The following is a 139,734-nucleotide window of genomic DNA, read 5'->3' on the forward strand; positions in this document are numbered from 1 at the left end:
CTCACTGGTTGGTGTTTAGAAACATTCTACGTACTGGTTGAGTTTCTTGGCAACACCTTATCAGAGGTATAACCAAAGAGGCCCACAGGCACTGTCTCCACAGGTCTAGGAGGCAGCTGGTCTGGGCCCTCACCTGGCCTGCTTGAAGTTCTCTGAAGTCCCCTCCAAGGTGAGAGGGAGGCAGCCCCACACTGAGATGCACCTGGCAAGATAGACGGGGCAAGTGCAGGACTGCTGGTGCAAGAACATGGAGATGGAGCCTTTGGGAAAGGGACTGATGAAGACGGGGGAGGGGGCGGGTGCTGGAGGGCAGCAGGAGACAAGGTGGGGTCTTCACCCACCACCATTTCTTGAGAAGGAAGGGCAGGCTGACATACCACTGGCCCAAATTTTTTTTTTCTTTTTGACGGAGTCTTGCTCTGTCGCCAGGCTGGAGTGCAGTCAGTGGTGCATTCTCGGCTCAAGGCAACCTCCGCCTCCCGGGTGCAAGTGATTCTCCTGCTTCAGCCACTGAGCAGCTGGGACTATAGGCATGTGCCACCATGCCCAGCTAATTTTTTTTTTTTTTTTTTTGAGACAGAGTCTCACTCTGTCACCCAGGCTGGAGTGCAGTGGCGTGATCTCAGCTCACTGCAACCTCCACCTCCTAGGTTCAAGTAATTCTCCTGCCTCAGCCTCCCAAGTAGCTGGGACTACAGGCACATGCCACAACACCCAGCTAATTTTTGTATTTTTAGTAGAAACGGGGTTTCACCATATCGGCCAGGCTGGTCTTGAACCCCTAACCTTGTGATCCGCCCACCTCGGCCTCCCAAAGTGCTGGGATTACAAGGGTGAGCCACAGCACCCAGCACAAAATCTTAACTGAAGAGGCTCCCACTCTTTGGATCTGTCTCCCTTGTGGGTTTTTTTTTTTGTTTTTTTTTTTCTGATGTGTTCTTGAACTCTGGTTCTGGGTACTAGTGACATTCAGCTCTTGACTCCTATGGTGGCTGCCACTGGGCAGGTGGGAAGTGACCTACTTCCCAGCAAAGGAATGCAGACAGGGCCAGGAAGTCTCCCTTGGAACATCCAGGGGAAGACAAAAGGTGGTAGACCTACTTAGCTCCATACAGGGCAGGACAGACCCCCCAGATGAAAGGTCCAGCTCTCCTCCCACACTCACCCCCGCTGGCTTCAGTCCATGGCCAGATTTTTAGAGCCCACGTTTCATTCTGTCTCCCTCTCTAAGATATAACCATATAATTAATAATTTCCTTGGCCGGAAGAAATAAGAGGGTTATGGATTCTCTCTGTTATGGAGGAATGGTAGCCATGGGCAAATGGCCAGGCACGTCTGCTGCCTGCCTAGCAGGGGCTCCTGGAAGCACTGCTCACAGGCCACAGACCCAGTGCTAGTCCCAGGGAGCTCCCTGGATCCAGACAAAGTTGGTCTGGCTTTTTTAATTCAGCCATCCCAGCGCCCCAGCTAGTGTTGGTTTGGAAACCACAGATTCAGAAGTCCAGAGAAGATACAACACTGCAGTACCACGCTGACCCCAGCCCAGGTGCTGAGGTGTGCCCCATGGCTGCCAGACAGGTCTGTGTCTCCAACCAAACACCTTTGAATTTATCCTTGTGAATCCAATCATTCCTTCTGCTTTACTTATTTTTACTTGGGGAAATCCTTTGATGCTTAAAATCATCATTAAGGAAAAATAAATCTAAGTTGGCTTTTTATACAGGTTCCTAGAGTTGAATGCAGGTAACTTATAAACTTGAATCCACAAATGGGAAATTATCTATTAAAGGGATTTAGATCACGGGCACCAATGTATTCTGTGGGTTCCATTAGAGTGGGTCATCTCTACCACACTCTCCACGACTCACCAGCATCTGGCATGATGCACAGGATGGAGGGTGTGCTAGGAAGGAAGGAAGGGAGGGAGGGAGGGAGGGAGGAAGGGAGGGAAAAAGAAGCAGGGAAGGAGGGAGTGGGGAGGGAAAGAGGAAGAAAAGGAGGGTGAGAGGGAGAAGAGAGAGTAGGAGGGGAAGGAAGAAAGGGAGGGAGGGAAGGGGAAGGAAGGGAGGGAGGAGGAGGGGAGGAAGGAAGGGAGGGAAGAAGAGAGGGAAGGATGAAAAGAAGAAAATAAAAACTATCTTATCTTCCTGGTTTCAGGAGCTCCGTGAGCTTTTAAGCTTAAAAAAAAAAAAAAATGTAAGAACAGCATGACCTCGAAGCCCATAAATTGCCCAAATCCTTGTCCAACGCAACTGTTTGCTGAGCAGAGATGGAACCCAGACCTGGTGCCTGTATCATTCAAACCCTCTGCCCACTCCACCTTAAGAACCGGTTTTGGTAGGAAGACCCTGGGTAAAGGTGGGTGCTGTCTTTTCTAGAGAGGGATAAGGAGACAAGCCTGAGGGCTCAAACATGCCAGAGGAGAAGGCTGTAGCTATTATTAACAGCAGTTGTACTATGAATTACATAATCGCTATTCTTCAAGACTGCAGCCAAGTGCCAAGATTCCTCATACAGACCATGTGAAATGGGCAACAACATCCCCACCCTATGGCTGGAAGAAAAAAACAGCTCAGAAAGTGACTTGCCTTTAAAAAAAGAAAGTGATTTTCTCAAGGTCACAGAGTGCATTCTGGACTAGGATGAGATGGGTGAGGCACTCACGTCAGGGGCAAAGTCCAAGAGATGCCAAAAAAACTCAGGAACCAAAACAAATGATATTTTAATACAACATTTTTTAAAGCAAAATTTAAAAATTCATGACAGGTAAAATATCATTTTATTTTATTTATTTATTTATTTATTTTTTTGAGACGGAGTTTCACTCATGTTACCCAGGCTGGAGTGCAATGGCACGATCTCGGCTCACTGCAACCTCCGCCTCCTGGGTTCAGGCAATTCTCCTGCCTCAGCCTCCTGAGTAGCTGGGATTACAGGCACGTGCCACCATGCCCACCTAATTTTTTGTATTTTTAGTAGAGACGGGGTTTCACCATGTTGACCAGGATGGTCTCGATCTCTTGACCTCGTGATCCACCCGCCTCGGCCTCCCAAAGTGCTGGGATTACAGGCTTGAGCCACCGCGCCCGGCCCAAAATATCATTTTAAATAACGTCTTACATGACCTGCCTCATCTCCTTCATCTCAGTCCCAGCCCTGGATTCTAGAGTCTAGAGAATTTGAACTCAAGTCTGACCAATTCCGAGTCTGTTCTCAACACCCCCAGCCCATATGCTACCCCTAGACCCAGCTATGCAGAAGCTTGAACAGCCCTAGTATGAGCCCTGCATTTAAGCCACCATTCATAAGGGAGGAGAGAGCACTTTGGGATCATTCTCAAAAAGCTTTGGGCAGATCACTCTGTGTGGCTCTGCCTGGGGAGCTAGGTGAGCAAAACTGGCAGAAACAACCCATTTGCTAGCTCCAGGGCTGAGAGCTCTTACCTGGAGAGGAAGGTGAGGCTGGGAGAAAGTTTCTAAGAGCCAGGACCTAGCAAGGGGCTCAGGCTCTCCCAAGTCCATCACTGACCCAAAGCCAAACCCAAGCCAAGAGCCCCAGGTGGAGAAGAAGGATGTGGATTCTACAGCCAGGTGGCTTCTAAACAACCAGGGAGACTCTCTCAACCTTGCCCCTCACTGCCACATTCCGATATTAATGCCTTTGTACCCAAGGGAAAGCCGAGGTCTAGGCAAGAGAGATGAGCTGTCCAAAGCGGGGGCAGCACCAGAGCCTTCTGGGGGCTTCTCCATGCACCTGCCTCCCCTGCCCCTGGAGAAGAGCAATAGCTGCCTCTCTGTGGTCAGTTCTCTGGGTGTGGGTGGGAGGCCTTGGACCTCCTAGGGGTCTAAGTCCATCAAGAGGCTAAAGGTCTAAAAGAAAGCAACACCAAAGGACTGGGCAGGCAAGGACTGGAATTGGAAGCGAGACATTTCAAGAGGAAGTGGGAAGCTGGGGGTGGGAGGAGTTGGGGGCCTGAAAAGAGAGCCCAGAGAAAATGGAACTTGGACACTGGGGTGGCAGTTCTGGCTCTTGGTTAAGACTGAATGATCCTGGGGACCCTGGGCCTGGATGCACCCTTATCACACTAATTTCCTTTTTTTTTGAAGCTCCCAATGCACCCCTGCCAGGCCCTTGGGGAGGGGACGAAGAATTGCTGAGGTCAGGGAGTGGGTGCTGGGGAGAGGGGCCTGACTTCTGCTGTGTGACCAGGGGCTCAGAGAAGTTGAGCCTATTGCTGAGGCTCACCCCCAGCTCCTTTAGACCTGGAAGCCCTGATGTCCCACCCGACTAGCCAGGCTTCTTTCCCAAAGGCGGGAAGGTAGGGTGGACTCAGGGCTCCCTGGATATGAGTAAAATACCAGTTCCTGGGATTCTACCCAGCTAAAAAGGAGCTCAGGTGAGCGCCCAAAAACCTCTTCAGCTGTGGACAGGGTGAGTTGCAAGACCCTCCCCGAAAATGGGAAAATCAGAGACGAGGCATCTGCATGGGGCTGCAAATCCCCAAATCGGAATAAAACGATGAAGAGAGGGCTAAATCCTAGAGTAAATTTCAAACGAAAAAAATCGCACCGCACATTCTAGATGATAATAGATGCGGGTAACGTAACACTAATGATAGTGTACTGACAACCTGCTGATATTCTTGGGCTCCAAGAAGTCGGGCAAAACCGGCTGGGGCGGCAGGAGGTCGGGCTTGGCTGTTCTTTCCCACCGGGAGCGGGAGCGGTTGGAGCCACCCTCACTGCCGGCCGCTCTCAATCGATCGCGGCTCCCCTCGCTCTGAGGCTTCACTGTCTTCGCTGGGTCTGGGATCCAAACCCCAACCCAAGAGCCAAAGGCCAGAAAAGGCCCTGGCGTTGCCAGCTGCTTGTCGCCTTGGGGATGGGCGGCTAGGGACCACCCGGGGCAGAGGAGGATGCCGACGCTCTGGGAACCAGGCGTCCTGTGGATGCTCCGCCAGGGACATCGCCCTGGCTGACAGGCGGGTCGTGGGGCAGAGAGGGCTCGCCGTCGTTTTCAGTGAGGACCTCGGTGCTCCAGGAAAGATGAGATTCCTCCGGGGATGCCGGTGCAGGCCTGGAAACAGGAGGTGGAGTGGCCGATGGGGAGGGAAGTGGGGTCTCCAGAGATGCCCAGAGCAGGAGCGAGGCCAAGCTGGGGGCTGGCCTGGATGAGGCAGGGCAGCCCGCTGTCCTCTTGATTTATGGCCCCCTCCCCATCCACCAAACTGAAATAAGCGGCCGGCCCGGCCCGGCCCGCCGCGGGAGGCGCCCACTGCAGCGGCCGCCGCCGATCCCGGGCCTGGGCCTCCCGCCCTCCCGCCTCCCCAACAGCTTGCAGCCGAGCCGGGCCACAGTCTCCCGGGAGCCGCCCGTCCTTACCCCCAGCCCGGCCGGCGGCGGGGCCGCTTCCAATCTGCTGGCGGGCACAGGGGGAGAGCGCGGGGAGCTGGGCGCGAGGCCACAGCCGACCTAGCCAGAGGGAAGAAAAAGTTTTTGCCCCACCCGACCGCGCGGGGCTGCCCGCCGGAGAATTTTGGGTTTGGGGGGGCATGCGGGTGCCTCATGATTTGCTGCGGTCTCGGACGCTGAGCCCGAAGTAGGGGCCGGGGTGGTTTCCTGGGGGCTGGGGGTGGTGGCAGGGGCACACGGGCAGGCCTGGAAAGGCCTGGCTTCCCGGGGATGCGGCGGGAAAAGGGCGCTTCTGACCCGCCCCGCCTCAGCAGGCGTTCGGACTCCGCTGTGTAGGCCCTTTAGCCGCAGACCCTGGCTGCGATCCCTGAGGCTGTGCAGAGCAGGATCCAGGCCCGGGACACACTTCGGATCTGTTGGCGGTCCTGGGCCCCAACACCCGGGGCCGACCCTAGAAAGGCGCTGAACTGGAGCCCTTGATGGTGCGGGAAGGGCGAGGGGGCACCTGATTCACAATGAAAAGGCCACGTTTCCAGAGCTGCCTTGAAAATGCATCCCCGGACGAGCTCTGGCTCTGCGTGGAATCAGAAGCCGTTAGCAGGCATCTACACTGGCACTCGGAAGCTCTAGCGCGGATCCTGTTCAGAGGTACAACAGCACCAGCCCCCCAGGAGGTGCCCATGGGAGAGGCCATCAGCGGTGGGGAGAGGGGTTTTCTATTTCCTTTGTCCCTTGCGCTGCCTCCCTTGGGCCACACAGAATTCTCGAGGTCTCCCTAACGTCCCAGACACCATCTTCCCGAGTCCTCCAACCTCGCCCTGAAGTGAAGCCATCGTCTGGTCACTTCCCGGGCAGACACCTGGCTTTCCCCACCCCCTCCAGGCCCACAGGGTCCCAAGAGGGCAGAGAGACAGGACTGCAAATTGTCCCACAGGGGAAACACCGAGAGCCCAACAGAAACGCCCCAAACAACATAACTTGAATTTTCTTCCCCACACTAGAAAAGGGGTTCTTGGCGCGTGCGAATACACACACACACACACACACACACACACACACACACTTCTTTCTCCGCTGGGTTTAGTCCCTTTCTGCTGCTGGAGGAAGAAAAACGGAGGAAGAAAAAGGATCCAGACAGATCTTCGGACGAATAATTTGGATAATTGTGGGAAAGGGTCGGGGAGCACTAAAAAAGCCCAGCGCACATCCCAGCCCACCGCAGCGGCAGCCGGCTTGGCCCCCTCCCCGCCAGCCGTACCCCCCTCGGCTAATCACCCTCATTAGGAGCTTCGTCACCGGCCTAATGAAAGCAAACCGTGTGGAAATCGCCGGTAAACAGTTGGGTCTGTGCTGTAATTAATTCAGTGTCTCTTTTAATCAAACTGAAAGGGAATCGGGCAGCGGCTTGCGGAGCCGTGACATCACCCCCAAAATCGGCCAGAGCCAATCAGCGTCATCACTCCGGGGACACGTGGGCGAGTCTCCTTTAAAAAAAACACAACACAACGAAAAAAAAAAGAAAGAAACAAAAAAAAAAACCAGACCCAAAGTAAAAGTGACACAAGTTCATTTTTTAAAGGAAGGGGGGGAGGAGAAGGCGCGCGCGGACCTGCGGAGAGCTGCCGCCAAGGAGCAGGGAGGCGCTGTCCACGGTGCTGACGGGCCCCCGGAGCGGCGAGGGCGCGGAGAGAGAACCTCCCCGGCCAGGTGGAGCGTCATGAGCCGCGGGCCGCCGCCGCCGCTGCCGCTATCCGCGGTGCTGATGCCGCCAGGTGCGCTTCGTTCCGCCGGTTGCTAGCGCGGCCGGGGCCCGCTGCTATCCGCGGTGCTGACCTCGCTGCGCTCGGCCACCGCTTGTCTGGAAGAAGCGTGCGGTTTGGATTTTTAAAAAGCCATTCTTTATTTAGATTCCAACATCCTCGCGTTTCTTCTGTGCCAAGGGGGCCCTCGGGCCGTCCGTCTCCCCCTTTGCTCTCCCCAACTTGGCGCGCCCTCCCTCCCATTCCTCCCTGACACTCCCACCACCCCCCCTCGGCTCGGCGGCTCGGCGCGATGCTGCAGAAGACGCACTGAGCCCTTTTGGATCTAATGCGCAGAGGAGGTTGGCCCAGAGCTCCCCGGCTCCCCCAAGGCTGAACTCCGTCCAAGGTGCCCGCAGGCTCCCTGCCCGCCTTCCCCATGCCAGCCCGCAGCTAGGGGCAGGGGCAGCGGCGGCTGGGGTTGGGGGTGGGTGGGGAGCTTTTGAGGAGGACAGGTCGCAGCTTGGCTATGGAAGGCTCCAATGGCTTTGGGATCGACTCCATTCTCTCCCACCGCGCCGGCAGCCCCGCCCTTCCCAAGGGGGACCCCTTGCTCGGGGATTGCCGTTCGCCCCTGGAGCTGAGTCCACGCTCAGAGAGCAGCAGCGACTGCTCTTCGCCAGCCTCTCCAGGAAGGGACTGTCTGGAGACGGGCACCCCACGGCCTGGCGGGGCATCCGGCCCAGGTTTGGACTCCCACCTGCAGCCCGGGCAGCTCTCAGCCCCGGCCCAGTCGCGCACCGTCACCTCCTCCTTTCTGATCAGGGACATCCTTGCCGACTGCAAACCACTAGCGGCCTGTGCACCCTACTCTAGCAGCGGGCAGCCGGCAGCCCCTGAGCCTGGGGGCCGCCTTGCGGCCAAGACTGGGGAGGACTTTAGAGACAAGCTGGACAAAAGTGGCAGCAACGCCTCGTCGGACTCAGAGTATAAAGGTAAGAAAGCAGGAGGTGAAAACTTGGGGGAATGTTACGTATTTACAAACTGGCATTTAAAATGAGTGCACATGGTGAGACATACACTCACTCACCTGGGGTCTCCCCCAGGGCTCAGATTGAGCAGTGGGTCTTCTCCGAACCTTTCAGCCAGTCCTGTGGTTATGCCTTTGAACAACAAAGTCTGGTGGAGAGAGTGGGGGCAGGGGAGGGATACTGTGTGCCCAAGGGGAGATCCCCAAAAATGCACAAAGCAAACTTTCTGAACTTTGTCTGGGACCCCTGCCCTTCGAGCAGTGCTGGTGGACAGGAGCAGTTTCCAATCAGGCCAGTGCCTCTCTAGGAAGAAACCTTGCAGAAGAAATGGAAGACCCAAAGTCTTCTGCTTTATAAGAGTGAAAATACAGCAGAAAAATTTCAGCTGGAGCCTTAAGAACAGTCAGAATTTTCTTCCCTTTAATCTACATTTCCAAATAGGAAGAGAAACTGGGCTTTTCCTCCCAATGGGCCCAGTGTGATACGGGTCCTGTGAGTCATGAAAAGAGGCACTCACTTCAAAGCAGAAACCTCAGCCAGGCAGCTTTCTGGGAGCAGGTCAGGGGGGCTGGTGGAGAGCAGAGTACCCGGCACCCCCACCCTCAATGGCTCTCATTGAATTTGATTTTAAGTGCCTTGAGCAACCAACACCAGATTTTGTGCAAGCTCCAGGGATTCCTGAGTAACCAGCCCTGTCTCCCGATACACTGGGGTTGTTGCCCCTCCACTTTTCTTTCACCTCTGTGAATCTTTGTTGTGTTAATTCCATTTTCATACCATCTTAACCAAGGAGATGAGATCTGGGTTAAAAGGAAGAAAGGTAAGAAAGAAGGAAAGAAGGAAGGAAGGAAAGAAGGAAGCAAGGAAAGAAGGAAAGAAGGAAGGAAGGAAAGAAGGAAGGGTGGGTCCCAAAGGAAGGAAGGAAGAAGAGAAAGGGAAGAAGGAAAAAAAGAATGCTTTAATTTTGTTTCTGACCCCCAGCCACTACCTCCACTTCAGCTGTTTCTCAAAGCCAGAGGCACAAAGTTCTTTCTAAGGAAGATGTCAAGGGGCAGAAGGTGAGGAGGAGTATGAGGGCTTCGTAGGAGACAGCCCTGCATCCCCATCTAGCAGAACACTGGGAGTGGGCAGAGGCTGTTCAGAGCTTTTTCAAGCATGTAATTGATTCCCAGAAATCTTTTCAAGGGACAAAATTTCCCTGTAAGGGCAACTTCTTTATTGTCTTGCCCTGCCTCCCCAATCCCTCATAACTCCTGGTCCCTATTTTGACCAAGTCATCACAAAAATGTAGGAAGGCTCATTTAACACTCTCCTTCCAACCAAGAATTCATTTGTGGATATGTCCTGACTCCAAACCGAAACCAGTCGGTCCTGTTGCACATCCAATTTTCTTGATTTCCTCCACACAAATGGCCTAGCCTCCTTCAGCCAGGCTGCGCTGACCATGCCTGGAAAATAGGCAGGTTTAGCGGAGCGGCCAGGAGGAGATCCAGAGGCCGGCACCTGGGCCCAGTGGCCCCTGCTCCTCCCTGGGGGCCTGCTTAGAAAGGCAAAGAAAACTTACCCTGGAGAGACACAGGCAAGGGGAAGGGGGAGGAGGGAGGAGGACATCAATGTAAATATATATTCATAATATCATGGCTCTTATTTACCATTGCAACAAGAACGGCCCCTCTTTAGTTAGAGCAAAGGAGACAAATCTTCCACCGTCCGTGCTAACGGCTGGAACTGGCGGTGGTAAAACAGTTTGGCCCTTGCCTCCTTTTATTTCTTTGCCCCCAGGAAGGATTTTGAGGAGAGATTTCGTTTAAGATAATTACAATATCAATTTTCTTCTCCTGTCTCTGAGGATATCTGATCGGGAGGTGATGAGGGCCAGCCGTCTACATATTGCTTAAATAGGTTTGGAGCGAAAGGGGTAGAAGGTCTTGCCCAACCCCCACGGCAGGTGCTGCTGCCTTTGCACCTAGTAAAGAAAGGAGCAGGGCAAGACCAAGAGGCCTTGTCTGGAGCATTTCTCAAATGTGGAGGGGACTTTTTCAGAGCTGAGAAACAGACAACTGGAGCCAGTCCGTGGGCATTTAAGCTGGCCCACTCTCCTGCCACCTTCCAAGCTGAGTCATTTCCTTTAAGGAGGACACAGAGGAAGTTCAGCCTCATCCCAAGTTTCTGCTATAAAGGCTCCTCAAACAATATTCCTTCGATAATATTTAAAGAAGCCGAAACTCAGCTTTGAAGTAAGGCGGTCGGCGACACTAACAGCTGGATCCAAGGTCCATGGAGAACCCACACCAGAGTTTTGTTCCCAGCAGGCAGGGTCGGTGGATGGGCCCGGAACTTGAGGATACTGAGATGTACCCTCTAGACCAGAGTCTGGGAAGCCAGGGCCCCCTGGGCTGAGCCTATTCCGGAGGAGGCCAAGGCAGAGCGGGCACAGAATGTGCACCCAAAGGCTCCAGCCCACGCTGGAGGAGGAACAGAAGAAAAGCCCCATCAGCTGACCCATTCTTCCTGACATCACAAACGCAACACCTCCCGACCCCCAACACAGACCTCGTCCTTGAGAAGTGGGGGACTTTCGTTAAGTAGCGCAGGAAATTAGGTCAAAAAGTAACAGTTCTACGGTATCAGGTTTGAGATGTGGATGTCTTCCTCAAACTTATTTCAGCTGTCTGCACAGACAGGACTCATGTCCCCCCATCCCAATATATCCCCTTCTCCTGATGGTGGCCATGCCCAAAGATGGGGAGCCCACAGGGCAGGGAGAGCCTGGTTCCAGCCTGGAGGAGGTAGGTGGAAAGCCTTAGCCTGCCGTTTCTTCTGTGCGCTCTCCTGGCTCACCAGGCTGGATGCCGGGCCCTCCTTGCTGCGAAGCGCTGCCTTTCCAGTGAAAAGTCTCCATCCCTAGTGGCTCAATTAACCAGATTATTGTTTCCTACAGAGAGAAATCACCTTGCATTCAGCTGAACCCTGTCACTGCAAACGCCACGCACAATGAAACTCACCATAAAAAAAAAAAAAAAAAAGAGAGAGAGAGAGAAGGGAGTAGGTTGGGAAAATAGATAAAAAAGGGAGCAGGTTGGGGGAAAGCCCCAGTCTGAGCCGCCAATTTTGGGGAAGTGGTCTAGTTGATTATATAATCGTTTTAGGAAGACAAGAGTGAGCATTGAGTTTGTTCGATTAAGTGTTTTCTGTCCAGTCAAAGCCGATCAAAAGTGTTTGGGATAAAGAAGCTACCCGTGTGAGGTCTATCTTTCAACCTCAGGAACTGGGACTCCGGTGCAGTTCTGTCCCCACTGTGGGGTGTAAACACACGATGCCACGCAGGTGTAGCAGGAGCAATGTAGTGGGCAATGTAATGACAACGAAACGCAGACCTGGGCAATGCGCGCTGCGCCCAAGGGGCAAGCGAGCGGCACAGTCGCTTATTCCTCCGAGTGCTCTCAGACCCGGCGCCTTCTGCCCAGCGCCCTGTGTAATTTGCAAGTGCCAGGAGAAATCATCACTACGAATTCGTATCCATATGGGGGCAACGCCAGGCGGGGCACAAGGATCTGTCCTTCAGGACAAAGAGTGGCTTCGGGAAGAGCAAGTTTTTGTCCCTCCACGCAGGTTTCTCTCCCCAGACCCCAGCCTTCAGCTTCCTCCCTTCCTGTCACTGCTGCAGCCGGGGAAATTGGGACTCAGACGCGGAGCCCACTCCGCCAGAAACCTCGGGTCTCCTCCCCTACTCTGGCAGGCTGAGTCCGGTTCCATCGTCGCGGCTCCGTTTATCCCTCCCGGGAGCGCGGGCGCAGCGCCGAGTGCGGCGCAGGGACTGGAGTTCTCGCCAGTTTCGGGTTCTTTCTCCCCGGAGTTGCCCGGGGATCTCGGCCTCGGGCGCTCCCGCCTTAGTCCTCTGTAGTCAGGGTTCATGTCCTGTTCCTGGGGCCTCAGAGGTCCCGGCTCCGAGAGGCCCCGGTGAGCTTGAGTGTCGTGAAACCACCGTAGTCGGAAGCCGCGGTTACGCAAACGCCACGGGCAGGAGCGGGAGGGTGTTGGCGGCCGCGAGGCCCGGCCCTGACATGTCGCTGTGTCCGCAGTGAAGGAGGAGGGCGACCGCGAGATCTCCAGCTCCAGGGACAGTCCCCCGGTGCGCCTGAAAAAGCCACGCAAGGCGCGCACGGCCTTCACCGACCATCAGCTGGCGCAGCTGGAGCGCAGCTTCGAGCGGCAGAAGTACCTGAGCGTGCAGGACCGCATGGAGCTCGCGGCCTCGCTCAACCTCACTGACACGCAGGTCAAGACCTGGTACCAGAACCGCAGGTGAGGCCCGGCTGCGGGAGTAGGGGCAGAAAGGGAATTTCCCCTTTTCTTACAGCTCCAAGAGCGGGCCAGGAGTCTACGGGTTGGTACTAAGGGAGGGCCCCTGAGCCTCCCCCATTCTGTAAAAGTGGGGAAACTGAGGCCCTAAGGGGAGAAGGCCTCGCCTGAAGTCCCATAGTGAGGGCCAGAGATGAGACTGCATTTGGTCTCCAGTGTCCAGTCAGTCCTCCCCAGGGTGGGTGGACAGACACATAGGCCACTGGAGATCCAAGTCCTGCCTTTGCTCAGTTGGAGGGTGGGGGTCTGCCTGGAGCCTCCACCTGAACCGGCCTGGGTCTCAGAAGCCCCAGGACCCGGGAGGGGTGACAGTCTCACTCCCAGGAAGCCTGTGAAGAGGACAGCCAGGCAGTGACCCTTGGGGTGTTAAAGCCTGTCCCAGACTGGGCAGCTGCCACAGGGGCCTCTGAGCTTCCGCGAGTCTCTTCAGGCCTCCGTGGCCTTTCTGGTCCCAAGACCTGAGCGGGAAACTGGCCTTGCTCCTTGGGGACAGGGTGACTGGGAAGTTGGTGTTGGGGCCCTGGACTTGAACCTGTTTCCTAATTTCCCTTCTGAACACACTCATCAGACTTAGATGCACATGTACAAAACATGCATCCACACAACCAGTGACACACTGAGGCACACATCGATACAACTTACAATCACACATGCACTCACACTTAGCCCCAGTCACTCGCATGCTCTTAGCAGAGGCAGGAATGGTGCTTTTCATAAACAAGCCTCAGAACACATCACCCCATTAATAATAAATACTGATTACTGCTCCAGGCATCAATAATTAAGGCCTGTTACAGTAATTACACAATTATGATGATGATGAATAATTCAGGGAGGGAAACAGGGCTGCTGTGGCTGAGCCCACCTTAGTGGGACCCCGGCTGGTCCACCTAGGCTCCACCCTGGCAGGTGGGCCTGGGGTCCAGGTCTGCCTTCTCCAAACCCGTTGGCTGGCCAAGGCCTCTGGACTTTGGGGCCAGACAGTGGGCAGGGCTTGCCCCAGGACTTGGACCTGGGTTCGGAGGGCGGCAGAGTGTAGGAGCCGGGAGCGCATCCTCTCCAGTTGCCATTTCAGGCCTTCTGCTAGCTTGCAGCCTGGCCAGCCTGCAGAGGAATCAACAGCATCCCCTTCCCTGACCAGGGCCCCTGGATCCCCACAGCCCTCTCCAGGGTGATCCCACCTGCATAAAGAGGCACGTGCAGGGAGGAGCCCCCCTACGAAGCTCCAAGTGCTCCTTCTGCGATCTCCTGGGGAGGGTAAGAAGCAGTTAGAGCCGGGGTTTGGGGTCAGACAGCAGGGCTTAAAACCCGGGCTCCTCTGCTTTTGAGGCCTTCTTGAAAAGCGGCCCAGACCTCAGTTTTCCTCTCTGTAAAATGGGGTAATAGCCATGGAAGGCCGGTGGAAGACAAAAGGAGAGGATGCGTGTAAGGCGTGTGATGGTGCCTAGCACTCCGTTATTTCCTTACAAATGAGTATGATACCTCTTGGCCTCCCTGCAGGCTCTCTGGGCCAAGCAGTGGGGAGGGGCTGGGGTCGCCAGATGCCCTAGTCCTGATCCCGTTATACGCGTTTATTTTGGCCCCCAGGACTAAATGGAAGCGACAGACGGCCGTCGGGTTGGAGCTGCTGGCGGAGGCAGGCAATTACTCAGCTCTCCAGCGGATGTTCCCGTCGCCTTATTTCTACCCGCAGAGTCTGGTTTCCAACCTGGACCCCGGCGCGGCGCTCTACCTGTACCGCGGCCCCAGCGCGCCTCCGCCCGCTCTCCAGAGACCTCTGGTGCCCCGCATCCTCATCCACGGACTCCAGGGCGCCAGCGAGCCGCCCCCGCCGCTGCCCCCGCTCGCCGGCGTCCTCCCGCGCGCCGCGCAGCCTCGATGAGGCGCCCGCCCGCTCCGGGGCCTCCTCCCGGGGTCTTGGCGCGACCCCTTCTGCCCACCTTTCGGAGGGCGCGGGTTCGACGCCCCTTCCTGGGAGGGGACCCTGCCCGGCCCTCCCTGGCGCCCCAGCCCAGTGTCCCCTGAAGGGCCAAATGCCAAGTCCACTGAGGCCCGGACCCCGGACAGCGTTTCCCCAGCCCCCTCGGCGTCCTCTTTCGCGGCCGCTCCGTCCGGGAGCCACCCCCACTCGCCGGGTGTACCTACATGTCTCTGCCCCTCTCCGCCCCCAGTCTCTGCCGGCTCCCCTAGGCGCCCCTTTCTGCCCAGGAGCGGGTGCGACTGATTCCCAGGCTTCGCTCTCTCCCACGCCCCTTCCAAGCTCCAGGAGAACAGCCCCTCTCCCCGCGCCCCTGCCAGGGAGAGAAGGAGAGTGCGGAGCCCCGTCCCGTCTCCCCGCCCCTCGAGCGCCTGGGCCGGCGGCTGAGCTGTACATATCGTGTGCAAAGTGTATATGAAGTTATTTATTCGTGACCCATGAGCCCGTGACCGTGTCCGTGGATTAGTGAGTCTGTGGCCTGTGCCCTCCCCCCTCCCAGGCGGGGCAGGAAGGGGCCGACGGTGCTTGCCCACCCACCCACCCCGACCCCAGCCCCCAGCCTCAGCCCGGGTCCCGGGGCTGCCAGGCCTCTCGGGTTCTCTCTTTTTTAAATGTGGAAATAAACTTCTTACAAATGACCAGGCGCCTGTCCGCGCTCCCGTCGCTCGGTCCGCACTCAACCCCTCTCCCATCCCTCTCCTGGGCACTCGGTTTCCTTCCATTCTCAATAACAAAACCTTCTTGTCCCCCTTCCCTTCCCCGGTGCAGTGGACCTGCGCGGGTGCCCCGACGAAACTCGCTGGGGCCGGGCTCTCCCCTCCCTGGCCTCAGTCTTCCCATCTCTACGGCGAGGCGAGCCCGTTCCTCCCCTCCTCCCCCTCGGCTCCATCTGGTTCCTCGCGGCTCCCAGACGGTCCCCGGGGCCGGGGCGGGGGTCCGCTAAGGGCCTCGGTCGGCTGCGGGCCGGGCTCCGGGGCCCTCGCCGAGCCGACTCATCTGGCCGCGTCAAGGGCCCCGGCAGCTGGTGACCGGCCTGCCGGGCGCGGGCCGACAGATGGGCTCCGAGGCAGCTCCCCCCATCACTCCCACCCTCCGCCGCGCGCCCGGCCACGCTCGGGCTCCCGACGCTCGCGGGCGCCAAGGCGGCTCCGGCCTCCCGGCCTCCCGCACCAGGCAGGACTCCGCGCGCCTTCGCTGCGAACCAGACGCCACATCGGGTAACCCCTCAACTACCACATCTTCTCACCTCCCCTGTACCCCGGGAGTAGGTTGGAAATGAGACCCAGAAGGGAGCCAGATAGCAGCGTCTGCCGCATCTCTTCTGGCTGCCCCAGGCTGCCGCTCTAGCATCTCAGGGGAGAGGGGTTTAAATCCCGAGTCAGACTCCAGACTTCAGTTCACGTTCAAAGGGCCACAGTCACCTGAGACTGTTCCCTCTCTGGGGAGGTGGGCGCAGGTGCTCCCCTCCCACACACCACCTGCAGCTCACCAACCCTCAGCGCTGGGAAGTTTTGGGGGCCGGCAAGCCGTGGCCCCTCTAGTTTGGGGGGCAGGGTTTCTCTGAAGATGGGAGCCGTGTTCAGACTATAACCCCTCTCCAACATCAGACCCACAGCCAGGTCCGCTACTGTTTCCTCCCTGCCCCCAAACACCCTCGCGCAGCAGCTTTCTTTCCCGGAATGGCGAGGGTATTATTCTAATTTTGCAAAATGCACAGCAGCTAATTAAGTCAAGGAGCCCCTCGGCTTTCGAGTTCTTTTGCATGTGAATGGGGGTTGGTAAATCCCCAGCTCTGGCTCTGGTGGGGGGCGAGGGGAGACTGTCCCCAACTCAGGGTTAATGAAGTGGGAAAGGAGTCTCTCATAGCCTCCTGCAAACAAAACCCCCCATGCAACAAACCCTGCCCAAATCCTACATGGATTGACTTAAACCCAGGGGATAAGTGCTTTAAATTAATCTCATTGAATAAGAATGAGACCAAACAAAACTCTTTAAAATCATATTAAAAATCTATCAAAGGACAACTTGCACTGGTGTGCTTTTCATTCTGTGAAAGTGAAGGAGAGAGACTGCAGCAACCACCCTCACATTTACACAGTGGCAGTGTAAATCACAGGCACATTCTCAACTATGTAATTGTCCTTGTACCTCAGAGGCGATTTCATATCTTACATTAATGAAGAACAAGGCTTCCCTACAAGTTTATAATTAGAATATTTTACATTGTCCTGCACATCCCATCTGTAATAATAACTTCACAACCTTTGCAGCAGTGGGCTCCTGCCTTCCATCCACTTAGAAGGCTAAATTGGTTTCTGTTCCCAACCCTGAGGCTGGGCGAGCTCTCACGTAAGAAAAAAGAGAATGAATGTGGGACCCCAACAGGCCTGACAATAGGAGAGGGCTGAGAAGGCATCTTCCCCCGCTCCGCCACTGATCCATTCCCCCTTACAAACGCCCACTCTACGGGGTGGGGGCAACAAAGTGGAAAAGAAGTTTAGAGCTCCCTGCTGGCCCTGAGTCGCAAGGGAAATTGAGGACGGGGCAAATTGAGAATTTGAGCTGATTTTAAGGGTACCCCACTGACCCCACACCGACAGGCCTTGCTCTGAATTCTTCCTACTACGGAGCGGATTAAGAGAGAATGTATAATAGTCAGGGGGAGGTTTAACAAGACCCTTTTCAAGCAGGGCAACTTCTCCAGCGGAAAAGCCTTACACTCCGGTCTCTACGAAGCAATGGTCGGATTTTAATGGCTTCCACTGACTGTGTACTGAAGAGCTGAAGGGCTAAGCCAGGGAGGCCTCTGGCAGTTTGGAATACACCTGCTCCGAAAGGTCTTATTTCCTTATTCCCCCTCTTCCCTTAAGTTCACCTCCCTTCACTCCAGGGGAAAAGAAAAAAAATCAAAGTAACCCACTGGGCTTTGTTTTTTAAACAAAAGTCCTTTGCTGAGATTTGGTTGGCTTGTTGCTTGTCTAAGACTGGACGGGGCTGTCTGCCCCACATTAGCACTGACTAAATCTCTCACTAAGGACCCTCTGCCCTTCAGTGCCTGAGAATGGGGCCCTTCTACCGCTAAGTCTGGGGCAAACGTGAGGATGTTTTAGATTCCAAAAAAAACATTCCACAAGCCCACTTGGGGGAAATGCTTTTAGTCCACAACATTCTATTAAGTGTCCAAATTCTGTGTGGCTTCAAATATGGGAACCAGGCTTACAACATACAGACATGGTGAGTTTGGGAAAATTTAAGAACAGGCACGATTAAACATACACACAAAAATTAGAATATGTACAGTGGAATTAGGCTAAAGCTTTGCCTAATTGATGCCTGAAATGTATAATCTGTCAAGAGCCATAAAGAGATTTATTTTAAGGTTATTTAAATTTAAACAATATTAACCTTAAATCTGTTAAATCCATGTTTCTTTATTAACTGGGGTAATATATTGATTCTGCTTAGAAACAGGCCCACATAGCATCTATGGCAAGAAACCCTCACCTTAGGAGTTAGCAGATTAAGTGCGTAAGTTTTGATCTTAGAACTATCATCACTCACACGCTGCACAATTCTAGCACTTCTCTTTCCCCCCAGGGATGCAGAACTCTGCCAATTCGCCCTTTAGTGGAATGACTACTATGGGGAAAAAAAGTAAGGTTTCTCTTTGATCATCCCCAATCACTGGCATTAATCCTGTTTTTCACACAGCTGGGTTTTGTCTATAAAGTTTGATCCCTCCTTGTCCCATCCAAATCACGTGAACCATTACACATCAAAATAAAAGAAAGGTGGCAGATTTGCCCAAAGTCAGTCTGACATGTGCTGCAGGGTTGTTGTTTTTATTATTATTGTTAGAAATGTCACCAACATTCCCTGTTAATTTGTATGTGACAGCCAACTCTGAGAAGGTCCCATTTTTCCACCTGCAGAGGATCCAGTCTCACTAGGCTCCTCCTCACCCTCACACAGGAGTCCTTGCCGGTGTGGGTACCTACTGACATTCACCTGTGTCTAGAACAGAGGCAAGGATGCTAACCCTCGCCCAGGTCCTGGCAGAAGGGCCACCTTGCCAACTCTCACCACCTCTCGTGGCCACCTAGGCCTGTCGTGGATCTGGGGGGATCTACTGAAGTGGTGCCTCAACAATCATCCTGGGGAGACCACAGAGAGCTGCACAGTCACTGCAGAGAAGCAAAGTGAGAAGGCGAGCGGCGGCGGGGAGGACAGGAGCTGTGCCCAGAGGTGCAGAGGCCTCCAATCCTTTCTTTTCTGGACCCCTCTGTGAGTGCCCAAATCTTACATTTATTGGGAAATCAATACGCTCTGGGGGGCCTCTTTCAAACCTCCCAGAAAACACAATGCCCCGGGGCGGGGGGGGGAGTGGGCAGCTGTGGCCTGGGTCACAACACAAAGACCCCCAGACCTTTCTTGAAGACAAGACGGGATTTGATGGGGAAAAAAGCTCGGGATGCTGGTGCCTTTTGACTTCAAAGGCAAATAATAAAAAGGCAACAGTAAATCAATTAGGACTGAGAGAGTGAGTTTTCTGTGGACATGAAAGAGGGAGCAATGCATGTAAATACAACATCGTGTTTCCAGAAGAAAGTAAGATGGCCCGAGAGCCTGAAAACACATTCGTATTTTTTGACCCAAACCAAAAACTTTTGGTCCTTTTTAACAGTACATTCCAACATCAAGAAAATAATTACTGATAAATATGTTTTCTTCTCTTTTCGTACAAATTCAATTCCAGTTTTTAACACCCTAATTCACAAAATTCATGCCACTGTATGCACTGATAGACGGGCTGAAGTCACGCTGTGAAACTTCAGAACGCAGTTAAGGGCAGCAATCAACCCCTTCCAGGCTGACACAAGGGATGTTCTTACATCAAGTCCTGGGTGCCACCTCATCCCCTGCACGTCAGCACCTGGGTGAAGGGAGTGCCTGGCACTGATGGGTTCAATACGAAACACAGACCCCTTCTGTCAGGAGCCGGCCAGCCTCTGTGGTGCCGACCTGCCCCCCTGCCCCCCTGCCCCCCTGCCCCCCTACTGATTTCTATCAGGCTCCAGGGCCTCCCACGGAGGAGAAGGGCTGTGGCCCCTCTGATTCTTGGGGACGCGGTATTCAGGGAAAGGCAGCAGTTATTTGTCACAAGCCTCCTCTGACAAGAACAGGACATCAATCCACTGCCACCCAGGGCTTCCAGGATCCACTCGAAGGCACGGAGAGATTTTAAACTTTCTGGGAAGTCTTGCTGTCCCACTGTAAATGTTTTTGGGTTTTTCTCCATTTTAATGTTTTCCCACGGCCAAAGCAGGGTGTTGACTGCAGACTGGGCGGCAGGGGCCGGCCGCCCGGCTCCCCGGGTGCGTTTTGCTGTCTGACCTTGGTGACGCCAGGCTCCATGCCGCTGGAGTATTCCGAACGCAGGATTTCAGCAAGGCTGTGTTTACTCTGGGTCTTCTTATGAAGGCCAGGCCTGAAAGAACAGTAACAGCAGAGAGGAAAAAGAAACTTTATTATTATTTTTCTTTCCCATTTGGAAAGAGGCTGATAGCAGCTGGTTCTGAGACTGTGAAGCTGACATTTTTGTATGAACAGAAGTACAATCCCTTCAATAGTACTTGTTTTGATATTCTATGCACCAGAAGATTAGATACGGCGCTGACAGATTTTCATAATGGTGGCAAAATATCATGGCATTTTTAAAAGTGAGGCTTTGTTCTGTGTTGTTTTCATGGGGAAAAAAAAAAAACTATACACCCTCATGCTCTGATGGCAAATGAGGTGTATGATACAGCAGTTTGCCGACGGACAGGGAAAAACCCACCGTCACACGCAACGACACGAAGCAGGGAAAGCTCGAGGTGGCTTCCCAGTAACCCCTAAGCAGCTTAGAGCAACTGGCCTCCTCATGGGCTCCTGAGGGCTTCAGGACTCAGCCCTTGGGAGCAGAGCCCAGCAAAGTCTATGCAGCCCTCCTGGTCCCACAGTGAAGCCTGGGATGACAGCCAGATAACTCTTTATGAACCTAAAAAACTCGTAAACAAATTTCTGACCCTACAAAACCCAAACCCAGGGCACAGCCTGGTCAGCGTCTGCATCTAGGCTTAGACCAGCAGCCTTCTGCAGCCCACACAGACCTGGGTATCAGAGGGAGGTCTCTCCCTACACTAAGCCACTTGGAAAATGCCAAAGGTTGAAAATCAATTTCAGATGTTGAATCCTGATAACTGTTTGAAGACAGCAATTTTACCAATGGATCAGAAGATCAGAGGGGAAAATCTGTGATGTTCAATCATACATAAGAAGAACATTTATGAAAACTGAAGAGTGAAATAATGTTTCTTAAGACAGGATTTTAACCAAAGCAACAACAACAAAACAATTCCTAATAAACCCACAATTCCCTGTTGCAATTCCTTCAGCACCACAATGGCAAGGTCTCTGGATAATACAGTGTCACGGAGTTCTTACAAAGACATGCGTCACGTTCTGCTACTACATTTACGGCATTTTCTTCGCTGTAATCCGAGAATAAACTGAACTGAAATTGTGGTCAAAATAAATGGAACGGAATGCCTTTAAAACCCAAGAATTAGAAATACGACTAATACTGAAAAATTAACCTGACTCTGAAAGCTTGTAGAAACCCATTATAACCAAGTTTCAGCAGTAATACCTGTTTACAATCACACCAGAGGACAGGGTGACAGTCATACAGTGTACAGTGGTGTTTTCTATTGCAACATACAGGAAGACACATTCAAGCCAGCCTCTGTGGGGAAAAAAAGAGCTGAAACAAGGGGACGATGAGGAGGTAACATTTAAGGGCCAGGAGTGTATGGGGTGAGCACATCGGGGCAGGATCAGTGAGAAGATGAGAAGTACACAGGGAAGAGCTCCTGGGGCCTGTGGGAGATGATTCACGTACACGACCTCCTATAATCCTCACTCAACAAGGTGGGTCTGGTTACTACCCTCATTTACAGACAAGGACAGAAAGACTCGGGGAGGGTCACCTGCCCCAGGACCACATGGCTGGTAAGTGCAGAGGCAGAGAGGCAGACTCTGGGTAGAGAACAGTTTGCAGCGTCAGGTGGGGCAGGAGGACTCAGCTGGACCAAGAGTAGAACACAGCGGGGGGCCTCTGTGGTCTCCTAAGGACCGCTTCAGCAGGACAATGGGGCAGGAGCCAGGTGACTGAGTAGGGAGTGGTAAGGGGAGACAGCAGAGCCTCGGGGTGAAGGGGGGAGAAGTCGGGGTTGGAACCTGTCACTCATCAGCCGAGGACAGGGAATGAGTGACTCAGGCTCGGTGCCTCAGTTTCCTCACCGAGAATGGCGCTCCTAGGTGTAAGGATTAGATAAAATCAAGACATAGAAGGTGGTAGCTGGCAGCTGGCATGTGGGTCGCATAATATCAGGAAACTGAGGTCCGGAGAGGCCACACAGGAGCCAGGACTGTGCTACGGCCCCTGACAGCTGGGCCAGGGCTCTTCCGATAGCATCCACCACCTCCCAAAGAGCAGCGAGCCTCGTCATGGGACATCCGCCCCGTGGGGACTGTGTGCACCCGTGTCCCTGAAGGAGGGCCGAGCCACGATGGCTGACCTGTGGTCGGGAAGTGGCAGGAGACAGGGCCTGCGGTTGGGCGCACTCAACTTGTTCCAAACCGAAGGCTGCCAGTTCCTGCGCTTGTAAGTTTATTTTTAGTCAGGTTATGTGACAGAGTGAGAAGGGTCTGACAGGAAGGAATACTTTCTTTTCCCTCTTGTATGAAGCCAGGTTCACAATGTGGATAATTTCAAATGTAACAATCTAAGTTTCAAAATATGCAAAATTTCAGTCAAAATGTTCTCCCCAGCACAAGCTCCAGCACTTCGATGGTTCCTGCTACTGCTACGGCAAAATAAAGAACCAGCGTCTTTCTGGGGTGACTGATACACTAGCTGCCTACAGAGGTGGTGTGGGCTCCCAGGCTGCTGTCCACCTGACAGAGCCGAAGCCCCACCCACGAATGCAGCCTGCACAACAGGCGGATACCCAAGGGCCACTTCCACAGCTCCTCAAGACCTGTCCCTTCACAAACAGCATGGCTCTGGGGTGGAGGAAGGCAACCACTCGTGTGTACGTTGCGCCACTGAGAGGGAACAGGAGATCCCACGTGGTGGAAGAGGGTGCCGTCAGAAAGGCCGTCTCGGAGATGGGTCCGACTTGCCTTCAGTTATCATCGCCGCCTTTCCAGGCTAGTTCATCACGTTCGTCGATGTCCTTCTGACTTCGGATGCAAAGCCAGCAGTCCACTCGCTCAGAGGTTCCGGAGTTCAGCAGGCAAGCAGAGAGGTGGCATTTTCCAGCCCAGACCTCTTCCTTAGGTGGGAGAACCTCAGGCCAACCCTGCAGGGGTTTCACCTGCTGTCATGAGAGCCACCTCAACAAAACCCATTCGTCCCTCGGCCAGCTCCCCGTCTCCTTTTCCTTTGTTCCAAGGCCCAACGCCGAAAAGGCAAAGTACAGATGGGAAGATGAACTGCTCTAAACCCAAGCATGCGATGGATACTCAATTTCTCCTTCTGCCAAGCTGCAAGTGCTCCCGGGAACCTGCCAACTTTCTCGCCCTCCTTGCCCTCCAAATACCCGTACCCCTCTCCAATGGGCTTCGTGAGCATCCACCATAGTAATCCTGTAGTTACCAAGCAACAGATCAGTTTATCTAACCACAGGGAACTCCCTTGTAGTGAAGGCTGAATAAACCCCACCTCAGTTACCAGGCTGGATTACTCAGCAGGACAGGCAGATGCCACTTGCACTGCCAATAAGGTGAAAGCACAGCCTAATTAGTAAATCAATATACCCTGTTACAGTGACCACTGGAGAGGAGAGATCGCAGGGCCTTCTCCCAACTTTATCATTAAATTCTCAGAATGATCTTTCTAGGTAAAAAGCCAGTGTACTTCTTCTGTTAATGGTACTCTTTTATAGGACAGAGTTTAAATTTTACTTATGTACTGTTAAGTCCATCAGTAGTTTCATGTTTTATGGCTTTAGGGTCATGTTTGGAAAAGTCTTCATCCTAGGATTTCAAAAATATTAAAGGATATTTTTATCTAGCTTGCTACTGCTTTAATTCTATCTAAGTTTTATTTTGATTAATAAAGAAATTAGCCATTTCTTCCTAGGAGTTATCTAGTCGTCCACGACAGTCACTGAACAATACATCTTTTCCCCAAGGTTTTGAAATGCTCCTCTAGAACACTTCCTGCAGGCTATGTCTGAAGAGCAGCGGATGACCACAATGGTGCCCTTAATGGGCTCTACAAATAGATAAAAACATTTAGGCAAATGCCAATTACATGGGTTGTTAATGGATTTAAATATAAAACAGGTCAAATCAAAGACATCCAAACTGGTTACGCGACATAGGCATTTAAGTCATTCACTTTTCCATAAACCACCTGAAACAGGTACCACAGTATCCCCACTTCCTCATAAGGAAACTGAGGCACGGAGAGAGAATTTGTCCAGGGCCACAAACCAGTAATGCAAGAGCTGGAATCTGAACTCAGGAAATGTGACTTCACAGAGTTGAACCATAGCACTCTGCCACCATGCTACAGTTTTCAAAACAAGGGGCAAGTTCCCTGCACAAAATGTTTTTAAAATACATAAATCCATATGCCTGTATGTACATGCACAAAGTCTGAAAGATATATGAAGCATATCAGGGTTAACTTGAATGTGGGCTCATGGGTAATTTTTGCTTTCCTCTATGTCCTGGAGTTAGTTTTACAATAAGCATGCATTATTTTTAGAATTAGAAAATAACAGTATATTCGCTCTAAGGGGAAACAAAAGCAAATGGCAGAATTTTGTCTGATAATGAAATGCCACAGGATTTTAATTTCTACTCATCAAAAACCTCTCTGCCTTTTGGCTTTCAGCTGGTTTGATTTTTGCGAGGGTGAAGTAGAATTAAAACACAGACAGACCGAGGACTGGTCAAATGTACTCCTCTAATCCGAATGAGGCTGCTTATACGCCAATGTCCCAGGGCCACGGCTGGACCCTGAAGGTCTCTGCTGAGGACGCAAGTCCCCCAGGTGGGAAGAAAAGCCTGGGCTCTCAGCGAACGCAGGAGACAGTGATGATGTCGGGAGGCTCGGGGCTGAGTCTCTACACCTGTGCCTGACTCCATGGATGACGGAAAGGCGGCAATGTCTGCCTAGGGTTTTGGTGGCTCTCAGGTGGCAGTGAGGGTAACAGGCAACTCCTGGGGGATGTGACAAGCGGGCCCTCTGTGTGCTTGTACACAGAAGAGCTGAGGTAAAGAATAAGCTGGTGCAAGACGCCATGACTACTTTGCCTTGGTGTGGGACGACCCACGGAGGACTCTACCCTACCTTTTACAGTCAGTGAGGAAAAGGAACTGTATTCACTCTTCTAACCTCTGGGTTTTTCTCTAGCAGAGAAGGACGCTGGCAGGCCGGCTGATTTAGGGATGCCTTCTTCGTGATTTCTTAGGATCCAACCAAGTCTAGCTTCTGTGAAACTACCAGAGCCCCAGAAGACACTCTGCTCCAGGTGAGCCCTGCTGTGGCAGTGAGAACCTTGGGAATCACAGCAGCATTCCTGGAAGGAGTTCCGTGGACACAGACAGAGGCTGCTGAAAAGTGGACCTCAGCTTTGCGCCAAAGATCAAGATCTAGTGAAGCGCAGAACTCTGAGCCCCGGGCCAAGGACAGGCACAACGGCAGGCAGTGCAGATCACAGGCAACTGAGAAACCACGGATGCCCCGGCGCCTTTGCTGCCTGGAAGGCCATGTACACGATGGGAAAGAGGAGACAGAATATTTAGATATGGCAGATGTCTGAAAACGAAGGGCTTAGCCAGAGTCCCAGGAATGAATGGGAACTTTGAGATTATTCAGCCCAGGTGACCACAACTCTTAGGAAGTTCTGTCAGAACATAAGCAGGAACTTCAGATGGCTGGTGGCAGTGCTGGGGACGGGCAGAGGACCAGAATTCTGACGACCTTGGTTGGAATCCCAGTTCTGCCACTAGCCTGATGACCTTGTAGAGGCACAGCAGCTTTCTCCAAGCTTCGTTTCCCCGTGTATCAGAAAGGACCTATGCACAGCCACATGGCCAGTATGAACTTAAAACGGACTATAGTGTGTTAGAGAGCTCAGTACATCGCAATTCTCTGTGAAAGTCTTATGAATTACCGTTAAAATGGAGAATACAGGGTGAACATGGCAACAGTGAGTTGTGCTTGGAACCGGTATGATTATACACTGAAAATACTGAGAGGGACCAGCTTGGGGCAGAATCCCAGCCCCGCACCCTAGAGCGCAGCCCCCTGGGCCTGTCCTGTTTGACATTATTGTGGGTGAACCAGATGATATCACGAGGCATATCTACCACATCTGCAGGAACAGCTAATACACTGGCTGACAAAGTAACAACAGTCAAAGAGACAAAGGGATGGGCCGACGCTGGCAAGGTGAGCTCGAACTAGGACAGGTGTCAGGTCTTGCCGTTAGAAGGTAGGGTGGCATACACTGTCACATATGCAAACAGGCAGGGATTTAGTTGGCAAGTTTCCACCTGGAATCAGAGGTCTGGGTTTGAATCCCACCTCTGCCTTGTGGACAGTGGTGCCACCATTGGCAGCTTCCTCCTCTGTAAAGCAGGGGTCACACCATGGTTGCCTTAAGGACCACAGTGGCCACCCCTCATGGGGGCCGCTGCCTGGCTGCTGCTGAGGACCCCATCAGTGGAGCTGCCATCCCGGCCATCATCATCCACTGCACTCAAGAGACGTGATTGCCCGGTACTTCTTGCTGGGCAGGCTCCATTGTAAGTGTGATGATTTCATGAACCAGACTTTGAAAAGAACCTGGACAGATAGGATGCGCAGAGCCTAGCCATCTGGGTGACAAGCTGCAACCATGAGGACCAAGGAGCAGCTGGGCCTTGGTACAGCCTGAGGCAGGCACATCAGAAGGAATGCCCTCTGAGCCGGGATCCTGGCGCTGCCTCATACAGGCTGTAGAACTGATTCTGGAAGTTTGGCCAAGGTACTTATTTCTCTAAGTCCCAGGTTATTCACTTACAAAAGGATTAATGAGCTAACATTCTAAAGTATTCATCACATGGCCTATTATGAACATGCTCAGTAAATACTATTGTTACTATTAACAGCACAAAAAAGAGAAGAGGGGAGGAGATAGGGGTCCTCATCAGATATGTGGCACTTTGTCATGTGAACCAAAGCCTGGTCTGATCAATACCACTGCCTTCTATGTTTGCAAATCATGGACACACAGAGGCCAAACAGTGGAAACAAGACCAAAGGGTGGAAAATGAAAGTGGCGAATACTGGCTTACCCTCAGAAGCTCTAATGGCAAGCTGGGTCCATGAATGGGCAGCCCTGGGGGTGAGGGCCACTGGGACGCCAGGGATGCTTTAGCAGAGGCCACATCAACCACTAGAGGTGCAATGGGACCCACAGGACCAGCCTGGGCAGACTCAGGGAGGACTCTATGAAGTTTCCATCTTTTACTTAAAGATCAAAGAGAGGAAGTGAGACAGGGCAGAGGAACTACTGTCTACCAAGCACCCACTCTGAGATCAGCACTGGGTTAAGGCTGCGAATTCCTTACCTCTCCCCACACCCTACACGACAACCCTATAGCACCTCCATTTTATAGCTAAGCTGTTGCTGAGTGCTATGGCTGGGATCAAACTCAAGAGCATTGGCTTCAAGAGCCATGCTCTTTCCGCTATATCGTTCTGCCTCCAGACCTAGAGGAAATGGGAAAGAAGTCAGATCCAAATCTTGCTTATGATCATCTCTTCCCAAAGGTGTTCCAATGATTTCCCCAAAGAACAGAAAACATCTACGACCCACTCTTGGAAGCTTGGCCAAGGTACTCAGCTCTCTCAGTCCTCGTTTATTCACTTACAAAAGGATTAATGAGCTAGTGTACTAAAGCATTCATCACACTGCCCATTATGAAGGTACTTTGACAGTGTCAAACGAAATTCTTCCACAGACATGACCAAAACATCTCCTACTTTAAGGCCATTTCTTTGGTTACACGAGTAGTTATCTCCTTGTGTTCATATACTTGTTATTTCACTCAACAGAGTCTAGAAACCAGCAGCTTCCAGACAGGGCAGGTGGAAAAGCGGACACGGCCCTTGCCTGAGTCTGGGCTTCAGGGTCTCTGACTCAGACCCACAAGACCAGGCTCCAAGCTCTACAATGGCCCGTGTGGATCCTGCCTTGGTCACAGGGACTGGGTGAGGTCTCAGTGAGATAACGTGGATGGAGGACTCAGCTCGGCAGAGAACACACATAGGCCCTCAAGAGAGATGCTGCCGCCATGGCCATGAGCACTTAAAACTGACATGCACGAAGTGTCACATGCTGTCGCGCTGGGATGCTGGTTCAACTGTATCCCTCTTCTTGACTATTAAGCAGTTAACACGTTACTCTACATTTTGGACTGTGGCTGTAACACTGGGACCAAAATGGAGATATCTGAAGAAGACCTGAAGTCATTTGTATAGGTTGTAACAAGATGGAAAGGCTCTGATACCATTAAGAAGAGAGTGGAGGGGCCCAGGACACACACCTTCCTAGTGCAGAAAGCAGCTCAACGGAAGTAGAGTTAGATTAGGAGAGGAGAGAGTACGTAGTCGGCTCTAACACAGGAGGGGCTTGGGATGACTAAAACTACCCAGTATGCAGCAAGGGAGACCTGGGGGACCATCGTGCTCTTCTTGATCTCTCAAATGATATGAATTAGAAGAGCTCTGAGCAAGGACAAGCTAATGAAGAGCTGGTACTCTCCTGTTGCACGCAGCCGCATCTGGCACCTGCCGGTTCGTGCGAGGCCAGCCACATCTTCTAATTCCAGTGCTTGGACAGCTCCAGCAGCGAATGTGCCCGTCTCCAGCATCCTCCCAGGAGAGGCTGGCTGGGTTCCTGTTCTTTGTTGTTAGCCCTGACTGCATGACTGAAAGCACACCCTGTGGTTCCTGCTGTCTGCAGGTGACCCAGGTGTGGAGGAAGCTCAGGGTCACTGTGAAATCCCTCTAATCGCCTCATTAGCAGGGTGGGGAGGAGGGTGTGTTTGTTCCACAAGGAAGCAGAAAGCTGGTAATTGCATGGTGTCAGGTAGAAAAAAAATCGCAGTGGAAGCAAAAGGCCAAATATAAAAAGCTGCCTGTGCACAGCTGTAATTAAAGCAAGGCCCACAGCACCCGACCGTAGAAAGAAGGCAAGGCAGTGAAAACTGGATTTGCACAGGGTGTGCCGAAAGGCAAAGGGGCAGACCCCCCACTGCAGCGTGTACCCACACCATGCAACCCATTTGGAGTTGGCTGTGAACACGACGTGCGTGAACTCTATAACCAACAGATGGATTCATTTGACAAACGGTCCCTGAGTGACTACATGCTGGATGTTCCCCACTCAGAAGAAATGCAGTCACCTTCCACAGCAGTGCTCCGGTCCCTTGCTCCACGCTAGACGAGTTTCTTCTTCTGAATACACAAATGCCCTAAAGAGATAGAACCAGCATAGACCTCAGAGGCACCTGCCTGCCTCCCTTGACAGAGGCCATGAGAGCATGTTTTTGGCTATCATCCATGCAGCTTGCTCAGGTTCTACATAAAAAACTACTGATTAATCCTAACTCAACTTTAAACCTGGATATATTCAGCCAGCACCTCGCTGCCCTGCCATGTGAAGGAGGACATCTCATCCGCTCTGAGGACCATATTCTTTCAAGTTCCCAGGGACTGTCCTTGGGTCAAGTTCACGGTCATGTCTATCATCTTACTCTTCATAAGTTTAGATTTTTTTTTTTTTTTTTTTTTTTGAGACGGAGTTTCACTCTTGTTACCCAGGCTAGAGTGCAATGGCGCGACCTCGGCTCACCGCAACCTCCGCCTCCTGGGTTCAGGCAATTCTCCTGCCTCAACCTCCTCAGTAGCTGGGATTACAGGCACGCGCCACCATGCCCAGCTAATGTTTTTGTATTTTTAGTAGAGACGGGGTTTCACCATGTTGACCAGGATGGTCTCGATCTCTTGACCTCGTGATCCACCCGCCTCGGCCTCCCAAAGTGCTGGAGTTACAGGCTTGAGCCACCGCGCCCGGCCCATAAGTTTAGATTTTACTGAACCATGGTCTCCTGGGTTGGAGCCTGGGCCTCTGCATTTTCATACGACTCCCCAGATTTCTAGAGCAGATTCTGTTTCCCCAGATACTGCTACATCTGTCCTCATGGCTACCACTGGTGGTCCAGTTTTGCTCTGGTCTTCTTGCAAGGCCTTGTGACCTCTCTCTGCCTGGATACCTGCTCTGGCCTTGTCTAGGTGGCGTGGAGGCCCCACTCATGAGCCCGTTCATCTCTATGTTCTGTGGGCTGATCCCAGGCCCCCTTCACTGGGGAGCAGAACCAGCAGCTGGGCCACGAGGGGCCATCAGCAGGGGAATGCTGTCCTTCCTGAGGGCACCTTTATGTAGAGGAAGGAGATCCCAACCCCAGACCTGTTCTCTCAGGTCAGAACGACTGACAAGCAAGAAGGGGCAGATGCTGACCACATGTATAAATGACACTACAAACAGACAAAGCCGCCACCACAACAGCCCAAGGCCAGGGCAGAGGCGTGAGGCGTGAGGGTGTCTATGCCTGGCTGGGGAGGGCACACGGAGGAGGGGAGAGGTCCAGGCCCAGGGCATGTTCAGGTAAAGGCCCTGGGGATACGATAAGAAATGGAGTGTCAGATGAGGCTGAACGGTCAGCAAAGGCGGGGGCCTTTGTGAGGAGGGTCTGTTGTGGTTTGCTCTAATCACAGCCTAACACAATGCTACTGAAAGGTGCTAAGCCAGGGCAAGGTGGGATGAGGGGTGCAGAGGTGCTGGCTGGCTGTGGAGCCGTGGCCACAGGAAGACTCGGTGGGAGACAGTTTCAGAGGTTCAGATGAAGTGCAGGGGCTAAGGGCTGCTATTCATAAAGTGTTTAGGAAGCGAAGGGAAGAAACCGATTTAAGGAGGCCGGCGGGATCGACCGTGTTGGCCGCGGCTGAGATGGAGTGGATGAGCACTGACTCAGGTGCAGTGGATTTACACGGAGAAATCCTCATGTCTCCGAGTGTGGTTTTGTCCAGCCTCTCATCTCATGTTTGGCCAATCTGTCTTTTTACAGAATGCTCACTGGCTCAATGAAATTCAGGAAGTTTTCACAGTGGGCAAGATTCCAGGTTTGCCTTCAGCTAATTAAGTGATATTAGGGAGGTTGTAAATGCCACATAAAAATTGGCAGGCAAGCTGCTCTAATGATGAGAATACTGCTTTACAGGGAGATGCAGCTGCGGCTTCTTAATGCTAGGCTTTGAGGGACTCGCTTCCACGTTTTCAAGGTTGTTCCTGATAAGAAAAGTTCAAGGGTGCTAAAAGGTTGCAGTTAACTTCACTTTTCGCACTCTCAGTTCCGGGGTACTTGTGAGAATGACGGAGGCTGGAGAAAGAAGCAAGGCGATACGGTCGCTGATATCACCAGGTGCTCCCACTTGTCGCCGTGCCGGACACCACAATGTTTCCACTCATCCTCCGGCTTAACCCCCACGGTAAGAGGGCAACTTGAGTACCTCCCTTTGAGGCCAGGGAACCCAGGCACAGAGACGCGGAGTGACTTGTCCAGAGGCACACAGTCTTTGCGATAAAGTATTTGTGACAATTTGTGATAAGTGGCCCAGCCAGGACTCAATCCTGGCGTCTGTGTGAATCAAACCCGGATGTAATCACTGTGTGATTCTCCCAGGGTCAGCATTTGGGAAACAAGAGAGGGGGAAGAGAGAGGGCTGGCAGAGTACAGACTCCTCAAGCTACAGCTCGATTCCACAGCTAGCTCTTCCCAGGTACCCAGCAACTGCGGAATGAGCAAGGGTGATAATCACAGGACACGGCACAGGACTTCAAAGATGAAAACCGCCGCAAACCAGAGCTTTGCAAAAGTTCTCATTTGAAGCCTTTGCGACGAAGCATTTGTGATAATTCTGACAGGAAAAATCTGTGAACCTGCCCTATCTATGAAGAAGGGGTGACTGGTGTGTATGATTTCCATGAAGATGTTTATTTTAGAAAATAAATGACTTCTAGAATTTCAGAAGTATGGGAGGTTACAGAAGTCCTCCACAGGGCTTGGCACGTGACGCACGGGGTGTGGTGGTTCTGGTCCCACTTCCCCTCTTCCTCCTGCTGAGCACTGACCTAGCATCCCCAGACCTCCTAGGTACTAAGGGGTAAGACGGCCCCAGCTTAGACTCCATACCTTATCTGATAAAATCAGGAGCTGCCAGGTAACATTTGGGCTAGGCTGACTTGAGAAAATTTATACAACTAAAACGACTTTCTTTCCAACAATTCAGATTGCTGTTTCTCTCGTAATTTTAAAGGGGAAGCTGGGAACGGGGACAAAATCATTTCACTACTGACAATGAAGATGTCCCAGATGTTCCTAGGCTCTACGAACAACCAGTCTCAGGTGCTACAAACTGCATCGTCTGGGCAAAGATTAGTATGTCAGCATATAGTTCACATAAAATAGGGTGGTTTAAAAACAGCAGACTCAGGCTTTCATACTATCACAGTGTCACCAAGATCTTTAAACATTTTTAAAGTTTAATGTTTTACAGACGGCATCTCACTGTCACCCGGCTTGGCCTCCCAGAGCACTGGGATTACAGGCATGAGCCACTGGGCCCGGCCTAAGACTAGTAACTGAAGGCCTGTCACTTCTCTATTATTGAGCCATTTTCCACAGACTGGCAGCAACATGAGAGAGAATCGTGGCCCTACTGAGCGTGCTTGCTCACTGTTCCTGACACGTTCTACTCGTGTGACGACCTAGACAGACAGACAGACAGACAGACATCCTGGCAAACACCACAAGTCTGCCTCTCCCAGCAGACAGTGCTGGGTCTCAGCATCTCCTGGAAAGATGGAGACTTTGGAAGGATATGTTATCTTTGCTTCTCAGGAACTGCTGAATCTACATAGCTTCAAAATAAGAACTGCATTTCACGGAAGGAAAAACGCTTTTTTCGTGACGGATGTTGCTAAGGGGCCATTCAATATTTTACCGATAGCACCAACTATCTGTGTACATGTATATGTCGGTGTCTGGGGTGGGGGCTGTTTTGACAGGTTTACGTGTAGGTGTCAGAAGAGTTTTTGTGACTATGACTGTATTTCTGTGTGTAGGGGAAGATACTTAGTGTTCCCTTTCAGAACTGAGCACTGGAAAAGTCGACAGAAACCGGGTTACTAAGATCGCATTTGGGCCATGAACTACTTATCTTCTTTTTCTGAAAATTTGTTGAATGAAGGACTAAAGGCAACGTAAGAGGCGAAGGGGTCCCTCTGCCATCGCATGGACCAGCCGAACAGCCTCCTAGCTAACCTGTTCCCGATCCCCATTCTAATATCCACTTGAACTCCCGCTTGGCATATGACAGGTGAGACAGGCTTCTGTTAGTCTGATGGATTTGGTTTGCAGATATCACAGGTTTGCACATAATATATAATTATTCTAGGCAGTAAACACCGTAAAATGGAATGCAGAATAGTTTAGAGAATTTAGTGCCATTATTTTATTCACCCACACAAAACATAAGAAACCCATTCTCTTTCTTGACAGATGGATTTCAGAGGAGACGTTTCAGCTCAGAACAATAATTGTGGCCACAGCATAACTCTCACACTTTGTGGGGTTTAATGGACTTTTCTTTCCAGTCCTCAAAAAGCAGCAACTGGCATTTGCTCAAGCCCTGACTGAGGAGTGGAGAATCTGTCAACTCTTCTCTGCCGCTTACCCTGACCACAATGATACGGTCCATGTGCAGATTAGCTGCAAAGTCATTCCTCCTCCAGGAGTGACAAGATTTCCCCAAATAAAAAAAGGTACCTACTGTATTCTTGCGTGCCCGTCTGCCTTAGAAAGGCAGGGGTGGGGGGAGGATCTAAGGAGTGTGAAGAGAAATGCCTTCAAAAGAAGGGCATAACAACGGAAAAAGTAGCTGTAACAGAGTGGGGACAAGGCAAGAACAGAGAGCAGCATTGTCACGGGCAGAGTAATCCTGTGACACACTGCTGTCACTCACTGCCCGGCTCCCTGCTGCGCCAGCCAGACATCAAAGGCTGCCCCATACCATCTTACATGCTCTTTATCAGCTAATCAGCCCATTCTTCCCTAAATAAAGCCCTGTTAAATCCCCTGCTCACAGGGGTATCGTGGTCTTGGTGCCCATCTGCTAGCGAGGGTCAGCTGGGGCAGGAGGCGGCGGGCTGCTCTCTCCCTAGCGGCTTCTCAAGGTAAGGACAATGCTGCCTCCAACTCCCCCGCCCACAGGCCTCCCTTTCTGCTTTCCAGGATCTGGGTAGGAGCTGAGCATGCCGGTCTGAGGAGCTGCTATCTGGATTAACACTTGCTAATGAAATCTAAAGTCATAAAGGCAGATCATCTGCTAACTATGAAATCTTGGGATTGCATTTATTTTCAGGGAGAAGAATAAACAAAGACTTGTGTTTCTTCTTTTTTTTTTTTTCCCGAGATGGAGTCTCACTCTGGAATACAGTGGTGCGATCTTGGCTCATTGCAACCTCTGCCGCCCAGGTTCAGGCAATTCTCCTGCCTCAGTCTCCTGAATAGTTGGGATTATAGGGGCCTGCCACCGTGCCCGGGTAATTTTTGTAGCTTTAGTACAGACAGGGTTTCACCATCTCGGCCAGGCTGGTCTTGAACTCCTGACCACGTGATCCACCCACCTCGGCCTCCCAAAGTGTTGGGATTACAGGCGTGAGCCACCATGCCCAGCCAGATGTGTTTCTTAACAGTAATCATTTGGCAGGTCTCTTCCTCCACTCTCAAAGTGTCACCATTTCCGAGATGGTGACAAGATGGTCAGGCTTCTGATGATGAGGCTACTCTCAGTCACTAGCCGGGAAGCCTCATGGTTTCATCCCACACTCAAATCAAAGTTAACATACGTGGATGCCAGGGACAGCAGAACCTAAGACAGGAACCCAGTTCCTGGGCCCTGTGGCCTGGAATCCTGGCACAGCCACGAGCGCCTGGGAGTAGAGCTGGGGCATCTTCGCCTTCTGGGGGGACAGCCTGGCTATGGCAGAGGGCAAGCAGAGACATCTCTGGGCTGCAGCCCTGATCTGCACCCCTGAACCTCAAAATGGCCTAGAAGGAACCAGGGAAGGACACGTCTACTGTCCTTCAGTAGACACTGAAGTACACCAGCACACGGAAACAGCTTCCGTTTGTTTTTCTTCAAAGAATTACTGGAGCATTGTCCTATGTGAGAATTATTAGTATCAGAAAAGCATCTTAAAAATTCCAAAATTGGGAACAGAATTAGGCAATACTTTGTCCATTGCAATGAGTCCTGCAGGTGCCAAGGCTCCCAGAGAGGTCAAGTTGGGTATCTCCGAATCTGCTTTTTAGCTTGTAAGGAGCTTCATCTGTAGGGCCCTGTATGGTTCGAAAGGCATATTCCCATGCCACCTAATTTTTTTTTTTTTTTTCATAGAGACGGTGTCTTGCTATGTTGCCCAGGTTAGTCTTGAACTCCTGGCCTCAAGCAATCTGCCTGCCTGGGTCTCCCACAGTGCTGGGATCATAAGAATCACCTGATTTTGATTCTCAAAACAATCCTGTGAAGTAACTAAAAATAGGGATTTCCTTCTCCATAGTGTAGTTGAGATGGCGGCTCTGAGACATTAAGGAAAGGTATGGCCCAAAACTCGCATCGGAATGGAGCTGAACTTCGATCCAGGTTTCCTGACTCCAAGACCAGTGGTCACTTCCCTCCACCGGCTCTGAGACATTAAGGAAAGGTATGGCCCAAAACTCGCATCAGAATGGAGCTGAACTTCGATCCAGGTTTCCTGACTCCAAGACCAGTGGTCACTTCCCTCCACGGGGTTGTCCCTCTGTCTTTGCCGTGACAGGTTAGAGAAACAGGGCTCTGACAAGGCTGATGGAGTAACTGACACTTCCTGGTGAACGGGGAAGTTGGAGACTGTGTGGAACAGGCAGCGCACAGTAATCCTGCCTGCAGATTCCCAGAGTCGCAGCGGCGGGGGGGAGCCTGCGGCGTTTGTAAATTAACGTGGAAAAGGGAGGATAAACAATGCAAACTAACCATCCAGAATGTTCCGGGATTGAACCTGGAAACCAGGGCAGGTGAGAGAAAAGTCTCTGTGCTCCAAACGTTTGTTTGACAGACCGTTCCCGTATAAACAATGAGATCATCCGCCCCAAAGTTCTGACACGAATAGCTCACAGGGCCTCAAGCGCACGGCTCCTGTGAGGGGTTGAGGCTGGTACTAAAAGCACACAGGCCTTGGAGAAGAGGAACAAGGCCTTTTACAAATGCAGTGTGCTGAGGGAAACTATCTCAGTACTGTGAAGACAGACTCCAAGCCCAGCCGTGAACAGGACAACGCCCCTCCCTCCCCTTCCTTTCTCTAGAACCTCTGGACAGTCCTGAACACGCTCGTTTTGGGAGGAAAGGGGAAGGGCTCAGCACTGGAGGTGCAACTCAGCAGCAAGGAGCCCGGTGCTGACCCCAGAGCCAGCCTGTTGGAGAGCTGGGCTTTGGCAGTTCCTGGAGTCTGAGGCTCGGTCACTCAGCACCCAGTCCTTCCATCTCACGGGGACACGGTATGCCACCAGGGCCCATCACACAGAACACACCAGAGTGTGTCATATACATCTCAGATGCTTTCCAGGGTGGACCACAGCACAACTGAAGCTCCGACTACAGCGAGTCCTATGAACCCCACCACATCTGGGCCCAAAAGGAGGCACCCCTGAATTTCTGCAAGATGAAGTGACCTTCTTCTTGTTCCAAGTGCTCGTTGCACTGGGAGAAGGGCAGATGTTAATGACAGGAGTTGTGGCGAGCAGGGCACCTAGCACATCATCTCACCAGTGCTTGTGTGAATGGAGTTCTCTAGCCCTGGCTGCTATGCAGCCATTCGGCACGGGACAAATTCAGCCCATCTTACCTTTTCAGGTTTGCTTTCCTTTTCTTTCTAGTCAAGGCACTAAGATTCCTGGGGGCATCTCTTAGCCCGAAGCTCTTCGCCACATGCCCAAGGTGGAGGGATCGGACATGGAAGATGTGCTTCAGCTCCCTGGGGTAGGTGGCGTAGGCTCTGATGAAGGACTGCAGAGCTGAAAGAAAAGAAAAAGGAGTGGGGAGGTAGCCTGTCAGGACCGGGGTCTCCAAGCTCCAAAGCACCCGGCCTAATGGTTATCTTCTGGCAAAGAAACATGACCAGGACAATGACAACATATATAAACGACTAAAATGTAGACTACTGTGTATTTCTTCAATTCCTCAACAACAACAAAAAGGAAAAATCTACAGGGGGTCACCATTATTACTTGAATATGCCCCATAAAATTTCCGATTTTGCCACAGAGCTTCTAACAATCCAACAGGGTGGGCCCCAGCACAGCCCCTGGTGGCTGGCAGGCACTTGGTAGGCATTTGTTGTGTAAACAAGTGAAAAGAGAGAAGGGTGAAGAAATGATGAACACAGGACATCGCGTTCTCATGAAAACGAGGAAATCATTAGACATGTATAGTAACACATTTTTCCTAAATTGTACTTATTTTTGAATAGTTAATGTATGCGTGTTACAAAATTCACAAAGTTCAAAAGGCTTTATTATGACTGTCATGTTTACTATGAATGAATGACATTACCACCAATGCCCCCTTCACCACAAGCCCCACCTCCAGTTCCCCTATCCATAGGCAATCCCTAATAATAGTTTCTTGTGTACTCACAGACTTTTTAAATTTAAAAGTTTTTAAAGAAACGGGGTCTCACTATGTTGTCCAGACTGGAATGCTATAGCCTCAAACTCCTGGGTTCAAGTAATCCCCATGCCTCAGCCTTCTGAGTAGCTGGGACTATAGGCTAATTTTTAAATTTTTATTTTTGTAGAGACAGGGTTTCACTATGTTACTCAGGCTGGTCTTGAACTCCCGGCCTCAAGTGGTCCTCCTGCCTCGGCCTCTCAAAGTGCCTGGGATTACAAGTGTGAGCCACCTCACCCAGCCTTCCTCACAGGATTTTAAAGCCAAATTCATTCTAAAAGTATCCAGGATTAACCAATACAGTGCTTCTTACTCATTCAATACAATGCTTACTTACTGTAAAAAAGCAAATGAAAAAAATTTTTAAAAGGAGAAAGAAAATTACTAAGTCTCTAAAATGGTCCCTTGAGGACTGACAAAATTTAGGTTAATTCATCAAACATTCCATCAGGACAGTTTCAGTCCTGTTATAAAATTAAGAAAAGCGGCCAGGCACAGTGGCTCACATCTGTAATCCCAGCACTTTGGGAGGCCAAGGCGAGCAGGTCATTCATCTGAGGTCAGGAGTTTGGCGCCAGTCTGGCCAATGTGGTGAAACCCCATCTCTACTTAAAAATACAAAAATTAGCTGGGCGTGTTGACAGGCACTTGTAATTCCAGCTACTCGGGAGGCTGAGGCAGGAGAATCACTTGAACCTGGGAGGTTGAGGTTGCAGTGAGTGGAGATTATGCCACTGCACTCCAGCCTGGGCGACAAGAGTGAAACTCTGTCTCAAAAAAAATTAAATTAAGAAAAGAGGGTCCTTGTTCTAGGTCCCACCTCCACCAGAGAAGGGCCAGACTCACTCCCAGGAGGGTGGAGCTATGGTCTCCTTAACTAGGCACTCCCTTGAGGAAACATTTTCACGGACTGGGTTCCCCTTTGAATACGCAGAAATAACAATGAAAACTGGAGTGTCCACTTGCTTCTCACTCCAGCAAGGAAGGAGGGGGATGCCCGGCAAAGCACTCCCCGCCATCCCTGTCACTGCTCTCTTCACTTCCAACGCTGCTCTTCCGCCAGCCAAGCCAGAGCCCAGCCCACGGTGTCTGATGGAGGCAAGCCTTTGCTTCCTCACCCTCCTTGTTGAGCCACTGGACTGGCAAGTTTGCCCACAGCTTAAACATAATATCCCAGCAGCACCTGGAGATTGGCGTTTATGAACAGTAATAAAAAGTGTCATTTTAGCAGATCAGCTCCTGGAAGGATCCTGGGGAATCCATCAAAGCTCTATTTACTGAGCAAAGTGAACTCCTTTTCCCAATCGATGAGCAATAATAACCAAGGCAACTCCTCTGTACCCCACTCTTAAACCTGTGCTTACTCCCCTTTTTAACAACCAGCGACTTTTTCAAGGAAAATCTTTAACATTTCAAATAGTCTGTACTATTTGGAGGGTTCTGATACCACCAGACACAGAGACCCACAGCCAAGCCCTCAGAAGGAAGGCTCTACTGCTGCGTGACCCAGGAGATTCAAGCCTCTTCTCCTCAACCCCCAATGCTTACTCTGATCTAAAACAACTAGACCGAAACCAAGTCACGCCGAAACCAAACCAAGAGACTGCACTTTCAAAACCTCAGTTACCCAAACCCCAGTCTAGGTCTCTTCATTCCCGACCTCTCTTCTGTGTAAGCAGATGAGCCCCTGGGCTTCCCCCCTGGTCACCACTCTTCCTCTCCACCAATCCTAGGAGCTGAGTGCTGAGAGCATCTACCCCAGGAGACGTAGGTGCCCAGCTAACAGCTTTACAGGGATAATGAGTTTGCCAAGATGTGGCAGGAAGTGTTTTCTCCCCAGACAACTGGCCAGGCAGCATTTCACACTGCATATTTTTACTAAACCTCCTTGTCCTCAAGGCTCCCGTCTCACCAGGGACAGCGACAGTTGGTTGTCCTCACATACTTGCATGGACTCCCATGTTTGGATAATTTGGAGAAGCAGGAATTTCTGATGCTGCAGCAGCTGTCTGCAGGACCTTTCAAGGAGCAGGAAGTGGCTCCTGTTGGCAGTGTCTAGAATGTGCAGAAGGAACAGGGGCTATGGGACCCACACAAGCGGCAAGTGGAGAAGTAATGAAAGCAGACATTTATTTGGGGTGACGGATGAAGCCACAGGCCACTAGAGTTCAGCACTTTGCAGTCACTGATTCCTCTTTCTTGCCAACCGCTTAAGGTGACAGAGTCAGGGAAATCTGTTTTAAAGTATCTCACATGGACACATGGTCCTTTCTCATTCCTGGACATCTGGATCAGAAACTAGTGGTATCTTATGATGACTCGTAAGATGAAGGAGGCAGAAAGAAACAAACTTCCAGACTGGAAGGTGAAGATCATCTCTGTTCCTCCCAACCACGGCCCCCACTCCCACAAGAGCACCCTTCAGTACAGAATAAAGGCACATGCATCTTCCCACCCAACACCAACAGCCACAGCTACAGAAAGGATGGAGGAAAGGAGGTTCCCTGTTATTCTTTTAAAGACAAAGCATTTGGTAAAGTGCCCAGCCCAGCTCTGACTCCACTGAGGGGAGAAGAATGACTTGTGATCACTGGTATGGGTTTTCTAGACTTCAAGAAGCATCCCTTCCAAGCAGGCATAAATCCTGCACGCAGAGTTCCTGCTCTGCAGGAGACCTGAAGATGAAGAGGATGAAGCCCCAGGAGCAGTGGTCACTTGTAGGTGGAAGACTCTAGCTTCCAAATTTTTGGTTCAGGAGTCTGGAATTCAAACTTACTTTACCACTCTTTTTACAACTTGAATCCCTAGCTAAAAGATGCACGAAAACAGGAAAAAGGGGGTAACTGCATCTGGAAACTGACAATTTAATGCCGGTTACTAACGACTGGATCAGAAAATGCAAAAGGAAAACAAATACATACTTGGCTCAGTTTCTAACTAGTTTTCTGCCGTCAAGGCAAAAGCCAGCTGCTTTGTTAATTATTCATGAGGTGGGCTCTGAAACGGTATAAAAGGGAAGCAAGTCAATCGAGGGGAATTTGCATATGCAGATCGACATGCAAAAGATAGTCTCCACCTATGGGGTGCAGTGGCTGTTCCTATGTTGTGAATTCAATATCTTTAGGGTGGCATTTACGCGTATACTCTCTCAAGTCTCCAAAACTCAGGAGAGAAGGAATGGTGGCCAGACATGTCTGAAATGGGTTGCCTGAGCTCTGTAAGAGGCGGTATTGTCCCAGCTCATTATCAATCTGGTGTGGAAATCGATTAGCAAGTAAGAGACATGATACATTTATTTCCTTCATGGTACATAAACATTGGGAAGAGACCCTGTTCCAATATTCCTTAGACAACAGACAAGTGACTCTGCTTGATTCTTGGTATTAACAAGTTCAACAGTAATGATGGTGACAGAAAACCCAAAACCACATTCTCTAAGAATTACTTACTGTAACTTCTACTCCAATGACCCGGATACCTTGAAATAGTTGTAGTCTTACCAAAATATCTGAGGCATCACTGACACCAAAAATGAAGGTGACAGTGTGGGTTTGATTTCTTTCTTTCCATTGCAACTTTGATACCAGCCCTGAAATTCAGCAGCACAACACCTTGTTATGTACTGCACAGCCAGCTGAACTTGCCTAACTTTCATCAAAGGTCTAAACTCTGTAAAGTTACACTTTGACAAAGACCCTGTTCCTCTTGAGAGACATAGAACAATATTCCTCTAGAGGTAGCAAGGAAGGAAAACCCCTGGGAATTGCTGAATTCACTTAGGGGAAATGCTAAGACAGGGCATTATTAGAGAAAAGTCTAGAAGGTTATACAGTATATACAGTGGCAATTACTGGGACTTCATCTTTTACCTTGTGTGGTTCTGATTTTTTATGATGACAACCAGCAACTGCAATTATAATGTGCTAAAGGCATGTAACAGGTCCTTGAAAGTATTTGCTGACTAACTCATTTTTAACATCTCTATTTCCTGGTGACCACAATCGCTCCTCAACCAGTCCCCCAGCTTTTACCCAGCTACGTCTACTCCTGCACAGCAGCCAGGTGATCCCTTTCAAACCTAGGTCAGATCACACCACATTTCTGCTCCCGCTGCATTCCGACAAAGACGCAAGGTCCTACGTGATTCTGCCTTGGCCAGCGCCCCCTTTCCATCCACACTGCCTTCCTTGAGCTCTTCTGCACCAGCTGTTCCCAGTGCCCAGGACACTCTTCCTTTAGACAGCCACGGGGCCCATCCTACTCTAGGCTTTTGCTCAGGTATCACCTACACAATGAGGCTCACTCTGACCCCATTAAAAATGCACTCTGCTGTGTCACCCCTTCCCCTTCCCCATCTCCTTCTACCTATTCCATAGCTCTTGTCACCTTTAAACAGACTAATTTATTATGTTCATTATGCTCACTGTCTGCTGCCCCTCCACCCCACTAACATGTTGGCTTCACAAAGGCAAGGATGTTTGTTTTGCTCTCGCATATATTCTAAGCACTCAGAATAGTGTCCAATTTGATAAATATCTGTCAAATGATTTTTAAAATATTTCTATCTACATATAAACAAAACGATGCTACATTGTTCCAATACTGGTAAGCCAGCCTGACATTCTTCTCAAAATAGCAGGTAACGAACAACGACAAAAAAAAACCTGTGCGTCCTCCAGCATGAAGTAAGTCTCATTAGACATGGGTAAGTCTCTGGCCAAGACATTCCATGATAAAAAGTAGCAGTGATGATAACCCCCCTTTGGCCATGCACTGCTAATTACTCGAAGTGAACTGCTAAGTCCACATCTAATGTACGGTGATCCCTGGAGCCAATTTATCCCACAAAGGGTCTATGTGAAATCAATACCAAACTCTTTAACACATTTCCTAGGAATTGGGTTCATGGTCTATGGCTCTTCCTTAGCACTGCTGTTTCTCATTTTATTTTGTGCCTTCAAATAGGAACTGCTTAGGTCTCATATTTCCAGCGCTGGTCTTCATCTCCAATTTCCATCTCTACAACTACTTCTACGAACGTGTCACATCTCTTCTATCTGGTTTCCAAAGAAAGAGAAAGATCAGATCCCTAAGATCAAAGTTGTTGGGCCAAAACTCTAGTCCTGATATAAGCCAAGATAAAGCCTCATTTGCGCAAAACACAGGGAAGGATGAAATTAACATTTAATATCACTTTAAAGCCTTCCGTGCCTGCTTCCAAACCCTGCAGAATTATGGAGATTGAAGGCTTTGGCTGGTGAGCAGAGATCCCAGGTTGGTCTCTCAACTGGTTTGGGGGTATGTGGGTGAAGGTAGAGGACAGCTGGGCTATCCACTCCACAAGCACCTAGGAAATTGACTGACCTTTCTTTGCCCAGGAGACCCTCCTCTCGCTGGAGTGCACGTAATCTTCAAATACTGTCTGCAAGACTGTGGCTCGCTCTCGGATTTCCTGGGGGCCAACAGCATGGGATTTCTGAAAGGGTGACGGAAGGATTAAAGGAGAGACAGAGTCAAAGTCAGGAATAATGAAGCAGTTTATAATAGATTTAATAACAGTAAAATCACACAGTAACCAGCTAGGGGCCAACAAGGGTAATCCTTTCAATATTACTAGGGAAAAAAAGGAGCTGTAGAGATGTTAAAGTCAAGTAAAGATGAGGATGGCTTTATGAGAGAGATCAGGTCTATTTACTTATTTACTTCCTTTTCTTCCTGACCTATTACCATGCATGTTCAAAATCAAAGGCCTCTGGAGACACTTTGGAATTTTCCAAGTCCAATTCAGACATGTAAAACATCATCGAACATGAGCTGTTTTCAAATGGATCTTGGATCTCCTACGAATCTTCACCTTTCCCTTGTATGCATCAGTGGAACACTGACCATTTCTCTTCATGAGCACTCCACGGTGACCTGCCTAAAATTCTGCCTTAAAAAGTTACCCCCTATCCATGAATTTCAGAGCATGCTTCCTCAGTGCCTAGAGCAGTTCAGACTTCTAGTGTTTCGGATTCATTCCTCCAGCCCATGGCCACTGTGCTGAGTTCCCAGGAACCTATTAAAGAGTGAGTGGGCTGTTCCAGGAAACCATGTTCAAAGGCTGCCTGGATCTCTGCAGCAAATCGTTCCTGTGTAAGAAGTAATATCTGTGTGCATGCGAAGACCCTACAGATGGAAAATGTTAATAAAATTCACAATTATTTTCTTTTCATCTTCAACAGTACCAGAGGAAAAAAAAATTCCTTTTAAAACATCCCTGCTTAAAAACTAGTGGCTTTTGTCTCCAATATCTTAAAACAAACATGAGTGTTTTTTCTACTGAATGTGAAATCGGGAGAACACAGATTCTCTAACCCAAGGAGGCCCACCTGCCAAGTGACACCGATCACTTGTGTGGTACTGGTGCCCTCACCTCTGCCCGCCACCCCAATGTGGACCCCTGGGGAAAATCCAGAGTGAGACCCAGGTCCTGCTGCTTAACCTTGTAGAGGACGGGATATGTATGAGCACTCTGCATCTGGCCTAATCAAGACTCCCGAGCCTCTCTTTTGCCTTTAAGGCTGACAGAGGAAGAACAAAGAGGAGGAAAGAAAAAGCCTCATTCTCTGGATCGACGTTCATCTCTATATTAAGAGGCTTAACAACCTGAAAATGTTTTTAGTTTAGTCAAATCATTCCTGCTACCTGTTTGGTTGATGACAGTCTCGCTGATTTCACAGTACAATACAAGGTCCCCCTAAGGCTTCTATCCGCTGAAATGTCAGGAGAAGAGTCACTCAGGAGCTGTGTTACCAAAGTGGACATTTGCTATTGTCATTAACAAGGATTTTTTTTTTCTACCCTCTTAACTGATGTGAAATGCAAACTTTTTTTTTTTTTGCTGCCCTCCTTTCGTTAAGCCACCTCAGCAGCGCAACTGTCACCTTCCCTGTGTGTGTGTTTTTTTTAATATGAATGTGAAATTAGCGAGGATGCCCTTTCCCCTGGCGGACAGAATCCTCTGTTATTAAAAAGTAAAGCACTTTAATAATGAAAACTTTTCCCTCTTTTTCTTGTGTTTTAACTGTTTAAAATTAATGAGAAGGGCAGAATGGTTGTCAAAGAGATATTGAAAGCCGGGCAGCCAGGACCGAATAAGCACAAAAATCCCTCTAGAGTGTTAAATAAACAGAGCTCCAGCCCTCTCCGAATCCCTCTGTTGGTTATTGTATACATTCTGTAACAGCTCTCAGAATAGATCTGAGAGCCAGGGAGGCAGAGAGGTTTCAGAATTCCAATAAAGGCCTCAAATTAAAGACAGCCTGGTGCGAATTCCAGGAGAAAATTAAAGAGACCTCAAGCTTAAGTGACAGGTGACTTGCTTCTGTGTCACAACTGTCAGGGGATTTAGTGATAATATGGCAATATATTACAAAGGGCTTTTCTTATTCCCCCCTTTAGGTTTCAAAATGAGGCATCTTTTCTTCCCAACAAAAAAAAAAAAAAAAAAAATTACATATATATAATGTGAGTGTGTATATAAGTGAAATATGTAGGGAAAAAAACACGATAGAACTAGGTTCACAGGTTTGAAATGATGAGGTCAGTTTTAGTAAAATATAAGAAAAAGTTAATGACAGAAAACACAATATACAATACTTAGGAAAAAATATCTTACTCCTCCCTAGCCCCCGCTTCCAGAAATACCTTATTTTAAAATTGCCCCTCTTGAGAACGAATGAGGTATTTTTCAGTTGTCTTCTGGGGAGGACAGTCTAAATTTAAACTGAAGACAGAGGGGGCAGAGTTATGCAGCAGCATCTCAGCCCCAGACAGGTAAAATGCGCCTGTAATGAGAGTGGGTCAAACCCCTGAGGGCACACGAATACCCCGCAGGACCGGCTCTCCCACCCTCAAAGAGGAAGGCTCAGTATTGGTTAATGAAGCTAACTGGCAACTAGCGGACCGTGGGTAGTTTAGAAAAACACATTTCCAACCACCATCTGCACGCAATGCACCTTTGTCTCTAATATCCTACTGATCCTGGAAAAAAACAGACCATCAGAAAGGATGAGAAGGGGGCTGTGAACTTATTTTAAGATCTCACAGTGCCAGCAACAGCTCCTTTGTTAGGATAAATTTACGGGTATATTTCATAGGACAAAAACCCTTGTAGGAAAAACATGGTTGGGTGTGTGTATATTATGATGCTGAAGACTTCACACCTACCAAGAAGCAGCAGATGAGTCTAAGATAATTAGGCTGAAAGTTTTGGTAGTAGCAAAGGTGGGTTTTTGTGAAAGCCTGTGCCTTAATATTGCCAACTTCCAAGGTATTTTTAAGCTAAATGGAAGGGTTTTGTTTTAATCACTTTATTGCCAAGCTGAGTTTTACCGCCATGGTCCCTAGAACCTTCTGAGTGCTTCCCAGTAAAGTTGAAAGATCAAATTTATTCTCTTTGTAGGCAGGTGAACATTCACACACCCAGACATAGCTATATATATTTTATATACCTAAATATGAAATATACATTTTACAGATGCTTCACTCGCTTTCTTTCTGTTCACAGAAGCCCAAAAATGTATGTGCCAAAGGGACATTTACCATGGGTTTCAATCGCGCTGGGTGAAAGAGAGGGGCGCTGTAATGAGGTGTCTGGCTGTGTGTATAAAAGGCCTCGCTACTGAACCCACATTTACATGCCTGGCATTAGTTCACAGGCTAAAGAACTGCTCAAATTGAGGACAACAATGAAGACACACGGTATTTCTTATGCACAATAGAATTAAAAAATTTTTTTTTTTTTTTTTTTTTTGAGACGGAGTTTCACTCTTGTTACCCAGGCTGGAGTGCAATGGCGCGATCTCGGCTCACCGCAACCTCCGCCTCCTGGGTTCAGGCAATTCTCCTGCCTCAGCCTCCTGAGTAGCTGGGATTACAGGCACGTGCCACCATGCCCAGCTAATTTTTTGTATTTTTAGTAGAGACGGGGTTTCACCATGTTGACCAGGATGGTCTCGATCTCTTGACCTCGTGATCCACCCGCCTCGGCCTCCCAAAGTGCTGGGATTACAGGCTTGAGCCACCGCGCCCGGCCAGAATTAAAAGTTGTATCCAGCATCTACTTTATTCATTTCACTACTGACATGTACCACACACATCAAACACCCTCTCGGGTTGTGTATCTATGTGGTAATTAGTAACACAGTCAATTTACTTTAGTTTTTTTTTTTTTCCCTCTGAATTCAAGTGAAACTTGGCTCAGCAAGTCAAGTCCTTACCAGCATGACACCTAGAGCGAAGGACGGTTAATTTAGCGTTCTAAGTTAGGAAAGCCCAACCTTGCTTAGCACTTTTTTTCTTTAAAAAAAAAACACCAAACCTTAAAAATATCCAAGCATTCATTACTATCTATCAGGGCAGGAGCTGGGGCAAGATTATAACATACAGTTTCCAGAGCTAAGAATCTGTGAAGTCTGGAAGTAGAGCACTTTCTGCCTCATTTTGTTTAAACCTCACAACAATCGTGTGTTTTACAGATGGAAAAACTGAGACTGCGGAGAAGATACTCCGTCTGATGTAGCAGAGCTACCAGCTGTGAAGCAAGGATGCAAACTCGGATTCGTGTCTGTAAGGCTTTGGGGCCTGGCTCTTACTCGTGAACTTATGACCGCTCCTCAAGTCTCAGGAAGTCTTTGAGGCTGGCCTCAAGCCAGGGAAAGGCTTAAGGAGAAGAATTTATGCTGCAAGGCCACAGAAGGGCAGAAGTTACCAAAAAAAAAAAAAAAAAAAAAAAAAAAAAAAAAAAAACTAGAGCTTTTTGCTAAAAGAGGAGGGGGAGATGCAGCTGCTCCGCTCCTTCTCTGGGGACACGTCCTTCAGGAGAGGCTTCCTGCCCTTCCACATCTTCCCTGCGCTGTGTAGACATACAACCATCAACTCCCTGGAGAGAAATGATCTGTGCTCAGGGATAAAGGCTGACATCAAAGCCAGGCCCAGAGAGAGTATACGTGAGACTAGGTTTGATCAAACTCACCATCTCATTTTGTAATTGTACTACTTGCTCTTATTTCTGGAGCTGGCAGATGCTAATGTTCCAGTTATTATGATACAGCAAAAAAAAGGGCACTGGGATTCGTGTCCCTGAGTCTGGGCTTTAATTCCACATCTACTACTAACTGGAATGACTACAAATAATCATGAAAGTTACAGTAATAATAAAAAATGCCCTTTGGGCTGGGTGTGGTGTCTCACGCCTGTAATCCCAGCACTTTGGGAGGCCAAGGTCAGGAGTTTGACACCAGCCTGGCCAACACGGTGAAACCCCATCTCTACTAAAAATACTAAAGTTAGCCAGGCACGGTGGTGCATGCCTGTAATCCCAGCTACTTGGGAGGCTGAGGCAGAGTTGTGTAAACTCAAGAGGTGCAGGCTGCAGTGAGCCAAGATCATGCCACTACACTCCAGCCTGGGCGACAGAGCGAGACTCCATTAAAAAAAAAATGCCCTTTGGTCCTACGCTTTTTACTTGGGGCTCCTGGACTATTTCTCACATAATCCTCTGATGTCCTTAGAAGAACACTATTTTTATCTCAACTTTACACACGAAGAAACTGAGGCTTAGAAAGGTCCAGTCCTTGCCCAATGTCACATGCTGGTGACAGATAACGCACATGACCCTGAGGCCATCCTCTTAGCCACTCTGCTACGCTGCCTCCCCGAAAAGAAACTGAGGCTTAGAAAGGTCCAGTCCTTGCCCAATGTCACATGCTGGTGACAGAAGAGAAACGTGACCCTAAGTCCACGCTCTTAGCCACTCTGCTACGCTGCCTCTTCGAACAGCTCCCCATCTGCTCCCTGCCGATCCCACGGAGTGGTCCTGGTGCCATAATGAAGTATCCGGGGAAACGTTAAAAAAGAAACCAAAGAGCCCCGTAACTAGAATTTACAATAGTTCCAAAAGAGCGGAAGTGCACCAAGACCAATGAAGATCTGTCTCATCACTGGTCAACTCCCCTAACAACAAAGTATTAATAAAGGGTGGTCCAGAGGCTTGCGTGTCTCATCTGACTTGCTTAAGGTGACCTGACGACCAATGGAGTCTTTAATAGCTCTTATTGTTCACAGGGATCTTTGCCGTGGTACAATTTGTTGATCAAATTTTACCTCTAAAAATGACTAACATTGCTTTATTTAAACAACAATTCAGTTCAATTGTCTTGGTTTTGTTGTACTAACAAAGGCACACTGGTAAACAGTTAAATATGTGTGCTTTGCAGTTAGAGTTCAAATCCCAGAATGACCAAGGATTATTAGTGTGCCCTATGAAAGTTCCTTAACCCTTCTAAGTCTCAGTTTCATCATCTATCAATTGGGGCCATAGCTACCTTCCTAGATGGCCAGGAAGATTAAATGTGCCCATGCACGGAAAGAGTCTAGCCAAGTCTTGGGTTCAGAACACACACTTTGCTGATAGAGGCTCTGGCTATTTCCTCTCCTTGTGTCACATACATTTCCTTAGATGCTCTCTAAAACAAGAGAACTTAAGTCAGGGCCAGTGAAACGGGTCCCTCCCTGCTCAGGGAGAATACTGATCCAAATATAGGCACATGCTAAAGCGTGAGAGACACTCTCAAGCGCGACCTATCTGGCCCTGATTTTCCAGTCCGTCCTTAGACATAAAAAAACAAATGTAAAATATTCAAGTAATTAATATCCCATAGACAAAATTACATATAGCAACTGTGCACTCACACACATGGAATGCTGAGTGAGGGGGTGGGGTGGGGTGAGGGAATAATGGTATAGTCAGGGTGCAGCCATAGAGAAGGGGTAGGAAAGGATGTTCAGGGCTGTCTGCACCTGCTCGGAATCTCCATATGGAACTGCACGGATAATAAAAATTTTTCTTCTTAATGATCTCAACTTTACTCTTCCTCTGTGGATAGCACACACACATTAAAAAATGGATGAACTAAGTGTGTCTGAAAGGAGACACAGAGATCCTTACTTCTTTCATGCTGTCTGGGATAGGCAGGTCTAGGCAGCCGTCCTTGCTGATAATCTGGACAGGGACCACCGGGGCTGAGCATGTGACGCTGCCTCCAGACTCATTCTGGCCTGGACCTCCTTTCTGGGGAGCCTGCTGCTGTCTGGCAGGCTTCCAGAATGGACCGTAGCCCACTCACTGGATAAGAGCAGCAAACACATCCAGAAGCAAAGATGAGAAAAAAAAAAAAAAAAAAGGATCGAGATCTGGCCTCATCTAATGTTCATGGTTTTTAAATGTTTTGCTTGACAGAGGAAATAACTCACACACACAGTCTCTACTACCCCAAATCAAGAAGTGAGTCACGCCTGTTAGCAGCAAGCACGATAAATAATAAAACTCACCTGGGTTCCCCATCGTTTCCCTTTAAAACAGTCATCTCTGGTCAGAACACACAAAATATCTTCCATCTTAATCTCAGAAACGCTGTAAAAGGAAGGGCATAGCAAGGTAAACTTTCTGCTCTTTCGATAACACCCAAAGACCTTGATGCATAAAACTGACCTATTCTTGAGCTAATTAGACATGAAGTAGAAGTGACACCTTCTAGGAAAGGAAATATTTTCCTAAACTCTTAGGAATTGAGAAGGGGACCTCTATGATATTAAAGGGACAGGATGATATTCCTGACAATTTCTTTCCTCCCTGATGAATTTGAAATAGGCTACATTTAGAATTTCCTTAATAGAGATTATGTCATTATTTCTTGATAAATCTTGAATACCAAACAAGCGTGCTCGCTCACTGATCAACCCCTTGGCTTGAGCAGATGAAACAGAAAGCATTTTAGTCTTTTTATAATGAAGAGGAAAAAAAGGAAATAAAAGGGTGGCCAACCATCCTCCACTGTGGGGTAAACACCCCATGAGGGTAACGAGAGCACAAAGCCCATCCACAGCAGCACTGCTCCGTCTTCTTCTACCCTGGAGGAGCTTCACTATCCTTGTCTCTTAATTACTGAGGGGTGAAGACCAAGGGATCTCTGATGAACCCAGAGCTGTGTGCCAAGCAATAGTACAAGAACTTGGGCTTTACTCAGGAACAGAAGCCACAAGGAGCCAGAACACAACAGTCAGAGCTGCCTAGTGGTGGAGTCTGGAAAACCTCCGCTTCATCCAATCGACTGCAAGTCCACAGCATCTGAATGTAGGAAGCAGAGAGAGACTCGCATGTCAAGACATGAAGGAGGAAATGTGCACTGCTGAAAACAGTTTCCCAGGGAGAAAGGGAAAGAGAAGGAGGAGTTCGGGGGGGAGAGGAACAGATCATAAAAAGACAAATGATTTTGTTGTAAGTTCTTTTTATAAATGTAACAGCAAATTAAAACATGAATGGCAACCTCTTAGGTGGGAGAAGACAATTCTCCCCCTCTCCCCCAAAGGTTACTCTGACAAGGCTATGAATGAAAATGTCACGTCTCTGACAGCGATTTACCTGAAATGTGTCATCTCCTCCCTGCACACCCCCAGCCCTCACCCCTCAGCATCCTCTCTCTGCTGCCAACTCACAGCCCTATGGATGAGTGAAGTCTTTTTACAGCAGCAAGAGTCAACCAGAGGAGGCAGTGCATGCTCTCAAAGGGCAGCAGTTGGAAGGAGAGTGCCCAGGACTTCACAGAAATCTATTTTTCACAGGAGAGAGGAATGCGTGGATATTGAACTTGCCTCTTATTTATGCCTGAAACCGTGAAAGAAGGTGAAAACATAGCCCAGTCCCATCTTTTTCTCTATCTGATTTGCTTCTATTCATCACTTTCTTTCTTAAAAAAGAGGAAAAACACAAAAGTAAAAGAAATACCAGACCTTGGAATCAAATCTTGAAGCAGAGAGAAAGAAAAAAAGAATAATGCCATTTGCAGTCCGGAATATAAAAAGCTAAATATGCCACAGAAAGGCAGTGTTCTCAAGTGCATGTGCTGATACTCCAGCCAGAGCAAGGCTCATGGGCTATGTGTCCACATGGTGATGTGAGGGACCACACACCCCAAGCAAACAGGAGCTGAGAGGGAACTCGAATGATTTACAGTTTAAAAGGGCCTTCTTCCTCTTCCTAAGAAATCGCTACTTCTGAGGAACAAAGCAAACCTACTATGATTATTTATGGGTCCATCAACAGATCTGAATCACCCCATCTTAGTATGAAACGAGATGGGTAAATAAATAAATTCAGGGAACTGTCTTATGCCTGATCTAAGAAATACATGTTTTGATGAAGCATTTACATTTTAATAAACCAATGATGATTTTCATTAGAAACACATTTAAAGGGGAGGCAGAAAAAAGTTAAGAAGTTGACAAATACAAAGAAGTCTAAAGAACGCAGAAGCAAAGTTCTGAGCATCTAGACAGAGGGGGCAATGGCCCAGGAACCTGTCTCTTGCCCTGTCTGCTCCATTCAACTGCCAGGGTGAGCACTGCAGCACTGGTCTAGGAGGGTAGGCAGCCATTTGTGGTGCTGGCCCTGGCTGCTGAGAGCCTCCGCCGCCTTCTCAACCTGCCCCGTGGCGCCTCAGCCCACCCAGCGCCCCGCTGCCCGGCTCTCATGTTCTCAGGCACAAAACTTGCACACACTTCCTCCTCCTCAAAAAGTATTTCAGGGTGTACCTTTTGGATTCTAAAAATGTTTGAGTCTGCTTCCCAATGCACACTCTGCAACTAGTTAATACTTTTTCCTTTTTGTTTTTGCATTAAGTCAAATAAATAGTTCACGTATAGCTATCCAATGTAGAGCATTTCCTCAAACAGAAATTGGGAAGAACAATGCATGATGCAACATAATAACCCAGATTCTGATGTCTGTTTAAGACAATTACAGCAAGCCCATGAGGCAGGCAGCGGTCCTGGCCCAAGCCCCCCACAAGTGAGCGTTCAGGGCAGACGCCAGGGTAATGGGACTCATGCAAGGACCCTTCCCTCCTCATGTAAATGTGCTTACACCACCCTGCAGAGTCTCCACCAAAAGACCGACACTTCCTCCTTTCTGAAGAGACTGTGTTGCCACTGAGTTCTCCCCTTTTTAATGTGGGACTAAAAAGAAGGGAGTCATGCAAATGCAGGCACGCTATTTTTTTCCAGACAAGATCATCACAGCAGATGACAGGATCTGTTATGTCTTTAAAATACACTGACTCTCTACTACTTTGTGCCTCTGCTAATCACCGTTTTCCCTTCTCAATTTTAGCTTTACATTTGAGCCCTTCATAGCAATCTCCTTGAACGTGTTCTTAGAGAAAAATGAAGAAAGCAAAGAGGGCCACCTCTGCTGTTAACTCTGGCCTTAGACAATTATCACTGGACTCTGTAACTGCTGTCACTCATTTTTCTTAGGAAGAGGTCATGTCACAGTGAATGAGCAAGGGGGAACATCCAGACAGCTGCGGTCAGGAAGGAACGGGAGAATGGGAATTGGCAGCTCTAGAATGGAAGGAGGACGAAAAGAAGCGTGGAGTGACTGATAACGCTGTTAAGGTGTGGTGACTACATTTTCTATCATGGGGCCACAACACCAAATTCTGAAAGTGCTTTCTCATGTACACAAATTCCTATGACAGAGGAAAGCAGCCCCCAGCAGCACTGTGACGGACTCCCAGCCTCTGAGAACAGGGTCAGGGAAGAAAAGGAAGCCGGCTGTGCCAGAGGCTTGTATTTCAACTTCCCCAGGGTTTCTGCTGCACCTGCCTGGTGGGTGTCGGCTTCGATGCTGAAAGGGCCACAAAGGGAGGCCAGCCAGCCTCCAGCTGAGGGAGCTCAGAACTCAGCAGCACTGGGTGAAAAGTGACCGACTGATCCATATGAGATTTCTCTCACTAATAAGATACGATATACACATCTTCCTTAGCAAATAAAAACCACTCTTTTCAACTGACAGATTGTGTTACAATAAGGAACACAGGAAGAAAGGAAAACTCCAACTATATTTTGGCCCCCGGCATGACTACCAGGGCCAGGAGTAGTTTCCAGCCACCCTCAACACTGCAGGGCACACGGCACATTTTCTGAACAAGCCCCAGTGCATAGGTGTTCACACTACCAGCCTTGAAAGCGTCTGGGGAAGTCTTACTAGCATGAGAGGCTGAGTTCTGCAGGTGGGAGGTTGGGCAGGGCCTGGTGGGGACAGCCACACATGGCTCCTGCAAGCGAGTGGGCAGCAGAGCCGCCAGGTCTGGAACCCAGGGCTTTACTCAGGGGTACGAGGTGCTGGACTGTGACACACAGGTAGCGGCTGAACGTGCTGGCGGTGAGTGTAGTGTGGATTTCAACTGCCTCAAAGTCATTTCCCCCGGATTTATCTTCCTGGGGGAGGGAAACTGTGTAAGGAGTAAAAAGCATTATTTTTTTAAAAGACACATCAACTTTGAAGATACAAATCATTAATTGCAAGAAATAAAAGTTGTGAATAAAAAGCCTTTCAGAAGCTGTGAAGATGATGCACACTTACCTCGCAGCAGGAGAAACGGAACACGGTCTCTGAAAGAAAACCAAGTACAGCAGACCCTATGACTTAGTCTGGCAACGCAATGAAAACTGTCATGTGCTGAGGATATTAAGGGTTTTAGTTTTTGCCACTGGCTATTCTGGGACTCATTTAGGGATCACAAGGGTTAATGGCTCTTCGTCAGCTTACAAGGCCCATCCACTGTAAAAAGCGACAGAAAGTTAATTAGGTGAGATCAGCTGAAACCCCATTCAGGTTTCTGACTCACTTGATTTTGTGAGAAGCCAACGAGTTGACATATTCTGCCTCCGAAGGAGCCAAAATGAGCAGGCTGCTCCCATGGCAGCCAATCCGGGCAGTTCTTCCAATCCGGTGGATGTATTCTGCAGGTGAAGACGGAGCGTTGTACTAAAAAGGGTAACAAAAATGAAGGCATTCACAGATCAAGGGGCTGCCATTAATTGGAAGTGCAATACCCCTCACCTGCCTGCAGGTATCCCAAGAATTAAATCCTGGTGCTATGGTTACCCTAACACAATCACAAGGAGAAGTCACTCAACCCTGAAACTCCTGGCTTCATTGGAAATAACAAGGCTCTGACACGCAAATGTGAACAGTGGCCAAGTTTCCGATAAACGAGATGTCTTCTCATCCCAGTATCTCCTTTTTAATTTTACTTCTCCACAGGTCTCTTCATTTTCTTATTTACATCTTTTCACTGTGGTGACTGTATGAGGTGAAAATGTAGGCAGGTGGGGGTAAATTTCTCCAGGATGACCACATGACCTTGACCTACTTCCTTGGTAGACAAGGCCACAGGGTGAGGTGTCCAGAGGACACAGGAGGGTGTGGATGAAGGGGCTCCCTGCTCTGCGGGCAGAGTCTACCTCTGCTGCCAGGCCACCAGGAGCAGGCCCCAGCAGCTGGTTCCCACCAGCCTGCCACAGCCCCACGCAGTCCTTCAGAATGAAGGCCATTCTACAGAATGCGGGCAGGTGAGGGGCAGGTTCTCTGCAGGTAGGGACGTGATTCTGCTTGCATGGAGAGCACTGCCGACTCAGAGAAAAGAGCAGACTCTATCACTCATTACGATGGATTACACACAGCATTTTATGTTTTCTATGGCAATAACTTCGTCATCATTAAAGCTAACTGACCATCCACTCATTCTTCCTTCCCCCCCTCCTTTGATGCTACACAAATCAAAGAGCTGAGGGCCAAGGTGAATATAATGTATGGGAAACTAGGCATATTAAATGAATCAATATTCACAATATAAGCTCTACATGATCAATTCTGTACGTCTGGCCTCCCGTCTATTAAAAATCATCATTGTCTTATCTTCAATTCACTCTGTGGCCAGCAGGAAAGACACAATGCCTCCAGTTCTAAAGTGATCATCCGCAGTGAGCATATCAGATTTCCTGGCCAGTGACAGGCATGCAATCCCACTAAAATGTGAATAAACCATGACTCACATCAACAGGGTACGTGTCCCCCAGCCCCCACACAGAAGGGCTTAAAAATACCATTCTGCAGACTAACGAAAAGAAAAAACAAAACTAAAACCACTAGACTCTAGTGCTAACACCTGTACCCTCTGGCAAAGCATCTAAGACTAGAGGTATGTGTAAGATGCTGTCAGGAACTTAATTGCTCCCTGCAGGTCAATGTACATGGACACGGCTCTCAGGACAGCTGAGCCGTCTCCTTCTGGACACAATGAGGCCTCCCAGGGGCAGAGGTAATTCCCGTTATTTTCTGATTGTTGAAATTTTGGTTTGTGACATGAATTAGTCTGGAAGCAGGAGAGCCCGTCACCTCCCGCTCATGAATGCACATTCTGGCTGTTTTGCTGCAGTGGTGAGATGGGCTGGGTTAAGGAAAGATGTCAGAGGAATTGTACAGATAAGGTTGGTTTGCTGCCTGGTTACCAGGGCAACACCCAAGAGAATAATAATAATTATTCTACTTAAAGCCAATGCATCTACTCATGATCATATCTTCCTGCCTAAAGCTTACACCTTAACAACTGAAAAATTACCTGAACAATCCACGTGACTTGAGGGAGATCTAAGCCCCGAGCTGCAACATCCTTTAAAAGAGAAAAGAATATGGTTTAACACTGAGTTTCTGAAACCTATCTGGGGTCCTGGATATGTTTGATAATCTAACACAAACTCTGAGAGTTCACCCCCCAACAGTGCATGCACATTCACGAATACATGTGTATGCCTGGTATGTACGTACACACACGTGTACACACACACACGCTCCTGCATACAACTTTATGGGGCTCAGGGACCCACTGCAGTCCTCTTGTGGTTAAAAATTCTGATTTAGGGGCAAATTCTACAGAACCCATTGGTTGAGAGAGTCACAACACCCTTTGCTAAAAGAATTGACAGGTTAGCCTAGAAGCTTAAGCAGTAATTATTAGCTGTTTTAGGTAAAGAATTCTGAACACTTCTAGCACGTTTTATTGATTTACATTTTACCTGAAAGACCACTTGATGATGAACACATTCATGGATTATCATCCCTAGCCCACAACTATGAGCAACTCCTAACAACAAGCTGGCCTTGAGGAGTGTTCTGGAACATCTCCCCTCAAGGCACTCACTGCAGGGGTGAAGTGCAAACTATTTACTGAGGATTTTGCTTTCTGGCCTCAGAAAGCAGCAAGGATCTAGTAATCCCATCTCTTCTGATAGCTGGATTCGAACACAGGCCAGACCCATTAATCACTTCAAAGACCTAGCTAGACAGCTGAAAAACTAAAAGCAATGGAGATTGATTTTTAATTTTATTTATCTTTTCGACTGGTCACCACCTAAACAGCAAAAATTCTCTGTTCTCTCACCATTCTAGCAGACTAGAAAGCAGGAATTTCCCCGTCTTTAGCATACTTTAGCACTCAGCATTCATTCTTCAAGAATAACAGTCACAACAAGCGTCCCAGTCAACATTTACTAAACACCTACTACCCAACACGCACACTACACTGAGAATTTCACCTGCATTATCTGACTAATCCTCACAACAACTATGACCCCCATTTAGCAGAAGAAAACCATAGTTGAGAGAGATTAAGTATTTTGTTCTCAGACACACAGCTGGGAAGTAAAAATAATCCTCAAATCCAGGTCTGCTTTGCTTTTTCAAGGTCCTATTATATTATACCACATTCCACCACCAAAAATCAACCTATGTCCCTCATATGCTGCTGGTGGGAATCTCTATATCCAGCAAAATTACATGTGCATTTGCTCTTGACCCAGAACAGTATCACTTCTAGAAATCCACCAAACATATTTGCTCATATTTCAGTAAGAAATAATAGTGGGAAGAACCCCAAAGCTCAAGAAAATAGTTACCTCCAGGGGAGGAAGAGAAGGGGAAGGACAGGATAAAGATGGAAGCCAGACTTTCTTTAATGAACATTGATACTTTTGACTCAGACAGTGGAAGTGTCTTGGCATAATTCTAAAACATAAACAGCTATCACAATAGGGAATACAGAGTATCATTTATGACATATTCTTGCCAAACAAAACAAAACCTGAAACCTAGAACCTAAATCTAAGCAAGTATCTAGATCCAACTACTAGTGCACAGGAAGTACGGGAGAAAGAGGAACATGTTGACCACCATGAGGACACAATTAGCCAAATCCTGAGTGTAGGGTATTCTAAAAGATCTGGTTTTAACCAAAAAATTTAAAGAAAAAGAGAGAAGGAGTAACAACACCAAAAAAACATTAAGTAGGCAGATGGAGAACCAACACCTTGACAGAGGCTCACAAAACCACCAACTGTGGTTATGTCTGGACAGAGGATCTGGGGGGATTTTTACTTTTCTCTTTGTGTTTTCCTGTGTTACTTACTTTGGTTTTAACAATCAGTTCTTATCATTTACCCTACCATTTTTATTTATAAAAATTTAAACCTATAGAAAAGTTAAGAGACTAGAACAAGTTAGATGAAGGAGATACAGATGGTAACTTCTTCATCTAGATTCCACCACCGCCAGTCTCTGGCCCATCTGCGTCTATGCATGTGCGTGCACGCACGCATACACATATGCAAGCACATTTTTCTGAACCATCTGAAAGTAGGTTGCACACATCATGACACTGTAACCCTAAATACTTTAGCACATACCTCCTAAGTAAAAGGACATTGATCTGCATAACCACACCACCATTATTACACCTAAGAAATTTAACACTGAATAACATTTTCTAATAAACAGTCCATATTCAAATTTCTCCAACGACACCTAAGATGTCTTTTTTTTCAAAGATGGGGTCTCATTCTGTTGCCCAGGCTGGAGGACAGTGGCACAATCACTGCTCACTGCAGCCTCGATCTCCTGGGTTCAAGCGATCCTCTGGTCTCACCCTCCTGAGTAGCTAGGACCATAGGCAAGCTCCACCAAACCCACGTAATCTAGATTCTTTTTGCCCAGGCTGGTCTTATACTCCTTGGCTGAAGTGACTCTCGCACCCCAGCCTCCCAAAGCATTGGGATTACAGGCATGAGCCACCACGCCTTCCGAGGCCTTTTACAGTTGTTTTTCTTTCCTAAGCTAGGATCAGATGGCAGGTTGCACACTCCATTATGTCTCTGTAGATTTCCTTAATTTGGAACCATACGCCTGCCTTTGACTGACTTATTGAGTTTTCGATGTCGGTCATTTTTTAGGAACATCAAAATGTTCCTGAGGACATCGGACAACAGGATTTGTCTAACTGCTTCCTCATGGTAAGGTTCTGGCTGGGAATTCTGGCATCAACAAACTCAGGGTGGTGTTCCCTGTTGGGAAACACTTTGGGTGAGTCTGTCCTGTATGGGTCCCTCTGTTGTGAAGGTGACTTTCTCCTTTGTAATGAGTAAGTAACTGGGGAGTGACACCTTGAGACCAAGCGAATAACATGGTCCTGTTTCCTAAAACCTTTCACCCAAGGCTTTTAGCATTATTGCTGGTCCTTGTCTGTATTGTTACCTTGATGACTCTTTAAGTCTACCATTCCTTCCTTCCACTCCGCAGCTCTGGGATACTTCTGTAAAAACAGCCCACTACCCACCCACTTTTCTTTTAAGTATCACAAAGGATTCATATGTATATAGCTTTTTTGAAAAACAGTAATACTATGTGAAGTTTCTATAAGAAACACACTCCCACCCAGGCAGGCAGAGTAGCTCACACTTGTAATCCCAGCACTTCGGGAGGCTGAGGCGGGTGGATCACCTGAGGTCAGGAGTTCAAGACCAGCCTGATCAACATGGTGAAACCCCATCTCTACTAAAAATACAAAATTGGCTAGAAGTGGTGGTACATTCCTGTAGTCCCAGGTACTTGGGAGGCTGAGGCAGGAGAAATCACTTGAACCCGGGAGACCGAGGGTGCAAGGAGCTGAGATTGCGCCATTGCACTCTAGGCTGGGCAACAAGAGCAAAACTCTGTCTCAAAAAAAGAAAAAGAAAAAGAAACACATTCCTGCATCCTGCAGGATTTGTCTGCCTTCACTTGTACCTGAGATTTGTGGGTTTCCTGTAAATGCTGGCTAGGCTGCATTTATAAGTGTGTAAGCAGAAGTTAAATGTACTAAAAGTGTGTCAACCACCCACAAAGTGTTTTCAGACAGCTCCCACAGGCTCTGGAAGCTGAGGGCTGATGCTGCAGAGCTGATGCCTTTGAGAACACAATTTAGGATGTTCTCTATCTAAAGGGGAGAGGGAGCCGCTTTCTTCACCAACTACAGTTTATGTTTTTAGAAACACTGATGAGTTCTTACATCTGCAAAGCTCTTGTTAAGAAATGATTTATTTTAAGTGCACTGCAGTGGGAGATACATGTAGACAGCAGGCTGCTTGAGCTTCACAGACATGCCTTGTAAAAAATGTAATGCTCAATGGCTTAGTAAATTCAACCAGGAAACACGAAGACTCTGAAGACTAAAATAACATGTGACGTTCATGAAACTCACTGTGAGTCCACACACTGCAGCAGTGAGCGAGGATGGGCGCCGGCAGCCTGTCACTGTGTCTTCAAGGTTCTGTTTCCTACTTGGCTGACCTAGCTCTGGACAACAGGCTAAGACACAATCTTCTGGTCTCCCACTAATGCATGTGTTGGGGGAACCTCACTGAAGAGCCAACCACTGCCCAATATTCCTTATTTCTCTCCCCCAGATTTAACTCAGCCATTTCTTTAGGCTACCACAGTGAATAAGGAGAAAGAAAGGCAAGTCCTTCTCTAGGAGGAGAGAACTGGACTGCTTGCTCCAGTCCCACTTCGGGGCTGTCCAATCTGCCTGCGTCCGTTCAGCAAGCTGAACCTCGGCTGCCCCGCCTATAAAATGGCTGGCAGAACCATGCTATGTACGTCAGGAGGTTGTTGTGAAGATCAAATGAGATCATGTATGTGAGAAATATCTGGAGAACTATAAATCTCAGTATTCTGAGGTTTTATAAATTTCACGGATCCTGGTGAAGTAAGAACTGGCATGATGGCAATCAGGCGGAGAAGTGATTTCACTGTCTCTGTACTCTCCTCCCCATCACATCTCATTCTCTGCCCCCGCCCCACCCTGGGAGAGGACCCTGGGAAGCAGCAGAGGCTCCATCTCCCTGGAGCACCGTCAGCCAGCTGCATAGGATCAACAGGAGATCATGACCCGCCCAAGACTCGGCAGAGGGTTCTGTTCTGTCTTAGAACTTAGATGTAGTCCCATTTTATTCCTTTAACCTAATTAGGGCAAAAGAATTGCTAAAGTCAGTTCTGAAAGACACTCAACGGTGAGGCCTTGAAGGCCCTGGGCTTGACAATTGGCTGCCTCCATGAGACCTAGGAGTACAGATGGAAGGCAGCTTGCTCAGGTGCCAGCCTGTCAGTTGGATTAAAATGACTCATTTATTTACCCAAGAACCTCACAAAGTGCTTTTACTAACAGGGAGAGGGGGCCTGCCGTCTCTCTGAGAAGGGACGCAGCACACTCGCCTCTGACGCCTTCCCGGCCTGCCAAAAGTCATTATTGCCGTGTGTGGAAAGCCATCAGCAGGGTCCAGGCCCCCGTTGTCCGGGTGACAGATTGGGCTGCGTAATCAGAGGAGGAAGGAGAGAGTGCAGAAGCTGTCAGAGGCGAGAGATCTTGGCTGGAGCCGCCAAAAAACTGGCAACATGAGTTAGCGTAACTGAGTAAACAGCAAACAATCTCCAAATGATCCTTCCATTAACACAAACAAAATAAAATGAAAGAGATAAACTTTACCTAAAAAGCATACCCCAGAGAAAAGCATGAAAGTCCACATTTATTTGGGGCACAGAGCTGACATTCTGTGACTCTCACAGCCTTATCTCCTTTGTCTCCTAGCCTCCTGGCACGGTGGAAATTTCCCAGGAGGAGAGGAAATTAAGAACTGCACAGACAGAACAGTATGCTTCAAGCGGAAAAAAAAAAAAACTGCAAAGGTGGAGGGAAGCAGCACAGGTGATTTAGGTGCATCTTTTGAAAAAGAAAAGCATGTGCCGGAAAGCCGAGGAGGATGCTGAGGGACAGTCGGCGCCCAGGGGGTCTGGAAGTGTCTTTCATTTCTGGGGAAAAGGTGATTGCGCTCTAACCAGGGACAACCAAGGAGAGCCACCCAGACCAACAGAAAACCTAGTGACAGCCTTAAAATCAGGTGGCTTGGAAACTCCATTTTCCGGTCATTCAGTGGTACTTGATCAGCTCATCAACATCACAATGGTATTAAAAACCAGGTTCCTTTCCTCTGGCTTAGGGTGAGTTGTTCTCTATAAAGGCAGGAGGGAATAACATTTTGCAAATAATCCAGTGTCTGGTATCTCATCCCTTTGGTTGCTTAATTCCACTTGGGAAAGTGGGCTTTGAACTTCCAATGACTCCTTCCTGCTCATCCCGACTCCCTACTTAACTTGGCTTTTTCTTAGATCTAGTTTTCCAGAAGACACGGAAGTACACTGTGAATGTTGTGGGGACTCCTTGTCTTTCACAAACTCAGCTCTTTTGCCCCAATCACCCTTTGCCTAGACTCCATCTTACCACAGTCACACCTGTACTGAATAGCCACAGTACACAAAGCCATGTTATCAGGGCTTGAGAGCTGCATAAAATTAAAAAGCTCCCTACTTCTAAGATGTCTATAATTAAAATGAAATAAATCACACACTTGCACCTTAACTGTTTCTAACAGGAAGGAAAGTGGGGTGGGGGCTTTTTCACAGTAAAGGAAATAGCGTAACTGTGAACTTCTGTGTGAGCACACTGCTATTTCCAAATTTTCCTAAGGACGTTCATTGTGGCCTTGTTAAAAGGATCTTGGGATGATAAATGAAAATGGCAAAAGGCATAGTACAAAGCGGGGAAAATCCCCACGTAACGATTAACAACACGATTCCTCTTTATCAAAAGAAGCCAGTTCTCCATCTGTCTCATCCTGAAGTGGCCCTCGTTCCTCATTAACACCAAGGAAGCTCCTGGAGAGTGTTCATATAGCCTGGCAAGCAACAGGCTGCTTAAAAGAACGCAGAGTGGCAGCATCTCCCCCAACCCAGGCATGATCTATCACAGCGTGTGTGTCCCACACGCCCCGCGGCTCTCAGATGCCAGAAGCGTCAGCTAGAGCAAACAGGCATGGCAGAAGGGGCAGGAGCACCGAGAGGAAGCGAAGAACTTCCCATGACTGGGAACCTGCACTCCTGTTCTGGCCCGACCATTGAGAGAAACGAGCCCCACCCAGCTCTTCTCCAGTCATCTTCACTACAGAGCAAAGATAGGCCACAGAAGATCAGCATGCTGGCGTGGCCTGGACTAGAAAATGAACAAAGTCCAAGGCCTTTAGAGAAATCAGGCTGTGGGCAAGGGAGAGTTTTCATTACATGTGGCACCTGGCACTGGCAGGGTACAGAGGGCTGGGGGGGTACTGTGCTTTGCCAAGACAATGACGTTCTTTGTCTAGCTGATATCACGTGCCTGTAGGTATCATCAGCCAGACAGAACAGGGAAAGTGATCGTACGTTTTGATCTCACTGAGAATTGTCTGAAATATCTGAGAAAGAATAATCTTCTTCCATGAAGAGCTACTAAAAATACAAGCAACTGAACTTCAGATACCTGGAGTTTTCTTTGGGGCTTACAGCTCGCCCGTGTCCGTAAAGTGTTCACCTACTAGGAGACTCAACAATTTCCGACGGATAAATCCAGCATCTTATGGGTCAAAGACAAAATATTCTGTTCCGATCATAACCCAAACTCCACCACAAAGCTTCTTACTGCTTTCTATTTCAATATTGACAGTCTAGAACATTCACTTCTCAGATGATACCAGACAAATGAAAAACTTATTCCCAATGAGTAAGTCTATTAATCTCTACCTCTGTCTTAAAAAAGACACACACCGGTAGCTCTCAACATCGAGTTTCTTGGGCCCCATCTATCGCCTCCAATTTGACCAGCAAAAATGCCAAGTGCCTACTGCGTTTGCCTGCCTGTTCTATGCTAGACACCGGGATAGAAATGCAAACAAATCTGTCCTTGTCTTCATGGCGCCGACGATCAGCTGGGAAGGCACCTAGGCCAGGTGGGATGAGCACTACGGTAAGAAATGCAGGGTGCACTCATGGGGAAGAACGAGGGCTCCTGGGTTTCATTTCTCTTAAGACATAAAATGTAAGCAGAGACCTAAGGGTGGTTTAGTCAAAACCATGATAGCGTTCCAGGCAGAGAGACTAGCCCGAACGAAGGCCCTGAAGCCAAAAGATACATTCAAGGTCTAAAAGGGAGGGCTGTTTTGCTGCAGGGTAAGGAGCAAGGCGGAGGAGGATGAAAAGAGATAAGAAGGGATCAGTTTCCACAAAGTATTGTTAGTTATAATAAGGATTTTTGAAAACTTTCTTTCTCCTGCTTTCTTCTTTTGAGACAAGGTCTCACTCTGTTGCTCAGGCTGGGAAGCAGTGGTGCAATCACAGCTCACTGTAGCTCGACCTTCTGGGCTCTAGTGATCCTCCCGTCTCAGCATCCTGAGTAGCTGGAACTACAGGCACATGCCACCATGCCTGGCTAATTTTTATTCTTTAATTTTTTTGTAGAGACAGGGTCTTGCTATATTGTTGCTCAGGCTGGTCGTGAACTCCTGGGCTCAAGTGATCCTCCCACCTTGGCCTCCCAAAGCGGTGGGACTGTAGGTGTGAGCCACTGCACCTGGCCCATCAAATTTCTTTATTAAGTAGATTATTTGGAATTAATCTTCACTACAGACCACACATAAAGATGGCTTTAGAACAGCTCAAGCATCTGACTCACGGATGGGCCTCATAAAGGGAAAGGCTTGGTCAGACACAGATCTCCTTAGGAGGCAAGTATTCCATGGTTACAGCTCTCACATCTGAATGAGTGTCGGCAGAGCCACTGTTTGCCTCGCACACATGAGAACTGACACTGTGATAAGCAGGTTACCAACAAGCCCTCTTGCAGATGAGCACATGTATATATACACACAAGAAACCACGCTGCACTCATACAGAAACTCTACACTTAGACAGAAAAGTCTCCACGGCCTTTAATACTGAATATGGAATACAAGTTCCTTAAAAAGTAATTGCATCAAATGTGGCCTAGATGGGCATTAGCTTCGTATCTTTCTTTCTATCCAGCACTTGTTCACTGGATTTACTGTATTTATAGTACAATTTCATTACTGTATATGTAGGGACTTCTCCAATAACCAGTTGGAGATTAAGTTACATCATCCAAGATGGCACAGAGAAGGCATTTTAATCTTTGGAGGTAGCAACAGCTATGGTAAAGTGAATCCCCAGAGCAGGGGAACAGTGAAGGTGTGAGTTTTTAATCTCAAAAGAGCACAAGAGGTGTGAGTTAAAAAGGTCAGTGCTGTGCTGGAGAAGGCAGCTACCCAAGACAGCAAACCCTGAGGCTGAGGAAGCTGGCCCTGAAATCACAGGGCAAACGACAGTCTGACACAACAGCAAATAAGATCGGCCCAAATGCACCGGTTTTCCTTTAAGAAAAGGTGAGCAGAGGCAAGCAGAATCATTTTGTTGTGGAAAGACTTTCTCAGCTCTAATTACTCCCGATAGCTGTAATTTACAAGTTTTTGGTAGCTAGAAATCTCCAAGATTCACACATATTCAGACCAACAGCTGCCACTATTAGTGAGCAAATTGCCAAGTCTTCTGCGCAGTGGTGGCTGGTTATCTGTGGCTCCGTCAGGTGACAAGAAAGAAGTGCAAAGAGGCCAGCCCCACCATGGGGCCCTTCGTGTTCCTGGGCCCTGTAGGGCTGACCACAGGACAGACAGGAGACAAAAAATTACAGCCAATACAGAAATGTATCCGCCTTCGCATGGAAGACAGGATGATACGTACCGTGCAAAGAAGGACGCCTCTTCTGGAATGTGAAAATTCCTGAAACACTGCTGTTCTTTCCTACAAAAACGAGGAAAAATTGGGCCTTACAACTCAGAGACAAACCCCAGCAAGGTAGGCTTAGATCTCCCTAGCTCTCCCCATCTCCTACTGCTAGAGCTGTTTTCAGGCACAGAGAGGTTTGCCAGGCAAGAGGAAGAAGTGGATTCTTTCTATCTTCTAAGATGACCCTGTACTTACAGGACCAGACTTGAGGCTACAAGGAGGAACTTTGAGGGTGCACATTTCTGTGAGACAGTACCAGGATAGGCACACTCTCCAGGAATGGCCAAATATAAGAACAGGAAGGCACAAGTTACTACATGGAAGGTTCCAAACCTGTGTGCAATTTATTCTAAACTTTCTTCTACAAGTGCTCTGAAGAAATCAAGAATAACCAGTCTTCTCTACAGGCAATTTTTTAAAAGATTAGATATTCATAAAACTATGTATTTTAATTGTACAAAAACTATATTTATGTTAAAGGAAGAAAATAAAATATCACTCAAGGCAAACCACCACTACGACTAGGGACACCTTGATGTTTCCCAAGTCCCCCTTTTGTGCTAACATAACTAAATATTCAGCTTTCCAAAAAAATGGTACCCACTGCTTATACTGTTAACATACTCTTATACACCAACAGAATATGAACATCTCTTCATGCCAGCAAGTATCCAAAGACCACATCATCTCTCATGATGAAATAGTTTTCAGCTAAATGGATGTACCATTATTTATGTGACCAACGTTGTATTACTGGCAATTAAGGTTATCTCTGATTTTGTGTGTGTGTGTGTGACAGGGTCTCACTTTGTCACCCAGGCTCACTGTACAATCTCAGCTCACTGTAACCTCCACCTCCCAGGCTCAAGTGATCCTCCCACTTCGGCCTCCTGAGTAATGGGGACTACAGGCATGCACCACTATGCCTGGCTAATTTTTGTATTTTCTGCAGAGATGAGGTTTTGCCATGTTGCCCAGGTTGGTCTTGAACTCCTGAGCTCAAGCAACTCACCAGCGTCAGCCTGCCAAAGTGCTGGGATTACAGGCGTGAGCCACCATGCCCTGCTGATATTTTAATGTTGCAATCAATGCTGTGATAAACACCTCTGTAAATAAGTCACTGCGAACATTCTTAAGTACTCCCTTAGGTTAAATTCCTAGAAACACACTTGCTGAACCAAAAGGTGAGCATCCTAGAACGCTTTCAGTGGGAGCCTGCAAGCGCGCATTCAGTCATGACACCTCTGTGTACTTGAGAGTTGGTTACATTCACGTGTCGGCAACAAATACAAAGAAAGAGAACCAAGCTACTCGCAATCTGGAAAAAGTCAAAGTCTCTGCTGCTTTGGCACAGTCACTATGCGCTGTGGCATGTCTTTCTGGTCTTTCATGTGCATAGATTTTGTCCATAGTACACTGGATAAAGACATACCAACAGCAGACATTCATCAAGTGCTCACCACGTACCAGACCCTGGCATAAGCACCTTACACATCTGAACCTTTCTAATCCTCACAACATCCCCATATGTAGGTACTATCATCACTCTCATTTTCCAGAAGAAAAAAACTGAGGCACAGATGGGTTAAGGAACTTGCCCAAAGGACATGCACCCATGGTAAAGGGCCGGAATGATACTGAACGCAGGGAGTTGTGTTCCAGAGTCAGTGCTCAGACCCTCAAAAGGACAGATATATTCATTCAGTCCGCTGCATGGTCTTTATAAGGATCATTTTTAATGGCTACATCGTAGAATCAAAATCAGAAAAAAATCAAGAAAGTTCATAAAAGCTTATGAAATACCTTGAAGACCAGATATGATATATTCGGATTTAGGGTAAGAAAAAAAGCCTACCAAACCCTTGAGCTTTCATCATGACTACTGCGCAGACAGTAACTTCTATCCAACGCTCATCAACTTATGCAGAACCGTGTCAACTAACGAAGGAGACCATTCCAAGGCCATGTAGGATAGTGGCCAGGAAGATGTAAGTGGCACTGTTTCAGCTTAGCCTAGAATAAAAAACTTACCCCGATACTTACAAAATAAAACACAGGGATACTATACCTCCTGTCTTCCACTGCAAATGCTAAATACTTAATAAACAGACAGCATCAATTAAATATAACAATTTTAAACTATAAAAAAAGAACTTTTCGGGAAGGACAGAGAATAACAATAGGACTGATGGCGCCTAACATTTAGTGAGCACTCACTGTGTGCTGTGTACAGAGAGCTCTGTCTGCATTAATTCAGTCAACCCTAAAGGAAGTACAGTTATCATCCCCATTTTAGAGACACGGAAACTGAGTCACAGAGAGGTTAAATAGTTACCTGAGATTCTACAGCCAGCAAATGACAGCAGGACAAGAGCACAAGCAGTGTGCCCCAGAGGGCACAGCTACAAACAGCATGCTAGACTACTCCCGTTACAATGTGAGATGAACATTATACTCTGTATAATGAAGCTATAGACTTGTGTGATGTATTACAGCAAATCCCTAGACCTTTCTGAGTCCACACCCAGCTTCCCACATCACCCTTGGATCAACGCTGCAGAATACCTCTAGTAAAAACAGACCCACAGGATTAGTAACAAAGCTTAAAACAAAAAGAAAACACAAAACCATGAATGGTATTAAAAAAATAAAATCAACAAGTCTGATTCAATCAGTGGTCTGAAGGTAAAAACCTAGAGTTTACCTAATGCGCAAGGGCTGGAATATTCAGGAATTTCTATATCACCTTGTGGCAAATAACCTGTGTCCTTGAGTGACCTTGAGCAGGTTTGCTTTTCTGGGCCTCCATTTACTTCATTATTCAAATAAAAGAGCAAAAGCAAAGAGGGGCTGGACTTATTTAGGAAGATGTCAAAGCTCTAGTGTCCCTTTCAGCTCTTGAAGCGTTACGGTCTTTTAAGCTGGCTCAAGTCAAATCTCATTCTGATTTCCAGTTTTCGTTCTCACTTTATAATTTTCAAAGCTGCCTGGTAACCTCTCCTCTAGGTCAAAATGGCTCCTCTTTCCGAGTGTCGCTTGTCCTTTCTTTCCCCATTCCAGTGAGCAAATCTCACTCCCACACTCCACCCCGACTCCCTAACCAACAGCCCAGTTAAGGGCGGAGGAATGCGGCTCACACAACCAAGTCCCTAAAATCGGGGAAATGTTGTACTCTTCTTCCTGAACGGAAATCTCACTCTGTGCCGAGAAAGAACTGGGAACCCGAAGCCCCTTTGGTTCATAGTACCCTCTCCCAACCAAAAGTGTTCAGAGTGCAGCGCTGCGTCTTGTTGACAATGACAGCAGCCGTGCTCAGCAGTACCATATGGGATCCACAATTTAGCTCCATTAATGCTCTTAATTTGAAGACATCAAGCCCTAATTACACACTGGGTACTAAAAAGGCAAAACCCTTCCCTGGTGCCAGCTACTTAGTGGTACTCTGTTGCCTTAACAGCTGGTTGAGGTAGATTCAGGCCAAGTCGGGGCCTGTGAGCTCTCTCGGGTGGAAGAGAACAGCTCCTGGAGCAAAAGCAAATGGGAACAATAGACTGCCTTAGCCCACATCAATCCTGCAGGGTGATCCCCTCGAGTTCCAGTGGGTCACCCATTTTCGTCTAATTTTTGACTTGCCCAGTGGAACGTGCAAGGGTCGTAGCCATTGCTGAGCCTAAAGAACGGGTTTGCCGGACTCAGGTTTGTCCCCATCTCCCCTTGGGGCCACGTCACCCCACAGGGAGATCGGTGCTCACCTCCTGCTCCATGTTGCCATGCAGTCGTAGGAATTTTAATCGCGTGGAGGCAGATGGCAACTGCCCTGATGCCGGGGCCCCTGAGCTGCTCGGCAGGGTCTGCAGGAAGAGGCTGTAGTGGAACTCCACCAGCTCGCAACTTGAGAAAAAGACAACCATCTTTTGGTCTTTCTCAAACTACATCGACACAAAGGGAGAAAAAACCCACATGTGTTAAGATTAGGTGACATTAAAACGAGTATTTCTCTAAACTACATGGTCATGCTGACCCCTACTTGGAAACAAAGCTGACTACCTTTGACTTATTCAAAAAAAAAAAAAAAAAAAAAAAAACAGCGATACTCTACAAAGAATGCAGGAGAGAAAATGACACAGAGATCATTTCCAACAGCTTTTCCTTATCTGACAAAAATAAACACACTTTGGAGCGTAGCTATGCGGAGCTGCATTCCTTTCACTCGTCCAGGGCTTGCCACACGCAACATGACCTGGCTGAGACCGCACATATGCAGAATATCCTGAAGCGTCACCCTTCAGCCCTTCCACTCTTTCCCACATCTCAGAGAAAGTTACCACAGAAATCTAGTAAATAAATACACAAATGCCAGGATTCTTGGAGAAACATGAGCACAAGCCCCTAGGTCTGCCTCACATCCAGCTGTTCCCACCACCTGTGATGTTCCTAATGTCACAGGAGAGACACAGAGGACAGATTTCAAGCTGAACATCGTGGCTATTACCCACCTCTGATTCTTTACCATAACCCTAAAACCTGACTGAAAGGACGTACATCAAAGTCCACCTCCGGAACACAGAGAGAAATTGGAAAACCTTCTCTGATTCCTGGTGTCTCAACTCACTGCTACCTTTGCTTAACACAAGAAAGCAGCCTTTCTTCCCTGGATCAAGTCGGCTCTACCCATAGGCCTACCTTGCATTTCTGAAGGATGAAGGCCGCCAGGCAGACAAGCCTCAGTTTGCTGGGAACCACAGTCACGTGCTGCTCGAGACTCTCTGGTATCGCAAAGCTGTCCAGCTCATCACCAGCTGGTGGAGGACAGACCTCCTGGACCACTTTGTCCTTTGGGTTCAACTGGTCATGGCTCTCGTCCAGGACAGAAATACTGACTGGATCATGCAAGCTGATATCAGCCAGCCGCGTTACACCTTGCATAAAATGAGAAGGGCAAAGCGGATGGCAAACACACCGTAAAACTGGTCACAAAGCGTGCGGCCCCCACGGCAGCCACCCATATATGTTAGGAAAGTCCCCATGGGTATCATCAAGTCCCAGCACTGATCTGCCCTAGTGCCAATGTGTGTGTTGCACTAGGGCAGAGATCTACCAATTTCTTTCCACAGCCTACCAACCAACCCACACTAACATTCCACAAACACTCACCTATAGAACAGCATCCACAGAATAGCAACAGATACTGTGCCCACCCCCACCTCCCATAAGGGTTCTTTGGTCAAGTAAGTTATGGCAAACCTTGGATTTCAAAGGTTTCACAAAAGCTTCTTTGCTATAAGCAGCACTCTCAGGACCTTTACTGTGTTAATGTGCCCTGAAAATATCCAAGTGGGGGAATGTGGGGCATTTCTCAAACTTTTTTGACTACAGAATCCCTTTTTGATGAGCTATCCCTCCAAATTAATGTTACTTAGAACATGGAGAACAGTGAGGGGCCACATGAACGGCATCTGGCACAGGCACTTTGCAATGTGGCCTAGTAAACCAAGGAAACCAGACACGAGAGCACGAGCACCGCACTGCTGCTCAGACAACGACTCACTGTGTGGGGTGACTCTGGTGAAGTGATGCAACTTTTCTAAGCCTACGTGTTCCCAATTACAAAAGAGAGCTAAGAATTTCCATCTCATATGGATGGAAGACAGAGATGAGCTTCTTCAATAACATCTTTTTTAAGTTCAATAGCTCTTTAGGAGGAAGAATGATTACATAAAAAATGCACTCAGATAAAACGCCACCATCTTCAGTGCAAGGGCCCTGCTCTCTGTGGGCTGCAAGCGCAAAAAAAAAAAAAAAAAACCCCATGAAAAGCGGATGCGTGGACGCTGGGAGTGCAGAATAGAGAGTTGCAGAGTCAGTCTTCGAAGGACGTCTCTCTCCCCGCCCCCACCTCCCCGAGGTTGAGAATCGCTGCAATAAACAACCGGGATTCAATCCAGGTCCCTCCTCTTCATTAAGAACAAAGAAGGTCCGATCAGTTCTTTTCAACTCACCTTCTGTGAGTGTCGCTGATAGCAAGACATTCTGTCGTTTTTGGCATTCAGCATTTACAGCATTAAGTATCACTGTGATGTCCTTTTCAAAACCCAAATCCAGGATTCTGTGGTTGTAAGAAAAGAAATTTTTATCTCTATGAAGAGCAAATGTGGTCTAAAGGGCTAGAGAAGTCGCAACAAGGAGAGCGGAAACAGCCCTTCTCTTCCACCTGTCATCATCCCAGGACGAGGCTCACCTGTCTGCTTCATCAAACACCAACCACCGCAGCCGACTAAAATGAATGTTCTTTGTGGATTTTATGTGATCCACAAGACGTCCAGGAGTTGAGATAAGGATATTTATTCCTTTGCGGAGTCTGTTTAAAATTATATATCATAAAAGGAAGTAAATCAAACAAGGCTACACCAATAGAAAACACATGAAAAAGGCAAAGGAGGCAGACTCATCTCATGCACAGTGCAAACATGCCACAGCCTGAAATCATGAAAAACAGAATGACAACTGGGTGGAAAGCTGTGCTCGAGCCTTTCCCTCTACTGTGAAATGCAACTGTTAAGATCTGAAATTACATTAAAATCACAAAACCTTAACTTTGAGAGGAATCATAACTACATAAGCCAGTGCTCTTTATCTGATTCATAAATCCTTTCTAGAACCTTCCAAAGAGATTGTCATCTAGCCTGTTCTTGAAGGTTTCTGTGCCAGGGAATCTATCATCTGAGCAAGTTACCCCATGCCAATGTGCTCCCATTGCTAGGACACTTTTTTCTTATGCTAAACCCTTTATGTAACTTCCATACAATGGGGCTCAGCTTTGTCCCATGGGTTATATACAATAAGTCTAATTTCTCATTCCCCAAACAACTATTTTCCTATTGTCCACAGTAATAAAAGCCTCCAATTTTTAACACATTTTTTTTTTCTTTGTAGAGACGGAGGTCTTGCTATGTTGCCCAGGCTGGTCTCAAACTCCTGGTCTTAAGTCATCCTCCTGTCTTGGCCTCCCAAAGGGTTGGGATCACAGGCATGAGCCACTGCACCCAGCCTAGCTGGGGATATTTTCCAGCTTCCCTTGCAGTTAAGTATAGTCATGTTTCTGTTTTAGCAATGGGATAAAAGGGTAAAGGGAACATGTCAATCACACAAGCACCTTCAGAGGGAGCAGGTATGATCATCTCTGTATCTGCTGGCAGGAAATTAGATGCAATGGTTGGAGTGCCTGCGACTATCTACGACTATGAGGTAATCTTAAAAATGGAATCCTTCCATAGTGGCACAAAAAGACAGAAAGAGCTAGCTTGAGCCCTGACACTGGAGCACCAGGCCAGCCTTGGACTGGCTCCATCGGATTTCTTAAACGTGAAAGAAAAATAAAACTTGTATTTGTGTTTGTGCCACCGTTATTTGTTATTATGGTTATTATTTACAGCTGAGTTGAACCCTAACCAATGCTTTGAGGCTTTAGGCTTCATATTTACTCCTCAGTTATAGGCTACGTACATCATTATTGAGCACTAATTATTAAGCTCTAACACAATAAAAATATTTTCAGAAGAATGAAGCAATTTGAGATTTACTTGTTGCAGCAGTTTTCAACCAACACCCACTGCAAATCCTAATAAAGAAAGGAATGAACATATTTGATCGTAAAAAGCAAGTTGCAAAGCATTATATAAGTTCATGGTCTTGTTTTTGTAAAAGCAAACAACGAAACCCCAAACTCTCAATGTACATAAAAGTGAGTCACGCCCAGGTGGATGTATACTAAACCAGGGAGGCTGTCGGGCATCTGGGAGGTGGGAGGTAAGAAGGTGACAGCACTGTTACTAGCAACATCAGAAGGAAGCCTGTTTGTAGTTTAATATTTTAAAAAAACAGCACCGTCTAGAGGTGACCGCTCCCCACTGACTCAATCTGTCCCTGTGCACCGGGAGTAGGAAGCAGAGCCTGAGACAAAGCCCTCAGCAGGGTTAGAAGGACCCAGCCTTACCGAATAGGAAGGCAGGACAAAGAGATTCACGAAGGAAATAACCAACAAACCTCTCCCTACCTGGCCTTTTCTGATTTTCTCTTCTCTCCACCCATTAACACTCCAGGCACAATCCAGGTGAATGGCTACAGAAAGACAGCAGACCACAGTCAATGCAAAGCCCCCTTTACTAACATACGACACTGATTCCCAATTCCCTTTCCTTAAAAAAGCATGACAAAGAACTGAAGCTTCCCACTGTAGAAGGTGTAATTGTGCAGACACAATCCCCAGGCGTTGCCACACCCATGTTCACTATCAGCATTAACTTGAATTACAGGTCTATAACCAGCTTCTACCACAGTAAGAAAGAAATGTGAGCTTCTTAAATCATTCAAGTAGCTTCCCTGTCTTTCCCCACAGAACCTGAATTGAAAACTAATTTCGGCAATTCTATTGCCTTTTGGGGGGTTAAGATAAAACCCAAGCAACACCCTTCCCTACTCTCCACCCCGAATAAAAGGAAGGATGGATCAATTCATGATGTAATTTGGTGAGCTGGCAGGCTTTGACTCTGCAACCTTCACTCTCCTTTCTTAAACAAACCCTACCTGCAGCTTTCTAAGTTGCTTTCCACTGGACTGCCATCAGGTTGTATCTGTGAATTTCCGTATGTGGCTTGCTAGTGACTATGATGAACGAATTGCAGGACTTTATGCACCAGGAATCACTGAGAATCCAGCTAAGCTAGAAATTGGCAGCTTTAGATCAGTAAAAACCTATAAACTACCTAGTGAAAGCCGACATATCCAGGCAAAAGGAAATGATTCTTCTCTCTTTGAAAATAAAGAATAAACTGGTATCTTAAATCCTTCCTCAAAGTCAGAAAACAACATAAAATGCTCATGGTTTGCCTTACCTTAAGCAGTTTCTGGACTGTGTCAAAGCTTTGTAGAGCCAGCTGCAAAAATTTTAAAAGTTAGAGATGATGAACAAGATCCCTATTTACCTTTTTTTTTTTTTTTAAGACAATGTAATGTGATTAGGATCCAAACTTGGACCTCAAGTTAAGATTTAAGAAGAAAAAAAATTCTACACACAGAATCTACTCTGAAAATACACCTTGTTCTTAGGCTGGTTCTGCAACCTGTCAGTTTGGGAAAAGAGGGTAAAGACACCACGTCTAAACCTTGGAAATACACAAAAATAGTGTTTTGTGCTCCCTCTGCTGGCTCAAATTCCCAGAGTGCCACACAGAGAAGTTCAAGTCTGCGGTGCACAAAAATGTAAGGGGATGAAACAAAGTGACCTGAATTTGACTCTCCTTAGGAAGAGAAAGAATACTGTATGTACGCAGGGCATACCAGAATAGTGGTTCAAAATGCTAGCCTCTGGGAACTTCACTCAAAGGTGCAAGGACCGTATTCTACAACTGTGCCAGGGTATCTGAAGACTGGGAGATGGTCACTCCTCAACTTTCTATCAATAAAACAAAAGCAAACCAACAAGTCCATTACAGAACAAAACAAGTGAAAACTAAAGTCAGCTACAACTATTGACGACCTTCAATGCCTCATACAGAGTCCCGTTCTCAAAGGATGAATATACAGTTTCCACATATTTAGTATTCATGAAGCATCCTAGAGATGTAGCAACTTTGCTGCTATAAAAATTTTAATAGCTTCTGTGCCTGCTCCTTCATTGGACTGAGCTGAGACAGGGCACTGCAGGCTGTATAAAGGGCTGACTTCAAATCTCCATCTCTGTGATCAATTCTCTGTAAGGAAATGATTAGCATTTGATATAGAAACCAGATACCCTAATCTGAAGTTGTCTCCATAGGCAAATAAAATAGATCAGATGGAAGAGATTTCCACCAAGAAAGAAGAAAAATATTGAAAAGTTAAAGTTTTTTTTTTTGTAGCAGTAGCTTCTTAAAAAAAATAAAGGTTCATTTTCAGAGCCAACTGCTTTTGGTTTTGAATTCAGCTGAAAATTTTTCTTTTTTTTAGCAACTGAACTCAAAACACTATTAAACTGACATTTAATAGTGTCATCAGTTTTTAGACAATAAGAAATACTTTTTCATACTTCTGATTCTCAGAGACTACTTGAATTTTTCTCCTTGACAAGAACCAGAGGATGGTTTCCAGGCAAACGGACCTGGTGTGCAGTGGTTTGTGTAGTAGGAAGAAAAATTCAACAGGACATCGGTGAAAACAGGTGCTTAAAACATGCCCTGAAAGGGAGCCTGCTTACCTCTCTCGTTGGCACAAGCACCAAGACATAGGGGCCATCACTGCGCTGTTGACACAAAGAAAAGAAATGCCATGAGCAGGGTAAACAAAGGCAGACTCCAAATGGACAGGACACAGGGGTAGCTGGTTGTAGAACACCAGAAGCAATCTCAGCGAAGAAAGGGACAAGATAAGGATGCCCACTGATGTGGTTTCACTGTGCCTCCACCCAAATCTCAACTTGAATTGTATCCCTCAGAATTCCCACATATTGTGGGAGGGACCCAAGGGGAGGTAACTGAATCATGGGGGCCAGTCTTTCCCGCTTTTCTTATGATTAAGTCTCACAAGATCTGATGGGTTTATCAGGGGTTTCTGCTTTTGCTTCTTCCTCATTCTCTCTTGCTGCCACCATGTAAGACATGCCTTTCACCCTGTGCCGTGATTATGAGACCTTCCCAGCCACGTGGAACTATAAGTCAGATTAAACCTCCTTTTCTTTCCAGTCTTGGGTATGTTTTTATCAGCAGCATAAAAATAGACTAATATACCCACTAACCCCATCATTCTAGAATACTGTTCTAGAGGTCCTGGCCCATACAATCAGACAAGAGAAAAAAATATGATATATAGAATTAGAAAGTAGGAGACAAAATTAGAAAGAAAAAAAAAAACCCATAAGAGAATTAACTAAAAATCTATTACAAACAAGATAATTTTGTCAAGTAGCTGAGTGCAAAACTAATATATAAAAATCAATAGCCGGCAAGGCACACTGATTCATGCCTGTAATTCCACCACTTTGGGAGGCTGAGGCAGATGGATCACCTGGGGTCAGGAGTTTGAGACCAGCCTGGCCAACATGGTAAAAACCTCTCTACTAAAAATACAAAAATTAGCTGGGCACGGTGGCAGGTACCTGTAATCTCAGCTATCTGGAAGGCTGAGGCATGAGAATCACTTGAACCGGGAGGCGCAGGTCGCAATGAGCCAAGATTGCACCATTACACTCCAGCCTGAGCAACAAGAGTAAAACTCCTTCTCAATAAGGGAAAAAAAAAAAAAAAACAATAGCCTTCCAATATAAAAAGTTAAAAAATACAATGAAAGGAAAAAATATCACACTTATAATAGCAATAAAAAAGATAAAAATAAGCTTAGCAAAAAAATACACAAAATCTATATGAAGAAAATTTTAAAACACTTCTGAGGGGCATAAAGTAAATTTTGAATAAAGGAAAAGATACATCCTATTTCTGGAAAAGAAGATGCAATAGTACATACATATAAGCTAATTCTCTCTAAATCACTTATAAATGTAATTCTAACAAGAATGCCACAAATATGTGTATATATAAAATAACATAAATAACCAGACAACCTGATTTGAAAGTTCATATGGAAAAATAAATGTACAAAAATAACCAAGACATTTATGAAAAATGTATCAGATGTTAAAATAATTTAAAGCTACACAATTACAAATAATGATACTGGCACAGGAGCAGAGATTGTAACAGCAAAGAAAGTTGAAAATAGAATCAAATAGATACCAAAGTTTAGAAAATAATATAAGGGTCATTTTATATCAGCAAGAAAAAGATGGTTTAATACCAAAGTCCTGTGAGAAAAAAATAAAGCTAGGAAAACAAAGCTGGAATTAAGCTGTCCCTTTAACAGATGACATAAAACTAAGAAATCTTAAAAGAAAACACCAATAAGTTTTATTACCTAAAATTTTTAAATTTCAGAATGGAAAAATGATACCTAAACAAAACCAAGGGTCAAATGATAACCCAGGAGGAAAATATGCCACAACTGAGAGAAAGCTAATTTCCTTAATTTACGTATTTTTAAAAGCCCTGGTTTTTTTTTTTTTTTTTTTTTTTTTTTTTTTTTTTGAGACAGAGTCTTGTTTTGTTGCTAGGCTGGAGGGCAGTGGTACAATCTCGGCTCACTGCAACCTCCACCTGCTGGGTTCAAGTGATTCTCCCGCCCCAGCCTCCCAAGTAGCTGGGACTACAGGTACACACCACAACGCTCAGCTAATTTTTGTATTTTTTGTTTCACCATATTAGCCAGGCTGGTCTTGAACTTCTGACCTCAAGTGATCCACCCACCTCGGCCTCCCAAAGTGCTGGGACTACAGGCATGAGCCACCACACCCAGTCCTTTATTCATTTTTGTATTTGAATTGGGTTTGTTTTTTTGAGATGAAGTCTTGCTCTATCACCCAGGCTGGAGTGCAATGGCCTGATCTCGGCTCACTGCAACCTTCGCCTCCTGGGTTCAGGCGATTCTCCTGTCTTGGCCTCCCTCGTAATAAGATTACAGGCGTGTGCCACCACACCTGGCTAATTTTTTTGTATTTTTGTAGAGACAGGTTTCACCATGTTGGTCAGGCTGGTCTCGAACTCCTGACCTCATGTGACCCACCTGCCTGGGCCTCCCAAAGTGTTGGAATTACAGGCGTGAGCCACTGCACTCAACCTCTTCTTCCTTTTTCCTCCCTTCCATACACCCGAGTGTGGTGGCACACGCCTGTAATCCCAGCTACTTGGGAGGCTGAGGCAGGAAAATCACTTGAACCCGAGAGGCAGCAGTTTCAGTGAGTTGGTATCATGCCATTGCACTCTGGCCTCGGCAACATAGAAAGACTCCATCTCAAAAAAAAAAAAAAAAAAGAAGAAGAAACCGAATGCAGCTGAGAGCACTGGGAGGGCATGGGGAAACTGGACCTTCTCCACCGCTGTGGAAGTGCACACTGGCATATTCCCTTTCAAGTTTAATTTTGGCATAATTATCTACTAAAATAAAAATGCAAATTCCACTTACAGAAATTTCTCCTACAGAGCATATCTATGCGTAATGAGGTTGTGGAATATTTTCAGACTGTAGAGTATTTACAGTGGTTGGTGTGTAGCAAAACACTGAACATAATGTAAATTCCACCAACCAATATGAGAAGGAATCAGTAATTCACAGTACATACATACAATGAAATGCTAGGCAGTCATCAAAAAGAACAAGGCAACCCAGTATGGTGCTAATTAAGGAGCTCCAAAGACATCAAAAGAACCAAAGCAAGGCACAGAACATCCTGCTTAACAAAGCAACTACACGTGTATCAAACCGAGCCCAACAGAGAAACAAACAAACAAAACTTCACAAAGTGGTAAGAGGAATTATGCACACTCATGTTTGCTTGATATGCACAGAATTTCCCTGGCAGGATATACAAGAGACTGGTAATAACCACCATGGCATCTTGAGAAGCAAGCTGTGCCACTAGGGGAACGTGGGACCAGAACAACTTTACTTTTCACTATATATATTTTTAGCACTCTTTGAAATTTTTAAAACATATATGGTGCATCATATCTAAAAAGCCTTCATAAAAAAAAAGAAACCAAAGTAGTCTGAAAAAAGCCTCTAAGCCAATAGTGCCTTTCACATTAAAAGTGCTTAAAGACACCGAATGAATGAATCAAAACAACGTTAGTGCCAAAGCTAAGCCCAGAGTTAACAGCAAATTCAATTACGAGTATGGTTTTCGTGTTTTGCATGAAACATTTACCCATTAAGAAGAAAAGGATTTGGAATTCAAACCAGAGCCGTCTGTACTCAACATCGACTTTGAGACTACACTGAACGCAAGCCAGGAATGGTAAATATGCTAGTACAACAGAAGCAATGTGCCACTGCGTGACGTTAGGAGATTCTGACATTTCAAAAGGTGTTTCTACATAGAGAAGAAGAAAGAAGAATCAATTCCTCACAGGGCACAAGTAAGTAAGGGAGGATGGATACGATGTTAAAAAAAAAAAAAAAAATCAGAGCCAAAATAACTGAACAGTGCGAACAAAGAAAAACAGTCCATTCTCATGCTATCACCAAAGTAATTTAAGAATCTGTTGGGTGCCTTCAATTTGCTGTGCCCTCCAGATAAGTTTTTTACAGGTCAAATCATTTTACAAGGAACTCCAAGGGACTATATTGAGTATTACTTGATATAAATGAATTAAATTGAGGCTTAGAAAACTGTGTTTCCACAGAATATTCCAGTCTTCAATAGAATGACCTATTCGTGATTTTTAAAAAAATACTGCAGCAAATAAAAAATGACATGGCTTATCAATGGTTCTGAATATAACCAATAAAATCATTGCCGCTCCACGTAGCCACATGACCATGCTGCTGATGATGGCCAAAGCATGATGTCACCAGGCGCTGGATGTCGGGTCTCAACACTGCACATGCATTAGCTCAACCTTGATCCCAGCCCTTGGAGACAGGCGCTGCTACTGTCCCTGTGCCACAGACAAAGACACTGAGGCACAGAGGATGCAACAATTTGATTGAAGTTACCCTGAGACCCAGGAGCAAGCAGAGCTGCCCACCACGCCATCCCCCCGACGTGTGTGTCATCAAATCTCTCTCATCCTGCAGTCACGGATCTATGAAATCAGGGTTGGGCTAGAACTGTATAAGCCATTCCAGCTCAAATAGTCCAAATTCTCCAAGGAGTATAAAGAAAAAACTCTCCACTGGCAAGACGTTCTCCTGGAGTATATAAGTAGATGAGACTTTGCTACATGATTACAGAAAATTTACATTTATTATTCTCTATGTGCCAGGGTCAATGCTTCACACAAATTCAAGTAACAAGGCAAGAATATTTGCTCAAGTTCACAAATAGTAATTGAAAAAATATCATTTTTTTAATGGCTACAATGAGTTCCATCTGTGGATGATTTTGTAGGATTTCTTTAACCAATTAAAAATAATTCTTAGCCTATTCATTTTGAATGAATTCAGGCTTATAATTTCAGACTTACAAAAAATTTGCATGGACTAGGTGCAGTGGCTCACACCTGTAATCCTAGCACTTTCAGAGGCCAAGGCGGATCACTTATGGCCAGGAGTTCGAGACCAGCCTGGCCAACATAGTAGGCTGAGGCAGAAGAATCACTTGAATCTGGGAGCTAGAGGTTGCAGTGAGCTGAGATTGTGACAGAGCGAAACTCCTTCTCAACAACAACAAAAAATTTGCATAAAAAGTATAAGGAGTTTTCATATACCCTTCTCTCAGCTTCTCCTTATGTGTTATCAATTACCAAAACCATAGTATAATTATCAAAACTGGGAAGTTAACACTAATTCAATACTATTGATTAATCTACTGACCTTATTCAAATTTCATCAATTGACCTGTTAATGTCCTATTTCCAAACTAGGATCCAATCCAGGACTACATGTTGTATTTTGTTGTCATGTCCCCTTTAATCTGGGTAGTTGTTTAGTATTTGTCTTTTATAACCTTAACACTTTCCAAAAACATCGGCCAGTTATTTTGCAGAATGTCCCTTGATTCGGGGTTTATCTGGCATTTCCTCAAGATCAAATTCAGGTTATGCATTTTTGGCAAGAAGGGATGTGTCCTCCATAGTACATTGCATCAGGCGGCACATGAGGTCAGAATTTCTCATTACTGGTGATGCACTTGATCATTTAGTTAAGGTGGTGACTGCTAGGTTTCCTGAATGGAAAGTTACCGCTTTTCCCTTTGTAATTAAAAAGTATCTTGTGTAGGGATACTTTCAGACTATGTAAATAACCACTTCTCTCCCCCTACCCCCAACACACCATCGTCCACTCATTTTAGTATCTATGATAATCCATGCCTGAAACAGTTGACCGTGGCATTTGCCAAATGGTGACTTCCTACTTCTGTCACTTCTACATTTACTAGAATTCTGCCATCAAGAATTCTCCCTTCTCCCTCCTTTATTGTTATCAGTTGGGACTCACAGATATTTTATTTTAGTTTATGGACTGCAATACAACACAATGATTATTTAGTCGCTCAAATATCAGGTAGGCTAGATATACCATTAATTCTGCATATCCAAACTGAGAAAAACAGTAATCGATTAACTTTTGTCTGTTTTTTGCACTCCCCTCACTTTCTATTTCCGCTCTTACCACTTCCCTTCAGTTGAGAATAATGAGGGCTATATTTGTGGGATCCTGGGCTGGTGTTTGAAAGGAAGCCTCTGCCCAGGGTCACGGCAGTTAACTGGCCTCCTAGGGAACACAACCCAGGCACTAACTTAACATGTTTCACAACTAAAGATAAATTCTGGATAATCTCAAAAATGAAGCAGCCCAACTTGCCATAATATTAGTATTTCAGCTAAATGGGTGCTTATTTTCATATTTACTGTTCATGAGAAACCACTGTTTTAAATATGAAGTTCAGCCTTCTTGGTCAAAAGTAAACACCACATTGGAACTTAGGATAGGTTAAAATGTAATGCTTTATATACAACACAGACTCGAGCATAAATGGATAGCCGAAAAATCAAACCACCTTCAGACTTTGAGTGATCACTCCCTAAAAGGTCCCATGTTAGGTACTGTGGAAAACATAGACGCTAGTCCCTATTACAGCACAGGAGCCAGTAATTAACCTTCACTGTGGCTTCACACAGAATAAGGAGTTTGGTCTCTGTGGCCAAAGAGAACGGAGGTAGAAATCTAGTTTCACCATTCCTTGTTGCATGGCCTTGGTCATTTAACTTTCCTAAGCCTCTGTATTTCTTTGTAAAATCTGGATCACTGTAACACCTATAACGCGGTGGGGGAGAGAGCAGTTAAAGATTTAAGAAGGTAACACATGCAAAGTATCATGCCTGACACGGGGAGCGTTTTACAAAGCATTTTACTATTAAACTTACTATGACAACTGTGAAGTGTATTTATTCTTCTCTAGGCAGTCTCTAGATACAACACATTTATGTAATAAATAAATTAAAAGGAGGTGAAAAAATACTACGTGAAAACAGATTCTTTTAGTCCTTGTATTTCTGTTATGGTTCAGTTTGACGGCTGCTTATGCACTAAGAGCAATGACAGAAAAATACATTTTATACACACCTGTATTTTTGACTTCATTGCTTGAAGGGACTGGACCACAGGGATGCAATAGGCAAGAGTTTTACCTTTCAAAACAAAAAGCAAAAGCAGTTAAAAATCACACACCCTACAGATGTAAGAAAAGCAAAGAATGCAAAGAAAACAGGCTCTGCTATCTTCCAGTAGCACTAAATTCAGGGGAAAGGGAAGCTGCTCATTATACGTCCAAGAGAGGTGAAAAGAACTTCCTCCCCGTCTGCCACAAATCCCAGTTTTGCTTTGTAAAATCAGTACTTCTAAAAACTAGACGCCTCAGTTCCTTTATTCATCTAACGAGAGAGAATGGTATGTTTCCCAAATTACACAGAAGCTCAACTTGATGGCTGTCTGTATGAGCCAGCAAATGCCTCCTCTGAAGTCCTCCCTACGCTCTCAGATGAGCTTCAGTGGTCAATTACATCTCCTCTGCAGTGCTGACGTGATTGGGAGCCAGTCTGTACTCTAGAGCTAATCTCTAATGACAGAAAATCCAACAGATGGCAAAAACTTTAGGTCTCCAGCCTTCTGAATGGTGGCCGAGCTGGTGGGAGTAAAGGATAGCTGACCAGCCGAGGGCATACAAGGGTCAAAACAGCTAAGTCCAGACTGGCCTGGAACACGCAGGAACAGCGTTCTATCCTCGAGCACAACTGGCAGCTGATCAGCGTATGCTCAGGCCAGAAATCCCTCTGTGTCTAATACCAGCAGAAAATATTCATTCTCCACTAGAGTGAGAATGGGCAGCTCTGGCCACAGAGTGTAGGACCTGGTAAAGCCCCAAAATAGGCACTGAGGAAATTATAGCCGAACTTGACTACTTCCCAATCATTCCTCATTGTGGCACCATCAACTGCCCCTTCCTTTCATTATGTGAACATAGTCAGGGCTCTAATCAAAAGCAAGCATGGCCTCCCTCCCCCAAACGAAAAATTGCTGCCACCACCAACCCAGACACCTCACGGCAAAACCTACTGCAGGACTACAGGCCTGAGCAGAGGAAAAAGGGCGGAGATGAAATGAGACTAACCTGAGCCCGTCTGGGATCTCACAAGAGCATCTCTGCCTTCCAGCAACACAGGAATACTTTGCTTCTGAACACTGGGCCACCCGAAAAAAAGAACACACCTTATCCATATTATCCAGTTACAGACAGAAATGCAGGATATATAAAAGGCAAGTGCCCTCACTAGGATTCATCTAGACGGCCACCTTAGAAGTTATTGAAGCATTCAAAAAAAGGTACGACGAAACTTTTGATGATCAGAAAGCTCAAGCCCTAGTTACATTTCTGGAACTTAGCCTGAAAATGGTGAGGCAAACCAGAGGCTGGTCATTCTATTAAACTAATTCTTTTCAAAATGGAACACATGGCCAGGCGGGGTGGCTCACACCTGTAATCCCTGAATTTTGGGAGGCCAAGGTGGGTAGATCACTTCAGGTCAGGAGTTTGAGACCAGCCTGGCCAATACGAAGAAACCCTGTCTGTACTAAAAATATTAAAAAATAGCTAGGCGTGGTGGCACACACCTATAATCCCAACTACACGGGAGGCTGAGGCAGGAGAATTGCTTGAACCTGGGAGGCAGAGGTTGCAGCGAGCCGAGATCATGCCATTGCACTCCAGCCTGGGCAACAAGAGCAAAACTCCGTCTCAAAAAAAAAAAAAAAAAAAAAAAAAAAAAAGAAAAAGTAAAAGGAACAGGCATGATGACAGACAAACCAGAGTTACCACAAAGTGTATCACACACTCTCTTGCCATCACTAACAGAAATATGAAACACAATGGAAAGGTTTCCACGCAGGATAGCAGGAGGAAGCTCGCCAGCTACTCAGAGAGCCAGCAGCTCTCTGGATTCTCCAGGAAAAGGTTACGGACATGCTGAGATGTGTGTCTACACATGTATTTTAAACCAAGAACCAAAATAGACACAAAAATCACTTAAATTTGGTTGATCAAACAAACAAAAAATTCATGGGGAGGTTCCTTAAGTCTTTAATAAATTTTTATTGTTTTACTAATCAAAGTAAAAGATCATTATTAAAATGCACAGAATCTGTCTCAAAAAAAAAATTGCACAGAAGCACAAATACTCAAAACAAGGAAGCTCACCTCCCCCCACACCTTTTACTTTATTTTCCAGGAGTCATTTCCTATAGCAAACACTGAAAACATTTTTTCAGTATCCCATTCTAGCCAACGGAACGTTTACTCTTGGCCTTTTGGTTGACCCTAATTCTTACTTCTAAGAAATGACATGGTCGCATTCTATATTTTGGCCAAATTATTTTCAGGGAAGCACAGAAAACAGTGGAGCTCATGCAGCCCACCTTCTGGATAAGACAACTCTTGCAGTTTAGAGCCAAGGGCAGAACTGGATGGAAAGCCAGTCTTTCCATTTGACAGGTGGAGAGAATGAGTAGCTAAGTGAGATGACAATCCTTTATGGTCAATAACCTGGCCCTTGCTGTTTTCTAACACCAAGACACAAATTTGGGCTGCCTTGCACAGACATGTTTCATCTGGTTTTACCCGCTTAAAGCCTAAGAAATCAAGTCAGCATGAAGTTCTTACCTGGTCATACTAGACATTTTTAAGACCGTATTTATTGTGGAAATCTAAAAACGAAGATGAAAAAACTTTAATATTTTGATACAAAATATTTACTGGAAATTACACAGAAAAGGAGAAACTGTTGAGATGACATTGGCTACTATGATCAAATTAAGTTCCTCCACCCAGGTGGTGCTCTCTACTTGCGGTGATTCTGCCACCCGCCCTAACTCCCTGGGGACACGGGCAATGTCTGGAAAAATTCTGCTTGCCATAAGCTGGGGAGGGGGGCACTACTGGCATCTAGTGGGTAGAGGCCAGGGATGCTGCTAAATATCCTACAATGCACAGGACAGTCCCCAATACTAAGAGTGACCTAGTCTGGAATGTCCACAGCACCAAGTCTGAGAAACCCTGTTCTACCCTGCAGGTGAGAAACAAGCTTAGGTAACCCACCCGTGAAGGGGTAGGCTGTAAACAAACGAGCAGAGGAAACCAAGCCTACCTAAAAGTTGATATACATATGTATATATACAGATTTTTTTACTCATGAGTCTGAAGAACTCACTTTTTTCCTTTAAAGTGTCTATGTGTTTGTAGAACACACACTAAAATACTCTTCTTCCCCCACGTCCCTAAAACTGTAGATGTCCCTTAACAGCGAGATGCCAGCAGTTCCCTCTCCTATGGTCCCTGTGAAATCTGCCACCACAAATGGCTTCACCACAGCTATCCAGTAAACAGGAAGCTGTTTAAAGTTTAGCAAGTGAGGTCCTGATCCTAAACTGTATTAGCCGAGGAAAGTCTTCAGTACTAAAAAAAAAAAAAAAAAAAAAACCGAAGGTGGGGCCAGTGGGGGCCAGAAAGCAGTCAACAGTAAACTAAGCACCCCTGAACTGCCCTAAAAGCGTTATCATATCAATCTGAGTTCATTCAGGTAACTCGGAGCAGAAACAAACTGTCTCCGATTTCTCTTCCTAGAACTGCCATTTCACAGACCTTTTGAACGGACAAACACACCAAAAAAACTGACCCACAAAACACTGAAAGGTACACTTACTAAATGTGGGTGGAGGCCCAGTTCATGAAAAGCAGCTGAAGTAAACACTTTTTCTTGCACCTGCTTTACTACGGATCTGCAAATGATGAACAAAAACCCAGGGATCAGTTCCAACAGGAACAAAGAACAGGGAGAACAGTCTTTTTTTTCCTGAGGGGCATCTGCCCCTGGACATACCTGTGGAGTTCTGGAATGTCAGGGTTGTTTTTAAACAGTGATGAAGTCTTAACGCACGGTCTCTCCTCTTGGTTTCCATCACTCGTGCTAACCGAATGCTTCTTTGCAGAAAATGCTTTCTGTGTGTTCCCCTTAAAAGTCCTTTGAGTTTCTTTAACACTAGTTTTCTTGGCTGGGAGAAATGAAGTTTCATTCCTCTGTTTCACTGGGGGAGCCTCACTGGACGCTTGGTATTTTCTTTTTGTAGCCTTTGCTTGCTGCGTTGTTCCCAGAAGGAAAGATCAACAAGAGATGCATTAGTCCATGAAGACAGAGCTCGGAGTGAAGCCTGACTGCCCACAGAATTGCATCTCTCCCTGCAGAGATCATTATGCCCCATATGTCAAGCAACAGTTTAGGGTTTGCAACCAGACTCTTGGACTCTTTTTTTAAAAAAAAAAAAAAAAAAAAAAAAAAAAGGAAGACGAAAAAAGAAAAAAAATCTCAGCTCACGCATCTACCAGACCTCATCATCTATCTTCACTGTCAAATCAATCAAGACGAGGGTAAGGATCAAGAAGAAACATTTTTCCAGTTGAATGTTAACTAACGGAGTCTGTTTTAAGGGAAGCAAGAATGTACCTTGTGAAGGGTGTGTCAATCCATATTCGTAGGAATCCATTTACCCAAGGAGAAAAGCAGGGTGGGGGAAAATCTCTTCTCTCCACCAACAAAGCACACTGGAGACCTCGCAGGAGAGGACAAGTGGAATGCGCCTCCCGGCTGGTGCCCACGAAGCGGAAACCTTCATTCCCATTCTACCCCAGTGCTTGGATCTGTCATTCTCTCCTCTCAAGCTGCTCCTCCAGATTCAGATGGTCTGGAGAAAATTCCTACTCCCTGTTCCCACTCCAAATGAGAATGCTGCTCCATCCATCACCTCTATCACAATTACTTCCTACCTTCCTTGCCTTTCAAGTCTCTGAGCCCCTGCCTGATTGCCGATTACAGGCTACACAGCATTAGGAATCTCTGGCCTGTTGCTTCTTATTTCCATTATGTGAATGTGGTTAAATGCATGATATCCAAACTTCCCCTAGGAGAAAAAACATCCAAATCCTCTATTTTCTTTGGCCTTCTTTTCTGATTTACAAATGAATATAAAATCATCCCTTGAGTAGCCAGTGCTTGTTATCCTGGAGTTTTGGGTTCTCTCAGAATATGTTATTTTCCTCTTTGCTTGAAATAATGACTTGGTTTTACATGTCGGCTTTCCTTAGCCATGACCCTCGGCTTCAGGCTAACCCACCAATAACAACAGTTCTTTGTTCCATAAGGATTCCTTTACCTAAGTAATTAAATACAACTTCAAACATTTAATATTAATAAAGTAAAAACTGACATATTCCATCTTACAAATTTATTTTTACAAAGTCCCAAGTTTATGAATTTTCAGATTACAGAAAGAGATGACATCAAGTTTCAGGTTTGTTGAACCATTTGCAAGACAGTATGAAACATGCAGACTTCACCTGATTTACAGACTCCCTGGAGCACAAAAATTCCCAAAGGCCACTCCCACCATGCATGCAATTCCTATGACAGGTCCCGGGCAGGTGGACTTGCAGCCTCTCCCTGCACACCTCCAGCATTCCATGAGGTAGCCCATTCTGTTCATGACCAATTCTAGGAATTAGGAAGCTATTTCTGACATTTACGCAAGATCCGCATCCTTCAAACCTAAGTCTGAGGTATACTTTCTGCAGCGACACCGAACAAGCTTACCTCCTCTACACCTAACATTTCTTCTTATATCACATAACTCTCTTTTCTTTCTTCTTTGGACACAATATTTCAAATAGGACACAAAGTTTAGATCCCTTATCATCTTGGTCACCCTTTATTCCTATGTCAACATTTCTTTAAAAACAAGTACTCAGATTTAAAATACATTAGGTTTTCCATTGCTCTTAGGCTAAAATAAAAAATATGTAATACTGTCAGGTGCCATTGCTCATGCCTGTAATCCCAGCACTTTGTGAGGCTGAGGTGAGCTGACTGCTTGAGGCCAGGAGTTCAAAACCAGCTCGGGCAACATAGTGAAACTCGGTCTCGACAAAAAAATACAAAAACTAGCTGGGCATGGCGGTGCATATCTGTAGTCCCAGCTACTTGAGAGGCTAACTTGGGAGGAATCACCTGAGCCCAGAAGGTCAAGGTTGTACTGAGCCATGATGACGCCGTGATGCCACTGCTCTCCAGCCTAGGCGATAAGTAAGACCCTGACTCAAACTTTTTTTTAAAAAGTCTGTAATATGATCTACAAAGCCCTCTAGAATCTGACCACTGCCCATCTCACCAGCTTCAGCTCTGCTGTCTGCCACTCTAGTCCTCCTGAAATCACTAGAATGTTGCTGTTCCTTCTACTTCCTTTGCACATGCTACTCCCACACCCAGGACTCCACTCTGCCCCCTGGCTGCCACCCTGTCTCATCCTTCAGATGGAGGCTCGCCAACTCCTTCCTCAGGAGAGCTTTTCCTGACCTCCCTTCACCCAGTCAAGCCAAGATGCCCTGTTCTTGGCTCTCCTAGCGCCCTTATTCTTCTCTGTGGCATTTGGCAAAATAATAAGCATAGCATGGAGCTCACTGCTCCGTGTCTGTCTTTCCCATTAGATTGTAAACGCCACAAGAAAGGGACAAGTCTGTCCTACATAGCACCGTATCCCCTGTACAGGCCCGTGTGTGGCAGAGTAAGCACTCAACAAATACTTGTAAGGTGAATGAGTAACACACATGGAATTAACCGTTCCCACCAGCTGGATACAATTCAACTATTCCCAGCATCCACAAAACATTCATTCAGCAGTTGTCAAGAAGCTTGGTTCTGAAGATACAAAGTAGAAACATTAGCCAAGCCCTTGAGAAAGTCACACACTAGCAGAGGAGACAAAAGCATAAAGGCATAAATCCAACCTCTACGTTGGTGCTACAGAAGAGGTGTGTACAAGAGGCTCCGGGAGCAGCGGGAAAAACTAGAGCAACATGGACTGCAGCAAAGGAGCGGGAGGCAAGAAAACCAAGAATGAATGCTTCCTGAGGTGGCGTCTGAGCAGAGAGGGAGCAAGGACGTATCTGGATCTACTGAAAATTGGCAGTGCAACATGAAGCAAGTCACTTCCGCCTGGGTCTCTGTTCCCACACCTGTAAAATGAGGCGATTTTGGCAGATGACCTCTAGGGCCCACCTGGCCCTGAGTCTAAGACGCCAGGCCTTCCATATTCATAAACATACGGAGCAGTTACGGCCCGCCAAGGAGTATGCTAAGTACTCACATGCATTCTCTCATTATCAACACAGGCACTGTTGTCATCTCATTTTAAGATGAGAACACGGAGGCAGAGATGTGAGGAAATTTGCCCCAGAATCACTGAAGGAAGCAGGCTCTCTTTCCCTCGGCACTGTCACTCTATTCCAGCGTCACGACAATACCATAGCGCCTTTTTCTAACCGTAGCCTCTCTGCTGCAGAAATCATCACGTGGAGTCTGATTTCTGTTTTGAGTTGTTCTCTAGAAGGACATACACCCAATGGCAACCAGCATTGTCTCTGAGTATGGCAGTTATGGGTGGGTTTTAAAAAATGTTTTTTCCAAATTTTCTAAGATAAATTTGTATTAATAAACAGAAAGTTGGCCTGTGCCGTCCGTCATTTTGGGAGAAGCAAGGTGGCCTCCATGCTTCCCGAGCGTCTTCTTCGCTTCTGCCTCGGCCTCCCCTTGACCACAAGCCTGTCTTGGGATCGGTTCCGGGTTCTGGACTCCCGGCGGCGGCGGTGGAGGAGGCGGTGGCCTCCGCGACTTCCGTTCCCCACCGCCCGGCACCGGCCTCAATCAGAACGCAGCCCCCTGGGTCTCCGAGGCCGCCCCCGCCTCCACACCAACAGCGGCCACAGCCACGGCCACAGCCACGGCCACAGCCGCCGCCACAGCCACAGCCGCCACCGCAGGACTCTTCCAAGTCCACCGCTACTCAGGGACCCAGCCCCCTCCCTGAGAGGGCAGCGCGCCGCCCGCCACTCAGACAACCGGGGGGGCCCCGCCGGGGTCCGAGCAAGGGCCAGGCCCGACTCCCACCCACACCCCGCTGCCTGCAGCCACCTCAGGCCCCCTTCCCCCGGGGGCACCGCCACCCACCCTCTCCACGCAGCAGGGTCCCTACCACGCCTCCGCCCTTGGACCTGCGCAGGGCCCAGGCCTAAGCACTCCTGGCAGCCACCACAAGCCACCGCATCGAGCAGCGGGGAGCCCCGCAGCGGGGGCGCCAGCACCACCCACCCCACCACCAGCAGCACCACAGGGGCCCCGGCCCACGGCCGCACTCGGAAGAGTTTAAAGCCAACTTGTCTCTCATGAGGGGGCCTGGAGAGAAAACTTACAGCGATGTGGGTTGTTTTTTGGGAATCTACCTGTGAAAATCTGTATCACAGAGGATGAATTCAAAAGACTATTTGCTAAATATGGAGCGCCAGGAGAAGTTTTTATCAACAAAGGCAAAGGATTTGGATTTATTAAGCTTAAATCTAGAGCTCTGGCTGAAATTGCCAAAGCTGAACTCGATGATACACCCATGAGGGGTAGACAGCTTCCAGTTCGCTTGGCCCCACACCCTGTTGCCCTGTTTGTTCCTAATCTTTCACCTCATGTTTCCAATGAACTGTTGGAAGAAGCCATTAGCCACTTTGATCCCATTTGTTATAACAGGGGATGATCGTGGAAGATCTACCAGGAAAGGCATTACTGTATTGAATTTGCTTCTAAACCAGCAGCAAGAAAGGCATTTGAACAATGCAGTGTTTTCCTGCTGACAACTCCTTGCCCAGTCGTTGTGGAACCACTTGAACAACGAGATGTTAAAGATGGTCTTCCTGAAAAAATTGCGCAGAATAATCCAATGTACCCAAAGGAGAGAGAAACCCCTCCTCATTTTGCCCAGTGTGGCACATTTGAGTATGAATATTCTCAGCGATGGAAGCGTTTGGTCATGAAATGGAAAAACAGCAAAGGGAACAAGTTGGAAAAAACAGGAAGGATGCAAAAGACAAATTGGAAAATGAAATGGAAGATGCCTGCCATGAACATCATGCAAATCCTTTGCACCAAGATCTGAAGAGACAACAGGAGGAATTAAGACGCGTGGAAGAACTTCACAATCAAGAAATGCAGAAATGTTAAGAAATGCAATTGAGGCAAGAGGAGGAATGATGTAGAAGCGAGGAAGAGATGATGATTTGTCAACGTGAGATGGAAGAACAAATGAGGCGCCAAAGAGAGGAAAGTGACAGCCGAATGGGCTACACGGATCAAAGAGACATGAGAACAGATGGCGGAGGTGCAACGAACATGGGAGGCTATGGTTCAGGAGGCCAGAAAGCTCCACCTCTAGGTGGTGGTGGCCGCATAGGTTCTGAGGCTAATCCTGGAGTTCCACCAGCAACCATGAGTGGTTCCAGGATGGGAAGTGACATGTGTACTGAGCGCCTTGGGCAGGGAGGTGTGGGGCCTGTAGGTAGACAGGGTCTTAGAGGAATGGGCCTGGAACTCCAGCAGGATATGACACAGAGAGGAGTACCAAGGCCCAAACAAAAAACCCCAATTTTAGACGTGATACCTACACTTTCATTCCAGTTTGTTTTTGTCCTTTGTTTAGACACCAATCTTTAAATTCTTGCATTTTAGTAAGAAAGCTACTTTTTTATGGATGTTAGCAGTTTATTGATCTAATACTTGTAAATGGTCTGTTTTGGCAGGTAAAATTATGCAACGCAGTGTTTGAAACAGAATTATTTTTCCTTTTTATTTCCTCTTTCTTTAAAAACTTTACAATGTCCCTCAAGTTATGACAGTGTACCCTGGGCCACTGAATTTCCAAAGTGTACCAATTTTTTTCTTTTACTGTGCTTCAAATAAATAAAAAATAGTTATAATATTGATCTTCAACTTTGCCATTCATGCTTCTATGCACATTAGGCTATCTATTCTACATTGAAAGCATAAGAGTGTCTAGGCCTTTGAATGGCATATGCCATTTCTGGGAAATGTAACTGGAGGCTAAGCATTACTTTCTACAAATAACTGCCCCCTTTGTTTTAAAAAGAAGAATTGCATATTGAAGGAGTGTCATGATTTGCTTGCCATTATAGGAAGCACGCTGGTGCTAGGTATTTTTTAAATGGTCACGTAGCAAAGCTGAACTGTAAATCTTCATTCAGGAATGTGTATTAGGATTGTGGAATAGGAGTAAGACGATTGGTAGCGGGTGAAAGTGGGTTTGATTAAACAGATCTTTTATGGCCCTATGAGCTATCCTTTTTATCCTTGAAAGCTTTTGAAAAGTGGAAAGATCATTTTGTTGCATTTCCCCATTTCTTGTTTTTAAAAGATCAACAAATCTCGAGCCCTATAAATGGATTGTATTGAACTTTTATATTTGAACTAAAGATTGTTCAGCATGAAAAAAAAAAAAGTCAGAAAATTTTTTTGGTTTTGTTTCTTTGAGACAGAGTCTGACTATGTTGCCTAGGCTGGAGTGCTGTGATATCAGTTCACTGCAACCTCCCCTGGCTCCAGGGTTCAAGCGATTCTCATGCCTCAGCCTCCTGAGTAGTCGGGATTACAGGTGCCTACCACCATGCCCAGCTAGTTTTTTGTTTGTTTGTTTTCGTATTTTTAGTAGAGACGGGGTTTCACCATATTGGCCAGGCTGGCCTCAAACTCCTGACCTCAGGTGATCTGCCTGCCTCAGCCTCCCAAAGTTCTGGAATTATGGGCGTGAGCCACCGCACCTGGTCCAGAAAGTATTTTTGGAGAGAAAATTTCTGCATAATGTTAGATATAGCAAAATTTAAGATGTCAGTCTTTCTAAATCCAGTATATTAGCTATCCATTCCAAGCTCAGGCTGCTGGCAAGTCTAATCAGCATATCTATCATTCTCATTCATGACATCAATGAAAATGTGGATACAGACAAGGCCACTGCATCACCTCATTAATTAATCCCCTTTTGATAATCATAAAACTAGGTACCCTACATGTATTTACTCCATGCTCCTTATGTGTTAGTTACTAGGCTCTGCACACGACACAAGCACCCCACTGACCTCCTGACATAGCAATCTATTATCCAAAATGGAGCTAACACTACTTTGTGTTGTTGGCATTTATTAAATGTCTCTGTGGGCCAAAGTATAGTCTTTATGTACATTATCTCATTGAATCTTTATAATTACCTTATATGAAGTAGAAATGATTGTCCTCTTTTTATAGCTAGGAAAAGTGAGAATCAGAAAGATTAAGTAACTTCCCCCAGGGTCACAGAGCTAGTGTGCAGCAAGGGTAGTATCGAATCCAAGGTCTATCCTATTCCAAATCCCATGCTCCCAATGGCTTCTCTATCCTTCTCCCCCATCCTCCTAGATGCAGCTACACCATTGGCTGGCTGGACTCGTTACTGCCAAGCATCTCAATCCTAAAGCATGATGATCACTTTATGATTTTACATGACCTTTTCTATCCTGTCGTCCTCTTTTCTAGGAGACAAATCATCCTAGAAACTTAGTTCTCAGTTCTTGAAAGTTTTCAGTTCTTGCCTAAGTTAATTTTAGGGCATCTTTCCCCTTTCTAGCTACGGGATTCTATCAGTGAAATGTATTTTCCTTTCCCCCTCCATTGCACGTGGATGAAAATCTGTCCCATCTTTGAAAGCTCTTCAAAGAAACTCCTAGCTGTCAGTCCTCATTCCCAAAACAAATGAACCTTCCTCATGGCGGTGAAAAGAGTTTAAAACTCTGTAAAATATTTGAAGATATTTATTCTGAGCCAAGTATAAGCAGCCATGGCCCATTATACAGCCCTCTGGAGATCCTAAGAACATGTGCCCAAGGTATTCGGGGTGCGGCTTGGTTTTATTCATTTTAGAGAGGCATGAAACATCAATCAAATACATTCAAGAAATACGTTGGTTTGGTCCAGCAAGGTGGGACAACCCAAAGTGTGCGGGGAGGGGAGGTTCCAGGCTGTGGGTAAATTTAAACATTTTCTAGTTGCCACTTAAGGTTGAGTTTGCCTAAAGGCCTAGCATGGATAGAAAGAAAATGCTCAGGTTAAGATAAAAGATAGTGGGGACCAAGGTTCTTTTGAAGTCCTCAGTGGCTGCCCTTAGAGACAACAGAGGATAAATGTTTCCTTTTCAGATCTTTGAAAGGTGGTAGACTCTTAATCTCTTTAGGATTAGGAGGGCCTGGAAGAAAAAGATCTCGCTATGTTAATAGAGATTCTTTACAGATGTAAAGTTTTCCCCCACAAAGAACAGCTTTCCTGGGCCATTTCAAAATACGGCAAAGAAACATGTTTTGGGGTAAAATATTTTGACTTTCCTCTTTGTCATATAACGTTAGGCCAGAGTCACGTTGCAAAATAAGTCACGATATATAGAGTTAAATGAAACCAATCTGATGAGAAATTATGGTTTGTAGGGCATGACTCTCCATACCCCTTGGGAATTTGGGCAAGATTTAAAAAAAAAAAAAATCAGGGGTCAGTCCGCACTCATTCGAGGAAACTGACTTACAGAAGTTAAGCCTCAGCCTGGGACTCGCGCCAGAGCGTCAAGTCCTACCTTCCACGGGAAACAGTCTCCAATTCCTTCCTATACTTTTCTAGGCGCAGGACCCAGCTCCCCGCCCCTCCACACCGCTCCACTCCCTCATTCCAGGCGCATCCCAGCGGGTGATGTTCCTGTCAGAGACACGTGTTTCGGCGCAACGCCTTCCGAAGCTGCCGAGAGTCTTTCTCCCACTTAACTCCGTAAAGGACTCGAAAGCCGACCCCGAATCACAGCTGCAGCTCCCGGCGCGCCGAGAGCCGGGCCTCGGGTGGGGACGGAGCTGAAGCCGGGTCAAAACTCACCCGACTCGCCTGCGCTGGGAGGCGTCTGGAGAGCGTCCTGGGGCTGTCCAAGAGCGAACCGTCGGCGGCTGCCATGGCCTGCGTGGGGTACGCTTGGTGCAGCGGCCAGCCCGGCGTGCAGACGGCTGGGGCCAGGACCCCACGTGGGACGCGCGAGGACCCCGCGCGGCTGCCCCGCCGAGTCCTGCGCTGCAGCCTCTTCCGGGTCCGGAACGGCTCCAATTGTACCGACCCACCCCGAGGGGAGACAGAGACGGCGGCACCGGGCGGATAGCGGCGAGCCGGGGGCCCCGGTCCCCGCCGGTGGTAACCCCGCTCTGCGTACCTCGCGGCCCGGCAAAATTACATTCGGCCAAGAGTTCACGCTAGGGAAGTTCTCTGAATGTCTCTGAGAAACGAGGCCCGGCGCCATCTCACCGAAGAATTCCCCCTTTGCCGCCGCATGCATTTCCTTGGCACTCAGGAACCAAAGCCTAACTCGTTGTGTGGATTGAGGCTCGAGCTCAATCCCTGGGCAAGGGAGAGGGGATGCTCGGGGCTCCCGGCTCGCGGCCGTTTTCTGGACAGGCAGCTCCTCGGACACCTGGCAGGGCCGCGTTGCCTGGCAACGGTGGGGTCCTTCTTGGCTCGGCGGCGCTCCGGGCCTGAGGGTAGAAAACGGCCGCGGAGGGCGCTGGGGGTGGGGGTGGTGGCGCTGGTGCGGGAGGTGGCCGCGTGACGGCTACGCGGGCTTGGAGCGCCTGGGCGTCCGATCTCTGCACCTGAGGGAAGATGGACACGGCGGAGCAGACCCTAGTGGGGCCCGCGGATGATGGGCCTGCGCCGCCCGAAGAGGAGGAGGGAGAGGGGGGCGGCGAGGCGGGCGGCGAGGCGGGCGGGAAGGAGCCGGCAGCGGACGCGGCCCCGGGGCCCAGCGCTGCATTCCGCCTCATGGTGACTCGGCGGGAGCCGGCCGTGAAGCTGCAGTATGCGGTGAGCGGTCTGGAACCGCTGGCTTGGTCCGAGGACCACCGCGTGTCAGTGTCCACGGCCCGCAGCATCGCGGTGCTGGAGCTCATCTGCGACGTGCACAACCCGGGCCAGGACCTGGTTATCCACCGCACCTCGGTGCCTGCCCCTCTCAATAGCTGTCTCCTCAAAGTAAGTCCTCCCCCGCCAGCCCCTGTCGCCGCCGCGTCATCTGTCCCAGGGGAATCCCGTTCCGCATTCGGTCCGGGGATTTCCATTTTCGCATCCAGCGCTGGGGATTAAGCTAGGGTTGCCACAGCTTTAAAGAAGAAAAAAGGAAAGCTCTGCAGCTGCCTGCACCGTTTCCCCAGGTCACCCGCCGCCCCAAACACAGGTACACACCCAGGGGGCTTCCCGGAGTTGGGTCCCGCCAGCCTCCTCCGCCCGCACACGGAGTGGGTTACTCCGTGGTGCTTTCTGAGGCTCCACCTCCCGTAGACCCAACGCGGGACCTGCCTCGGTCGTCGCTCCTATTGTCTGGGGCCGACTTTCTGAGGTTCTTGCCTGGCTTTGTTTACTGTGTGTGCCCTCCTCTCGCGCCTCTTTTGCTTCCGAGAAGAAAAACTGGTCCTATTCATTGTCTTAACTGTTTCCGTGACTTTATTATGAATGGTCCTCGTCTCTCACCTTGGGCAAACGGGTAAATACTGGATCTCGGGGTTTGTACTCTAGTCTTTCTTTCCTAGCTAAACATCTTTGCGATGTGGAATGAAAATAAAGACTCGAAACAACTGCGTTTCTTAAACTTCAAGCGCAAGGTCAAGTAGTAAGCCATAGCGTTCCTTATAGTTCCTTTTAGCGTTCGTTTAGTTGCTTAGAGGTGTAAAAACTTCTCCATATATCGTTGATAGAGGTGTACGCTTATATGTAATCTGTCAACGTGTACATGCAGTCATTAGATATTTGACTACTACTTTGCTTGGTGCTGCCCCATGTTCTGGAAATAAAGCAGTGTACAAAACAGAGCCGCTGCCCTCATGAAGTTTACATTCGTTGGCACGTCAAAAACAAATGATAAGGTACTGTCGGGTAGTGATAAGCACTGAAAAGATTTGTGTCCATATACAGAGAACACGTTTATGTGTTTGTAACTCTTATTCAGGACAGCCATTTAAAATATGAGTCATTAGCTATAGGTAGGGTGCAGATAACCCTTATCACTTTTTAGCATACTTAATTCAAGTTTAAAACAGGTTGATGTTGTCAGAGTGTTAGCTTGTTTGACTAAACTTCGTCTAAGATCTTTTTGAAGGAGATAAGACCACATTTGTTCAAGTGTAAACATATCAGATAGATGCAACTCTATGAAATTGAGAAACATACAAGGAGGTAGGCAGAAGAAAGGTGATGCAAAAGGTATATCTTCTGCTGAAAAGGAACTTAACTGTTTCCAAGGATGTTCATACGCACATCAACTCGGAAAGTATGTGTGTCAGCATGGTAGAGATCGAATACTTTAGCAGAGAGAATGTAAAGAAAGGAGGGAATGGTGAGGGGAGGAACTTTTATGGGGCAGGTCATCTGGTGGTGAATCTGGAGCAGTCCTAAAGAGGTTGTGTTTGGCTTGTAAGAGGAAGGGAGGAAAGGGCATTCATCCCATGTGCATACGTAAAGTCATGAACATAATTTACTACTGTATTGTTTGTGTAATAACAGATCAGTACATGAACTCAAGTAGCTCTTCTAGAGAGTCAGAAAGTAACATGAGGCCGGTTTATGAACTTGGAAGGCCGGTATGAGGGAGTTGACTTCAATCTAGGAAGCCCTTAAGATGCTGTTACGGTTTTCATTAGCATATAGTGACCTGTTACAGTTCAGGAACATGAATCTGGCTGAAAAGAGGCACGAAGATGATTGACTGGATCAGTGTAAAATAGAAGTTAAGAGATTGGGCTTTGGCACAAGATAGCCCTATTTATAAAAGGGAGATAATGAAACCTTGTTTAGGCTTTTTAGAAGATTAAATATACACAATCACTGGGCACAGTTCTTGGCACACTGTAAATGCTCAAGGTGAAAATATTATGCAGTATACAGGCATGAAGGAGTAGGAGTCTGAATTAATGTTGTGGTTGTGGACAGGAAGATATCCCTAGTATTCTGATAAAATTTTGACTGTCATTTTTCCTCACTTGACATTTACCACAACATCTAGTAACAGGAAATCCTTATATAGCCCTCTTATAGTTGACAAATGACTTCCAGGAAATTAATTAGTGACATTTTCCCCTTCTGTACTATGGTGTTTTTTTTTTTTTTTATGTGTACATCACATAAACCATCAGTCATTTAGCCGTCTTATTAGACTTTGATTGCCAAGTGAATGAATGCTGAGTTGTTCCTGCAGTTCTACAAGAGTCCTCTGTGGAATAAAACTCTGGTATGATGGTAGGAACGTAAAGAAATCTGTATCAGCACTTTGATGACTCTATCCATTGACAGTCTGTGGATTTCAATCTTTTCGGTGCTGTGCAGCATGCATTCCTGCTGACCTAAATGGTGGACAGTCTGCGGTGCAGATCAGTTTTAATGCAGCATTGCTAGAAAGCTAGGTACTAAACACCTTTGAAGCCTTTGCTCTATGATTCTGTTATTTAGATTATGAATTTGCAGGAAAATCTGCAGCTATATAATAGTTCAGACATTAACAGCAGTTTTATAAGATTGTATGATTGTAAAGGTGAACAGTGTAAACTGAAAAGCAATGAAATAGTGATTTCAGAATATCAAAATTGTTTTTCCCATTGGACTGTTAATTTAGTAGTTTGTGATGATGAACCATACAACCATCATTTGTGTATGATTCCAAATTCTGATAATATTTATGTACCGAATTGTATTGTGCATCAATTGTTAGGAGCCTTAGAAAGTATTAACTTTATCTGTTACAGTAATAACTGTTGCCTGTCTTTGGATTCTATTACCTGTCCTCAAGAATCTTACTGTCTAGGGCCTGGCGCGGTGGCTCACACCTGTAATCCCAGCACTTTGGGAGACCGAGGCAGGTGGATCACCCAAGTTCCGGAGTTCGAGACCAACCTGGCCAACATGGAGAAACCCCGTCTCTATTAAATGTACAAAATTAGCTGGGGGTGGTGGTACATGCCTGTAACCCCAGCTACTCAGGAGGTGAAGGCAGGAGAATTGCTTGATTCTCTGGGAGGCGGAGATTGCGGTGAGCCGAGATCGTGCCATTGCATTCCAGCCTGGGCAACAAGAGTGAAACTTCGGCTCAAAAATAAAAGAGGCTTACTAAAAGATTCAAGTGAATTTTTGTCAGGTGCATACAAAGTGCCTAGCGGTTAGTATTAAAAAGTAATGGTGAAAACTGCAATTACTTTTGCACCAACCTAATAGTATTAGTGGTCAACTGGAAACTGGATGGTTTACAATTAAATGATTGGCTGTGGGCAGGCCCCTGGGAGCTGGACTGTAAGTATACTCCTTGGGCATCTGAATATTTGATTTGCTAACAGTTTTGTGATAGGGAGAGTTGGAAGGAGGTGCAGTAGTCTAATTGAAACTAATATGTCAGAAATTGCTGCACAAAACCCTAAGGCTTTTTCCTACCTGTCAAGATCTGTGCTGCTGTCCATCCTGTCAGGAATTCTTCCTGCAATGAGTAGGACCATGGGTTGATCGAGCTTCCTTTATTTCATCCTGTGCCGCTGCTTTGGGTTACCAATCCTGTGAGTTTACTTCTACAGTAGCTTTTATTGGTAGCAAATTTAACCTATTCTAAGGAGTATTGCTTAGGTCACAGTACTAAAGGATTTGATGAACGGTTTTATTATATCTATTCTCCATTTGATAGACAACTTTATGTCTATCTTGCGTTTTTGCATACTTTTATTAGCATTAAAAATCTTATTAAGACTGAGTGTTGTGGCTCACACCTGTAGTCCCAGCACTTTGGAAGGCCAAGGCAGGAGGATCACTTGAGCCCAGGAGTTAAAGACCAGCATGGGCAACAGAGGGAGACCCCATCACTACAAAAAACTTAAAAATTAGACAGACTTGGTGGTGTGGACCTGTGGTCCCAACTACTCAGGAGGTTGAGGTGATGAAAGGGTCGCTTGACCCCAGGAGGTGGAGGCCGCAGTGAGCTGTAGTCACACCAACTGCACTCCAGCCTGAGTGACAGAGACACTCTCAAAAAAATTTTTTTAACTTCATCCTCAGAGTTTATTAATAATTATCATAGCTAACTTTATTCAGCACTTATGCTTTAATATATTGACTTACTTAACCTTCCTAACTTTATGGGATGTATATTAATCTCATTTATAAATGAGGAAATTAAGGTCAGAAGGTTTAAGCAATTTGCTCACAGTCACAGAGCTGGTATGTAGTAGAGCCAACATTTGAACCCAGGGAGTCTGGCATCATAGCACAGATTTTCAGTTATTATGCTGTGCTTCATTATGTTATCTTACAAATTTTATCTACTTTTAGAAAGCACTGGGCTCTGATTAGCATTACTTCATTTCCAAGCCAGCCACCTACACCTCGTTTAATTGGAGTTTTCAGTCTGATTCTCCAGCAAGTTTCGTAGTGTATCCAAGAGACTACCTTAAAATGCCTTCCTACAATCAAGATACACTGCCTAAAACGTCATTAAAGGGTAATAACTGCCCCCACCAAAGGCTCTGTTGTTTAAAAAGGAAAAAAAGTTTGGCTTCCTGTGGCTCAGTAGGTCTCTATAGTAGTTCCCTGGCCAAAGCGTTTAGTGTCCTCGTGTCACTTTTCAAGGGAGAAGGACGTGTAATATATGGTATTTCCAAAGCTTGTTTGGCCGTAGAACTATTTTTCAAGGGACAGTTTAAGGGAGTAGTGTACTGTGAAATACACCGTAGGAAAAGTTCTCTAATTTATGTTGTGGAGAATTTTCTGTTAACATTTCATTTTATTTGCTTATTATGTCATCTAGCAATTTTAGAAGACAGAATAAGAATAGATTATTCCAGTTATCCTTTGCTAGTTTCTAATCATCACTCCTGTCTGCACAGACTATTCATTTGTTAATACAATGAGGAATTTTATTTCTGTTAGGCTTAATGGTCTCTAGTTTTTGTTATTTATTTACTATTTGGGTGGTTTATTTATTTATTTATGGATAGAGTCTGACTTCATCACCCAGACTGGAGTGCAGTGGCCTAATCTCAGCTCACTGCAACCTCTGCCTCCCGGGTTCAAGCAATTCTCCTGCCTCAGCCTCCCGAGTAGCTGGAGTTACAGGTGCCTGCCACCATGCCTGACTGATTTTTGTATTTTTAGTAGAGATGGGACCTCACTATGTTGCCCAGGCTGGTCTCAAACTCCTGGTCTCCAGTCATCCACCCACCTCTACCTGCCAAACAGCTGGGATTACAGGTGTGAGCCGCCGCACCCAGCCTTGAGGGATAGTTTTAAATTATTTGTTGCCCTCTGATTTTCTAACATAGCCCCAGTTGTCCATACTTCATCTAGGATGTAGTCAGTGGTTCTGATTTAACATCTTCCAAATGCTTTTGTGTCATAGAGGGTAATTCCTCTAGGCTTGAAAACTTAAACTCAGTTAAAGTGACTTTTATTATATCTGTGTATGTCTTAGGCCTGGAATTTCCTTTTATTCGCGTTCTACTCTTTCCAGTTTAAAGATCAGCTTCTTTGAAAAAGGAGATTGACATTAAAGAAGAATTGTAGGATTATTTTTCTGTTGTTCATTTCTCTAAAGACAGTGGATCAAGTCCTTTCTTCTTCCTGCTTCTGACGTAACAAAACATCTTTTGGCTAGTCTCTTGCTGTTTTTTTTTTTTTTTTTTTTTTGGCTTTAGCCTTCCTTTTTGTGATGCTGAACCACTTTCTCTTGGTCATTTATCTCTTCCTCCGTCTTCAGTGTCCCTTTAAAATCTTTTTAAAGAGCTCACAGCTGGGCACGGTGGCTCACACCTGTAATCCCAACACTTTGGGAGGCCAAGGCAGGTGGATCACTTGAGGTAATTAGCTGGGTGTGGTGGTGCATGCTTGTAATTCCAGCTACTTGGGAAGCTGAGGCAGGAGAATCACTTGAACGCTGGAGGTAGGTGTTGCGGTGAGCCGAGATCATGCCACTGCACCCCAGCCTGGATGACAAAGCCAGGCTCCATCTTGAAAAAAAAAGAACTCACTGTCATACAGCTAGGCACTGTCTGATACATGTTACAAACTTGGAGGAGGAAGAGATGAATGAAAGCTTGAATGACCTCAAAAGGCTTTAAAGAGAGAATTCGATCTGGTAGGAGAGATGGGATTTACATAGGAGGAAGAACCAGGCAAGGGAGCCGGGGAAAGCTGAGATGGGAATGGCAACTAGAATAGTCTGATTAGAGTGAACATTATTCTATAGAAACAGTAAACAAAGCAGCTGGAGTTGGCTCTCACCATTATTTGTGAATGAAATTTCAGATAAAGGACCTAAAGCTGTCATTTGTATTGCAAAGATACTGTAAAAATCTAAATATTACATTGTATCAAAGATATAAATATTTTCATAAATTTGTAACACCTTTTTTGTTTTGTGACTAGCTCATCTACATGCTCTGTTGAATCTTAAGAATCAAGTATATTTCTCTTGCATATATTAATTCTAAGAAGAATATGGGAGTCAGGCTATGAATAATGATATTTATTTTGACTTTATTTTAAAAAATATCGTCTCCTTGAGTAAGTACTCATCTGATAGTTTTTAATATCTCTTATTTTCAGGTTGGCTCAAAAACAGAAGTTGCTGAGTGCAAGGAGAAATTCGCCGCCTCCAAGGACCCCACGGTCAGTCAGACTTTCATGTTGGATAGGGTGTTCAACCCTGAGGGGAAGGCTTTACCACCAATGAGAGGCTTCAAGTACACCAGCTGGTCTCCCATGGGTTGTGATGCTAATGGCAGGTGCCTCTTGGCAGCACTGACCATGGACAATCGCCTGACCATCCAGGCGAATCTCAACAGACTGCAGTGGGTCCAGCTGGTTGACCTGACTGAGATCTACGGAGAACGTCTTTATGAGACCAGTTACAGGCTCTCTAAAAGTGAGGCCCCAGAAGGAAATCTCGGGGATTTTGCTGAGTTTCAGAGGAGACACAGCATGCAGACCCCAGTCAGAATGGAGTGGTCAGGCATCTGTACCACTCAGCAGGTCAAGCATAACAACGAATGCCGGGACGTCGGCAGTGTGCTCCTGGCCGTCCTCTTTGAAAACGGTAACATCGCCGTGTGGCAGTTTCAGCTGCCATTTGTCGGAAAAGAATCCATCTCTTCATGCAACACGATTGAGTCAGGAATCACCTCTCCCAGTGTATTGTTTTGGTGGGAATATGAGCACAATAATCGAAAAATGAGTGGCCTTATTGTGGGGAGTGCTTTCGGACCTGTAAAAATTCTTCCTGTCAATCTCAAAGCAGTCAAAGGCTATTTCACTTTAAGGCAGCCTGTTATCTTGTGGAAAGAAATGGACCAGTTGCCTGTGCACAGCATCAAATGTGTGCCACTTTATCACCCTTACCAGAAGTGTAGTTGCAGCCTAGTAGTAGCTGCAAGAGGCTCCTACGTATTTTGGTGTCTTCTTCTGATCTCCAAAGCAGGGCTGAATGTTCACAATTCCCACGTGACAGGCCTCCACTCACTGCCTATTGTCTCCATGACTGCAGACAAACAGAATGGAACGGTCTATACTTGCTCGAGTGACGGAAAAGTGAGGCAGCTGATTCCCATTTTCACAGATGTTGCGTTAAAGTTTGAACACCAGTTGATTAAACTCTCAGATGTGTTTGGCTCAGTGAGGACTCATGGGATAGCAGTGAGCCCCTGTGGTGCGTACCTGGCCATCATTACCACCGAGGGCATGGTCAACGGCCTCCACCCTGTTAACAAAAACTACCAGGTCCAGTTTGTTACTCTCAAAACCTTTGAAGAGGCAGCTGCTCAGCTCCTGGAATCTTCTGTTCAAAACCTTTTTAAGCAGGTAGATTTAATAGACCTCGTACGCTGGAAGATTTTAAAAGATAAACATATCCCTCAATTTTTACAAGAAGCTTTGGAAAAAAAGATTGAAAGCAGTGGAGTCACCTACTTTTGGCGTTTTAAGCTTTTCCTCCTGAGGATTTTATATCAGTCAATGCAGAAAACCCCTTCAGAAGCCTTATGGAAACCCACCCAGGAGGACTCAAAAATCTTACTAGTAGATTCACCTGGAATGGGCAATCCTGAGGATGAACAGCAGGAAGAAGGCACTTCTTCCAAACAGGTGGTGAAGCAAGGCCTGCAGGAGAGGAGTAAGGAAGGAGATGGAGAGGAGCCCGCGGATGACTCTCTCGCCCAGACTGGAGATGCCGGAGGCCGTGAGCCAATGGAAGAGAAACTCCTGGAAATCCAAGGGAAAATTGAAGCCGTGGAGATGCACTTGACCAGGGAACACATGAAGCGAGTCTTAGGAGAGGTGTATCTGCACACCTGGATCACGGAAAACACTAGCATCCCCACCCGAGGACTCTGTAACTTTTTAATGTCTGATGAAGAGTATGATGACAGAACAGCACGGGTAGGTGTTTATTAACAAAACTCTGGAATTGAGGAAAGTCTGCTTTCTTCATGAGAAAGACAGGACCTAAATTGAGTTCCTGAAGCTCAACTTTTGCTTTGAAACTTTTTTAGGTAATTGATTTACATGATGAGGTGCAAGGGCATAAATAGGAAATGTGGATTAATGCAGAGGATGCATTCATAGCATACAAAGAATATTTTGATTCTTCACACTGGGCTTGACAGATATGCCAAATTTGCAGGATGAGCTTTCCAGATTGGATTAGCTCAAAGTGGCTGCATTTAGCTTGAGTAGTAAGTGATGGGCGATCATGGCAGTAGAAATATAGTGCCCATGCTCCTGCCCTTCCTCTTTTACAAAAGTTTTATAGGGAAGGGGTGTAATGATGTGTTTTCCATTTGATAGGACTTAAGGATATCTTCACATTTAGTCAAGAAAGGCATATAAAGTAAATGTATTATTACTCATGTCTCATTTTTACAAAAACCGGACACAATCTTTATTTTGGTAGCAGAACAGTCTTAAACAGTGTTAATCCAAAATGTATTCTAAAGACTTTAAATTGCTTAACGGAACACTAGGGTTCCCAGTGCAATTATCCTTCTAAGGGTTCTGAGAATTCCTACAGAAAAGAAACTGATACCTTTGTGTAGGTCAGCGTTACTCAGACTTCCCGATCAGAGCATCTTTCTTGCACTAACAGCTGCTAAAATCCTGAAGAATTTGTGTTCCAAGAAATATACTGTATTCTGAAATATTCAAAACCACAAATATCTGTGCTCCCTTTTACTTCAAAGATTGATACTTATTGACTAAAGTCTTATTTAAAATATTAATCAAAGGCAGTATCTTTGTTTTTAATGTCAAGCCATTCGCAATCCTTTTTGCATTTTCTTGTCGGAAAGAATATGTATGTTTGTGTACACACGTTCACTTTTGAAATGATTGCTCATAGAATGTTTGCAGTGATCTTGAGTATTAAGATGCACTGTTGATGTAACTGCATTTTCTTCTTTAAAAGTTAACTTTTGGGGCCAGGCACATTAGCTCACGCTTGTAATCCCAGCACTTTGGGAGGTTGAGGTGGGTGGATCACCTGAGGTGAGGAGTTTGAGACCAGCCTGGCCAACATAGTGAAACCCTGTCTCTACTAAAAATGCAAAAATTAGTCAGGTGTGGTGGTGGGCACCTGTAATCCCAGCTACTCAGGAGGCTGAGGCAGGAGAATCGTTTGAACTCGGGAGGCGAAGGTTGCAGTGACCCGAAATTGCGCATTGCATTCCAGCCTGGGTGACAAGAGCAAAACTCTGTCTCAAAAAAAAAAAAAAAGTTTTAAACGTTGTTTCATTGTGTTCCAAATTGTCTCGAAGAGTATTCTGGTTATCACAGTGCTATGGGACCTAGTTAGGTTTATTATGAGTCAGTGAAAAATTAGCAAAAACATTTTAGAAAATATTAGAGGTTGGGTTTGTAATGATTTAGAATAATTGTCCAGATACTGCGTGAGCCTGGGAAGCTCCATTTAGCATGGTGATGTGGTTTCAACAGAGCCAGTTTAAAAACCAGAAGATTGCACCCCTTCCCATCTATAGCAACTGAGTTTTATTGAAGACCATGCATTTCATGTCTTAAAAATCCAACTATATGTATAAAATCAAGACTTTTTAAACGTAGGATATTGATTTCTTAGTAGTTACAAATTATTTTGGCGATTATCAGCTTAGTATGCTGGTATGGTTAAACCATCCCTTTTTAATCTTTTTTCATGATCACTCCCCCCGGAGCATTTTTAGATGCTTTTTCCGAATTGCCTCTGCCCATGAAGTTTTAATACCACATATATATATATATATATATATATATATATATATCTGTTTATGTTATATCTGTGTTCTTCATACAGAAAAAGAGTATAAAAAAGAACTTTTTGCCTCCAAGAACTAATATTTCCTGCCTTGGAAGGACTGTCACTGCCATTGAGAATGTGTGAGTTAGAATAACACATTTGAGCTTGCCAAGATCAAGGCTACTGAGAACAAATAGCAGTCCTTCCTTATGTAAAATTTATGTACATCTGGGCCAGGCGCAGTGGTCACACCTGTAACCCCAGCACTTTGGGAGGCCAGGGTGTGAGGATCACTTGAGCCAGGAGTTTGAGGCCAGCCTGAGCAACATAGTGAGACCCTGTCACTACAAAAAATTTAAAAAAAAAATGTCTATATGTATATCCTGGTGTGGTGGCACAGGCCTGTAGTCCTGGTTACTTGGGAGGCTGAGTGGGGAACCATGTTCACACCACTGCACTCTAGCCGGGGCAATACTGAGACCTGTCTAAAAAAAAAATTGAGGTGTGTTTATATGGGAGGAATTCTGAGTAGTTTTTGTCACTGTATCATTATCAGGATGTTTGGCCTGTCTAGAAAAGCAAGGTGAGTGTGGCAGTCCTACCATATGTTAGAATTCTGAGGACGGAAAAAGCAAAAAGGCCAAAAATTAATGGGATGTAAATTAGTAGAGTATATACAGAAGAGGTAAGATAGCTGGCTCACCAGCTTCTGAGCTAGTAAGACACCCTTTGAAACTTAATAATTAATTTTAGTTAATCCAAAATCTTTTGGATTCATCCATAAGAGGTTAAGCAGAAATTGATTCAAAATTGGACGGATACTATCACTAGTAAGAGAAGACAATTCTTGAGGGTTGTGTATCCTGGCCTCCAAATTACATATCCAGTGAAGTTTAAAAAAAAGTTGGGGGGGGGTGGCTAGGTGTGGTGGCTAACACCTGTAATCCCAGCACTTTGAGAGGCTGCCATGGGCGGATCACCTGAGGTCAGGAGTTTGAGACCAGCCTGGCTAACATGGCAAAACCCCACCTCTACTAAAAATATAAAAATTAGCCAGGCATGGTGTAGCAGGCCTGTAATCCCAGCTACTTGGGAGGTTGAGGCATGAGAATCTTTTGAACCTGGGAGTCAGAGGTTGCAGTGAGCTGAGATCATGCTACTACACTCCAGCCTGGGTGACACAGCGAGACTCTGTCCCCCATCTCAAAAAAGAATTAGATTCAAGTGTTTTTCAGGCTTTTATTTTTAAGCAGCATAATCTTTTTTTTTTCTTGAGATGGCGCCTCACTCTGTCACCCAGGCTGAGGTGCAGTGGCACAATCTCGGCTCACTACAACCTCCACTCCTGTGCTCAGGCAGATCCTCCTGCCTCAGCCTGCCAAGTAGCTGGGGTTACAGGTGTGTGTCACCACACCTGGTTAATTTTTGTATTTTTAGTAGAGACAGGGTTTTACATGTTGGGCACTTGCTCTCGAACTTCTGACCTCAAGTGATCTACCTGCCTTGGCCTCTCAAGGTGCAGGGATTACAGGCATGAGCCACTGTGCCCAGCCAAGGATATAATCTCTTTTTTTTTTTTTAAGTCTTACTCCCATCACACAGGCTGGAGTGCAGTGGCACGATTTTGGCTCACTGCAACCTCCGTCTCCCAGGTTCATGTGATTCTCCTGCCTCAGCCTCCCGAGTAGTTGGGATTACAGGTGTGCACCACCATGCCCGGCTAATTTTTGTATTTTTAGTAGAGTCAGGGTTTTTCCGTGTTGACCAGACTGGTCTCAAACTCCTGACCTCAGGTGACCCACCCACCTCAGCCTCCCAAAGTACTAGGATAATAGGCATAAGCCACCACTTCCGGCCAAGGGTGTAATCTTAACAAAGCAGAGAAAAACATAACTCAAGCAAGGACAAGGCCTGGAGCCTGTGCTGTCACCTCTCACTCCCAGCTTCTTGCTCCTACAGTGGGTCTAGCCGTGCCTCTGCAGTGGGGTTGGCAGATCTCAGATTGAAGGCTACTGGACTATGTTGGCCATGGGTCTTTGGGCCATCAGAAGGAAAAATTATTTTTTAATCCTGATGATCTTTTTACTTTGTAAGCCTTTCTTTTAAAATAGACATTTGTACAGCTCTACAAAGAGAGTAGTATTCCACATAATGTTTTGCCTGTAGAGATACGCTTTTTCTTCTTAAAGTCAAAACATTATAAATAATAGCTAAATACTTTGTCTTCTAACAGAACTCTGAAGTCCTTGTTTCAGAAGCAACTAAAACAAGGCAAGTAAGATTTTGGTTTTCAGAACAGTTTTCTCCTTAGTGGTTACGGTTTACATGTTTTCACAGAGTCCCAGGATGAATTTATTTTATTCAGCTAGTTGACACAGGTTGAAACTCTAGTTCCGTTATTTTCACAGTATAATCAGCCTGTATGGAAATACAAATCTCCTGTCTTTTGTAAAATTCTGCTCTTTTTTTTTCTTTTTTTTTTCGTTTTTTTTTTTTTTAATTTTTCCCTTTGTGTTTGTAGGCTTTTTCTTCAGGAAATCCTGCACTTACCCCTAAACTTTGCTGACTACTTTGTCTTACTAGGTGCTGATTGGACATATCTCAAAGAAGATGAACAAACAAACTTTCCCTGAGCACTGTAGTTTGTGTAAAGAGATCTTGCCATTCACAGATCGCAAACAGGCAGTCTGTTCCAATGGCCACATTTGGCTCCGGTAAGCCATTTTAAACGTCCTACTTCTGCTCATTTTTCAGTCTTGTGTAGCTCAAACTACTGTAAAGCATTTATGCCAGTTATCTGTTGCCCTTGCCAATATTTTAGAGAAAAGCTGCTATTATAAAGCGTGATGTGGACTTTTTTCATCAGTATCACTGAAGCAAGTTGGCCCTTAAAGACAGTTTTTTACTGTTGACTATATAGGAGTTTTCTTATTTTGTTTGTTCAATTTCATAATGCAAGATGTCTGCTTCCTCTCCCTAGTCTCACTCCGAGATGTAACCTTGATGTGTCCTCGTGTTACTGGACCGTGGGCTGCGTTTGACACAATTGCTCCCTCCTTGCAGCACCTTCATCACCTGCCTTCCTGGACACAGTGCTCCCTGGTTTTCTTCCTGCCCCGGACTCTTCATTCTCAGTTGTCTTTGGTGATGGCTACCTCAGCTGTCCGTCTTTCCGCCTGTTGTTACTCTCTTAGCACTTTCCCTGGGCGGTTGCTTATCATCTGCACACTGGTGATTTAAACATAGAGCTTTTACCTGGATCTCTCCCCCAAAGTCTAGGCTTATACATCTCACTGCCTCCTCAGTGCCTCTATTTGGATGTTTAATAGGCATTTGAAATTGGAATCCAACCTTTCGTTACTACCTCTGCCTCTCCATCCCTGTCAAAACACCATCATCTCTTGCCCTGGTTATGATACCTGAGGTTACTTTCCATCTGGTCTTCCCACTTCCATCCTTGCCCCTCCAGTCTCTTCTCATTATAGTCGTGATAGCGATCGTGTCAACATTTTGTCACTGGCTACCTGTTTCTCATGAGTAAAACTACAACCCTCTTAGTGACCCACAATACTCTGCACAGCCTGGGGCCCCTTCTTCCCTTTGTCTTCCTGCTGACCTCATCTGCTGTATTTCTCCATCTTGTTCGCTTCACTGCAGGCAGACTGGCTTCATTCCTGAGGTACATGAGGCACCCGCTCATCTCAGGACATCTGCACTGGCCAATTCCTCTACCTAGGATGCTCTTCCAGCAGATGTCCACATGGCTTCCTCCAATGGCCCTTTATCAGCTAGGCCTTCCTGGCCACCATACCTGAAATTGTGGCACCCCACTGACATACCTTCCCTCCCAGTATTTTGCATCCTTCTTCCTTTATTTTCCTCCTCAACAATTATCACTATTTAATATAATATTTTTTTCCTTGTCCTTCCTCTAGAATAGAAAGCTCTATGAGGAGAGGAACTTTTGTGTTGTGTTCACAGCTATTTCTAGAACAGTGCCTAGTACATGGTAGGCACTAAATTTAAATTGTTTTTATTTTTTTTGAGACTGGGTCTTGCTGTGTCACCTAGGCTGGAGTGCAGTGGCGCAGTCTTGGCTCACTGCAACCTTCGCCCCCCAGGTTCAAGCGATTCTCCCACCTCAGCCTCCCTGGTAGCTGGGACTACAGGCATGCACCACCACACCTGGCTAATTTTTTTTTTTTTTTTTTAGGTGGGGTTTTCGTAGGGATGGGGTTTTTTCATGTTGCCCAGGCTGGTCTTGAACTCCTGGGCTCAAGTAATCCACCTGCCTTGGCCTCCCAAAGTGCTGGAACTACAGGCATGAGCCACCATGCCCAGCCACGTTTTTAACAAGATTGTGCTACACATACCATATTAATACCTCACCAGCTCTCTTATCAAAAATGTATGGACTTTCTTTTACATCAGTACAAAGATACCACTCTTAATGACTAGAGGTTTCCATTGTATGGATGTTTCATAATTTACTCCCTTATTGATAATTTGGATTTTTTTCCAATTTGTATTGAATTCCCATACTTTTCTTGAGACGGGGAAATGAGGTGTCACTATGTTGCCCATGGTGGACTCCTGGGCTCCAGTGATCCTCCTGCCTCAGCCTCCTGAGTAGCTAGGACTACCGGCATGTAACACCACGCCTCCTGACTTCTACACTTTTTCTAATTTGACTGTTCAGACTTTTTAAGAGAGAAGAATAGAAAACAAGCTTGTGGTATATTTTAGGTTAGTAATAAAAATATTGAGCAGTATTAATATACGAGGCACAGTCTAAGCGGTCCACATGTATTAAGTTACCGTATGATGATAGTTGTGAAAATAACTTACTGGGATCACTGGTGTGTGCCATTGCACCTGGCTGTTAGTTAACATTGGGTATAACCACTGTCTTTAAGACTCTGACAGTACTTTGGGGAAAACCCTGATGAATATGCAAACATGGGGTATAGGTTTGGCCAGCTTTGGTGCACTACATCCTTGTTCTTGAATTTTGCTCTAAACCGGCAGGAGCTCTCTAATTCTCAGAAGTTTGTATGTTGATACCTTGTGTTGTAGCTTTTTATTAGGGAAACTACAATCATACACGAAAGGAAAGAGAAGAATATAACAAATCCCTGTGTGCCCGTCACTTCAAAAATTATCAACCCATGACCTTTGGTGCAGAAAAATTAATGGTGCCAAAAAAGACAGGACACTAACAAATGTTCACAGGTTCAATTCCATCCAAAGACGATTCATTGAGCCTCTGCCAAGGCCAGGCAAATAAGGATAGGTAGGATGTATTTTCCGAACAACCATGCATGGGGAGCGTCATGATGACTTTTGTTTTTACAGATGAGGAAACTGGGGCCTGGGGAAGTCAAATAATTTGCCCAAGTTACAGTGGTGGTTTGTGGCATAGCTCAGAATCTGACATTCTGGCTCTAGAAGCCACATGTGTAAGCGCTAACATTAATGTCCTCCACATAGGTTCTTTCAGGAAAATTGTTTTCTTTTTTACTGATCAAAGTTAGTGCCGAAATACCTCAGTATGGTTTCTCTCTAGTTGAGAACCAGTGCTTGCTGTTGCTCAGATGTAATCTTTTTTCCTAGATACCCAAGTCTTTACTCAAGGTAAACCTGCTTGGAGTCCCTTCCCCTCCTTTGTATTTTCTACTCCTTAGTTGCTTACCTGAAAGGTTACCTTTTGGGAAACCTTCCCTGCAACCCCGATGTACTCTTTCCCATCTCATCGCATCCCATCTATCCTTATTTGCCTGGTGCTTGTTGATGCTCAAAGAGTAATCCTTGGATGAAACCGAACCTGTGAACATTTGTTAGTGACCTGTCGGGTTTTTCTGCACCATTAATTTTGCCTTTGATATTCTTCAGGGTGTTCCTCAATGTACTGTCAGAGTCTTAAAGACAGTAGTTATACCCAGTCTTAATTAACAGAAAGCTGGGCACAGTGGCACATGCCTGTAATCCCAGCTGCTTGGGAGACTTAGGCAGGAGGATCACTTGAGCCCAGGAGTTCACGGCTAGGCTGGTCAACATAGCAAGCCCCTGTCTCAAAACAACAGCAATAACAAAAAACCTAAAAAGAATAATTTTCAATATAATACATGATCCGTTTTTTAAAAACATATCAGGAATTCAAAGTGCAGTCAGGTATGAACAGACTAAATTCTTTTCTGATGCTCAAATAGGAAAAACGGCTGCAATCTACCTGGATTAGAATCTTTGTGTCTGGGAGGCCGAGGCGGGTGGGTCACGAGGTCAAGAGATCGAGACCATCCTGGTCAACATGGTGAAACCCCGTCTCTACTAAAAATACAAAACATTAGCTGGGCATGGTGGCGCGTGCCTGTAATCCCAGCTACTCAGGAGGCTGAGGCAGGAGGATTGCCTGAACCCAGGAGGCGGAGGTTGCGGTGAACCGAGATCGCGCCATTGCACTCCAGCCTGGGTAACAAGAGTGAAACTCCGTCTCAAAAAAAAAAAAAAAAAGAATCTTTGTGTCTGCTTGCGAAGCAAGGGGTATAGGTTTGGCCAGCTTTGGTGCACAGGGGGATACATTGTTACTGTGAATGTATAAGTATTATGCTTCTACTTGGTTAATGTCTGGTTTTATGATACTTCTCTGTGGTAGTAGAGCAAACCCTCTCCCATGCCAATACAGTCTGTTTTCTTTCAGGTGCTTCTTAACCTACCAGTCCTGCCAGAGTTTGATATATAGAAGGTGTTTGCTCCATGACAGCATTGCCCGGCATCCAGCTCCAGAAGGTGAATGCTTTCGCTTACTTGGGAGGGTGGGTGGCTGGATGGAGCATGCTGGCAGAGGGCCAGCACCCCAGAATAACAGTTCAAGTCACACTTTGCACTTCTTGGTGTTGTGCTGTCGGGGATGGGGGATGGGGAGCAGGCTCCTGTTGCTCTTTACGGTGTTACTGTGAAGCCACAGCTAACTAAAACATGGCCATTGGAATGTCATATTGAAGTGGATATTCATTTAGTGTGTGAGTTAAGTGAGTCTGCAGTTGCTGTTCTGTCACTGCAAGCAAATTATTCATTCCAAAAAATGTCAGAGCTTATTTTAGTAGATGACATAGATAGATTATATTTGAATGTAAACTCTGTAAATGATACTGTATACGCAGACAACACTGTTGAACCAGTAACGGGATATTCACTTGGAGCCATTCTAGTAGCCATGATGGGTTTTTGCCTAGTTGATCTATATTCTCTTTCCTGATAGCTCTGATGTCATCTGTTTCTGAGATAACTACCTGGAAATAAGACTGTAAGGTGGGCAAGGAATTAGTGATTTAATAATGATGCGAATGTCAGATTTTGTCCTGACGTTAATATCACACTCTGACCAAGTGAGACAGCTAGATACAGAATGCACAATTGTGTACGTACTTTTGGGGGAATATTCTGGTTTCAGCTGCAACAGAGCATTCTGTATAAAACTACATCCTTATTCTTGAGTTTTGTTCTAAACCAGCAGGAGCTCTCTAATTCCCAGAAGTTTGCATGTTGATACCTTGTGTTGTGTTGTAGCTTTCTATTGGGGAAACTACAATCATACACAAAAGGAAAGAGAAGAATGTAATAAATCCCCGTGTGCCCGTCACTTAACTTCAAAAATTATCCACCCATGACCTTTTCTGTTTCATGTGTAGTTCCCTCACCCACCTCCCTTCTCTTGATGGATTATTTTGAAATACATTCTTGGGAACTTTTAAATTGTTAACTGCAATTGGTAATTGATATGCTGCCTAGGCAGGAAATCTGGAGAAGATTGAAACTTTAAAAATCACGCCCATCAACTTTGAGTCTAGCCATGTATAGCTTTTAGGAAGAATGAGAAGCTACTGAATCTAAGAAGAGCATTGGAGCAGAGCTTTTCACAGGTGAAAGAGGAGGAGGAGCATTTTTTTTTTAATTCCGATTACTGTTACTTTATGAGAATATTTTAACATTAACAGTGTATGAAGAACACATTCTCAGAATATAGTCCTTTCTTTAAATTGAATAAATTCGGCTTTATGAACACATTATCCTTACTTTCCTGTTTCATCACACTTAACTTTGAGAATCACAAGTTTAGTCCACCTTCATTTGGAATGTTGAAAACCCAAGCCCAAAGCAGTGAAGTGCTTTGTCCAGGGATGCGCAGCTGGTTCATTGCAGTCAGGACCAGAATACCCATCTCTCACCACTACAGCCCAGTGTCCTCCCTTCTGACTGCCTTTTCCAAAGCTCATGGTAGATACCACTTGTCTTCCTTTTGCAGATCCCGACTGGATTAAGAGATTACTGCAAAGCCCCTGCCCTTTCTGTGACTCTCCTGTCTTCTAAATAATCAGTGACGGAAAGATGGAAGGACATAATGAACTCTGCCGTAGGAAACTTCAGCCTGAAGAGAAGGATGTGCCGGAGGAAGCCTGACCCTCATGAGTGGAGAGAAGCCCTTGGTGACTGTGAAGAGCCCCTGAAGCTCATTTCTGAAGGGCACTCTCATCTCCAGGGACTCAAGGATGTCCTTTGAAATGGCTGAACTCAGAGAGTTGGAGTCGTTTTGAGATGAGCATTAGCACCGGCTTTGTGACCAATGAGGAACATTTATTTTTAAATATCTTGACGGACACAACTTGAACACAACGTCCCGTCATTTCTAGGAACAGAATGGTCTCTTCTAGAGAGTTTGGATAAGGACCTTGCTGGGTTGAGTTAGGTTTTAATCTTTGCTTTGGTCTGGAACTGCCTTCTGGCTCCAGAACTTAAATTGCTTGGTCCATGGCATCTGATGTACCAACAGAGATTAAAAGTATATAAAGCAATGCATGGGCAGGTGTTTTGTTCTCGGAAAATAGCTGCCGATATGCATCCCTCCATTCTTGTTTTTCATGCATATGAAAAACATTTTTTTAAAACTCTATATTCTTAGTTGAAGCCAAGACTAAAGTTTACTGTGTCAAATGATCTGGTGACTATTATAATTAATAATTGTGACTTTTTCATTCTCTCCTGTGTCATCAGGTTTCCTGACCCAACTCCTTAACCTGTATAAAGATGTCAAATACTGGAGTTCACCCACATCACAGCCCTGCTTCAGACTTAACTGTGGTAGCCTAGATGAGCTGTTTGTACACAGAGGAAAAAACATACCTTCCTCTTTTAGTAATAATTACAACTTTTAGTATTTTTAATGTTGACATTTCTGGATGTTTCATTTGGTATCCAGGGGTCTATCTAGAGACTTCTAGAGAGGGACAGCTCAGAAGTGAGACCCTTGAGCTCTGGTGCTGTAAGCTGTACAGTTCAGCTGAACAGAGCCTAGGAATTTCTTTCCTCTGCACAGTTCCTTGATATTTAGAATCCAGGTTCTGCCCCCCCCACCCCACCCCCACCCCCAGTGGTCTGTTAAGATGTCCCAGACATCAATTTGATTGATCACGCAATCAAAACCTAAAAGATTCTGGAATTAGTGGTGTTGGATTCTGAGACGTCCGGCGGGGGTTGGTGCTAATCAACAGGACTGCAGTGTACACACCTTGAAATGGTACATTTTTCTGGAAAGTTGGATAGGACATGTAAAATATGAGATTCTTATTTCTTGCAATCTTTTTTGTCTTTAATATAATTCCCTGCTTTTATTTTGTATCCTTAATGAAAGACATTTTGTCCACACTTTAGAAATAACATTGAGGCCAGGCACCTGTAATCCCAGCACTTTGGGAGGCTGAGGCGGACAGGTCACTTGAGGCTGGGAGTTCAAGACCAGGTTGGGCAATGTGCCAAAATACTAAAAATACAAGTTAGCCTGGCATGTTGGTGCATGCTTGTAATCCCAGCTACTCAGGAGCTGAGGCAGGAGAATCACTTGAACCCAGGAGGCAGAAACTGCACTCAGCCGAGATGGTACCACTGCACTACAGCCTGGGCAAGGCTGGAGATTCTGCCTCAAAAAAAAAGAAACGCTGACACGTGGATGACACTGCAACGGCAACCTCCCCTCCAACCCGCCCATTGACAAGTAGTGGAGACAAGGGCCCTTGGAGGCACTTCCAAACAGTCTGCTCTAAAATGTCTTCTGTTTCTATTCAAATTGCTGTTTTGTCTCCTATGTTGAATCATGTATTTGCTATTATCTTCTGCTTATTTTTCTCCTTTTGGTAATTTCAAGAAGAGTGTTTATTCACTATTGATTTTCAGGAAAGAAACCAAGCAGCATTGAAATCATGAGTAAAAATTCAGAACATTGTATGAAGTCATTTGTGTCTGCAGCTGTTTTTTTCTCTTTACAATAAATAAGAGTAAAAATTAAGATCATGTCAAAAAATTATTGCAGTTTTAATCATTATGGCATAGTTTCACTCCCGCCCCAATTAGAATCAGTAGGGAATTGTTCTTACTGGGGAATTTTGGGCTGCTGTCATTTAAAACTTAGGTTAAGTTTTTATTTAAAGCAGTTGTGTGTTTTTGAGAAAATTTAACTAGTGGGAGTAACTACAGAGGTATCTCCCAAATTGTTTTTGTATGTTTCTATGGGAGTAAGCATGGCAACAGTTATTCTAGAATGTGAACTCTCACTGCAAGGACTTGACCCAGTGGCATTGTTAAGACCCTAAAATCTAGCCACACCTGCCTCTGCCAAGTTTCCACACACCCAGTTGGAAGGCCTTTCCCTGCCCGTGTGTCTGTCCCTCACCAGTGGAAGTGAAGCTACAGAGCCAGGGAAACAAGATTTTGAGTTAATGGCACCCTTACAAATAAATAGTGCTTCTGAATTTCTCTGAGGGTCAGCATACCTGATGGTAGTGTGTTGCTCAGGGCAACCTTGGGGAAATGAGAATGGCACCAGAGGTTTTCTAATTGCCTCCTTTTGTTAAAATTTATATCCTCTATAAAAGTTGCCTGATCTATGTGGTAGATTTCAAGTTGATTTCAGCTGTGAAATCAACTTGAAAGTTGTAACTTAGTTAAAGTTTCCCAGAAGTAACTTTAGGGAACTACAGAAAGTGAAAGTGCTATTGCTGCACTGCATTTAAAGTACAGGAACAAGGATTCTATACAATTAGACCCTTTAAGCTACAACATTGTTGCATTTTGGGAGTCGTCTGATCTGTATCACATTCTCTCTGCCTGGGGTTAATTTGTGCCTATTATTTTAGATAAGAAATTGATACCTTGTTATGCTGGATATTCATTCTGAAATCCTTGCGTGTCCACCAGGCAGACTTCAAGCAATCTCTACCTACTATTATATCTGCCAAAACTACCAATTATTTTTCAATGTCAGAAGTTATTAGAACCATTGGCAAAGCTCATGGTTAAATGTGACATTTTTCTGCTTTTCCCTCTAAGAAGTTTTCGAATGTGAATGTTGAAGTATGCAGGTTGGACCTGTTAGCAAGTTTAACACGTTAATTAGGTTAAAAGAATGTTAAAGGGCAATAATTAAATATTTCAATTATTTTGTAATTATAATGGTATCAAATAAGATGCAAAAGATGTTGATGCTTATTGGTGCTTGCTAAGAGAATGACAATACTGGTTTTCTGAGCATCTGTTCCCTGCAGCAGTTACACTGCCTGAGTTTGGTGAATTGCTGCAATTCCTGGAATTGAATCAGGAATTAGTGTCACTGGTTGACTGGCACAGGATCTGTCCATCCTTTCTGCTCCTGACCGACCTCTCTTGGTTTCCCTTCCTTCAGTTCTCTCTGCTTCAGGACACAGAGCTAACAGATTACATGTTGGAAAGAAGAGAAATGAATTGATGATGTTTCTAAAAGCTAAATTGTGTAGTGAGTCTCACCTCCTAGAAGAAGCTGTTAGTAGTATTTCTTTCTAAAGGTAATAGTATTAATTGTATCTGAGTTTCTTCAAAACTATAATTTCCTTGTCAAGGTGATCAGTAGCTCTTAGTTTGACTTCGGGCTGAGGGATGTGAAATTTTAGCTCCTTCCCACCACCTGTTTCCCCTCACGCCCACCCACAGCCAATATTCTTCATAAGCAAAAATTATGGTGAAGCTAAGCTGAATGTGTTATATTCAAAGTAAGTACAGACAGCAAATAGGCAGACAAATACAGGAATGTCTTTACAATTAGCCCACCATAGTCTCTGCATGGTTTTCATAATTCATTATGACGTATCTTTATACTCTTTCACTGCTATTCTGTGTGTTGGAGTTTAGCAAATCAGTGAGACTAGGGAGTGTCTCAAGAATGGAACATTTGCCCTCAATCCTGGGGCATTCCAAACGCCTCTAAAGGATCTCATATAATGAATTGTTTTTATTTTTGCCATTAGCGCAAGTATCAACTGGCAGCGTCAAACAGCTTTAGGCTATGTCTCAAGTCTCTCAGAGTTATACTTAGGACTGCTCTTTCTTGAAGCTAAAAGAAGTTTTTGCAGTAAAGATCTGCTTCATGTCTGCTAACATGGTATTTGTCGTTCAACCTAATACAGGGTGTGAAATGCAACCGTCTTTAGTTGGAATTAAGCCAAACTTCAAGAATACAGACTTGCTTCTAGTTAAAATAGTATAGAATCACTATCCTGATGAAGCAGTGGCGTTTTTCAGAAGATTGTACACTCATTTCCATGGCACAGATAGAAATCATTATCAGGACTTGTTAGCCAGTCCATGCCTCGTTGATAGGATGCACCTGCCGTCTGCATAGATGGTTTGTTTTAAGATGGTGCTATTTTTGAAAACTTGATGTGGAAATAAATTTAACAGAGGAATAGTTATTTGTAAATCTGTCTTAGAAAGAGGTTAATTCTTTTGGTATATGAATATTCCCTCCAACCCCTTTAATTACGTGTTTCCACTTACTGCATTTTCTGAGTTATAACTATACTCTAGGGCCGAGACCTAGTGTAAAATCTGGGTCCTAAACAGTGAGTTGTTTAGATCACTATTATACGCTTTGTCAACATTCTTTCTGGGCTTGAGAAGAGTTGACAGAAGTGAAAGATTATACTCTCACGCTGAAATGATGAAAGTATAGCCTAAGTGAAATACTGAAGTGGGCTGGGTAGAATTAAACTTTAGAACTCTAAATCATGCTTATTTTTAAAGTAAAAAGTTGCCTCACTGTCATGAAATCCTGCTACTTTAATTTAAAAAAAAATCCTGTAAAATGGTCAAATTGGACAATGTAAGAGATAATGATGGCTTTGAGGCATTTCATACTTTAGCCATTTACATTTGGCTAACAGACTGGTAAGGTTTAGCGTTCTCTCCACTAATGGAAAATTAAATGCAAAATGTTCTAAGAATTATGTTGTTTTCAAGGCTTTGACCCAGATTTGTCCTTTGATGTATGAAAGTGGATATAAAACTTGTTTATACAGAAATAAGACTATGTAGAAAAGTAAGTCTGTGTTGTGTATAGTGATACATGTTTTATGTTTACCCAATGCCTATACTAAATTTTGTGCTTGGTGTTGAATTATATATGTGTTTACAAGTTTAATAACAACACATTTTGCTTGGAATACTCCCCAATCCAGAAAAAATGGTGACTTCTCTCCATTGTATATATATGTGCATGGTGTTCATTATTAGATTGTAAGCTCCTCAAGGGCAGGAACTGTTTTATCTTTGTTGTTCCTGCAGCACCTAATGTAAAGTGCCTTGCGTAGGGTAGGTGCTCATGACGTGTAGAATGGGTGAGTAACGTCCTGCCTCATCAGGATGAAATGTGGTTCACTTCCACCGTGTTCAACACGACAAAGCCACTAACACCAGAAGAGGGCAGAGCTCTTTCTTGGGTTTGAACTGGCTTCTTTTTGGGGTTGAACCAGACCATTCCATATCCTTAGCACTACTTAACCTTTCTTTTCCTGAAGATTTCATCAGTGTCCTGTGTTTTTATCTAATATTAGAGCTGAGGTTCCTAGGAAAAGTTTGAAGTGGGGAAGATTATGAAGAAAATAAAATGGAACTTTGGGGAGGCTGCTTTGTCAGTATATGGCCTTGTGGGGTAATTGTATTTTAGTTTTTACTTGTTAAAAGGGTAACAGAACCTCTGTTTCTTTACCAAGTCACTGATTGGCCATTTCTCCAATGGATGAACTACCACTAGTTTTAGCTCTTTCTCATTTTGGATCCCCTCAATTGCTTACATGATTCTAGTACTTAGAGTCTAATAAAGTTGCTGTGAATATCTAGTGCTGTACATAATGGCAGTTTTGTAAATGTAAAATAACCTTGAATATGTTGTGGTTTGTATACAGAGCCACTAGTATTGTTATTTTGGCCACTTTTTTATTCAAAATAAATAGCATAATTATTTGTATACTGTGTGTCTGTTTTATGGAGTTCCCATGGTTTATAGCAAAGCTTGGAAACCTCTTTAAGCCTAAGCACCCCCAACAAAGTTAAGTCATGCCCAGGCATGGGCAGACAAGGAGGAAAGGGCTCTGTTAGGGAAATGTTAGGGAACTGGCCACCAGCAATTACCTCAGAACCAAGTCAGTAAGTCTTAGGTTGTTTATTCCAGAAAATGTTTGAGGAGTGTAAGGGGAAGTAACAGAGGTTCAGCAGTATGTTAGGCCACATGGTCTTAACAATGTCAATTACATAGTATTTGCTGAGGAAAGTGAAAACTAGGATCTCTAAGCATCATGTATGTGTGAAAAGGTGAGAATATACCAACACTTTTTGCAGATAGTCATCTGTGCTTATGGTAGACGCAGTGTCTGTATCAATGGGTTTATCCATGTGCATCAGAATGACTTGGAGAATTTGTTAAAACAGTGGGTGGGGTGAACCCCACCCCTAGAATTTCTGATTCAGTAGATTCGGGATAGAGCCTGTGAACCGCTATTTCTAATGCATTCGTGATTGGTGTTCATATGCTGATCTGGGATCTGTGTTGTGAATACTGTTGGTCCACAAATGAACTCCAACACTGTTCCTGCCTTGCTTCTGTGGTGCCCACCAACGGTTCACATGGATTATTGGTTTGTACCAATTGTTTAAGTACCAGTCTCACCTGAGATTCTCACCATTACTACACTAGTTACTTTTAACTTTATTAAGACAAGAGTTTTAATTTTATGATTTCCTAAGGAGGACAAGAGGAGTAGACTGCTGTAGTGAATCCTTTCTCTTTTCTAAGTCCAGCTTATTTCACTCTCTCTCTAAAATTCATCTTCAGATGAAATGAAGCTAGTCCTTCCATCCACTGGGGAACTTGAGCTTAATTCAGCCCATCACTTGAAGTTTACTGAGTAAGAAACTTCAAAAAAGGCCAAAGTATTTGTGCTACTCCTATTCTGAGAGAATTTAAATGAAATACTGATTGCAGGGATTTCAGCAGTGATAAATGTACAATATAGATAAATATTCCTTCTGAGAACAATCAGAAAAACTAGAACAACAACGTTTAAATATACATGAAAATGTTGGAGACTGAGCCAGGCAGGAATTACAAGGCCAATATCCGGAAGAAGGAGGAGTCTCAGAGAGGCAAACCCAGCATTTAAGGTTGGTCTTCTAGATGAGTCTGCCGATTCCAGAAGAGAGAGATGAGAGGCTAAAAAGATTATCAGAGCTTTTGACATTGTTGGACAACAATTTTAAAAATTGGACAGTATTGCCCACCAAGAAGGGGGGTACCCTGGTAATAAACCTCCACTTTTAGTATTGGGAATCCAAAAGAGCACACCTTAAAAGAAAAGGTGAACTGAAAACAGACTGGTTTCCACAGAAACCGATGCCCAGCTTAACATCCCTTCAATCCTTGAAGTTAGGTTAAGGTGATCTAGCTTGGTCAGTGCTTCTCATTGTCTTCTTTTGAAGAAAGAGGCTATCCTAGGCCCCAAATCATCATGTTTGGCATTCAATCAAAAATAGCCAGGCCCAAACAGTAATAACTAGGCACATGAGGCTATAACACGACATGATTTTCTTAAAATGGAAAAAAATAGACTGAGAGGTGATCCAAATTATGTTATCATACATGAACTTTAAAATAATCATGTTTAATATTCTCAGGGAAATGAAAGACAAGTTTGAGAATTTTTACATTTGTACAGGGCTACAAAAATCAGCAGCAGCAGCAACACGGCCACATGTGGCCCACAGAGCCTACAGTATTTACTCTCTGGGCTTTTACAGAAAAGCCAGAAGAAAATATCCAGAATGATGTAGGGAGAGAAAAAATGCCCAAATGCAGGAAAAAGCATCAGAGATATGATGGGAGGATATAAGGAAAATCAGTGTAATAGGAATCCCAGGAGGAAGGGAGAAAGAAAATGAGGCAAAAGAAATATTTGAAGAAATAATGGTTTGGAATTTTCCAAAACTTAACTAAAAAATTCATAAAGCCTTATAAACACCAAACAGGATAAGGAAAATGAAAAGCACATCTAATCTATCATAGCAAAACTGCTAAAAATCAAAAACAGAGAAAAAACTTTAGCCAAGGAAGAACAAGTCACCTTAAAAGGAGCAGCGGTAAGGCTTGACGGCTTACTTCTCAGTGGAAACCATGAACGTGAAAGACAATGGAAAGGTGCCTTCAACATGCTGAAAGAAACCAGCAACCTAGAATTCTTAACTCAGCAAAAATATCCTAATGAAAGTGAAGAAATCTTAACACAACAATGAAAAACAATTTATTACAAACAAACCAGCACTAAAACAAATTCTAGGCCAGATGTGGTGGCTCACGCCTGTAATCCCAACACCTTGGGAGGCTGAGGCGGGTGGATCATTTGAGGTCAGGCATTTGAGACCAGCCTGGCCAATATGGTGAAACTCCATCTCTACTAAAAATATAAAAATTAGCTGGGTGTGGTGGCAGGCACCTCAAAGCCCAGCTATTTGGGAGGCTGAGGCAGGAGAATCGCTTCAGCCTGGGAGGTGGAGGTTGTGGTGAGCTGAGATTGTGCTATTGCACTCCAGCCTGGGTGACAGAGTGAGAAGTGAGACCCTATCTCAAAGAAAAAAAAAAAATCTAAAGGATATTATTAGGTAGAAGGAAACCCAGAGAAGCAGCAAATAAGAGCATGAAAAAGTGAAAATAGATGGGCAAAAACAATGACGGTATAGAGCAAATAGGATGTTGTGAAAGTGGTTAGAATCAAAACGGCATCCCTAATGTTAAAACGAACAAAAAACCCAACAGTCCTCTGACAAACAGAGCCAGAGAAGGGTCATGAAGACCGGATTCTCATGCTTGTATGCCTGATAACAAAAAATATTCCAAAATACTCTGCAGAAACCACAGCCTTGCACAAAGGCCATCGCAACATCATGCAAAAAATACTTATTCAAACACATCTGCCAAGCAACTGCCTCCCAATTCAGCCTCAGACTTGCATCATCCTTATTACTGACCTCTGCAGCCAAGGACACTGATTTCAAAACAACTGCGTAATCCTCGCTTTTTCCTTAAAAATCTTTGTCTTCCTTGACCTCCCTGAAAACATACATAGTTTACTCCGGCCATGTAGCCCCACTGCAATGCTGTATTCCCAGACATTTTTCTTTCAGAGAGCCTGCCTCGTATTCATGTTGACAAATGGAGTGTTAGAAGTGAGACCCAAAAATAGATCACTATCAGATCCCAATTCCTGGAACCAGAGTGCAGCGCTCATGTAAGCCCTTTGCTGTCTCTGCTTCTGCAGCGCACCTCTTCTGTCCTGCTGAGTCTTACCTCAGGCTGAACCTCCCACTTTTTGGTAGAGGCTTTTAAAATATTATTTGGGATCTTGTTTAGATAAGGTCACCATACACCCCCTCCTCAGATGATAAAATACTTTTTGCCTTTGCTGGCAAGTCCTCTTTGGTATAAAGACAAGTGTCTCTCTGAACACTGAGTTTCAAGTATTCAACTCCATATTCTGCAAATTTTACGTTCTGTCTGTGAGGTACGTCTTTTCCGGTGAACATATTTTTAGTGTGGACTATGTGTCCATTTTAATATTTTGTTTGGTGTGCCTGCCGAGGTTAAAATTTTTGTGAACACTCTTGTCTTGATCTCTTTTGATTTGGTTTGACTCTTTTCCCCTGTTTGTTTCCGAAAACTCTTCTGAGGCCCAAAATAAATTTATTTTTTTTTTTTTCTTCTTTTTTTTTTTTTTTTTTTTTTTAAGACGAGGGTTTCTCCATGATGGCCAGGCTGGTCTTGAACTCCTGACCTCAGGTGATCCACCCACCTCGGCCTCCCAAAGTGCTAGGATTACAGGCGTGAGCCACCATGCCCAGCCTTCCAAAATAAATTTCTAAATGGTGGGCATGGGATGGCTAATTAAAAACCACTAGTGAAGCCACCACCATCTGAAACACCGGTGAAAACGCGTGGCATTTCCCGACAAGATTTGTAGGATTTTCTTTGCTCTTGAGAGACTGATGACGTAGAATGGCATTTTCAAGCACTAAGACATGCCAGGTTTTCTGGGACTCCGGCCAGATACATATTATGACCCATTCTTGTGCGCATTTTAAAACTGATAGACAAAATTATATCAAGGAAAACTCAGAGCTCAAATGGTCATTATTCAAAAACCTGGAACTATAGAGGTGTCATGTAGAGTCTTCCATGTTCTCTCTCTCTCTTTTTTTTTCCTGCCTACTTCGAATCTGCTAACTTTTCTACGGGTATGGAGATAAAACTCACTGTTTATGGCATTCCAACCAAGATTTCTTTCTTTAATGAAAAGGAAGTAGTACTGTAGTCTTAAAAGGCTTTGAAATTAATGGCTTTACAAATTACACCAGTAATTTGTACTGGTATACAAATTGTAACCTAGACATCTTTTAGAAATATACCTTGGCCAGGCGCAGTGGCTCATGCCTGTAATCCCAGCACTTTGGGAGGCTGAGGCAGGTGGATCACGAGGTCGGGAGATCGAGACCGTCCTGGCCAACATGGTGGGGGAGGTTGCAGTGAGCCAAGATCATGGTGAGACTCCATCTCAAAAAAAAAAAAAAAATCTATATCTATCTATCTATATATATACACACACACACACACATTTAGATTTGACTGATGAGGAATTATGTGCAGTGATGGAACACTTCATTGAAAAATTAACAATCTAAAAATAAAAAGAACTAGGTAAATATTTATAAAAGTTAGGCTCCTAGATCAAACAGTCAAAATCTTGAGCTCTGAGCAATAATATGCAGTATCTCTGTCCAACAGAAAAATTTTGCTTTTTCTGCCATGCTGAAGCCAAAAATAAAAAGCTGTGGGGTGCGGAAAACTGCTGAAATTCTTCACCATTTGTGTTTACTAATAAAGCAAACCAGACTGGCCAAAAAAAGATAGATTCGTTACTTGTTCAAGGCTACTTGAAGATGTTTTTCTTACACAATTCAGTGAATCCTAGTTAAAATGTAAACATTGAAAATTGAATCCTAACCTCATTTGAAACTGAAAAAGGTGGTGGGGAAGGTGAAAGAGGTTTTTAAAAATCAAACTGCCATGAAAACTGCTTTACCAAAATTTTGGTCCACAGCCTTTATTAGATTCTCTATTAGGAAAAATAAAGTGTAGCCATATAGATCCCAATGTCAGAAATACGATTTAGCTCTAACTATCTTTTATAAAGGAATACATTTGTATTTCTAGCTCATGACCTAAAATTCTAAAATGAAAACTATATGACTATTGTGTTATATGTACATGATGTGTATATGTGTTTAGCTGTGTTTACATACCTGTGAATGTATTACATTTTATGTTGTGTCTACATGTAAAAATCTAGTATAATCAACCAGAAATCACTTAAGGAATTCTATTTAGATAAATGAATGCTAATAATAGATAGTAATTTACCCAAATGCTTTTTAATTCACATGACTTCAGTAAATCTATGTTTTGTTTTGTTTTTTTTTTTTTTTTTGAGACAGAGTCTCACTCTGTTGCCCAGGCTGGAGTACAGTGGCACGATCTCCACTCACTGCAACCTCTACCTCCCAGGTTCAAGCGATTCTCCTGCCCCAGCCTCCAGAGCAGCTGGGACAACAGGTGCGCACCACCACACCCAACTAATTTTTGTATTTTTAGTACAGATGGGGTTTCACCATGTTGGTCAGGCTGGTCTCAAACTTCTCACCTCGTTGTGATCCACCCACCTTGGCCTCCCAAAGCGCTGGGATTACAGGTGTGAGCCACCACGCCCGGCCCACTAAATCTTTAATAAATAAGTTGGTTTTCAAATTATTGGTAAAACAAAAATAGAAATGTCTTCAAAGTATCAGGGTCTGACCCAAGATTTTATACGACTGTCTGCCCAGCCCATAACAGAATGATCTTTATGCGGCTTTTTATAAATAAGACTGATATTGTTCACTTAATGAAAACAAATGTATCTTCTGTATTATTGGCAAAACACACATATATTTAACTTTGAGGTTCTTAGCTGGGTGAACAACTGATATTTACAGGCTATAAAAATGGCTAACAGGAAAATAACTTGAAATAATGACTGGCTTTGTCTACTGTCTCAGTTTTTGTAAGCAATCTAGGTAAAGTGTCAAAAACCAAACAAATTAGGTAAATGTAAATGGGATAAGTGCTTATATATGAACTTTTCATGTAATTTGAAATTTTAAAGTTACAGTAACTTGAATAATAGATACTTATTAAATGTGTGGGTCATTTCCAAATTAGATAAAAATGAAAACAAATTACTAAAGTTTGTTCTTGTTTTCTTGAATGTTATAGAAAGACTAAATATATTTGGATCTATTAATTCATTTAAATATTATGTAATGGGATTACATATTTCTAAAAATTATAAAATTGTTCTCATCTATAAAATACTAATATGTGATAGGTAATTCAAGATTTTTTGCTTCCTAGGTTTTCACTAAACTTTAAGGTTATTAAGAGTTAAAATTCTAATTAATATATACAATTCTATATACAAAAGTGTCAAAAATAAGATTTTTTTAGTAAAAAATTAAAAAGGCTTAAAAATGTGTCTTTTGGAAAAAATAATTTTGGGTAATTTGGAGATTATTTAAAATTTAAAGATTGTCTCAAAATATGGAACAAGATAAAAAGAAACCATTAAGTAGGAAAGAGATATGTGAAGAAAGTTATAATATGAATATAAAGATATGTTTTTGGTTTTAAAAAGTTAAAAAGAGGCCAGGTACGGTGGCTCATGCCTGTAATCCCAGCACTTTGGGAGGCTAAGGTGGGTGGATCACGAGGTCAGGAAATCGAGACCATCCTGGCTAACACAGTGAAACCGTCTCTACTAAACATACAGAAAATTAGCTGGGCATGGTGGCACATGTCTGTAGTCCCAGCTACTTGGAAGGCAGAGGCAGGTGAATCCTTTGAACCCGGGAGGCGGAGGTTGCAGTGAGCTAAGAAGAAAAATAATAATTTTGGCCACTTGTAGTGGTTCAAGCCTGTAATCCCAGCACTTTGGGAGGTGGAGGTGGGTGGATCACCTGAGGTCAGGAGTTCCAGACCAGCCTGACCAACATGGAGAAACCCTGTCTCTACTAAAAATACAAAAAGAATTAGCTGGGCTTGGTGGCGCACACCTGTGATCTCAGCTACTCCAGAAACTGAGGCAGGAGAATCACTTGATCCCAGGAGGCAGAGGTTGCAGTTTGCTGAGATCATGCCATTGTACTCCAGCCTGGGCAACAAGAGCAAAGCTGTCTCAAAAAAAAAAAAGAAAGAAAAAGAAAAAAAAGACAAATGATAATTTTATATGAGAAAGAATGTTATGTGATACATTTTATCCTAAAATTAAATGACTAGTTATTTAAGACAGAGGAAGTACAGTGCAAAGCAGAAAGTCCAAGCGTATCGCCAATAGTCTGAGTAAAGGGTGATAAGGTTTGTGAAAGGGAGATTTATGAAAGAAATGTGGTGTCTGATCAAGTTGGCTATAATTAGAAAGACATTATTTATAAGTCTACAAACATTGAGGTTTGATATTAAAATTACACTAATCTAATACCAAAATAAAAAGTTTAGTTCCAGATGTTAGAACAACACAGTCTTTTTTTTTTTGACAGTCTTGCTCTGTCACCTAGGCTGGAGTCTAGTAACATCAACAGCCCACTGCAGCCTCAACCTCCTGGGCTCAAGTGGTTCTCCTACCTCAGCCTCCTGAGTATCTGGGACCACAAATATATCCCACTGTGCCTGGCTAATTTTACATTTTTTGTAGAGACAGAGTCTCACCATGTTGCCCAAGGTGGTCTTGAATTCCTGGGCTCAAGCAGTCCTCCTGCCTCAGCCTCCTTAAGTGCTGAGATTATAGGTGTGAACCACCATGACCAGCCAAGTCTTGAACTACTGATTTGTTCTTAGTAAAACTGTATGAGGTTTTGTTTTTATTTTTGAAATCTATTTAACATCCATCTTCTAAATTCCAGACAGTTTCTAAGATCTGTTTCATCTTCCTAGTTTCAGGTTGGAAATGCTGTCTTTTTCATTCAGAATGGTAATTTCATTTCTCACAGTAAATTGTTTTCTTTTTGAAACTTCTCAGATTTATATCGGAATTTTACTTTTACTGTACCTTGCTATACGTGATTTACAGGTCATATGTCATTTCTTTAAGTTCTTTCTCTCCTTGGAAAGGTCTCTCTTTCTGCTTGGCTGCTGTGCTCTCTCCTTAAACCTTTTCTCAACTCCTGCAACTTTTTATCTGGCTATAACTCTGCTGTTATGGCCTGATGTTGAAATGTTTGTCTTGAAGGACCAGAAAAGCAGTGTTTTCAGTATAACTTGATTCTGTATTCCTGACTTTCGTCAACGTGTCTGAATCATTTAATATAACAAGGGAGCTTCCTGTGCTGTTACTAAGAGCCATGCATTCCTCTGCTCAAGGTTCTAGTTCTCTTCCTTTCTCTCTTTCTTTTTCTCTCTCCTCTCTTTCTTACAGAGTCTCACTCTGTCACCCAGGCTGGAGTGCAGTGGCACAATCTCAGCTCACTACAACCTCCACCTCCCAGGTTCAAGCAATTCTCCTGCCTCAGTCTCCTGAGTAGCTGGGACTACAGGCGCATGCCATCTCATCTGGCTAATTTTTTGTATTTTTAGTAGAGACCAGGTTTCACCACATTAGCCGGGATGGTCTCGATCTCCTGACCTCATGAGCCACCCACCTTGGCCTCCCAAAGTGCTGGGATTACAGGTGTGAGCCATTGTGCCTGGCCAGTACTGGTTTTCTTGTTTACATTCCTCTGTAATAGAATGTACGCTCGTGACCTGGGGCACACTCTTCTTGGATCTGACAAAATTCAAGAACTCTTTTAATCAGATTTGACTTCTAGGTTGTCTAAACGGGCTCTCCATATGGAGAGACAATCACATACAGGAGGGTTTTCTTTGTTTTTTAAACTTCTTTGGTAACTGGCTTAAGAAAAGCTGAAGATTGTATAGGTTTTTGAATACTTAGAAAAACTGAGCTTTCAATTTTTTGTTTGAGATAGGATCTCACTCTGTTGCCCAGGCGGGAGTGCAATGGTGTGATCATGGCTCACTGCAGCCTTGACTTCCCAGGCCCATGCGAGACTCCCACCTCAGCCTCCCGAATAGCTGGGATCACAAGTGTGCACCACCACACCCGGATAATTTTTAAAAAACATTTTTGTCGAGAAAAAAGTGTGTAGTCCAGGCTACTCTCTAACTGCGGAGCTCAAGTGATCTTCCCTCCTCGGCCTCTCAAAGTGCTAGGATTACAGGGGTGAGTCACTGCATCCACCAAAACCAAGCTTAAAAGGGCTAATGTTTTTACATTCATTTAACTTTCTTTTCTTCTTGTTTTTTTTTTTTTTTTTTCTTTAAACAGAGCCCTGCTCTACTGCCCAGGCTGGAGTGCAGTGGCACAATCTCAACTCACTGCCACCTCCACCTCCTGGGTTCAAGCAATTCTCCTGCCTCAATCTCCCAGGTAGCTGGGACTACTGGCACCCACCACCATGCCAGGCTAACTTTTGTATTTTAAGTAGAGATGGGGTTTCGCTATGTTGAACAGAATGGTCTCAAACTCCTGACCTGCCTTGTAATCTGCCTGCCTTGGCCTTCCAAAGTGCTGGGATTACAGGCATGAGCCACTGCACCCAGCCTTCATCCATTTAACTTTCTTTGTGGCTTTTGAAGTCTTTTAATTTTCATTCTGGTTAAGTAAATGGCCATTATTATTATTTTTTCTTAAACGGAGTTTTGCTCTTCTTGCCCAGGCTGGAGTGCAGTGGCACAATCTCAGCTCACTGCAACCTCCGCCCCCCAGGTTCAAGCGATTCTCCTGATTCAGCCTCCCAAGTAGCTGGGACTACAGCAGGCACACATCACCATGCCCAGATAATTTTGCATTTTTAGTAGAGACGGGGTTTCTTTATGTTGGTCAGGCTGGTCTCGAACTCCTGACCTCAGGTGATCTTCCCACCTCGGCCTCCCAAAGTCCTGGGATTACAGGTGTGAGCCACCACACCCGGCCACATTTTCTTCCATAAGCTATCTATGGTTTACAACAATTTGGTAAAGTATACTTTTGTGAATGAAGATGGAAGAATTTACCTTTTCTCCCTACTGGATTCCTCAAAAAGAAGGAAACTAGTTATGAGTATTCTTATTTTTTATGACAATATAATTGTATACATAAGTTCAGTAAAAATCTGATCTCTCTTTATAAGCAGGATACAATAGTTAACGTTGGTTACACCACCAGGCTTTGACTGAAATGCCTATTTTAAAGTGTGCATAAAAAGCCTGACTTTAAGCGTTTTCAGCCTTGCAGTGAGTGAGTTAAAACTCACTTCCTCACAAGCCCAAGAACAACCTTAAGACTGTGAGTAAAATCTAAAGTCTGCCTTGTGACGGGGTGTGGTGACTCACACCTGTAATCCCAGCACTGGGAGGCTGAAGCAGGTGGATCACTTGAGGTCAGGAGTTCAAGACCAGCCTGGCCAACATGGCAGAACTGAATCTCTACTAAAAATACAAAAAAAAAAAAAAAAAAAAAAAAAAAAATTAGCCAAGCATTGTGGTGTGTGCCTATAGTCCCAGCTACTCGGGAAGCTGAGGCTGGAGAATCACTGGAACCCAGGAAGTGAGGGTTACAGTGAGCCTAGATGACGCCAGTGCACTCTCCAGCCTGGGCAACAGAGTGAGACTCCATCTCAAAAATAAAAATAAGAATAAAATCATGAAATCTGCATTGGTTTGGCTGCCTAGCCTCAAGAGTTTAAAAATGTGAGATTCTTATATGGTCCATATTATGAGAAACAGTTAAGTTCCTAAAGAATAATTAGAATACACCTGTCCTGTGATTATGGCCCTGCACATTGTTTTTAAGTTCCTGTTTCTTGGAAACTGGGCTAAATCCTGATTCTCCTAATTTTTTCCAATATTTGGCTGCAACTCTTCACTATTAGTTAAAACTAGAACTTTTTTTTTTTTAAACGGAGTTTCGCTTTTGTTGCCCAGGCTGGAGTGCAATGTCATGATCTCTGCTCACTGCAACCTCTGCCTCCAGGGTTTAAGCGATTCTTCTGACTCAGCCTCCTGAGTAGCTGGAACTACAGGCGTCTGCCACCATGCCCGGCTAATTTTTGTATTTTTAGTAGAGATGGGGTTTCACTATGTTGGCCAGGCTGGTCTTGAACTCCTGACCTCGTGATCTGCCCACCTTGGCCTTCCAAAGTGCTGGGATTATAGGTGTGAGCCACTGCGCCCGGCCCACACTAGAAAAATTTTAAGGAACCGGTTTGCACTTGATGTACGGACCATACAAAAAGTTCAAGCCACCCAATGTCATGACCAGAGGCATTCAAACTACAAATCAGGAGGAGAAGCTGACGTTTTCACACTATAGACGGCTTTCGCCAAGACAGCAGAACAAGACTTCCTGTCATAAAAAGACGTTCTCCCCTTAATGCTACCTTTTTCACTTGGCATGACAGTGGCATAATCGAAGTATCACAATCAGTAGCTTCTGTTGGTCACTTAAGAAAAACTAACCTAAACATTCTTTAGTGCCCTTTGTTTAATAGGAAAATGCCTGTGCTATTTCCAGTCCTACTTGCTATACCTGGATAAATTCATCTGGAAAATATGAGATCCACATACACAAAATTTAAAAAACAGGCCACGTAGTTACAACGGGTCTCACCTACTTCCCTACGGTCATTTGATTTATTCAATTACTGTCTTCAAGCCCAGGTTCACGATACAAAACCACTATGTAAACTGAAACTGCCATATTACTATTCATTTTACTTTCTATTTTCCCTTTTTAAATTTTGTGTCTGTTACTTGTGTCTGTAACCAGGCATGGTGGCTTACACCTGTAATCCTAGCACTTTGAAACTGTCATATTACTGTTAATTTTACTTTGTATTTTCCCTTTTTAAACTTTGTGTCTGCTACTTGTTAGATTTTTTGCAGAAGTACAACTCCTAACAAAATAACGCTGGTCCAGTACTTTGAGATGATAACAAAAGACTCTGGAACAGTCCAGGCGTGGCGGCTTACATCTGTAATCCTAGCACTTCGGAAGGCTGAGGTGGGCAGATTGCTTGAGCTCAGGAGTTCAAGACCAGCCTGGGCAACATAGTGAAACCCTGTCCCTTACAAAAAATACAAACAAACAAACAAAATTAGTCAGGCATGGTGGCACATACCTGTGGTTCCAGCTACTTGGCAAGGATGTGTGTGTGTGTGTGTGTGTGTGTGTGTGTGTGTGTATGTGTGTGTGTGTGTGTGCATGTATGCGTGTATGTGTGTGTGTGTGTGTGCACTAAGGACAGGAGGCACGCTTGAGCTTGGGAGGTCAAGGCTGCGGTGAGCCATGGCCCTGCCACTGCACTCCAGCCTGGGTGACAAAGTGAGACCCTGTCTCAAACAACAAACAAAAAGATGGTAGAACAGACAAAACTGAACTTACAAACGGACTCCAAGCACACTTAGCCTGAGAGCCACTCCCTTCAAACCTCCCTTGTTCCTCAAACATGGCTAAAAGGTCTTTGACACTGACTCCTCGTCATCAGTCATTTCCCCCAATGTGAGACAAGACCAGCAGCAAGGGGCATCAAAACCCAACCACAGGATGAGAAAGGTCTTGATTGAAAGGGGAAAATGTAAGCATTTTCAGAATCAAAACAAAGCCACTCGTGTTTAAAAAAACAAACCAACCTGACAAATAGAGCTGGGGAAGGGCAGGAAGAGAGAGTTCTCATGCTTATATGCCTGATAACAAAAACAATCACAAGACTACGAAAACCACAACCTTGCACAAAGGCCACCATGGTCTTACACAAAGAATACCTCTGCAAGGACATCTACCCCAGCAACTGCCTGTCCAACCTTAGACTGTGTTGCCAAGGATAATTTCAAATACTGTTATGTAATATTCATTTTTCCCTTTAAAAACCTTTGTCTGTCTTTACTGCCTTGAATATGCACACAGCTTACTAGGCCCTGCATATTCCCACTGCAATGCTCTATCCCCAAACAAAGACCTTCTTCTTTTAGTGAGCGCAGCTCTGTTTGTTGTTTATTGGGTTGACGATGTTCTGCGGGATTTCGAAATAAAACACCTGACGATAACACATAAGTGGGGAGATGGTAGAGTCTTTAAATCCCTGCATTGTCTAAGAATAGGTAAAACTATTCATCCATATTATACTTTGATAGGTAAAGTTTTCTTTAGAGTAACCACTTAAAGAATAGTGAAATTAGGTTATAATTAAACTAATAGAGGATTTAAAACTAGAACACTTCAAAAATAGAACACTAGAGGCCAGGCACGGTGGCTCACACCTGTAATCCCAGCACTTTGGGAGGCTGAGGCAGGTGGATTGCCTGAGGTCAGGAGCTGGAGACCAGCCTGGCCAACATGGTGAAACTGCATCTCTACTTAAAATATAAAAATTAACCGGGCGTCGTGGTGCATGCCTGTAATCCCAGCTACTTGGGAGGCTGAGTCAAGAGAATCGCATGAACCTGGGAGGTAGAGGTTGCAGTGAGCCAAGATTGCGCCACTGCGCTCCAGCCTGAGTGATGAGGGTAAAACTCCAACTCAAAAAATAACATAAAGAAATAAAACAGAGCAATGCTGTAAGTCAGGTGGAATCCTAAAGATTAATGTCACCTGCAAAGATTTAAAGATCGGGGAGGTGGTGGCCTCTGTCACATCCCTGCTTAATATGCCAGGCTGGTCCCTGCCCAACCCAACAGATCTGACAGAGGAGAGAGGGCTACCATAACGGAGTATACCCACAGCCCTGGCAACTGATGTGTGGTGCATTGATGAGGCAAAGGCATTATTTTCAATCCCCACCAGAGAGGAGAATCAAACAGTTTGCAATCTCCTAGGAAAGACTGAGGTTCACATTTGCTGTCTTGCCCCAGGGTTCTGTTACCTTGCATGAAGAAACTGAGGCCAGCCTGACCCTGCTGGGGATGTCATAGCATGTACTAGACACACTGCAGGGGCAACTGTAGGAGGCACTGGTAATACAGCATGAAGGCCGGAATGTCAGAGCCAGCCTGACAAAGAAGTATGATAGGCAGGAGGTGCAGTGGATCACGCCTGTAATCTCAGCACTTTGGGAGGCTGAGGCAGGCTGATCACTGGAGGTCAGGAGTTCGAGACCAGGCTGGCCAACATGGTGAAACCTCGTCTCTAATAAAAATAGAAAAATCAGCCAGGTGTGGTGGTGCACCCCTGTAATCCCAGCTACTCAGGTGGCTGAGGCGGGAGAATCACCTGAACCTGGGAGGTGGAGGATGCAGCAAGCCGAGATCATGCCACTGTACTCCAGCCTGAGTGAGGGAGTGAGACTCTGTCTCATAAATAAATAAATAGAAGAATTATGAAAGGCAGGAGAATTATGTTGTCAGAGCAAGCACAATGCAACTACTGACATAAATTCAATATCTGCTATTTACTGCAACTAGGATGTGTAACAACGAATTCCACTGGAATAGAGCTAAAAACCCACTACGACTCAGCAGCCACTTGCAGGCTACTGACCTGCATGCATTCAGAGTATTTTCGTGCTGATCAGCAATTAATTTGTTGATTATATATTTATAAATTCGTATGTTCCCTTGGATCTCGGTTTCTTCCTCACCCAAACTCACCTGCTCTTCACCGCAATATAATCCAAAGGCATCTGTCTTCCCACTCCACAAAACATCACGCTGCTCTCTTACATCGATAACAGCATCCTAACCGGACCTGGGAAACAGGAAAGTGGCAACTGCTTGAATGTGGGGCATACGTGTGCCAGAACGTGAATGAAAAATACTACGATGATTCTGGGTCCTGTAAGAACAACGAAGTTTTTATGGATCCAGTGGTCTGAGGCATGCCATGGCAGTGCCCTTATGGTGGGAAACGACTTCTGGCACCTTTTACTTCCTACCACTGAGAAAGGGGCAAAGAGCTTCTGGCAGCCTCTACCAGGGACCCAGCTCGGGCACACTTACTGAGGAACTAAAAAGGCTGCCAGCTTTGAGGGGCGTCCATAGCAAGAGAGGACTCCAGGTCCAGGCTGGGATGCAAGATGGCCCGTCACTTGGGCCACATTACCCAGAAGACCCAGTGGAGCTAGACACATCGATTCTACTCAACATTGCACTATAGGTCTTGCTTATTCCAATAAGGCAAGAAAGATAAAAGTATAAAGATTGGGGGCAAAGGGCCTGGCATGGTGGCTCACACCTGTAATCCCAGTGCTTTGGGAGGCTGAGGCAGGAGGATCACTTGAGCCCGGGAGTTTGAGGCTGCAGTGAACTGTGATCATGCCAACTCACTCCAGCCTGGGTAACAGAATGAGACCTTGTCTCTTCGGAAAAAGAAAAAAGAAAAAGATTGGAAAAACGGTATTATATTCTCAGTCAATACAATTGGGTATGTAGCCTGGGCAACACAGGGAGATCCTATTTCCACAAAAAAATAAAAAAATTAGCCAGGCATAGGGGTCCATACCTGCAGTCCCAGCTACTTGAGAGGCTGACGCGGGGGATCCCTTGAGTCCAGGAATTCAGGCTGCAGCCAGCTGTAGTCACAGCACTGCACTCCAGACTGGGCAACAGAGAAAGACCCTGTCACAAACAAACAAAAAATATGCTTGGGTATGAAAAAAGCATAAAAGAATCAACTGCCAAGTTATTAGAATTAAGTAACGTTAGCAAGGTTTCTGGATCCAAAAAGAATACTCAAAAATAGTGTAAACATTCATAGCAGTTTTAGTCATAATACCCAAAACCTCAAAACAACTCAAATATCCATCAATAGGTGAATATAGAAACAAAATGTGGAATAGCTATCCAATGGTATATTACTCAGCTACAAAAAGGAACAAATCAATAACACACATGAGCCACTTACTGATGGATTAACTGAGCTCCAAATTCACCCTGCAGTCCCCACCTGCTGTCACTGGCTGGACTCCACCCTTCTCCTTGGCTGTGGCACGATATTAAGTTTTGTCAAAGGGCACCGGAGGGAGCCTGCAGAAGGCAGGGGCTTGTGGATCTGGTGCCTTTTCCTTTCTTCCTCCCTTCTTCTTCCTCCAGCATCCATGTATTTAGAGGACCACGATGGATGCTGGAGAAAGGTCAGGAGTTCGAGACCAGCCTGGTCAACATGGTGAAACCTCATCTCTACTAAAAATACAAAAATCAGCCAGGTGTGGTGGTGCATGCCTGTAATCTCAGCTACTCAGGCGGCCAAGACAGGCCATGACAGGAGAATCGCTTGAACTTGGGAGGTGGAGGTTGCAGTGAGCCCAGAGCACTGCCCCAGGCTCTTCAGGATGTCTCCACCCCGAAAGCAGCTGGCCTGTGGTTCCAGGATCCACTCACACTGGCAGGATGACAGCTCATCCTGGCTCTCCCAGAGCCGGCCTGCTTTGAAAACTGGAAGACCTGTGTCTGGGAACGCCCTCAAACCCAGGCCCAGGCAAACCGGCATGCTTAGTTTCCCCACAGATCAGACTTCTCCAACACAGCTTTTAAAGGAAGAGGAAAGCCCAGAACTCTGAGCTCCTCTCCCGCCGTGCTGAAGGGCCATGTTCCCGCCAGGACCACAGCCCAGCCCTCCACAGCTAACGACAGGGGTGGCTGTCCTTCCGTTTTTAGGTTTTGTTCCCTTTTCCTCCCTTCTGTCTTTTCTTCTAAAACGTGAAAGGAAGCTAGGGGTAAGAGGGGGGCTTTCGACAATATTAGGGACATCCCTGGCGTTCTTTCCCAAGAAACTGTAACATCTACCACCCTGGGTCCCCTGCTTAGAATTCTCACCGAGGACATCGATGTCAATACGGCGCTCCAAGAGCCCCTGGAACACCCCGGGGAAGCACAAGGGGTAGGAGTGATTCAATGCAGGGACTCCAGCAGGGATCCCCCTAGGGTCCCTTGGCTACATGCCCCGCTTGCTTGCAGCTTCATCCTTGGGAACCGTTTCTCAAGGCAGTGTCTCAGCCTGGCTGCATATGGAAGGCAGGAGTCTGGGGACCTCAGGTTTAAGGAGCTTGCTGGTGCCGCTGACGTACACAGTAGCGCACCTGTGGCCTCTTGAGACTGGCCCGTTCACAGGGCACGCAGCTGCGCTTCGCCAGATGACGCCAATTGTTTCCCAGAGTGGCGGGGCGTGGTCCACCCTACCACAGTCTTTTTGAGTTTCCCTTGCTCCCCATTCTCTCAATATTAGATAGAAACTGCCAGATGGGTCAGATTGTTGCCAGCCTGGGAGCAGTAACAGTATCCCATCAGAATCCGCATTTCCCTGGTTACTAATGAGGTGGCGCTTTTGTCATGTATTTAACTGGCTGATCATGTTTTCTTCTGTAAAATGCCCATCATGGGCCAGGTGCAGTTGCTCACGCCTGTAATCCCAGCCCTTTGGGAGGCTGAGGTGGAGGATCACTTGGGCCCAGGTATTTAAGACCCCATCTTTTTTATTTTTATTTTTGAGACAGAGTCTCACTCTGCCACCCAGGCTAGAGTGCAGTGGCGTGATCTTGGCTCACTGCAACCTCCACCGCCCAGGTTCAAGCAATACTGCTTCAGCCTCCTGAGTAGATGGAACTACAGGCGCGTGTCACCACATCTGGTTAATTTTTTGTGTTTTTAGTAGAGATAGGGTTTCACTGTGTTAGCCAGGATGGTCTTGATCTCCTGACCTCGTGATCCACCCGTCTTGACCTCCCAAAGTACTGGGATTACAGGCATGAGCCACTGCACCCAGCCAAGACCCCATCTCTTAAACAAAAAAATTAGTTGGGTGCAGTACCAACTATAGGTACATACCGATAGTCCCAGCTGCTTGGGAGGCTAAGGCAGGAGGATTACCTGAGCCCAGGAGTTTGAGGCTGCAGTGAGCTACGATCCCACCACTGAACTCCAGCCTGGGTGACAGAGTGAAACCACCTCTAAAACACACCACAAAAGCCATTCGTGTCTTTTGAATATTTTTCTCTTCAGTTGTGTGTGTGTGTGTGTGTGTGTGTGTGTGTGTACTGCTACTTAAGCCTGTCTCAAATGTATTCAGCTGTTTAATTAACATATGCCATGTACAAGAATGGCCACAAACTTAGGTGCACAGCTCAGGATTTGAGAGTAACCGCTACCCAGATCGATACAGAACCTTTACGCCACCCCAGGGTCCTTGTGTCCCTTCTCAGGCACATCCTCTTAGAAATGATTGCTATTAACAGTGCTTAATTTCATCTGTTCTTGAACTTCACATAAATCAAACCATAAAGTGTACACTCTTTTGTATCTGGCTGTGAGATTCATCCCTATTGAGGTATTTATCAGGAATTTTTTATTGTCATATAATATTTTATGGCATGAATAAGCCATAACTGATAGACACTTGTGCCATTTCCAGTTTGGAGCTAACACAAATTAAACTGCTAACTTTCTTTCTTTCTTTCTCCTTCCTCCCTCCCTCCCTCCCTTCCTTCCTTTTCTTTCTTTTCTTTTTCTTTCTTTCTTTTTTCTTTCTTTCTTTCTTTCTTTTCTTTCTTTCTTTCTTTCTTTCTTTCTTTCTTTCTTTCTTTCTTTCTTTCTT

General features: G+C 45.6%; 3 protein-coding genes and 1 pseudogene across 3 annotated transcripts; 3 read left to right on the plus strand and 1 right to left on the minus strand.

The window, feature by feature from the left end:
- The first annotated feature begins 7,066 nt into the window (after nucleotides 1-7,066).
- BARHL1 (BarH like homeobox 1) lies at nucleotides 7,067-15,423 on the plus strand. Its single transcript, XM_032257688.1, has 3 exons — nucleotides 7,067-8,146; nucleotides 12,265-12,487; nucleotides 14,132-15,423. Exons 1-3 carry the CDS (start codon nucleotides 7,681-7,683, stop codon nucleotides 14,424-14,426), a joined length of 984 nt encoding a protein of 327 aa, XP_032113579.1. The 5' UTR covers nucleotides 7,067-7,680; the 3' UTR covers nucleotides 14,427-15,423.
- A 3,678-nt stretch (nucleotides 15,424-19,101) lies between these two features.
- On the minus strand, nucleotides 19,102-95,842 carry DDX31 (DEAD-box helicase 31). The gene is given in 22 exon segments (XM_032257689.1): nucleotides 19,102-20,010; nucleotides 36,638-36,806; nucleotides 42,826-42,937; nucleotides 49,837-49,918; nucleotides 54,195-54,334; nucleotides 55,971-56,021; nucleotides 65,336-65,395; nucleotides 69,133-69,309; nucleotides 70,064-70,299; nucleotides 71,380-71,486; nucleotides 71,619-71,738; nucleotides 73,434-73,498; nucleotides 74,272-74,313; nucleotides 75,612-75,656; nucleotides 82,529-82,593; nucleotides 83,574-83,644; nucleotides 85,119-85,162; nucleotides 86,158-86,233; nucleotides 86,335-86,591; nucleotides 95,278-95,442; nucleotides 95,445-95,572; nucleotides 95,575-95,842. Coding segments are annotated over 22 exon segments (2,610 nt in total). The 5' UTR covers nucleotides 95,726-95,842; the 3' UTR covers nucleotides 19,102-19,763.
- On the plus strand, nucleotides 89,903-92,303 carry LOC116535832 (annotated as a pseudogene).
- GTF3C4 (general transcription factor IIIC subunit 4) lies at nucleotides 95,777-117,021 on the plus strand. Its single transcript, XM_032257690.1, has 5 exons — nucleotides 95,777-96,417; nucleotides 103,012-104,838; nucleotides 109,271-109,401; nucleotides 113,385-113,473; nucleotides 114,990-117,021. The coding sequence occupies exons 1-5, from the start codon at nucleotides 96,049-96,051 to the stop codon at nucleotides 115,052-115,054; spliced, it is 2,481 nt and encodes an 826-aa protein (XP_032113581.1). The 5' UTR covers nucleotides 95,777-96,048; the 3' UTR covers nucleotides 115,055-117,021.
- Nucleotides 117,022-139,734: the final 22,713 nt, after the last annotated feature.

The sequence above is a fragment of the Sapajus apella genome, unplaced genomic scaffold (assembly GCF_009761245.1).
Source record: "Sapajus apella isolate SASKATOON/1434 unplaced genomic scaffold, GSC_monkey_1.0 scaffold97, whole genome shotgun sequence".
NCBI classification, from domain to species: domain Eukaryota; kingdom Metazoa; phylum Chordata; class Mammalia; order Primates; family Cebidae; genus Sapajus; species Sapajus apella.

What these genes read in the sequence shown, in the direction of transcription:
- GTF3C4 (XM_032257690.1), top strand. Translation starts at nt 96,049, where the DNA reads ATGGACACGGCGGAGCAGACCCTAGTGGGGCCCGCGGATGATGGGCCT. An exon ending in AATGGCCACATTTGGCTCCG is followed by an intron (nt 109,402 to 113,384) that starts GTAAGCCATTTT and finishes GTTTTCTTTCAG; the next exon opens with GTGCTTCTTAACCTACCAGT. An exon ending in CCGGCATCCAGCTCCAGAAG is followed by an intron (nt 113,474 to 114,989) that starts GTGAATGCTTTC and finishes TTCCTTTTGCAG; the next exon opens with ATCCCGACTGGATTAAGAGA.
- BARHL1 (XM_032257688.1), top strand. Translation starts at nt 7,681, where the DNA reads ATGGAAGGCTCCAATGGCTTTGGGATCGACTCCATTCTCTCCCACCGC. An exon ending in GTCGGACTCAGAGTATAAAG is followed by an intron (nt 8,147 to 12,264) that starts GTAAGAAAGCAG and finishes CTGTGTCCGCAG; the next exon opens with TGAAGGAGGAGGGCGACCGC. An exon ending in ACCTGGTACCAGAACCGCAG is followed by an intron (nt 12,488 to 14,131) that starts GTGAGGCCCGGC and finishes TTTGGCCCCCAG; the next exon opens with GACTAAATGGAAGCGACAGA.